The sequence below is a fragment of the Adelges cooleyi genome, unplaced genomic scaffold, assembly GCF_023614345.1.
Source record: "Adelges cooleyi isolate 19-005CV unplaced genomic scaffold, UGA_ACOO_1.1 ACOO_flye_CR_arks_rails_tigmint_CR_PRNA_23, whole genome shotgun sequence".
Classification (NCBI taxonomy): Eukaryota; Metazoa; Arthropoda; class Insecta; order Hemiptera; family Adelgidae; genus Adelges; species Adelges cooleyi.
In genome coordinates this window covers 8,455,544-8,564,767 of record NW_026095893.1, presented here as the reverse complement: position 1 = coordinate 8,564,767, position 109,224 = coordinate 8,455,544, and the positions used below count along the sequence as shown (strand labels likewise).

The 109,224-nt window shown below is 30.1% G+C and overlaps 13 protein-coding genes, 1 long non-coding RNA gene and 1 pseudogene across 21 annotated transcripts; 7 read left to right on the top strand and 8 right to left on the bottom strand.

Annotated features, from left to right (window-relative positions):
- Positions 1-5,264: 5,264 nt before the first annotated feature.
- LOC126835746 (pancreas transcription factor 1 subunit alpha-like) lies at positions 5,265-8,526 on the top strand. Its single transcript, XM_050568531.1, has 3 exons — positions 5,265-5,425; positions 7,552-7,899; positions 8,259-8,526. The coding sequence occupies exons 1-3, from the start codon at positions 5,275-5,277 to the stop codon at positions 8,444-8,446; spliced, it is 687 nt and encodes a 228-aa protein (XP_050424488.1). The 5' UTR covers positions 5,265-5,274; the 3' UTR covers positions 8,447-8,526.
- Positions 8,527-10,479: 1,953 nt separating this feature from the next.
- On the bottom strand, positions 10,480-10,673 carry LOC126836283 (small nucleolar RNA U3; annotated as a pseudogene).
- Positions 10,674-12,585: 1,912 nt separating this feature from the next.
- LOC126835598 (ER membrane protein complex subunit 3) lies at positions 12,586-13,875 on the top strand. Its single transcript, XM_050568276.1, has 2 exons — positions 12,586-13,287; positions 13,351-13,875. The coding sequence occupies exons 1-2, from the start codon at positions 12,831-12,833 to the stop codon at positions 13,647-13,649; spliced, it is 756 nt and encodes a 251-aa protein (XP_050424233.1). The 5' UTR covers positions 12,586-12,830; the 3' UTR covers positions 13,650-13,875.
- A 581-nt stretch (positions 13,876-14,456) lies between these two features.
- On the bottom strand, positions 14,457-18,760 carry LOC126835596 (glycine--tRNA ligase). Its single transcript, XM_050568275.1, has 13 exons — positions 18,503-18,760; positions 18,219-18,423; positions 18,008-18,149; positions 17,629-17,940; positions 17,388-17,537; positions 16,730-16,892; positions 16,499-16,663; positions 16,315-16,441; positions 15,689-15,812; positions 15,412-15,628; positions 15,238-15,331; positions 14,976-15,163; positions 14,457-14,905 (listed from the first exon to the last, which is right to left on the bottom strand). Exons 1-13 carry the CDS (start codon positions 18,740-18,742, stop codon positions 14,801-14,803), a joined length of 2,232 nt encoding a protein of 743 aa, XP_050424232.1. The 5' UTR covers positions 18,743-18,760; the 3' UTR covers positions 14,457-14,800.
- A 2,925-nt stretch (positions 18,761-21,685) lies between these two features.
- On the bottom strand, positions 21,686-23,582 carry LOC126835575 (40S ribosomal protein S17). The gene is made up of 4 exons (XM_050568248.1): positions 23,440-23,582; positions 23,102-23,253; positions 21,887-22,058; positions 21,686-21,814 (listed from the first exon to the last, which is right to left on the bottom strand). Exons 1-4 carry the CDS (start codon positions 23,440-23,442, stop codon positions 21,746-21,748), a joined length of 396 nt encoding a protein of 131 aa, XP_050424205.1. The 5' UTR covers positions 23,443-23,582; the 3' UTR covers positions 21,686-21,745.
- Positions 23,583-23,792: 210 nt separating this feature from the next.
- On the top strand, positions 23,793-26,567 carry LOC126835576 (uncharacterized). The gene is made up of 2 exons (XR_007685223.1): positions 23,793-23,951; positions 25,983-26,567. It is a non-coding gene; the product is annotated as an uncharacterized LOC126835576 (long non-coding RNA).
- LOC126835574 (UMP-CMP kinase) lies at positions 25,595-26,618 on the bottom strand. The gene is made up of 2 exons (XM_050568247.1): positions 26,006-26,618; positions 25,595-25,936 (listed from the first exon to the last, which is right to left on the bottom strand). Exons 1-2 carry the CDS (start codon positions 26,402-26,404, stop codon positions 25,721-25,723), a joined length of 615 nt encoding a protein of 204 aa, XP_050424204.1. The 5' UTR covers positions 26,405-26,618; the 3' UTR covers positions 25,595-25,720.
- A 238-nt stretch (positions 26,619-26,856) lies between these two features.
- On the top strand, positions 26,857-35,108 carry LOC126835778 (E3 ubiquitin-protein ligase SHPRH). 3 transcript variants are annotated; one of them, XM_050568589.1, is made up of 19 exons: positions 26,857-27,003; positions 27,819-27,986; positions 28,862-28,974; positions 29,639-30,103; positions 30,167-30,319; positions 30,381-30,591; positions 30,654-30,921; positions 31,515-31,620; positions 31,696-31,941; positions 32,208-32,342; positions 32,517-32,716; positions 32,809-32,988; positions 33,061-33,236; positions 33,297-33,571; positions 33,652-33,816; positions 33,885-34,151; positions 34,227-34,334; positions 34,504-34,661; positions 34,744-35,108. In XM_050568589.1, the coding sequence occupies exons 2-19, from the start codon at positions 27,827-27,829 to the stop codon at positions 34,892-34,894; spliced, it is 3,537 nt and encodes a 1,178-aa protein (XP_050424546.1). In that variant the 5' UTR covers positions 26,857-27,003; positions 27,819-27,826; the 3' UTR covers positions 34,895-35,108. The 3 variants fall into 3 exon arrangements, with proteins under 3 accessions (XP_050424546.1, XP_050424544.1, XP_050424545.1); XM_050568587.1 differs by having other exon boundaries at positions 26,857-27,025; XM_050568588.1 differs by having other exon boundaries at positions 26,857-27,093.
- A 1,608-nt stretch (positions 35,109-36,716) lies between these two features.
- LOC126835878 (uncharacterized) lies at positions 36,717-55,691 on the bottom strand. Its single transcript, XM_050568733.1, has 2 exons — positions 55,534-55,691; positions 36,717-37,342 (listed from the first exon to the last, which is right to left on the bottom strand). The coding sequence occupies exon 2, from the start codon at positions 37,332-37,334 to the stop codon at positions 36,717-36,719; it is 618 nt and encodes a 205-aa protein (XP_050424690.1). The 5' UTR covers positions 37,335-37,342; positions 55,534-55,691.
- On the top strand, positions 37,635-45,588 carry LOC126835877 (tubulin polyglutamylase TTLL6-like). The gene is made up of 13 exons (XM_050568731.1): positions 37,635-37,770; positions 39,334-39,464; positions 39,543-39,699; positions 40,599-40,699; positions 41,133-41,261; positions 41,360-41,585; positions 42,048-42,218; positions 43,261-43,368; positions 43,436-43,531; positions 43,592-43,819; positions 43,901-43,999; positions 44,911-45,039; positions 45,436-45,588. Exons 1-13 carry the CDS (start codon positions 37,678-37,680, stop codon positions 45,586-45,588), a joined length of 1,821 nt encoding a protein of 606 aa, XP_050424688.1. The 5' UTR covers positions 37,635-37,677.
- LOC126836019 (uncharacterized) lies at positions 46,793-53,192 on the top strand. 3 transcript variants are annotated; one of them, XM_050568966.1, is made up of 4 exons: positions 46,796-47,023; positions 51,155-51,217; positions 51,361-51,585; positions 52,567-53,191. In XM_050568966.1, exons 3-4 carry the CDS (start codon positions 51,361-51,363, stop codon positions 52,828-52,830), a joined length of 489 nt encoding a protein of 162 aa, XP_050424923.1. In that variant the 5' UTR covers positions 46,796-47,023; positions 51,155-51,217; the 3' UTR covers positions 52,831-53,191. The 3 variants fall into 3 exon arrangements, with proteins under 3 accessions (XP_050424920.1, XP_050424923.1, XP_050424922.1); XM_050568963.1 differs by lacking the exon at positions 51,155-51,217 and having other exon boundaries at positions 46,793-46,932; positions 52,567-53,192; XM_050568965.1 differs by lacking the exon at positions 51,155-51,217 and having other exon boundaries at positions 46,800-47,023; positions 52,567-53,189.
- A 3,484-nt stretch (positions 55,692-59,175) lies between the features above and the next one.
- Positions 59,176-63,099, bottom strand: LOC126836018 (uncharacterized). The gene is made up of 4 exons (XM_050568962.1): positions 62,897-63,099; positions 60,528-60,728; positions 59,902-60,044; positions 59,176-59,541 (listed from the first exon to the last, which is right to left on the bottom strand). The coding sequence occupies exons 1-4, from the start codon at positions 62,972-62,974 to the stop codon at positions 59,436-59,438; spliced, it is 528 nt and encodes a 175-aa protein (XP_050424919.1). The 5' UTR covers positions 62,975-63,099; the 3' UTR covers positions 59,176-59,435.
- Positions 63,100-67,901: 4,802 nt separating this feature from the next.
- On the top strand, positions 67,902-70,379 carry LOC126836017 (tRNA (guanine-N(7)-)-methyltransferase). Of its 2 annotated transcripts, none has more exons than XM_050568961.1 (7): positions 67,902-68,208; positions 68,277-68,443; positions 68,520-68,644; positions 68,705-68,889; positions 69,808-69,921; positions 69,986-70,087; positions 70,170-70,379. In XM_050568961.1, exons 2-7 carry the CDS (start codon positions 68,313-68,315, stop codon positions 70,287-70,289), a joined length of 777 nt encoding a protein of 258 aa, XP_050424918.1. In that variant the 5' UTR covers positions 67,902-68,208; positions 68,277-68,312; the 3' UTR covers positions 70,290-70,379. The 2 variants fall into 2 exon arrangements, with proteins under 2 accessions (XP_050424918.1, XP_050424917.1); XM_050568960.1 differs by having other exon boundaries at positions 67,904-68,136.
- Positions 70,380-71,113: 734 nt separating this feature from the next.
- LOC126836014 (uncharacterized) lies at positions 71,114-76,406 on the bottom strand. Of its 3 annotated transcripts, XR_007685266.1 has the most exons (7): positions 76,156-76,406; positions 75,944-76,092; positions 75,551-75,749; positions 74,842-75,198; positions 73,654-73,903; positions 73,414-73,608; positions 71,129-71,593 (listed from the first exon to the last, which is right to left on the bottom strand). XR_007685266.1 is itself a non-coding variant. In XM_050568955.1 (6 exons), exons 1-6 carry the CDS (start codon positions 76,202-76,204, stop codon positions 73,506-73,508), a joined length of 1,107 nt encoding a protein of 368 aa, XP_050424912.1. In that variant the 5' UTR covers positions 76,205-76,406; the 3' UTR covers positions 71,114-73,505. The 3 variants fall into 3 exon arrangements, 2 of the variants coding, with proteins under 2 accessions (XP_050424912.1, XP_050424914.1); XM_050568955.1 differs by having other exon boundaries at positions 71,114-73,608; XM_050568957.1 differs by having other exon boundaries at positions 71,118-73,596; positions 76,156-76,394.
- Positions 76,407-80,215: 3,809 nt separating this feature from the next.
- Positions 80,216-83,954, bottom strand: LOC126836015 (uncharacterized). Its single transcript, XM_050568958.1, has 2 exons — positions 83,587-83,954; positions 80,216-81,662 (listed from the first exon to the last, which is right to left on the bottom strand). Exons 1-2 carry the CDS (start codon positions 83,693-83,695, stop codon positions 80,812-80,814), a joined length of 960 nt encoding a protein of 319 aa, XP_050424915.1. The 5' UTR covers positions 83,696-83,954; the 3' UTR covers positions 80,216-80,811.
- Between the last annotated feature and the right edge of the window lie 25,270 nt (positions 83,955-109,224).

The window sequence follows — 109,224 nt, the reverse complement described above, 5'->3', positions numbered from 1 at the left end:
TTTTTTATACCTACACGCATTACTCAGCTAAATTTGTACAACTAGTATTACCTACATGTTTTTTATAGGTAGTTGTAATAAGATATTGGCGCTCCTTACACAAACAAGCACTTTTTAAATTACCGAACAAAAAACAACATTTTTATCACTGTATTTACCTAAGCAAGGTGTTACTTGTCGTTGGCAATTTGAAACGTGCTAGTTTTTGTAAGGAGCGCCGAATTATAATTTTATGTAATACTTAGGTATCCCGTATCCGATCAAAGCTAAGTAACTAAATCTGTATGGTATATTTCAAGTATTCCATTAGTTATATTGTCGTACCTCTTAAATTACACGGAGACATTTATCCTATCTCATGAAATGGGGGACATTTGTCTTAGATCCTGAAAGTTAATCAACAGTCGTCAGTCAAAAAAATAAAATAGGGTACCTAAACTTGAAAAGAAAAGGTGAGTAGGTACAGTAGAGCTTATTTTGATACAACATGGATGGGATAGGTGTGTTGTGTGACAGAAAAGTTCCATTTAGGGTCTAAGGAAAATTTTGTATTATTAGTTATTACTATAGATTATAATAAGATAGCAAGTATAGAAACATTTACCGCTCGGTTTTTGATAACTGGTCCACTAGGTCAATAAAGATTTAAGAGTATAATATTATTCTTCTGATGTTAAAAAAAAGGTATTTGCTGTAGACAAGAATACTGTGTTTACCGTTTATCGTTTGTATCGGAATTTGCTTACTAAATGCGACAACGTCACGTAATGTTTTACTTTGTTTTGAATTTTAATATTTATTACTTTAATTAATCGTAAAAACTATTCAATCCAAAAATTGTTTTTTTCATTTGAAAAATGATTTACATTTTTGTGCATCAAACAGTAAAATAATTGGACTATCACCTACAAAGATATTACAAGACGAATTTTCCCTCGCCAATAGTGGTAAATAAGACAATGGACTTTCTTTTGGTCGTCTTGAACAATTTCAAAATATGAAGATAAGCAGGAATGAGCAAAATATAGTATCTTTTCGACTAAATACAAAATTGTAAATATAATTATCTAATATCTTATATCTTAAGATAATTTGTATTTAGTCGAAAAGATACTGTATTTTGCCCATTCCTAGAGAGCCGTTTATTGCACCGGACCCTTCAATTTCATTTATACTGCACCGGCAGTGTTTTATAATCTATTTCATTAACAGACTAACTGTGGCAAAATACGAAACTTATGTTATTTTTTACTTTTCCAATTAACTGATTACTGCTTGTAACTTAGATTTGTTTTGAATTTTCTTAAACTCAATAAGTATTATTACTGACATGCTAGTAAAATATATTTGAAATTCTTATTTCAATCATTTTTATTTAATATTTTATTTATCATCTATAATTTAAAATGCTGAAAATATTTATCAAAAAACATATTCTTTGAAATGGTTGTGTAATGACTATTGTATAATGTACGCTATTAGTTATTACTAACTAATCAGTCCAGCGCAATTATGTATGGAAAATGAATGATATTAAAAAAAGGTTATGTAAGAGGAATGGAACAACTGAAATGAGATTGTTGAGAAAAGAAAATATTTTCATCGGGAAAATTAAAGAGTAAAATGCATAAGAGATATATGATAGAGGTGCGGGTAAACCGAAAAACGTGTGTGGATATTATAAACAAATTTATAGTGTTGGGTAAAAATTATGGAGCCTACTCGATACATATGGGATAGCGACAAAAAAAAAGATGATCAAAGAGATCGACAGTTTTCAGATAATTGTTATAAATCTCTGCATTTTTATTTTGATACATTGCTGTATAGAAAGTAGAAAACCGTCGTATGGTTAAGTTGAACGTATACGTATACATGCACGTGACTGGCCGACGGCCGCACGTGTCTAAATTAGCTGCACGTGTGGAAGTTTAAGTATAATAATAAAGATACACGCTAAGTATTTAAGTGTGAAATGTTTGTACAAATATTATTTTAAATCACAATGATAAAAGAAAGTATAACCCCCAATGATGGAATTTCGCAGTTTTTAAATTTGTTATGAAATAATATTTTATATAGAACAACATTATTTAGAAATCGAAAGAATTAGTAGTTACTGTAGTGTTGCATAAGTAGTTCTACAGTCCTCTGTAGAAAAAAGTATGTACCTACTTCTTCAAATATCCTATTATAATGCATATATTATATGTACTTAAATTAACAATAATTATCAAACAGGTAAACAAAACATGAAAACGGTAAGCAACTATTAAGTATAATATTTCTTTTCTATTAGTATAAGTAGTTTCTTTTCAGATTTTCTGCTGGGAAGACATTGTCGTAATATCATGTTTTTAAATTAAACAATAAATAAATTTAAAAATAATTGTGCTATCGTGGGACTTTTTGGACGTATAGACATTATTTGAACGCATTTCAGGATGTAACGTTAATGTTAGATAAATGTATAATTCATAAAACATCAATACAAATAGTAACTTAGTACTTTAGGTTACTTAATAGTACTATTATAAAATATGAATAAAAATCATGTGTATAACATGATATGCGTAGTGCGCACACATTAATATTTCAAAAAAAGTTAATTAAGAAAAAATTCCCCATAAAAAAAAAAAGTTTAATTTTTTTAGATTTATAGTGAAAGGTTACATTAACACACAGTTAATGTAAACACACAAAACCATTTTAATACATCCTTCAGTTCATTGTTCACCGAATATTTTGTAGAAACTTTAAAAGGTTTTTGTGAAAAAAGTGAAACTTTACACTCAACGTTAGGTATTTTGTGTGAATAGATGGCTGTTCATTACAAACGGGCTGTTTGTACAAAAGCGGCAAGTGAATCATTGATTTGTCCTCGCGTTACCCCTTGGGAAAGATTGCACCTGTTTTTACAAATACACAAAATGTTCGCACCAAAGGATGAGTATAGGATAGCTTAGCCATCATGGCTACCAGTTCGGTTCCACTCTAACGAGACATCATCTCGTATATTATTTTCCACCTTTAAAATTATTTTAGAGTATCATTCAAATGCAAAATCATTTTTTTCACCTCAGACATTATTGCTATATTTGACTGCATTTAAAATTTTAAATAAAAGTTTGATTCTTATCAGTTATCAAATATTTTTTTATAGTTTAATTATATTCTCTAGCGACTAGTGCAAAAATAAAAAAAGTAATACGTTGGTTATTAGTTAATTGTACCTAATACACTCAGAGGCATTCACCCAGAAAAGTTAAAAAACTAAATATTAATTATAGTTTAGCAATACTACTAATAATACTATAATACAATTATAGGCTAAACTAAATTTACATGTCAAACCAAATTGTTAAGATTGGCCATAAGAAATGTAAAATAACCATTAGTTCATAATAAATGCACTTAAATCATTACTATTAGAGCCCGGGAATTTAAACATTTGCACGTTATTACTGAATAATGCAATACAAATTAATTGAGCTATAGATTTAAGTTACTCTCAAGTAAATTTATTTTAAAATTATATTTTCGTATTTTTTTATATACTCAATATTTAATACACAATACACTTATTGTACATTTTTTATAAATGAGTATCGATAAAATAATAGAACTATTTGAAACAATTCAGAGATAATAAATGTTATACCTTACAAAATATTGATCAACGTAGGTACCCAATGTTCTACAGTCTTTTAAAAACCAGATATTGAAAACGTTTTTTAAAAGACTGGCCAGGACCCAACTAAGTACAACGATTTTTCAATTCTGAGAGCAAAATTTAAATACTTAGCAAGGCAATGTTTCTCCAATAATATGTTATCCATATATAACTATTTATAATATATAATCCAATAGTTTTATAATCAACCCAGAGCATTTTTAGAATTTTACACAAAACAATTTACTCCCAAGTCATATGATGTTTGATGATCGGTGTTCGGACAATTTAGTGGTATAACCGAAATGTTTAGTGAGTTTTGCTCCTAACTATTCATCGTCGGGATCTGCTACGTACCTACCTATTACTTATCTGACGATTTAACATCAGCGTTTACCATTAATATTTAGTTTCTGAAATATTTGAACTGGGCTGAAGTAAGTGTTAGCTTGTCACCCCTACGGTCTGGCCCTGACGATAATAACTAAGCTGCGTGTCCTACCTAAGTTATTTGGGAAAATTCCTAGTTATCGTGGCCTGTTTCTTATCTTAAAGGTAGATTAAACAAGTTAAAATTAATAATTAAATTTCGCAAACGATTAGTGTCGTGTTGGGTACAATAAGGTAGCCATTTTTCTTCTTTGCTATACATAATATTATGAATGCTTTTAGTTAAGTGTAGTCATAAATTATTATTGTTTACTTATTGCAGATGATGTTAAGGGTCTCTACACCTGCGTATTTTTTTATCAAAAACAACTTATTCTAATTTTAACCGTACTTTGAAACGCGTGGTCCGACAATAGTTTTGAAAACAGTCAACATCAGATAATATCGATTCTTCAATGCTTGCTTGGTGTATCGATCGAAGTACATTTTTAATTTTCGTTGTTAATGTTATAGCAAAAATGATTAAAAATATTAAAAAAGTGAAATTTTTCACAAAGAAATTATTAACTAAAAATAATTTTAAAATTGTGCCAAATTGTGTTGTAAAGTTATGAAGAATCCCAAAGTTTTTTAAAACCTTTATCGGATTATTCCTAAAAACTTACTGTTCAAAATAAAATATATTATTTGTACAAAAATAGAGACTGTACGCGTTATAGAAGTTGGAAAACAAATTAAATATCAAAATAGATTCCTCTTTCCTGTGCTGATATATATGTTTACAAATTTTATCTTAATGTTGCTTTAGTAAAATAATTTCTCCAGAAACGATTATTGCGTATGCTAGAGTATAAAATTAACCTTGCTATATGATCGTACTGCTTAATGCACTAAGTCTTAAAAGTGAATAGTGATACCCATTACCCAAATAAGATCGAACATCCATCTATGATCTAGAAAGTCGTGGGTTATGATTTTTATAAAAACTAATATTTACCTTATATTTTCATTATTCTAAGTTACACAGCTTACACTTAAATCTTACAACAATGGTTGTGGGACCCTTTGGGGCGTGGTTTTGTGGTTGCGTGGCGACGTCCCTCCGGAACGCCTCGTCGCGATTCGTATTTGCCAGCAACTACCGCCGATAGGTAGGTATAGTGCAATATTGAATACACACTTCAGTAGCGCTCGAGCTTTGGGCGGGCGATATGGATCATCACCATTATCAGCATCATCACAACTCGGCGCACCATTATCATACACCTTACACCAGAGACTATTTTCTTTACGAGTACTCATCAGGTTCGGAATCCGACGGTACCAGCTCGTTAAATAGTGACTGCGAATCTAGAAATTGCGGTAAGAGATATATTTTAATTCTATAACCCAAATGATCACATACATTACATTTTTATCCAAAATATTATGTTAAATTTATAGTTTATAGTTTTTACTTTAAAGGTCACGCCAAATCGTAAACACCATTTACCTCTATAATTTAATCAGTTCATCTTGACAACTGAACAAACATGCTGGTAAAATGTTAGGGAAAAAATTCGAATCCGCATAGGCGCTATCGACAAACAGGAATTGCACAGACAATCTCACACACACACACACACACACACACACACACACACACACACACACGACGTGCATTGTTATATTTTCGATAAGGATACATATTGTATCCTTATTATGTTGATACCCCATGTACCTATACATATGCCGAAATAGGGTCTTACAACAATCCCGAAATTAAAAAAACCATTTTCAGGGAACTAATAAAAATTGCTTATTTGATATTTTCACAATTCACATGTCACATATTTTGGTCTGACGTTTGTAGTACAGGGTCCGGCAGAAATCAGGACACGAAAGTAAAGTTCAATAAAAACAAGAAAACTTACTCGAATTCAATATTTTTTATATTTAATTTATTCTATAGGATGTGCAATTTATGTGTGATAAACCTTCGTTGATGACACAGGCATCAAAGCGCAAACGAAAACTTCGCATAGCTCGCACCGTCATTTCCCGTGGAATTGCTGCGATTTGTTCATTAATTGCGGCTTTAAGTTCTTCCAAGTTTTTAGGATGGTGTTTGTAGACCTCAGCCTTTAGTATCCCCACAGAAAAAAATCGCAGGGGGCCAGATCGGGGGACCTTGGGCGCTAATTGATGTCTGATTGTCTCCTTTGCGGGAGATGACATGGGCCGGGAAGAGCTCACGCACCAATGCCATTGATCGAGTGGCTGTGTGGGTCGTAGCGCCGTCCTGTTGGAACCAAACCTCATCTAAGCCTACCTCGTCTTAAACTTAAAGGCCGAGGTCTACAAACACCATATGCCATATTCCATATGTCATATGCCAGAAGTGGTTTATCACACATAAATTGCACATCCTACAGAATATATTAAATATAAAAAATATTGAATTCGAGTAAATTTTAGTGTTTTTATTTTTTACTTTACTTTCGTGTCCTGACTTCTGCCATACCCTGTATATTGTAGTGAGTTAGTGATTGAAGACTGAAACATTGTATTAGTAATTTTTGACTATATTTCTTGGAAATATTATTTAATTTTACAAAATTATTAAGAATAGGTAGTTAAGATTAGTCCAACACTCTGTCGTTTCCTGGCGAGAAACCATCCAGTTAAAGGAGTCAACATCCTTTTATTTTTCGACCGACTAACCATAGGCGCAAATACGGGGGGGCTAGGGTAGATTTAGCCCCTCCAAAAAAATTAGGTTATGCATACAATTTTGAAATACAAAAATATATTTACTTATATATATATTTTAAAAAAATTCCAGCCCCCCCCCCCCCCGAGTTAAAAATTGAAATTGCGCCTACGCGACTAACGTCGATTAAGCCTTCCAAAAAAGTTTATCCGTTTAAAAACCTCTTCTTTGGAGGAGACGTCGATAACCCTTAATGGCCGACGATGACCTGACACATGTCTACTATCTATAGGCACATGATATAGGAAATTCTTTCAGAACATATGTTATAGGATATGACATAGGGTTATCGGTAAATATTGTTATTTGTAATTAAATAATTTAAAAATCCATTAAGTTATAATATTTTCAATAGTTATGGAAATACTGTTACTTCTACACACAATTCCGTTTAAGGAACGATTAGAGAGTATATTAACAACTTAGAATGTCAACTGCAACTTGTGGGTTAAGCTTAATTTGGCGGTATGTGCCTCCTATCATAATAATCGCATTCCCAAAAATTGTGCTAATTTTCTCAGTCACATTATAATAGGACACCTTTAATGTTTAATTAGTAATCATTAATCTCCGCCAGCGGCATGTGGGCCCTCTATATTGAGCAATATTGTGTAACTATAAAATATATGAAAAATTGTTTAAAAAATATATTTTAATATTATTTTCAAATAAAACGTGTTAGATAGATAGGATATAATATTATCATTGTTATTATTTTTTTGTTTTTTGCGAGCAGGAGGTTCGGGTCGCAAGAAGAGCTCTAGATGTCACAGACAGAAGACGCAACAACGGCAAGCGGCAAATCTAAGAGAGAGAAGGCGCATGCAAAGCATTAATGAAGCATTTGAAGGTCTCCGGGCACACATACCAACTTTACCATACGAAAAACGATTGTCAAAAGTGGATACCCTCAAACTAGCTATAGGCTATATAAATTTCCTGTCAGAACTTACAAGAGGCACGGGTCCTACAGGTAACGGAGTTACGTCGTTAAATGTCGCCAAACTAACAACTATTGCCGGACGTTTACACAGACCTCCAGTTCCAGTAAAAGAACAACCCATTAAAAAATTTATCGTCAGAGGTGAGTAACAATTGAATACACATAATAATGCATAGATTAAAGTCAAGATAAAACTAGAGTGACTAGGCACAGTTATAATAAAATTAGAAATGCATTTCAAGAAAAAATCTCAATAATTAGCGACCTGGCTAGTGATCTGGATAGTAGATTTTATTATTAGGTGTTTTTCTGTTTGCAAAACGTAACTTTTTGCCTTTCATGTATAATATACATGGTCTATAGTCTATATCGATGACACAATAGAAATACACAGGTGTCTTACTCATACTAATTAACTTTATAATTTACAAAAACTTCACTTAAATATTATATCGTTGTTTTCAAATAAAAATTAAAAAATGTTTAAACTATACTTTTAGGTGCTTTTGGAACTCCTTATTCGTTGCATTCATTATCGTGGTCAAGAGCAAAAGAAAATTGTCCTGACAGTGCTGGAATAATGCGAGCAAAGATTTGGAGACCAGAAGTAGGATCACCACGAAATACTGGCTCTACTTCTAGCGCCATGGGAGCGTGCTCAACATCTACAAGCAAGACAATGCTATAATGTGTATCATAATAAAAATATGCTTTAAAAGTTAACCATTCTTATGCATAGGTATTCAATAATATTATATAGGTCAATAATATTATACACATTGTATACAATAATGTTAAATAATAATATTATTAGAAATAAAAATAAAATTTCTGTATTATAATTAAAACCCGTTTTAGTTATTTCATTTTTATTTATGATTTCAATATTTTAGTAGAGCCGTCATATTGCAAATAAAGGCTATTAAAAAAAAAAAAAAAAAATATTTTAGTATTCAAATATACGTTTTTTTTTTAAACGAACAAAACAAATAAGAAACTAACAATTTTTCATTTTAAATAAATAATGTTATTCCGTATTCAACATCTCATACCTATTAAGCTAAATACTGAATAAATTAAAAATGGATTCTTAAGTCATTGCTTCCAAAAAACAGATACTCTTTTGATTTTATATCGGTGGCGTACGCAGTGGTAGGGGCTAGTTGGCCTCTAAGGCTTTACCCCTCCCATTAACCGTTATTATACAGTGCGTTAATTGTTTAGAGTAAGTAGATTTTATTTTTTTGGTGCTGTTTTTTAAGACATATGATATTCTCCTTACTGGCGTGCCGCGTGATTACATTATTTCTATAAATGTCAACAAGTTTTTATTTTATAGAAATCTCAAATTTTTAAATTTGAAAATTTTTGCTGTAGTGTAATTTGTGTTTTTTTTTAATTAGTTAACTGTTTTCCACTTACACTTTCAAGCGGAGTTAATTTTAATAAAATAGGTTCTTACTAAACTGTTCACTTCATTTTGTAAATTGTTAAACGCTTTTGAGAATTTTGCAAAGCCCTTTTATTTATTAGGTTAAAACTTAAACATCGTTACTTATAATGTGGGAGGGGGAGCCTAATATAAATCCAATACTAATTTGTTCTTAAAGGCAGGTCCGTACTGGCTACCTTGAGGGGGCGCGGGAAAACAATTAGTTTCGGACGTCAATTAAACAAAAATCTGCATTACATATGGCTGGGGGGGGGTCCTTTGTTTTGAACGTCCAGGAGAATGAGGTTTTTGATTTTTAATCAATTTTTAAAAAATGGGATCGTCGCCACTTGTATATAGATATTTTACACCATAATGAAAAATGTTGTAAATTGCAGCTTGTATTAAAATTTTAATTACTCAAATTTTCAGTATTCACTTCCTTGTCTTTTTAAAGTAAAAAAAATGTATTTAAAAATCGACTTTCACGACCGGGAAAAAAAACAGATGAGATCAAATATTTGTACAGAATTAAAATCTGATCATTCTAAGTAGGCGTAATTTTGTCAGATATTTAGGTGTAAAATGGTTTTTTGTACAACCAAAATCTCTAATTCGAAAAAAATGTTATACGTTAAAAAATATAATACCCTAACTTGGACTGTGGTGACTGGTGAGTAGTGAGTTGCGGCTCGAAATGTTTACGATATCGGAGGCCGGTGAATTCCGGTCTGTCAGTTTTCGATGGACGTATGAGTTGCGGCCCGTGTAACCTTTTGTTATCTTATAATGTTTATCGCTGATATAGATATACAGGGTGGTTTTTTGAAAGTGATTCACTCAATATCTCATAGGATTTAATGAGTTTTAGAATTTTTATTTTTCGTAGTGTTTTTATATAATGTAATCTCATAACTTTTCAAGTTATTACAGTTTAAAAGTTAGAACAAAAGGAAAAGTGCGGTTGAGGAATGCGCGCAGATAAAAATAATATTATAATTCCACCCTTCCTCCCAACCTTAATTTATTTATTAAAAATAATTATCCAAAACTGTTTATTGGCATTGATAGTTCAATAGTTAGAACCTAACAGTTCCTAACTAATCCATGGGACTAGAAAAATAAAAATACTCATTTTTGGGAGCTGACTCAGCCAGCCTCCTGTGGTGTCTATTGGGCAACGTCTATTAAGATAAATAAGGGCTTGTACATTTAAGAAAGATATTAAGACTGACTGGGGGTTGTGGGTGGTGAAGCTCCCCCAGTATTGAAATTGCGCCTATGATTAGACCACTCAACCTGTCCACCCACCATCCGGTAGGAACCGTTAGCGATCATCGTTGCACCACAAAGTAGCACAATACCAGCTATCTCACGCTCAAGTAGATGGACTAAGCTCATCATCGTAGTTGACGACGACTCCAGATTTGCACCTGGAGGGGACGATGCATACTACAGAAATGATCCTGTGAACTATGATCTTATTGGGTCTAATTTACTGAACCTGTATATAAAATACAGTAATACTCTGCGACATGAGCAAGCAAACAAATTTACGCCACCACTTTTATTTCAAAAGTATACAAACATATAGGTAAACGAATTTATATGCTTGATAATTATTTTCGAATAAGCTGATTAAATGATTTCAATGAATTTTATGATTTCAGTTAGAAAAAGTTTAAGACTTATTTTGTTATAATAAAATACGTTTTTCGTCCGTACCTACATAATATATGTTTTCTAAATTCTAAATTTAGCGCTATCTGATGTTATCCATTGCCAGTGCTCGAATTGGAAAAATAAAAATAGGAGGCGTTTTTACTAAAAAAAAAGAAAGAGCGTACTTGGAATTTTTTTTACCCCTAAAAAAACACCACTTATAAAAATTAGTAGGGTACGCTACAATTTCTTAAAAATAGTTGGGCTACTCAGCCTCCCCTCCCCCCAATTCGAACACTATCATTTCAATATCTCAATAGTATTTAAATTACTATTGTATTCTTTAATAAACAACCATTATAATATTTAATTTACGAAAGTATAACCTAAATAATAAATTCCAAATTGGACATTTTCACCTACTTACAAATAGACGACTTTACACTTTAAACTACCTTATAATCTGGTAAACAGTAAGTACAACAGTTAAGATTTTTTTTTAAGTACTTAGTATAACAATATAACACATGTATTTTTACTAGTAGAGGTAAAGAAACAACAAATGAACTCAATTATATAGGGTGTTCAAGAAAGCAGCCACATTTTGAAAATTCTATAACTTTTTTAATATTCGTACAAAAAAAATAACACATTCTCTTGTGACCTAACCATTTGCGACTTTTTCTTATGGGGGGTACGTTAAGTCAAGAAAAATTGGCAAGGGGTTAGGTCACAACATCGTGATGGCCACGGAAATCAGGCGAGTGATGGGTGACCTATACATCGAAATCTGCGAAAGCGTCATCCGAAATTTCATGGACGTTAAATTGATGGCCTGTAGGGCGAGCAGGGACGGTCATATTCCCGATGTTATGTTCCACACATAAACCTCAGGACCTCCTGAACACAATAGGTATGTGTTATTTTTATTTTGGACGAATATTAAAAAAGTTATAGAATTTTCAAAATGTGGCTGCTTTTTGGAACACCCTATATTATTTAATAATGAAACTAGCATTAAAGATAATTTATGATGTATACAACGGAAGAAGCGTAGTATAAAAACTTCGTAACCAATAATATGCAAAATATGATTTATTTAAATATAATTCAAATTAATTTATATTTTGTGGATTGTAGGTACCTATACAGTAAACGTGTGTAAAATTAGTACCAACAGTTGTGTTATTTAGAAATTAGGGTCTTCGAAAAGTTAATTATTGCATAGTTAAACTGAATATAAGTAAAATTAAAATATAACAATATTACATTAGATCTATATGTTTACTTTAATCAATGATAAATGCGTCTTACCACAGTAATATATTTTTATTTTTGAATTTAAATACGTTCTTTTCTTTAGTTTGTGGTATTTTAAGACAGTCATGCCATCTCCCTTTTAATATTATACTTTGGTATCTATCACCTTGGTTATATATATATATCAGAATGTGGTTGGATTAGTGAGAAATATTCATAAATTTGACTTATATTAAACATTTTTAGATTACTCAGACTACTGTCTAGGAGGAGGCTACAGGTTTAAATTTAAGTCAAAATGATCTGATTAGAAACTGGTCATTGCCCATTGGACAAAAGTGGACGGTGGAAAAAATGGTTCTTGGTAACGTATGTAATTTGGGAAAGGTGGTGCTATCCCATTTTATTTCCGAATGTCTTATCAATGCAAAACGTATTATCACTTATCAGGAGGTAGTAGCTATATAGTGGTTATGGCTACTGTAAAAGTAAGTTGTAGCGTAGTGTTTGTATGTGTGACATGTAAAAACTGAAATTGCCAGTTGTGACTTGTGATATAAGTTTTCACTGTTTAATTATTGAATAAATTATTATGGCCAAAGTTTGTATTTTAAAATAATAAAATGTATTTTAGGTATTTTATAAGATAATCCACTAATTTTTTACGTGGGTGACATCATATTTATACTTATACTTTAATAAATAAACTTAAAATAATATGGCTGAGCTAGTGCTAGATATTAATATTCGCGGGTGGGTGTTTTTACCAATTGTACTCATAACGTTTCTAGTCGGTGTCATAAGGCATTATGTTTCTCTTTTAATAACGTCACAAAAAAAAGTGGAACTCACTCAAGTACAGGATAGTCAAGTACTAATTAGATCACGTTTGTTACGTGAAAACGGTCGTTATATATCTAAACAAGGATTTTACATGAGAAGACATTATTTTAATAATGAAGAAAATGGATATTTTAAAACCCAAAAACGTTCTGCCCCTGCTCAAACAGCCATGCCTGATCCTAGTATGATGACCGAGATGTTGAAAGGAAATGTTACCAACGTTTTGCCTATGGTTGTAATTGGAGGATGGATCAATTGGATGTTTTCTGGATTTGTTACTACTAAAGTACCATTTCCATTAACATTACGTTTTAAGCCTATGTTACAAAGAGGTAATTGACTTTAAAATAAAATGTTCATTAAAGAAAACTGATATTCATTAATTTTTTTTTTAGGTATTGAGTTAGTATCGTTGGATGCTGCTTGGGTGTCATCTGCATCATGGTACTTTTTAAATGTATTTGGCCTACGTAGTATTTATGCCTTAGTATTAGGTGAAAACAATGCTGCTGATCAATCGCGTTTAATGCAAGATCAAATGTCTGGTGCAGCAATGTCCATGCCGATGGATCCAAAAGTTGCGTTTAAAGCAGAATGGGAAGCATTGGAAATAAGTTCTCATAAATGGGCTCTAGCTGATCTTGATAATGAAGTTTTGAATGTATTGTTAAATAAAAGCACAAAAAATTGTTAAGACTGTGAATATCTATGTAATCACAAAAATTAATATACTAGCATTACAGAATTAAGGGATAGATTTTAGAATTTCTGAAATTACGTATTGTATTAGATGTCTTATTTGTATGTAATTTATTTCTTTGGTGGATTCAAGTATAATATGAACACTGATGGTTATCATCAATATGTTTATTTATTGCATAATAAAAATTAAATATATTAAACATTTTCTTATTAGAGAAGTATTATTATTTGTATAGCTATTTTATTTTGTAAAGCTTAAAAGGATTTAATGATCTAACAAATTCAGCCATATTAAAAATATGTTTATCACAAATGTAATTTATACAAATAATTGTCTACACATTAAATAATATTTTCAAATTAATATCTCACATTTATTGATAATTTTCTAAGCATGATTTAATTATAAATATATCGTTGACATTCATACGAGGTATGCAGTGTTCCTGGCTGCTGTACTTGGCTAAGAGCCCATTATATAGTTTGAATGATACCAAAACTATTCAATAAAGATCTTAATTATTTGTAGAATATTTTTTTTTATTTATTATTTTATCCAATGCCACAGATGTCAAATAATTAGTTTTTTATCCTGCCAAAAGACCCTATCTTAGACACCATTTCTGATTTGCTCCTAATTATAACTTGGCGTTTTAACACAGTGTACACACTTGATTTATAGTATTATGTACTTAATTAGAGATTTTGATTTCAAATTTAGTCTAGAATATCACATTGACTCTGTCAAAGTTGATTATTTTTCACCAACATTTTTTTAATAGAACAGTACTTTATCGGCTTACATGATCATTCTCAATAATATATTTTATTATTACACAGTTAAATACATTATGTACTATGTAGAGCAGTATTTTTTTATACAATAAGCATAATTATTTTATTGGGCAATTTGCAAATTTTACAATATAATATGTATTATTTGATACATTTATTATAGTAATAGCTGTACATTGAACTTCCACAAAGACAATTATTATTTTGTAATGAAGTAAAAAGATTTAAGAAGATGTTACATTTCACAGAATGATGTTAGATAACATGTTGATCTGTCAATTGTAAGAACTCTTTAGAGAAAATATTCTTTTGATAAATTTATTTTTGTACTTCAGTGATATTAGAAAACTATTCATTTTGTTGAGACTCGAATTTCGGATATTTGGTTTTAGCAACTTCCCAATTAATATTGTCTTGTGACAGACTGTACACTAAGTCCACAACTTCAGGTACCTAAAATATAAATTAAAATAAGTATGAAGGCTTTAAGAAGTGTTATAATTTTTTTTAAATATAGCTTTACTGGTATTCTAAGTTGTTCCATCGAATCTCTTTCTCGAATTGTGACTGATTGGGGTTCATTTAGTGATTCAAAGTCAACAGTTATACAATAAGGAACTGCTATTTCATCAGTTCTTGCGTATCGACGGCCAACTGAACCACTCGAATCGTCAATTTTGTTGGATACTCCTTTTTGACATAAACTTTTGGCTAAAAAAGTTTAAAAAAAAATAAATAAATATCCCAACTAAATTATTATTAATGAATTTATTTTAAATACTTACAAATGAAAGAAACAAGAGGTGTGAACTTATCATTATCCAGTAATGGTAGAATACAACACTTTAATGGCGCTACTAACGGTGGTAATGATAAAAACTGAAAATTACAAAAAATTACATTTTGAACATGAATTTGTACACTAATACTTATCATAATAGCTGTTTAATATTATTTACTGTTCTTTGTTCATCTTTTTCACGAATCTTAAAAGTATGTTCTAATAATGTATAAATTATGCGACCGATACCAAATGATGGTTCAATTACATTAGGAATAATTTCTTCAACGTGCATTGTTTTTGAATAAGACTTCAATGGAATCATATTTTTACTTATTTGGAATTGCTTATCACCAATATTGCATAATGTTAATCCAGTAGTGGGGTCTGGTGTCCTAAAATTTAACCAACAATTAATATTTTAACTTAATTATTACTAACTATTTAAAAATTACGAGTTATCAATAAAGTCATGAACTTGTTTAATTTCATCTATGGATAATTTTGACAATTTATCAACACATTCTTTTGAGTCTTTTCGAAGTGTCTTGCCAATTAAACCCTTATCCATTTCCAATTCTATGGAAAAAAATATACATGTTTTTCTAGAAAAAAACTTAAGCAGCACTTGTGGTTATATTATAAAATATTTAATAAACCCTTAACCAACCTTAATCCTCTATAGCGTATACATATTTCGGCAGCAATGTTACTATCATCAGCATACACAACAGACCAAGACCGATTATGGGCAAACACCTCCTTATATACCTATACAACATCACCATATTGCCATAAAAATGTTGAAAAATAGGAACAATTTGTCAAAATGGGACTTGAGTACATGACGACAGTTTATGATATAATTTCCAGTATGACGATGCTGTATAGATATATATGGAGGTGTTTGCTCATAATCAGTCTCAGTCTGTTGTATGCACTGATGATACCAACATTGCTGCCGAAATATGTATACGCTACATTTTTGTGGTTAAGGGTTTATTTAATAATTTATTTATTTTATAATACATGTTTTTACCAAATAAATAACATAGATGTATAATATTTTAGTTAGAAATACCTGTAACTTGTACAGTTTTTGGAGCAGGTAGTTTTCTTTCGGCAACTAATCTCTGTTTTGTTTCTTCTCCGTGTCTAGTGAGATCAAAAGCTGATCGATCAGCACAGCCAATGCATTCTACCCAACCCTACAATATTTCAATGTTTTAAATAATTTTGTATAAAACAAAATTAAACAATCATACATAAGAAGTTAAACATTCAGCATCCCAACAATCAACAGCATAATGAGCCATTTCATTAGACATATGTTGTCTAAATCTTAATTTCTCTTTAGTAACTCCTATCTTCAACATGAACAAATGAATTCTCGCCATAAAGTATCCTAGTGTTTGGTTGGCTACAAGTCCCTGTAAATGACATTTATTATTTAAAATACAATATTTAATTTGGGTAGCTTAAATAAAATTCCATACTTCGGACACAGCTTGGCCAATTGTCATTTCGACAGGAGACTTTCCGTCCATCTGATTGCAAGCACTATACAACTTCAATGTTGTGTTTTCCATGTCCCCAAATTTCGGATGCGATTTATCACTCGGATCACAAAAGTGCTCAATCTCAGCCATAGTAAATTCACTGAAAAATAAAACCAATGTGAATAAGCTAAGATTGAAATCCGTTTGCTATAAAATAATTCTGATCACATCGTTTAATGATAACTGAATCTTCGTATAGAAAGTTAATTTCATTGATGTCAAAAAATACAAACATTACAGACTTAAATAATACATTTGTGACAGCAGGCGATAATAAACACCAGTTAGGTCTTTCTAAACACATTTAAATAAATAAAACATAAATAATTAATATACAACAAAATACTTTTCACACCAAACTACAAACATTTGATTACATTTTGAAATAATTTAATAGAAAAATGAAAGCAATCTTTCTTAAAAAATAGATATTTCACACTTATGTCGTAGAAAAGGTTCTGTATTTTGGGTTTAAAGATTTTGACAAGACAGAGATCTATTACTCCTTGTCAATTTTCAGTTATAACTCTTACTGAATTGTTAATATTATCATTAAATGTTTATGAGATTACATAGATAAAAAAAATTAACTTACCGTACTCTTAATAACCCAGAGCGGGGAGAAATTTCATTCCGAAATGCGTTGCCAATTTGTGCAGCAGCAAATGGTAATCTTCCCTGATTAAATTCTAGTAAACGTTTAAAATTAACAAATATTCCTTGAGCAGTTTCTGGTCTTAAAAATCTATTAAAATAACAACAGATATATAATTGTTATCATGTATTGTATATTTGTATGTTAAATACAAGTATTTAAAATTCAGTAAATTACTAACCCTTTTTGATCTCCAGTAGGTCCAATTTCAGTAGCGAACATGAGATTGAAATCAACCGGTTCTGAAAGATCATTACCAGTAGTTGGTGATTTCATATTAAATTTATTGACAATATCAGACATTTGTTGAGTGGTCATGCCATCTAATTTAATAATAATATCTTTACATTCTTCCTTGACTTCTAATGTAGTTTTTTTGTCCTTTATTAGGGCTTCCAAACGGTTCTTAATCAAATGATCTAATCTAAAGCATTCACCAGTTTTTTTGTCTTTAACCATAGTATCCGCAAACTTTTCAACATGACCAGAAGTTCTATAATAAGAAATATCAGTACAAATTTGTATAAACACATTTAATCTTATAGTTAGGAATAAATTACTCTAAAACTCGTTCTGGAGTAAGCATTGAACAGTCAATTTCTAGCATTTGCTCTTCCAAGACGAAAAATCGTTTCCATTGTTCTAAAATATTTGATTTTAAAGCACAGCCCATCGGTCCAAAATCATAAAGTCCAGCAACACCTAAACACAAGATATTGTAACATATTGTTTGATAATAAATAATTTTTTTGTGTATCTTGTAAGCCTCACCGCCATAAATGGAAAACGACTGATCGTAGAAAAATCTACGAATCATGAGATCTGCAAATTTTGATCGATTAAAGATTTCAGATGGAGGTTGTAAAGACAATTCTTTATCTTCTAATTGTTTTTTCAATACTTTTAGTTCTCCGACAGCTTTTTTTATCTCAATATCAGAACCTTTATTTTCCTTCAGTGACCTAATCAAATCACCCTAAAAAATATTCTGTTAATATTATCTGGAACTTAAATGTATAGATATATTTTTCTTAACTTATAAGTTTGTGCCTTACTTGTTTCTTGACAGCTGCCCTTAGCGGTGCCAAAATTTGTTCTGTTTGTGGATCAGCCATGCCTTCGGGTAAGTAAACAAGCTTTATTTTTGTATTTGTCTTTTTCGTTCCCCAATTACTTAACTTGCTGAACAATCTGGAACATCTAACGTTAGTTGTACGATTGCTATGTAGAATTATTTTCTCAGGAGCAATATGCTTGTAGAGTGTTTTCAAATTCATATACTGCAAACGTGACATGGTATGGAAAAATGAACAATTTCATTGGTTAGGATATATTTATGCAATTCTGTACCACTAGATAGCGTCTATATGACTCACAACATACTTTCAAGTTAGAAACTTTTGAGATTTTTTCCTATTACTTATACTGATAAATTAAAAATTGGGGAACAAATCTACTTTACCGGACACCCTTTTTTTTGTCATAATGTAGTGTTTAATACGCTGATTACGAATCTGAAGTCAGAATTAGGCGGACTCCGTTAGTTCAAAAGTTATAGCTAGTTGAAATTTACATATTTCCTCTATGTAACAGTACGCGGCGGCATGGCTCCGAGTGTTTTGGCACTCGCCCGCCGCTCGGCTAACTAAAAATGTCCAAAGTTTGCAGGCTACAGTCTAGGAGGAGATCACAGATTTAAAGTTAAGTCAGTTTAAAACGGCTCTAGAAACCACGTCACGTGTCCGGCATAAAAAAAAGGAACACGAAGGGCGCGTACAGTTACATAGGGAATTATGCAAATTTCAACTAGCTATAACTTTTGAACTGAGTCCGCCTAATTTTGACTTCAGATTCGTAATCAGCTTAAAAAAACACTAGAATATGGCAAAAAGAAAATCGAAAAAAAAGGGTGTCCGGTAAAGTAGATTTATACCATAATTTTTGCCATTATTATACATAAATCTTAATTAACAATATAATACAACTATTTTCAATACCTCGCTTGACTGTTAATTCAATCACACATAACAACTTAGAAATTTACTACGGCCAAAGTGTAATTTTAAAGTTTGGAAACAGATTTTGGAGAAATTTGTTCATGTTATAGCCTCATTTTAGATTGACCTGACTAATTTTCAGACCTTAATTCCTAAAATGTATCTAAAAAGGCGAAATAAAGAAAAAAGTTTCACTTCTTCCACGGAAAGGGTTTATGATGCTTTTTAGTTTATCAACGTATATAGGTATTGCTATATCTACAGAATATTCCATGCAAATTTGAAACTAATTCGACTATTTTTTTTTAAAGTTATAATGTGCCGTAATTTTAAGATTACAAATTTGAAAATTTTTAAGACGTTTCTCCCGATTTTGAAGGGAAAGAGTGCATTTTTCTACCTCTGACCTTACAAAGTTCCTACCTGATACGATTACAGATCGATAGAATTGCTACTCGAGTAAATCGGTCCACGGAAAAAAATTATCATGACTTCACTCAAAAAAAACTATTACTTTTCAGGTAACGCATCGAAACTAAAAATATTACAATTATATGGAAAGTTAATTACGAAATGAATTAGTTATTTAAATATGATTTAATAATAGAGAATGTATGTGAAAAATAGCGAACCAGTTAAACGGTCAATCGCTTTCGAGATTGGACTAATGCGTCTGCAGTTGATATTTTCCAAATAAAATGTCTTAGATTTGGTCAGAAAGGAATAATATTATGTTCTTTGAAATAATTTTGCAACATATTATATAATAGGGAAAAATTAAAGAGTTGTAATGTGATGAAAGTACTTTGCATTGTTATAATATTAAGTTTTAACCATCGAGTACACTTGTTAGTTATTACTGTAACCTACATAATATATTACAACGCTGCACGGAACATTACGTCTTTAAAAAATCGTGATTTATCCAAGTTTTTGTTCGACAATGATATAATGAACATATAATTATACAAATGATATAATGAACCACAATGATATTTCCATTTCTGTACCTTAAATAGTCCTTATTCAGTAGATATTAGAACAGACTGTCTTTCAAACCCTGATTAAAATACACAACCAATTTTTAAGTTTTAGTTTGAGATATTTGTACATAGATATTGATATTATCGAGTATATATACTCACTCAATAATACCATGTATGCCTTGACTGATACACGTTTTATATACATCAATATTGTAGATTAATTACGTTGTACACTATAAGTAAAAATATTCCTCAGAATTCTCGATTTACATTTATCATTATTCCTAAGTCCCATCGAAAATACTTAGTTTTAAAAGGATTTTTTTTTTCAACACATGTTAAAAATATATTATACACAAATATAAAATGTTGTTCACTCTTGTTTGAACTGTGTAGAAATGAAAAAATAAGATTTAAAATATATCTGCTACCAAGCCATAAAATACAATAGTACCAATTAATATGAAACTCGTTTTATTTTTAATATAAAAGTAAAGTAGTGTAGGATCAATTAAATGAACGAGTCACAAAAATGCCTTAATTGTTAATATTGTATTTTGGATAGGAGCCTTTGGCATTGCTTCTAGCACTAATTGGATTCTGCAACTCAAAATCTTGTTTCTTGCCTCCAGGCATTGATATTAAGTAATTCAATAACAATATAATTATATTACCGTAGTTGTCAAAACACCAAATCAGATGCTCGAAGCTAAACAGATAGTTTCAGAACTATTTTTTAGGTGATTAAAGTTACTATCAAGATTTTAAAGTTCTACAAGTAATTCTATTAAATTATCGTAAATAACATAAGCAATTGATTAGTGTTGTAAATAATTTCAACAAAATCTATGAGTACTATTTTCATTATTACACCATACTAATAATCCCACACTATTTTATATTAACTTCTTTTTTGAAGAAAAAAAATTAAAATGCTATTAACTTCTAAAATTAAACATTATTGAAGTGAGCTCATGTAATGTGGAAATACTACATTATACTAGTATAATTAAATATTAATGCGCCTACAAAATGTTATCCCTTTTTCACTAAGATACTAGTGAACATTTTGGTACTTTACAGTTTCTCTAGGAATATTAAAAATGAATTGAAAATATCTAGTGACTGAAACAAAAGTACAGATAAGTCTATCTTAATAATATTAGTATGTAAATAAAACAGTAATACGTTTTAATCTTTCAGGGATAAAAAATGAACTTTAAAATCTAATACAAACAAATAAAACATACAAAAATTTATGGAAAAAAAAACTGTATTACTGAAACACGATGTTATAGGAGTTATATTACAATTTTTAATTCCTCTTAGGATACTGAGTTCCAGAACTGAGAACAAGCTGTAATCCTGAGATGTTCTGGAAATCCTGTAAATTAAAATAAAATTTAATACAAACCAATTCAAATACAAATAATAATAATAATAATAGAGAACAAACCAGCATTTTCAACATGTCCTTGGTTTCAGTATCTACTTCAATGACATCTTGTTCAAGGGCAGAGACTTCTGGTACATAGTTATCTCTTCTTTCACGTTCTTCTTCTTGCAATTTGATAGAAATACCACGAACTTGACTGGTTCTTAATCGTTTCATTAAATGTGTAACGAATCTAAAATAATTGTTCATTTATTTACTATTATAAAACTAGTATAAAATTGGTAATCGATAATTAATAATGACCAACATTTTTTTTTTAAGAATTCATCCGTTATCAATGGCGTTTTGTTTTTCTACATCAGTGTTAAGAGTGCCAAGAGATTCTCTCATTCAAAATTATTAGCTTCATTATTACTCAGTGTAATCAAATATTAATGTATACAAATTATACAATTATTATTTTGGTAATTAAATGCTGCTATTTATAAAAAAAAATATATAATACCAGCATATTCAGCAAAAAGTATAATACTGAATTATAAAAGTTAACAATTTAATTAAAATTAATAATATAGGCGTAACCAGATTAATAATTAATTGAATTTTAATGGGTGAGGATTTTACAACATACATTTTTAAAACTTATAATATTGTATACATAATTATAACACCGGCTGCTTTAGGATATTATTATTTAAGACAATGTATTTTTGATTTTGTAATATAATATAATACCTAATAAGATAGTACATTCTCAAAAAGTTTTTAGAATGTGTGTAGAAACTCAAATACACCGAAATAATGAATGTAATATATTTTAAAAGCTTTGAAATCTATTACACTTAATTGTACTAACTACAGCAATGTTTAAGTACAAAATAAAGCATGTAAATATTTATTAATTAAATATCATGAAACTATAGAAAAAATTAAGGTTTAACTACCATTGATAACAAGTAATTTGTGAAATATATTAAATGATTTCTTATTAATGAAATAAAATGACTTCATCATAATATTAGTATAAACATATGTCGTAATATTTCTAAACTATCTAAATATTTAGTTACTTAAACTTATTGAGGACATTGGAATAACTAATACGATTGATCAATAACATTAAAATTTAATTTATTGTTTTAAATGTCGATTGGGCACTACCAACAAGATTTAATTGATTATATGGGAAAAGAAATTTACATTTTTTTAAGTTTTTGGTTATTGTAAAATATATGTATATTCAATACACGATTATGTAGAAAATAAAATAATTACCCAGCAATTTTGTTCCGAAGGGGTTTGGTTGGTATGATGGCGATTTCCTCGCATATTCTCTTGTTTGTGTGGAAATCTAATGTCAACCTTGTGTAATACTTCTCAATAATAACACGGGCAGCCTTCTTGACAGTCTTCGTCCTGACACGACCCTATAAATTTAATTAATTTGACATAGGTAACTATGAAATCAAACTTCTCATAAAGATAAAAGTTTAAATTCGTAGAACTTCAGGTATACTAATATCATTTTAACACCGCTAATTCAATATAATGCAATTAAATAGAGTAATATAATGTCAAACTATAGGATCGCTTAGATAAATTTGGATACTTACCATTTTTTGTTAGTTTTAACAAGTATTTAAGAGGAATATTCGAACGTAAACACAAAAGTATACTCAACAGAAAAGAAAGATTCTACAGTACTCTTATTTTGAGGTTATTGAATTGTAAGCTGTAGCATTATGGCCAAACGCGCGTGCGCAATTGCGCCTTTCTTATCAGCACTCCATAGATAACTGATAACATGAACCAATGTAAAAAAAAATCAAATCAAAATGTTATATATATATATATATTCTTATACCACGGTAAGAGAACTGCGTTCTTACTTTTCGCCATGATTTAAGATAAACGATTATCTATAACCGTGTTTCTCACAATAATCAAAGCACAAATAAAATAAAACTTTATTATTACCTATTATCTATTAAATATTATATACGATTTGTGAATAATTGTAATAGATGAGATATGTCATACCTACCTACAAGTTAGAAACTGTAAAAGTGAGAACTGAAAAACGTCAAGACTCAAGCAACAAGTTTTAACGGTTAACCTGTAACCGGTAACGACTAACGTTCTGTTGAGTCCTAACTCTTAAAGACTGCAGTCTGCACTCGTCTTGGCGCCTCAAGATTTAATTCATAAGCCCCGAGATTTAAACTAAGCTAACCCTAATTTGGTCCCGAAAATTATTAGGAAGGCTGTTGAAGTTCAATTTCAATTTATCTATTTAACAATCCTCTAGCTTCCTATTTTTTGCCTACAAGTGAGGATTTTAACTTCTGTTTATCATTCCATACTAATGGACTGGTGCTATTAGATAGATTTGTTTTCAGTAGACAAAAAATAAAACACTGATATTATTTACTATTTTTTTATTAGCAACGGTTAAGCGCCTGCATGTGTTAAATACATATTCATAAATGCATTTCTTACACTTCGCTTGTTCACAAAAAATATTTCATCTACAATTTGTATTTTAGAACAACACTTTCTTACGTTAAATGTGCACTTAACTATTGTTAGTTTGTACATAGCTCATGTAAAATTAGAATAGTAATACTGCAAGGCATTTTTTTTAGTTCTATATTTGGTAAAAAATATCCATAGTTTTTTTCATTAAAACTTGACAGTACGATAAAATATTTAAAGATAAATATTAAAACGGAAAAGAGGGATCTATTTTGATATTTAATTTTGTTTTTTAACTTGTATAAAAACATATACTACTTTGAACAGGAATGTTCTCAAAAAAAATACAATTTAAGTTTTGAAAAAACCATTTAGATTCTCAATTACTGGAAAATCTATATCGGTTTCAAAACTATTGTCAGGCTAGGATTTCAGAATGCGGTTAAAATTAGAATGAGAAGTTTTGCAATCAAAAGTACACAAAAGCAGAGGTCCCTTAATACAAATTGTCTCAAATACACAAATCATAGACATACTTTAATTTGATAGCGTTTATGGTTATAGCCTTATAGGCCTAGACTTATGTACAATATTAATCTAGATTAAAAAACTCATAAAAGCTTTGTAAATTTAATTTAATCTTTGGTTTGAATAACATTTTAAACATAATTTATTTCTTCTTTAAAAAAAAAATGTATTATTTTCTCTACCTACCTCTTATATCTAATACATCCACAATTTTTATTTGGTATCACTGAATTGTTTCTCTAGTCCTGTACTTTTCTAATAACTTCATGATCATTAGTGGCGCAACTAGTGGTTCTGGTGCCCACTGCCCAGGGGTAAAACTAAATATGATGCCCACAGTCCTTGGAATTTAGTAAAGTCAATTTACGTCGGTTTTTTTTATAAATGACCTTAAAAGAATGACTTGCACATTACTTCTCTAACCATAATTTATACCTAAGTTTACTACAAGGTACATCCATACATTTGTAGGTGATTGATTTTATATGAGCTATTTATTATTATCATGAATACCATACTTAGAAAACTCAAACTAGGACAAAATAACAATATTTTGTTACAACTATATCATAGAACCATTGCAATAAATATACTAATAATAGTTAATGGTCATATCTAATAAATAATAAAGAAAACATATTATTTACTACCGTATTCTCTTAACTACAAGTTAGATATAAAAATAATAATTTGCTAAAATTATTTAGCAAAAGAGAATAATTTTAATTATTAGAATAAAAAAAAAAAATGTATTTTAACCACTGGTTACCTAATTATTTATTGATGTAATAATTGTGCTCTCAATGAAACCTTGTAAAATAGTGCAGGAGTGTAAGGTTGTAAACAATTATTTTTGGTTAATAGCAATTAAAATCTAATAAGTTACATTATTTAAAGGTTTTTAAATAATTGTTCAATTTCAGCCCAAACATCATCAGCATTTTTCCCTGCTTCAACTCTTTTAACTAAATTTTTTTCTTTAAAATATTCAATAATTGGCATGGAATCATTTACAAATGTTACGATTCTCTTCTTCAAACTTTCCAAGTTGTCATCTGCACGACCACTTCCTGCAGCACCTCGTTTCATACACCGTTCAATACACACCTATTAAATATATAAATGTAGTTCAATATCATATAGTTTACATTAGTTAGTAGGCCATGGAATAGTTACCTCCTCGGGACAGTCTAAAAATAATACAAACAGCAAATCGACTTGGTCACCTATAGTTGTGTTCCAACCAATCATATTATCTTTGTTCCGTGGAAATCCATCAATCAGAAACCTGTTGGCTGCTGATGCTACCATTGCATTTTGTATGAGTTTACAAGTAACTTCTACAGGTACTATTGTACCGTTCTTTATGTGAGTATCAATTAATTCTCCATATTTGCTATCTGGTTTACTACGTTCGGCTCTTAATAGATCACCCGCAGATAGGTGAACAAAGCCAAATTTAGATACTATGTTAGAACATTGCGTACCCTTACCAGCACCTGGGCCTCCGAGAACAAATACCACTTGAGGTTTGCTCATGATCAACAAACGGTATACAGAACGGAAGAATACCATGAAAATAACTAAAACATCATTGTTTTGAGTTCTTATGTTGTATAATTGAAAGATATAATTTTAAGCTACGTACAACAGATAAGTATTTATGTAATACTATTTTTTTAATTAATGTAATTTATCAGTTAAAAAAAAAAAACAGCAAATAATTCATTAGCAAGCCGCTAGGTACTACCTAGTACGATAATCGGTGAATATTATTATGAATTATAATATTTATTATTATTTTATTATTGATGATAAAAAAAATGATAATTTATTCACTAAATTAAATGTTATCACTGACTATTGATTAAAATAGAGAAGGTGTATAACTGCTGATATAAAACAATGTAAAAACTTGAATGGTAACGCTTACTGTTTAATAATATCTAAAATGGTGGCTACACTGATTGATTTGTAATCAATATTTTTTTGCGAAAAGCATTAAATATTTAGTGATAAGAATTGTATTATAAGCAAAACAAAACATTAAATTTAAAATAATGATTGTTTTTATTTTGTCATTTTTTCATACAAAGTAATCGGATTAGATTAGTTTACCAATACTACCGGACGCTAAATTCTAGTACTTCATTACCCAGACTTTGAATTGACTTGTATACAGCAGCAGTTTTTTGAGTAATTAGTTTGATTAAGTTGGCTGAAATTATGGTTTTTTTGAATATATAACTTTCTAAGTGTTAATGGTTGGTAGTTAGTACCTAATTGTAGACTTAGCCCATTCTCCAAATTCTGTTGCTTATATAATATATAAGTGTAATCTATACAAATATTATTTCATTTATTGAATTTTCAATTGATATTTATGCTTTTGAAAATAATAAAGCTGTAGTTATGTTATACAATTTAGTATCGAACAAAAAACAATATACTGAATAAGAAACAACTAAATGATGTTTTCTTTAAATTATATTAAGCTATCAGTAATAAAAATGTTGAGCCTAATTTTCTCAAAAAATAACTATCAATATATTTCTTATTGAATATGTATTCATATTTAATGTTATAAAACTAACAAATATTTACCTTTCTGGCTGTTCTTGTACTTATAATCTTTAACTATGTTTGAAAGATTACCTTTAACTTTTAAACTACATCAGAAATCACGATATGGGTAGTTGTAATGGTCATTAAACAGTTTTGAATAAACATGTCAGTGAATTACAAGAAATATTTACTTTAATTATTGATTATAGTTTAAATTATGAATTTAAAATTATTTTAGCAATACATGTCTTAAAACTTAGATGATTTGAAGAATTTTAAATAGGAACATAATATTTTATTTATTATCATATTTTTTACAGATAAAATTATTTTATATTTAATTTAAAACTTATGCATTATTATTTATATCTATATATCTATATATATATATATATATTGGCTAACTTTATTTTTCCATTTTCAGGTGTAATTATGTTTAATTCAAATGCTATTGAGTTTTTTAAAAACCTTAAAGTGTACCATGAAAACCAAGATGATTATTTCCAACAACCATCCAAAATGATTCCAACTCTTCGATCTTACCAACGTAAAGCTATAAAATGGATGATAGATAAAGAAAAAAACAACAATTGTGAGGCTAAAATTATTATTAATTTAAACTTAGTTACTAACTTATTTAATTACCAAAGACTACCAATAAGTTTGCTAGTCAATTTTGATGAAATTTATTTTTCATCATATTACATTATGTGCATTACTTGACATCATTTATATTTGCATAGGTTGATTAGTCTACTTTTATTTTAGAAGCTTTGTACTTCCGTTTTCAGGTTTGATGCTCTTTAAGGGTTAATCATGCAAGGATTAAGCCAAACATACTATTTTGTTTAGGGACAAAAATTAAATTTACTTCTTTTTATATTAATCTTTGAAATATACTAGTTTTTGTAGCAAACAAAGTATATTGGAAGAGCATAATGTGGTGTAGTTTACATAGATGATGCTGGGCACCTGTTGTCAAGCAGCATTTGTCTCAAATGAAACATAATACATTTTCTGTAGTAGACCTCAAAATAAGTTGCATTGTTGTCGAGTAGCCAAAGTTTCAACGTAAGAGGTCATTTTAACTTTCCATTATATTCATTATATATATATCTCTCTGGTAGTCGTGAGATTTTTCTAGAAGACGATATCAGGTTTTTTTTTATCAATAAATATGTCAACCTAATTTAAATTTAATTAACTAAGTTTGTCCTAGTCCTGGTGATCACCATTCTCATAAGCATAAGCATAATTTGGGTAGAGGGCTTGGCATCCCCAAAATTGTTAACGCTCTTTACATCAAAAGTTACATGAAACGAAAAAGTTTATAATATTTTTGGTGTTAAGCCTCCACACTTTTAGCAAAATTGCCCCCCCTCCCTTATAAGTAATATGTGATAAGCCAGATAAATACATATAACTAAATTATATATTAACTAGATTCTCTTATAATTTTTATTTTAGTATGTAAAAGTGATGGATTGCCATTTAGTGGAGGCATTTTAGCTGATGAAATGGGTTTAGGAAAAACAGTTGAAATGCTGGCATGTATTATAGCCAATTCTGCACCCACAGAGGTATAGCATAATATATTTATTTTAACATATTTTTTATTTATAAGCATTTTTAATAAAAACAAATATATTTTAAAAAAAAAGTGGCACCCCATCAAAACAAATTAAGCATAGTTTGTGCAAGACAGGAGCTTACAACGTCTGTTTTGCAGTCCTACAAGAATCAAACTCAATAATTTTAGTGCCACACACATTCACTAACTTATTTCTACTGTTACCAATTGACAAATTTAGCTCAGAGCAGAAATGTAGAATTTATGTAGGTTTTTGTGTTGGACATACCTTGGGTAAACCTAGGTTTTTCTTCCTATATAAAAATATATGTACAATCAACACATATGTATAGGTTAAAAGGCAAGCTGAGACATTTGTGAATCTTTTAAGCCACAGTAGAGCCATATATATATATTTTTTTTTTTAATAAATCATTTTCTTTAAATTAAAAAGATACCTAAAAGGAAATTTAGTTTTATACTTCAAATATTATTATTCATATAGGCTTACCCTATATTTTTATCGAAGGACCACCTTTGCTTTTTGTCTGAGGGGTGCTACTTAAAATTCAATCTCTATTGAAATCTTGGTTGTGTCACTTAAGTTGTCAAATATTTTGTTATTTTGCTTAATACCAATAATATAATTAACAATATTTTTAAATTTGATTTAGTTTTATTCACAGCCGATAAAGGTTAAAGAAATTCCAAAAGTACTAACAAAGCCAATAAAATCGGTTTCGGTTACTCCTTCAGCTACACCTTCACGTAAATATGTACCATATTCTAGAAAGCTAGAGGACAATGCAAAAAGTGTGTCTCGTAGTTCATTAGAAAATTGGTATAAAAATGTACTTGATGAAATGAGTTTTACGTCAAAGAAAAATATTAAAACTATTTGCAATGAGGAAAATGAAACTGTTGAATGTTACTGTGCTGAAGCAATTCCAAACAGTACATTGGTCTATTGTGCAATATGTGGTAAAGGTCAACATCCACAATGTGTAAATTTTGCTCCAAAACCTTTTGAAGAATCGCCATACTTATGTGCTGATTGCTGGACGATAAATTATAAACCTCGGTGTAAAGCTACATTGGTAGTAGTACCACAGACTATATTGAACCAATGGATTGAAGAGGTAACTTTTTTTATTGTTCATTTGATTTTAAGCTTGTAATTTATTTAAGTAAACATTTTTCAGATAGAAAAACATGTCGCTAAACCAGGTTTAAAAGTTTTAGTTTACAATGGTGTTCACTTTGATGGCTACATTCAACCTGTCACATTCAATGATTATGATATAGTGATTACTTCGTATTCTAATCTAAAAAGAGACCTAAACTTTATCCAACATGTAAATAACATTTAATTGGCATTTATTACCACTTTTTACTATAAGTTTATATTTTATGTAGGACATACAAGAACGAACTGCTCGTTTAAGACACTCGAAACGTTATTATTATCCCCAATCTCCCATACCGTGTATAGAATGGTGGCGTATTTGCTTAGATGAAGGTCAAACAGTTGAATCTACTTATAGTAAAGTTTTCGATATAGTATCGTGTTTGAAGTCTGTTCATAAATGGGCTATGACTGGTACTCCAATTCAAAAATCACTGAATGGTACAATCAGATAAAGTATTATAAATTGTATTATTTGTTTATATTTAACTTTTTTTTCGTAGATCTCTATGGTTTATTAAAGTTCCTAGATGTTAGCCCATACTGTAATCACAAACAATTTCTTCAGCTCATGAAAGGAGAAACTAGTGAAATGTATAATTGGTTTTCAAAAGTGATATGGCGTAATAGCATGCAAGACGTAATTTCTGAACTAGGAATACCTCCACTAACAACTGAACAACATTGGTCAACTTTTTCTCAAATTGAAAAACACTTTTATCAAAAACAGCATACTGACTGTGCTGAGCTTTTTTTGACTCTCTCATCAAGGTAAATTATTATTTCAACGCACAAATGTAACTTTGTTTATTTATTTTGTGTTTGTATTTATTGTGTAGCTGAAAAGGTACTGATTTTACAATACTATTTTATGTTTTTCAATTTTTGTTTTTAAACCCACAATAACTTTTTAACCACTTACCGATATCTTCTTGTAACAAATCTATAAATCAGAAATTATACTTTATAATATTCTTTAGATTTAGTACTACTGAAGTACAGTGAATAATCAAGAAAATATCATTAAGAAATCTATCCCCTATAAAAGGAGGAAACTTTCTTTTTTTCTTAATTTTCCTTTTTTTATTTTAGTCTTTTAGTTTTTGGACAAAATTTCTGAAAATTAGACTGAAGGTAAATTTAGTGTGGCACTATAATATATTCAATTTTTAATAAGGGAAAAATAAATAAAAAACACGATTACAATTAATAATATAATTTTTATCAAATTTAATATTTTTACCTGTTGATATTTACTTATTATAATTACTAAAGACTTGTGGCCCCCTGATCCAATTATGTCTCAACCCCGATGTGTTAGTATTTTTAAATAATTATTATTACGAGTATTTATTTGGTTTTAGATTATTTCAAACATTTATGATACCTTTAAAAAATATTGATAGACGGAATTTATTTAAAATAATGGGACCGTTATTAAAACTCAGACAAGCTTCTGTCCATCCACAAGTAAAGTTAATTTTACTATACATTGATGTTAACCTTAAATAATTTAGGGGTCTAATAATTATGTATGTCTTTAAGGCAGTACGTGGGCAGTTTTTAAAAGTAAAAGGAACTATGACCATGGAAAAACTGATGGATGTCATGATAGAAAAATGTCGCACTGAATGTAATGAAATTTTAAGAACACTGGTTTCACATCATAATGGAATGGCTGGTTTGTTTCTTATTAGATCACAACCAGCCAATGCTGTTGAACATTATAGAACTGTATTGAGTCTAATGGAAAAATATAAAGACAAACAACTTGAAGTTGATACATGTCAAGTAAGGTTTATTGTAATATATTACATAAGTGTTCAGAATAATATTGAAATAAGCTATAATTATTATAACTGAGAAAGGGTTTTTTGATATTTGATTTTTAAATTTCAATCTGTTAGTCAAATTTTAATAGTTACATCTTTCAAAATAGATAGTCGCGTGACATGCAAGGCATTGGCCACTATTGGTACCATGCAAGTGTTTTAACATTTTAACACTTCTTTAAAAATACAATTTTGAATTAATCATTTGTATCTTTTTTTAAATAGAAAATTCACGTATTGTACAATTTGTCATTGTTGCTGGATGAACAAGTAGAAGTATCTCATGCATTAAATGATTTAAATTTAAAAGAAAACATGGAAAAACTAGAGAAAGAATATCTTGAAATTAGCAAACTAAATGTAAGTTTTTTTTAATTTACTTAATGACGAATATTTGATAAGGCATAGGAAAAACTAAAAAGTAATTTTATTTTTATTGTGATTTCCTCATTATTATTTGCTTGTGTATAAATGAACATTTCAGTAAATTTTGTATAAGGTTTTGTTAAATAACAAAAAACTTAATTTTTGTAGATTGAAAATACACGAAAAACTGTAGCGTTTTATTCTGACAAAGTAACAGAGCTAATGAATAATGGAGATAAGACATTGTCATACTCAAACTGGTGGTCAGATTTATTAGATTGGATTTATTCAGTTGATGACTTTTTGGGCAAAGTACAAATGGATTTAGAAGATTATAGAGTTCCAGGTGTACCAAACATTGCTAACAGGTATTAATTTAAACATGTTTTAGAAATATATATATATATATATATATATAGTTGTATGTATTATACAATCTTATAAATTGTATTATTTTAAGGCTTAAATCATTGAATGATGTATACAGCACTTTGTATTCTTGGCTTGATGATTTAAATAGTGCCAGAATCGATTCATTGACTGTTTTAGGCAAATTACAAAAAACTAAAATGTGTGATTTAGTTCAGTCGGCTTTGATTTGTCATTTACGTATTATAAAAAGAAGAAGTGCAAAACAGATGTAAAATTCATATTTATATATTCAACTATTGAGTTAGTGTACAGCTTCATAAATGTGTGCATTTCATCATAGGTGTTTATTGTGTGAAGCTGAAAATCAACTACGATTGTATGAAACGTTACTCTTTAGTGTATCAAACAAGCAGAAAAATGCAATAACGGATGAAGATGCAGAAAAAAGCAAAAGCTTGTTTGAAAGCACTAGTAAAGGTCTTTGGAAAATGTCTCAAAAAGAATTTTTGCTCACGAGTAAGTTTTAAAAAAAGTTAGTTTATATTTAACTTTATTAGTATGTTTACTTTATGTTAGAATTATTTCAATATGGACAAGCAAAAATTATTAATAAAAATTGCTTCAAAGATGCAGCTGAGCATATAAAATTGTTAGAACTAGTGCGCAAAGAATTTAAATATTTACGACTGTTGTGGACACATCTAAGTGATAATTTATCAGCTCATGATGAAATAGTTATGGCGAAATCTAGATTAAGACTGGAAGATGCGGATGCTGAGCTGAACGATGAAGGACCTCCTAAGAAAAAGTCTAAGAAAGAAAATGACGGCAATGTCATTTCAGAAGAACTTGTTAGTTATTAATTTGTTCTTTAAAAATGATCAATTTATATCTATTTGTATTATTAATTTATAATGCTTATTTTGTTTAGGTGGGCTTACATATTTTTTCATTAGAGGTCAACATACCAGTCACTCAAACTGCATTAGAAAAAAAAATTGGTACACTAATATACCTAGAAAATCTTAAGACAGAAAAATCTAATACTACCGAGTCGGAACTATGTCCAATTTGTTGTTATACTATAGAGAATGAAGTAAATATTCATTGAATAAATGATAAACTAATTTTTATGAGTAAATAAATGTTTGATTGTGTTATCAGTGGGCAGTTTTGCAATGTGGTCACTGTATATGCAATACTTGTATACCCACTGTTTGCAGTATGTCAGATGGCTCCAATGTACCTTGTCCAATGTGCCGAAGTATTACCGATTTGACATCTATATCCTATGTAAAAAGCAATCCAGATGATAACCCTTCAGGCATAGTGTTAAAAGGATCATTTTCTACTAAAATTGAATCTATTACTTTAAAGTTGATGGAATTAATTGCTCAAGAAAATAAAATAAAAGTTCTTATATTTTCAACTGTAAGTGACTATTATTTAATAGTATTCATTTATTTGTTATTATGAATGCATAAATGTAATTTTTAATTTATTCAGTGGGATAAAGTATTGGATTTGGTAGGCGAAGCACTTGAACAAAATTCAATTAAATACAGAAGACTAAAATCAGACAAAAATTACAAAAAAAACTTAAAAGATTTTAAAGTAATTATACTTTTTAGCTAGACAATATTCATTATTCATAAACATTTTTCGATAAATGTTTTATTATTATAGGTTTTATTTATATTTATATTTTCATAAATTATCGAGAGAAAAAAAATAACAATTAAATTGTTTAATTATTTTTACTCTTGTTATGTTATTTCCTCAGGTTAATGAAACAATTAATGCATTATTAATCAACCTAAGCTTGGGATCAAAAGGACTAAATTTAACAGAAGCAACGCGCATTTTTTTTGTTGAACCTGTACTCAATCCAGCAGATGAAGAACAAGCAATTGGGCGAATTTTCAGAATTGGCCAAACAAAGTGAGTGAATTATTTTTATATTACTAGTGGTTTTGTATATTTTAACCATATGTAAAAGAAAATATTGTTTTATTATTTTTAGACCAACAGTTATCCATCACTTTATTATACATGACTCAATTGAGGAAAACATTTTCAATTATTTTTCTAAGAATTCCCAGTGTTTAGAGAGCTGGAATGAAGTTACAGTAGCTAAATTGATAAGAGTTTTTGAAAAAAGTGGTGAAAATTGACTTATTTGTGAATAGTTATGTATAGCAACAAGCTGTATAGTTTAAATTTAAAGTGAAAATTCATTAAGTATATTTTAATTTTAGTTTTCTATAAAGTTATGAATGTATATAATTTAATTATATATAAAACAAGTTTAAAATGTGTGTTGTTAAGAAATATTTTAACAGCTATACTATTTACTCTAGATTAAAAATCCTGCTTTATTTTATTTGATATGTGTCTGTAATTAATTGTGTTCTATGTAGATAATTTTAGTTCTATTATTCTGTCCAATATCTTTTCCAGTTTAAATTATTTTTTAAATAACAGTAGTGATACTAATGTATAAGATTTTTTAATATTAATTTCTCATTTCAATTTTTTATACTTTTGTAACACTGTTTTTTTTTAAACTTATTTTATAATAAAATAAATACATTTCATAATTTGTTTACTTAATTTATATAGTTTTGAATTTAATTTGTATAGAATCTTAGCCACATTTGCTACAATTAAGAATCTTACGATTTCAGGTTTTAAAAAGACAATATGTAATAAGGTTATAATCTTGAAAAAAACTAATGTGAATAAAACAGAAAGAATGAAATAAAATATATTTAGTTTCACTATTGCAATAATATTGTATAAAGCCTATAGGTAATACAAGTAGCAAAATAAAAAATCTATTTTGATAGGCAAAATATGTACATAAATATAGGCAACCATATTGTTTATTTATAAAAGTAAGAATTTTATTTTTTTTGTTATTGTAGTACAATGTTAAAATTGTCTAACAAATAAGAAATGGTTTACAAGTAAAATAGGTATGTAAATATGTGTATAGGAAACCATGGAAATTTATTATTTAAAACTGGTCAAGGATTCAAAAACAAATTTAGAAGAAGACAAATTTACTTTGGTTATTTTTGTGTGTAATTATTAATTAATAATTATATTTGTACCTATACGTAAGTACTTATTTTATTGTAAGATTATCTGTAGTACAATGGCTAAACATATTTATATAAAATAGGTGAACATCCTTTATTTTGCTAGATTCGTGTAATATGTAATAATAAGTTTGTACATTATATTTTTATTAAATTGTTCCTCTTTTTAATAGAGACCTGACCTAAATACGTTTGTCAATGTTGTCATACAATGATAATACAATAGATCGAATGTTAAATCTCAAACCACTGGAGCAATTACGACCTCAATATATTTCTGCATATTTAGGTAACCTTACCTAATAATCTATTTTATGTTTATTAATAAGTGACCTCTCGTGTCAATTAATAATAGCTATTAATTAGTTTTTATATATTTTATTCATTTTTACATCATGGAAAAATCTTTTGCATGTATCCCTGAATTCTAATACTAAAGTAAATTTAATTTTTCTCAGAAACAAGTACTCTTTTAAAGTAATAAAAATTAATTTCTTTAGAGGACACTACCCATTAGTTTATTAAGGAGAAAGTATAGGCAATTTTTCGCAAAACCTTAATTTAGAGCTTAAACTACAATATATAATTTTTAGTATTTATACACTAACAAGAATTCTTTATTGGTAGTTATTTTTCGTTGTCAGACTACCACGGTAATTTCTATAGATAAAATTACAATTATTTTCCAACAAAATATTCTAATTGATTGTTTTCGGGATGATTATAAATTATAATATTACTCAAATGTCTATGCCTGTGAATTTCAATTCAGTTAATAAACCAAAATATAATACCAATATTGATTATTAGAAGCTATATTTCATTTATATTCAGTTGATTACCTATTAATAATTTATAGTTTTTAAATAATATGTATAAAAATGTGTAAATATTACGAAAATATATGATTTTGATCTATGCAATTGTTTAACCAATTCTCTACTTTTTTCTTCGAGACTTGCATAGTTTTTGGACATATTTTTGGTTTCCCATAATGCAAATTTTTACTCGCTACACAATATGGTTGTGCTATTTCAAATTCTTTCAATCCTTGTTCGTAAACAGATGCTTCTAGGCATTTTCTCAACTCCTTGCTTTCGTTATTTCCGTATTCTAATAAAATTTCCGGTTGAAATTTCAATAATTTATCTTGTAACGATTTAAGCAATATTTTATCAATTCCTAATGGCGGATACACCGTGCACACGTCTTTGACAGCATCGCCCCAATCATTGTATTCAGATTTATTATTCGTTACCGTGTCCATGTCGTCTGAAACTTTCTTGTAGATATTTGAAAATCCTTGGTATGCCGACAGGGGTTGCTTTGGTGGATTGTGTTCATTGAGTATACGTTTTATATCTTCATCGACATCCTCGTTTTCTAATGACGAGCTCGATGAACAAGAAAATGTTCCAGGTTCATAAAGAGCCACAAACTTAAGACACTGTTGAACGAAATCCGGAATTTCCTTGTCACCTTCTACAGTTCCAATCGAATTCGGAGCCATAATATCAACTAAAAAAAATAATTAATACATCTATAATTGTATTTCAAAGAATATTGATTGTAGAGGGACATCACGTTGGTTTACAAATAGTCATGGCAACCTTTATGATTGTATTTTAGACCTGTATTGTGATAAGCTCAACTGTACCGCTTGGAATCGAGCTATGGGAAAACGAACAAAAAAGAAGTAATAATAAACATAACCTAAGATGTTTACAATGAATTATAAGTACTTAGTTTAGTATTCTTATTACAGATAAACATAACAATTATTTTATAGGAGTACCATATGTTTAATAACTTGTAAATATCGTGTCGTCGGCGATGTCGCCAAATCATTGGGCATGAAAGAGTTAGACATTACTCAACCTTGGGACTTGTATTGGTCTGATTTGTCTATCAGCATCGAAAGAGCTAAAGATATGAAAAAATTTCAAGTTAGTTTCATTACACGCATATTTCTTTTCAATAATTCGTAAATCGGTAACTAGTGTAGTGTAATGTTGCTATGCAGGATATTATCATTTTTTAAATATATTTCTTTCAACCTCAGTACTGTATACTAATGTATTATTGCATTGAGTAGAGGCGCAATAGAGAAAGGGGAGGTTTATAAAAAAATAACTAAAAGAAGCATCTTTTATTATTATGCTTTAGTAAAATATAACGAACTTCCTGTTTCACAACAGTCATAACTTTTTTTCTAGGAAATATTTTTCATAACAGATTATTTCCTACAAAAGATCACCTATTTTCGATATCAAAATCGGGATTTTTGATCTTAAGCTGACACGGAGTGAGTAAAATGCATTCTGCGTACTTAAGTTTTACACTAGAAACATAGAAAATGTCCTGTTAACTGTTAAGAATCAAATAGAAGTGCTCGATTTTTCGATTTCCGATCAAATTAAGGTAGTGAAATTGCTAACTTTCTCATTTTTCATCCTAGGCTTTTCGAACTTTTTTCCCCCGATTCATCTTTGAAAAAAAAGTGTTTTCAAACAAAATATAACATTTTTATACGTTTATAGTGACCGGTGCGAATTAATTTAGGGGAAAAAAGGTACTCTCATAAAAGTCGAAATAACTCCACTTCTAATCGATGGAATTTCACGTTCTTAGTCTCATTCTGATGTGGGTAAAATAAGTATAGAGAGCGTTTTGCTGTAACTGAAGAATTGCAATTTTAGCGATTTCACAAACTTTATTTTCAAGATCCAAAAGTGTACAACTTGTCTACAAAGTGCAAAAATTCAGGCTTGCAACATACAGAATGACTTTTTCGACCCATCCACATTCTCTCCACATCCCAGAGAACAAAACATTAAAAAAAAAAATCGAAAATGTCAAGTTTTCGGGCTGATTTCACTACCAAATCGCCTCAAAAATTGAGCAGGCGTAAAAGGTGAAATTATAAAAGGTGGATTATAATATATAAAAACTAGTAGTTCAACCAATACCTAATATTAAAAATAGTGCTTATAATCTCAATTATATATTCTTTTAATTTATTATAACCTAGTACTTACCATTTACCAAAGCGTAAAACATTATAAACATTAAAGCCTCCCTTAGCCCTCTTATATAACTTAAGGTAAAGAAGAAAAAATAATTTGAAAGTACTATTTTTTAAATTAGGAGTTCTAAGCCCGTGCCTAAGTGATATAGTACAATAAGTGGTATGTTTAGTATAATATAAATGATGAATAATGCGAAGAATAAAAAAAATGTTAACTGACCTGACCCAATAATGTATATGAACTAAAGTATATTTCCTTCACCTGACACCTAATATTGGTCAGGTACTATGTACCTGGGTGCGATGTAAAATGGATCATTGAAATGTTCTTTATTTGGCTTCAGTTGCCGTGGGCAAAGACTCATTATTTCCTTGAATTCTTGATACCAGGACACACTTTTCGCGCAAATCGTCTGTTCTTGAACTCATAAGTCATAATTTACTGTATGACGTACCTACCTGGTCATCTTGTTATTTTCAGAAAACTAATCATTTTCCCGGAATGACGGAAATATGTCGAAAGGATCTGTTGGCTCGAAACCTCAACAGAATGATCAAGATATTCCCAAATGATTACAATTTCTTTCCAAAGACATGGTATTTGCCAATCGAGTATGCGAGTTATTCTTTGTTGCTTGATTTGTATTTAAAGCAAACTATAGGTGCTACTTATTATTAATATACTAATAGTTTTACGAAATTACAAGACCATATGAGTCAACACAAAGGCTTAACATACATCCTTAAGCCGGATGTCGGTTGCCAAGGAATCGGAATATATTTAACGAAATCTACGAAGAACATTGCGCGATATGAAAAGTTGATTTGTCAACACTACGTGTCAAAGGTAATACGTTTATTGTTTTGGAAAAAGATCTCTAGCCATTTCAAAAAAATGATGATATATATATATATGACTAAAAAAAAAAGTCACAGTCTACTTAAATCCTAAGAGCTAAAATGATAAAACATGGAACATGTTTTAGTCTTCTGGCTCCTCATTAGTGATCTTTTCTGATCTATAATCTCCTTGCGATTTATGATTTTAGTATAGTCTTAATTATGTGTTTTGGTCAAACGTTATGCATGGCGATGACGACTCGTTACTATTTCAATGGCATCTTATTACTTATACGTTATTAGACGTTTAAAGTAGGTGCGCTACTTTAGTATCGTTTTCGGGCTGGGGGGGGGGCCTAGGCTAAAGCATGTTCCATGCTAAAAAATTGTTTTGCTACCCCCTGAATCGTTTTTATTTACAAAAAGAAGGAAAGTTTAAAATTTCAGCGGTCTAGGACATTTTACCCATTTGATTAACATATAAAAAATGGTTTTGAAAGCTTACAATAATACCTTTAAAATATTTATATTCATTTGTTGTTTATTCTCAGTTTTTTCAATTAGTTATGATGACTAAAAATTTATTTTTATTTATCATTTAACTATTGTTTCTTTCAATAAAAAAAAACAAGATCTAATATTTAGTAAAGCATTTTGAATGCGAAAGTGTCAGCTTTTCAAAGTTTTTGAAGTTATAACGATTTTTACAAAAATAACATTTTTACGTGTTAATCAAATGGCGGAATATAGCTCTAAAAAGCTCTAGAAAGCTGGAATTTTAAACATTTCTTCTATTAGACAAATAAAAAAAATTCCATTGGTAGCAACATTTTTTTCTAGGTTAGATAATATATATATATATATACAATTTTGTACCTTTTGTCTATATTTTTACTTTGCCTGCAGCCTCTACTGATTGACGGATATAAATTTGACATGAGGGTCTATACTTTAATAGCGTCATGCGATCCGCTTAGGATTTACGTGTACAACGATGGTCTCGTTAGGTAAATTATATGATATACTTGTACGCTATAATCGATAAGACACTACAGCCAGAAACCGGGTAGACACTCGAGTTTGTGATTTTTTTTTTTTTTTTAATTATGGTACCAATAAATCTAGTCGCATTAAGTAGCGTAAAACTTGCCCACTCGGTTTTTATGGTGCTGCTATTATTAAGAAGAGTCCCAATGAGCTGATGAGGTTTTGATTCGTTAGTTTAGAAGGGAACTAGGCAGTAAGTTAAAAATGGTGGTCTACTTGATAAACTTTAAGAGGACATTTTGTTTGGACAGATCATGAATGTCCTTTTTCTTCCTATAGGTTTGGCTCCTATACATGCTAATATATATATACATATGTAGATAAGTATAGTATTGACTATTGTATGTATCGCCTGTGGAGTCATTTAGTGACCATTTTATGTTTTCCTCATAGACTCGCGACCGAACCGTATGAAAAGCCAACGAGTAAAAATTTAAAAAATCTTTTTATGCATCTCACAAATTATTCGGTTAACAAAAGAAATACTATGTACATAGACAACGAAATGTATGGAAGCAAACGGTAATTGTTTTAATGAGTAATGTATTAATAATTAATACCGCGTACTCGAATTAACGCGTAAATAATTCAAATCATTTTTAATGTACTTTAAAAAAAAGTCGGTTGAAGACACTTAATAGCTGGCTCGAGGCTAGACAGTACAGCGTAGAAAAGATATGGGAAAAAATCGACGATGTTATCATTAAAACGGTTATTGTCGCCTATCCTTTCGTCAATAGAAGTTATCAAACTTGTTTTCCAAATCACGAATACACATCGGCGTGTTTCGAGATACTTGGTTTCGATATACTGCTCGATGTGAACTGCAAGCCACACCTTTTGGAAGTCAGTTATCACTATTAGCTATTAATACTATAATTCTTTTGGTGCAATTTTTTTAATCTGTATTATTTATGAGCAAATACTTTTTTACAAAATTAAAAATCGCGATTTATGACTAAACTTGGTTTATACAGTGAATGCTCAATAACAACAATTATTTAGGCTAGTTATAAACACTTAAAAAATAATTAAACTGGATATCCTGTAAGGACTATAACTTAATAGTTTTATTAAAAATAGTCCAAAATTATGCAAAAATTTACAGATACACTGTTTTTCAATAACATGTCTTTGCTGTTAGTTACATAAGATTTTCATTATTCAACTTCTCATTTTTTTTAATTTACCCTATATGTATAAAAATTACGAAAGTCTTTTTTGTATAGTTGTACTGATGGACTATTACTCTAACCAGTTTATTAAATAGGTAACATTATTATTATACAATAAATTTCCCATGTTTAGGTCAACCATTCGCCTAGTTTCCATACGGATACTAAACTTGATCAAATAGTAAAAGAAGAATTACTAAGAGATACCTTCAAATTATTACAGTTAGACACTTCTATTAAAAAATTGGTTTCTGAAGAAGAAAAATGGAAAGCGGAACAACGAATATTGAACACTGATAAAAATGTTTGGTATATAGTCTTTGGTATATAATTCAGACATCAGTGTTTCCTCGTAAATGTGGACAGAATACTAAAAAATTTGCTTAAGTTCTTCAATTCTCAGGCATTTCTTTTAAAATATGTATTCAAAACATTTAATATTTGTTAGGTAGAGCCCTACTAACTTTTGAAACTTAGACAAGAAGTGATAACGTGGTATAACTTGAAAATAATCTACTGGAAATGTTGACTAATCGTTTTGGAAATTATATATTATTTTAAAATGATAAACACAAGTATAAATAACAAAAGGAAAAACTACTAAATTACAATAATTTTCTGTGAAAATAACGTGCCTTGTATTAAATTTATGTTTGTATTTTAATGATACAGTTTTAAAATATTATCAGACAATTCCGTTATAATTCTGGTTACAATGTTATAACAACAATACCTAATAATAGTGATACATCATTATTCATTTGTCTGTAAGAATCTGTTTTAAAATCAAAATTCGTGATATCGCCGCCCCCGTAGAACAACGACACAACTGCAATAATTGAAATTTTACAAGAGAACCAAAAAACCAAATTATTTTTCACTAAAATGTTAATAATTCATGAATGCGCAATTAATTATTACAACTACAGTTACGATGTTTTTCTACCTTATGCGTTCGCTAAATCTAAACAAATTGAAGCAATTAGTCCATTTTACAAAATTTTGCAGTTGTGTCATTGTTCTACCGGGGCGGCGATATCATCTATTATTTAGCATAAAATAATTAAATAATTTACAGCAAACAACGAATTCAGGAATGCAAGAAAATATGCGAAGAAGAAAAAAGAACATGGGAAAAGGAAAACATGGGTAATTATAGATTAATATACTCAGAAAAAAACTCCGATTCATATCAAAAGTTTTTCAATCAAAATGAAAGTACGCTTTTTCAAAATACTCACTGTTCAAAAATACGTTTAGAATCCACGGTACCTAAGCGAATTAAGTCCGAATAGTATATTATTAATATTACAATAGCGTAAATATTATTTTTCTTTTATAACTAGCTGAAATATAAACGAACTAATAATGAAACAGCAGAGAAAAATAGTACATCTAAAGACGTAGGCGAACCAATAAGAAAATGTAGTTGCTGCAGTAATAGCTCAAAAGAAGTATATTAAATCTATTTTAAAAAATATGTATGTATGTGTAATTAAGCTTATATAATTATTTTTGCAGCCGTTAATAAAAAAAGAAAAATCAATTTTTAAGCCATTACACGTTTTGAGAAATGCTGTGTCAATGATTGATTCGAGATCGAATACAAATAAAACAGTTGTGTAAAATGTTAAAATGTGAAAACTATCACTATTTATTTTTTAAATATCTGTGTAGATCGTTATGGATACAGACATTGTTATGACCATGACCGAAAAAAGAAAATCAATATGTCATCAAAATTATGCTACTAAAAATTATGTTGAAAGTAATATAAAATCGACTCATTCGGAAGCTAAAGAACTAGTGATGGCTACTCGATCGAATTTTAATGTAAAAAATTCTAAAGTATATATATTTAACAAACCGTTGGCCAAAAAAGATTCAGCTCAAATGCAAACGTCTGTATGTATAAAATTATAAACGCTTAACATAATACATATATAACAAATATATTTATTATGATATCTTTGTTAACATTATTAGATTATTGAGACAAATCCTAGTTTAGAGAATGAAAAGATCTTCAAAATTAAGATTAAAAAACAATTTGCCGATGTTCAGTCTTCGATTTCAAGTATAAGGGTAAATATTATGTTAATGAATTTTTCAAATGAAAGGGAGGATTTAGCGCCTTTATAATAAAAAATTGCGTTTTAACACCTATTAAAATACAAATGTTACGGAGTGCTAAAAGGCAGGGGTTGGGGTAGTTCTGGATATTAACCCTCTGTTAGTCAGTCGATTTTCGGTCACACTTGAATTAAATGTGACCTGCGTACTTTTCTTACCTAACGGCTAAGTCACAGTCTGACTTAAGTGTGACTGAAGTATTATTAGCCCGCGTGGCTAACGGAGGGTTAAATATTACCGATTTATATGTTCGATTTATGGCACAAATGGTCTGATCAAACAGTGTTTGGAGCACTGAAAATGGGTGAAAAACAAACACCAACAAACTAATTTTCGAATAACATTAATCAGTTTATTGTGCCTCCTGTAAAATTAGAAAAATTGATTTAGATGGCGTTAGAACTGACACAACGATATGACAAATATCGTAGGACAATTTTCCAAAAATAAATACTAAGATTTGAATTAGTGAAAGAACTAAATAAATCCATATAGAATCAATTACATAAAACTATTGTTATTTTATTTTAATATTATTTTATATAAGCTGAAAGTTAGCCCTTCCCTTTTCCTCTAATACTTAGTCGGATCACAACCTATGAATAAATAACAATTAAAATCTGATGTTTTTAAACGATAACTATCAAATTTATTGAATATTTATTATGTTATCTATCTCTATTAGAAATGGGACTTTCAGAATTCAAATTAAAAAAATATGTTACTTCTACTATAAAATGTGGCAAGTTAATATGTGCAATTTGGATTCATGTTTTCTAAAAAAATATGTTTAATAAATGTTAATTATAATAAAATATGTATTTTCTTTGAATATTTATTAGTTTGTATACACATTTTTGTAGTATAAAAAAAGAAAAGGGTACTGGAATTGCTGGAAAGACGTGGAAATAAATATAGTAGATGAAAATGAAAGACTAGCTGGTCTAAAAGATAGAGATAAAATTATGTTCAATATGGGCATAAAAGAAATTGTAAGTATAATTATTATGAATTATGACAATCCTTAGTTCGTACCTACTACCTATACATAACCGTGGCGCACACAGGATATTTTTCTCTTGGAGGGGGATAGGAGGTGAAATTGTTGGATGATGAAATGTGTTTGTAAAAAAATACATTAGTTATTTGGCAAACATTTCAGAACAAAGTTTGTAGATAATCTTTAAACCTTGATTTCAGAAGGCGTTATAATTTCTTATCATCATTCATCCCCCCTCAAACGAAATGGCAAAACGACCCCCCTAGAATGAGCTCCAGACACGCTACTGTGTAGTGTTGACACGAGCTGTATATTATACATTTAGTATTTAGTATATTTTTATACATTTTTTGAAAATAATGTATTGTCATGTTGAATATTATTTTAGATTTACAACGCGTTTGAAAAATTTAACAACTTGACGGAAAAGGATATAGAAAATTATACCAATTATGAGAAGAAAAAGAAATTAGTCGGACCACCTTCGCAAGGATGTTCTGTATGGACCATCATGTTCATGACCGATGAATTAAAAAACTAGTACATCATTATTTATATGATTGTTTTAAATATTTATTTTTCGGACTTTGATGCTTCTCATTAAATTATATTAAATATAAAGTACAAAACAAAGATAGAAAACATATAAATTATTAATATTACATACCAATAATACCGTATTACCTACATTAAAGTAATTACAATAATAATAATTGTAATATATATTATACAAACAAATATTGTAAGGAAAATAATAATAGCCAAAAAGAATTAGAACATTTAGCTATAAAAGTATATAATCATCATTATAAATAGCGACAGATTAATATAAAAGAGATTCGTTGGTGAAGGTCGAATAATGTGCTCATAAGTAAATAATAGTTTACAAATAATTGGAAGATTCAGAGTACAAAGGAACCAAGTCCATCACAGCCGATTTCCAGTAATTGGTTCCTAAATTGGTTTTCGCATAATCTACTCTGTGCTAAAATGGAGTATACATGTTATCATTTTGCGGCATTGGGATGAACTAAGTAGGTACCTACTTGGTTCACACTTCACTGTGGCGCAGAAATTAGAAATATATTACTTTTACCGTTTACACCTAATTTGCACGAAAAACCTCACAATGTAAAAAAATGGAATTAGTCCACTCGTGTACCAAGCCCTCAAATTTTTGATCCAAAAAATGCATTATCATTTAGATAAAACCTATTAACTACTGTTTACATAACACGTATTATATATATATATATATATATATATATATTAAATAATGAGCAAGCCAAATGTTGAAATCACATAAATTATATCAAAATAAAAATACAACAAAAATAAGTATCCATGGTTATGCTAGCTATAAAAAAAAACTAAAAATAAATCGAATTTATTATGTATTACATATATCTACAACATTTTGTTTTTAATGTACCGCCAACCAGGGTAAAATGGAATAGGCGCCTGACTTAGAACAATTAATTTTTGTTTATTTAAGGTGTAAGGTAATGGCAAATTAGTTTATAACTTATTTTGTTTAAGTTTGTAAATTTGTTTCGCAAAAAAATATATTATGATAAAAACAACTAAAATATAGTGTCACCCAAAATATTTCATTTGGCCATACGATCTTATTATTATTAATAAATTGTTCTATAAGAATATCAAAGGGCGAGGCCGAGAAGGCTGAAGGTTATTGCGCGACGAGTATTAGGTTTGGTAAACACTAAACAGTCACTGTAGTCAGCACTCTGGTGTCTGTAGTCTGTTTACTGTTAGTAAATCAGTAATCGTCCGTCGTTCAACTGCTTGGTTTGTTGTTGACTGCATTTGTGTTAGTGTAGTGTTCGCTTTGTTTTATTCAATGATGCAAATTAACCTAACCAACGTTAGTTTATAATACTAATAACATTTTTGAACAACGCAGTTGCCTATGACAACTGTTGAACTACAAACATACATTTTTAAAAAATAAAACCGTGAGTACAAACTTAAAATTATAATTATTTTAAAGAACATTATTTTTTGTTTGATTTATGGTACTTGTGTATTGGACCCCCTCCTATTTGTTCAATATCATAGGGTGATTAGATAAAATAAATCACACTACACATTAATACAGTTCCTAATGAAGCAATTACTTACCCCCATCCGCCCCTCTATAGCTTCCTATAGAACGACAGGTCACCTAGTGTTTTGACACTAGCTTGCAGGCTTGCTCCGCTAAACTAAAAAGTATTCTAGGCTTGCAGGATACAAGGAGGAGGTCACAGGTTTAAAGTTAAATCAAGTTTAATTTAAAGAAGAAGTTAACAAATTAGCCTGGTAACCAAGAGCGGCGGCAGCGACGTGTTTGAACTTTGAACTCGCCGACCTAGACTTTTGGACACCACTGATCACAGACATCACAAAATTTGTAAATTTTTTTATTATTTCCTATTAAACATACTTCCTTCTACTTAGAAAATTCATTTTTTGCTATAACTACCCTCTGATATTGAAAAAAATAGGAGGGGGCATCCGTACAATACACAAGTACCGCAAAGTTTAATAACTTCGTTTGTACTCAATATTCAGTAGTCGATGGTCAGGTTTCAATGAAACCTGACAAATATGCTAACAGATTAAGATTATATAAAACGTGACACCTGGAAGGGGACACAATATATTGTTAATCGTAAGCCACCACAAAAGTACTGGCGGCAAAAATACATTTTTTTTTTTTTATGTAAAGAATTTAATAATATAAATATTTTTAGTTTTTACACAATATAAATATATTACTGTTTAAAATTAAATTATTAGAACCAAATTGAGAGCAAGGCCAGTGAATATGTGAATACTATACAGGCTCATAAAATCAACAATAAAAATATTAATTTAGGGTAAGGTAGGGTTATGTAGGACTGTGGGGTTTTAGAGATCCTAGACTACTAAAGAATAATAAACGAATAACGACGAACGAATATAGTCTTTGTCCATTGGCGATAACACGTTTTTTCAGTTTCACAGAAAATTGTTATTTATAGTTTTACATCTACTTTCCTGTCTAGTGCTGACCAGTTTCCTCAGCTGCTCTAAGCAGACCTATTTGGATACATTAACATTATAGTGGTGTAGATTTAAGATAACGGCCGCCGCGTTTTTGTGTGATAAGTATCTTCCCTGTGTTAATTTTTATCAGTGTCCGGGGCCTGGTTGCTACCACTTTTTCCAAATTGCATAAATTACCAATGTCTATGATGAGTTTCTTATCAGTGGGCAAGATTCAAACTGATAAGGACGGCAGGTGAGCAGGTCATCTGGTGTTGGCACTCGCTCGCTCGGCGCCGACACTTCGCTCCTCTTAACCAAAAATATCCTAGGTTTAGTATAGTCTAGAAGGAGGTTACAGGTTTAAAGTTTAGTTAAAATACTAAAGTTAAAAAGATCTGACAAGAAACTTGTCATTGGAAAAAAGTGTACAATGGAAAAAAGCCAAAAGGTCCTTGGTGTAACGCATGCAATTTGGTAAAAGTGGCGCATCACATCAGGAGTAGTGTTTACACGTGTTTATATAGTGCTCGGATGTTAATGACCATAAGACAATTTCTAAAATGATATGCCTTTAATAAAATGTAAAAAAACTAAATATTAAATGTGTATTGAATAAAAAAAATTAGAGATTCTGGCTGCATTTTTTGACGACGTAACTTATGTTCACCTCCCCTCCATAAAAAAAACAAATTGCAGCTCTACCGATGTAATAAGGGCGTAGCGGAGTCATTTTTTAGGGGGGGCAGCCAAGTCCATTTGGTCGACTGACTTATCAAAAAAAAAAAAAATTTACATACGTGTATAATTAATTTTTTATTTCTGTAGTTTATAAATATAAAAATTGTTTATTGTTTATATTTAAATCATTATATTTGTATATACAACAGTCAACAATACAAATAGTTATTAAATTATATATATATATTTTTTAATAAACCATTTTTCGGTTATAATATCTACTACATATTATCTAGATAAATACAAATACTATAAATGACAATACTGGAAGGTCAATGTTAATTTGTATTGACTCAGAATTTTTCCCCCAATAACAGTGTTTCCCAAATCAAGGAATAAAAATAGGATTATTCTGAAACGAAGTCTACACTGAAAATTGAAATTTTACATTGGCTTATAAATATAAACTATTATCATACATAATATGCATACGGTATATTTTTTACAATATATAGCTACACTAACATTGGGGGGAGGGGAAATAAGCACCTAAAAAGACCTAGCCTTCCGTTATTGTCATTTATAGTATTTGATAAATATCATCAACAATTTGTTTTTAAGAATAGTAATAGAAAACGTGTTCACTCCGATTGATTTATAAGGGGTTTGAAATCGTATGGGTTTTAAGAAGTTTAAGTAGGCAATATTTTAGTAAAATGGGGTTTTAATAAATTTCAACTATTTACAGATAAATTTGTAAAAGTTTGAAAGTGTTATTTTTAACTTACTCAATTTTTTCAATGATTAAATTTCATTGGTATTTTTAGAACTAAAAGCTTGACAAAATTACGCCTACTTAGGATGGTCTAATTTTAATTCTGTAAAAAAATTAAAGTTCTTTAACTACTTTACTAGGATATGTAGGAAACCAATTTTCATTTAAAACAATCGGTAAAAACGATAATTATAGTTATCACTATAACTGCATATTTTACAGATTTATATACTAAACTAGATAACCGAATATAGTTTTATTATATTATGTAACTTTATATTATGTGTATATTTTTGTATTATAGTAAATACTTATTGAATTCTTAAAAAAAAAATATTGATAGGGAAATTTAGTCTTATATAAGACTTTTGGGTAGGTGGCATGGTGCACTCCACTACCTCAAAAGTTTGCTGAACAATCATCCAAACCTAGGTGCATACATTTTTAAAACGGCTAATAATACGTAATCGATTACAATGATATTTCGGATTACTCGTAATCCGAGATTAATAAAAAAATTGGATTATATTTTTTCCAGTAATTCTGATTTTTGGATTACAGATTACAGATTCCAATAATTCCTAGTTGTTGGAATATGGGTTTTTTTTATCCAGTAATCCAACATTATGGATTATGGATTAATTGTATTCTAATAATCCAAACCAAAATATTAAAAATAAACAGTTTTTTAGTGTTCAAATTAAAAATTAATTTCAATAATTTTTTACTTCGAGGCGAAGCTATAAGGTACTGTTGTTTTTACGATAATGTGTTTTGATTTTTTTTTTTTGTGTGTGACTGGATCTACGATATCTTCTAACCGCTGATCAGATTTTTCATCCAGCCTGTACTGTACGGCCAAAAATTTAAAATTTAAAATGTTGAACTGGTTATAGTATAGCCCGGTATAGGCAATATGACATTTTTTAGATTATAAACAGTAATAAAATAATAATCAACATTGTAATAGTGTAGAATATTCAGTATAATACTTACAATATTACCATACAATTTACCTAAATCAATATCAATATAATCGTATGCACCAAAGTTTAGATAGTAGTTTCAGCGCTAGAAGAAACGTGTGTTGTATAGATAAAATCATCTAAATTTAAAAAAAAAAGGTTATACAGATAATTGATTTTTTTTAGATTTGGGTATTATTTTTTAATTAATTTAGAATTAACTTTAAATCATCATTTCATAATTAAAAAATTAATGCCGGGTTGCATAAACGTTCACTAAATGTTTAATGAACCATTAAATTTATTAATTCTTTATGTACTAGGTATTTTGCAGTTAGATAATTCTGCAATAATAAAAAATAACAATATTATCAATAACATTATCAATGAAAAAGTTTACATAATAATTAGTTAAACAAGTAAAAGCTATGGACATTTACTTTTTTTTTGTGAATAGAAGCCCTGTACTTTGTCACTGAACCGCGTTGTTCTGCTTACGACATCATGATATGATATGATAATATCTGTAGTGTATTTTTAAGGTACCGAAATATTGCCCTGCTAAGAAAAAGCGCCATAACTAGAATAAAATAATCTTAAAGCCAAGTAAAAACTAATTGTACATATTTTCTTTAGCTAACACTTTTTTTTTTTAGTTACGGCACTAAGTTTGCTTAGTAGGGCAGAACACCGGTATTATGAAAATGTTCGGATAAAAGGTATGTTATCCTGAAAAACTGTCGGAACAGTTTTAATGGTCACATTTTTTGGGATTATATACTGGGCCATGAAAAATCGCCCAAGACATTTATAATTAGAAAAAATCCTAATTACTAATAATAGTATGGTGGTTTGTTTTCAGATGAGTTTAATTTCAGTTGTATTGAAAAACACGCCTGATGAATGGGATAACCCACCAGTTTATGACACGAGTTACATACTTGTAGAAGTAAAAGACTATACAAATGAATACAGAAATATAAGCTCAAATTTCAATTTACGAATAAGAAAAATTAGCAGAGTACAAAATCCATTTCAATACGGCCGGTTTATGTTACGGAAAGAAATGCTTGGTGTTTATTGCGAGGTATATACTGAATTATTTTCTGATATTATCATTTCAAATAAAATAACTTTTCTCAAGTACAATTAGTCGAATACGTTCAGTGGCACACGCAAAACCGTATTATTTTGGTTCTATTCCATTTAACCTCCAAGCGCTCGCGTACGGGATGTTAAAACCTCAACTTTTGGTATTTTTTGATACTTTCTAAACGAAATCCAATGACAGTGTAAATACCGCATCGATATCCCCAACGAGATTTTTTAAGACTTTGTTGTGACTATTTTTTAAACCATAAAAAATAGGCAACATATGAGAAAAGCTTGTTTGTTTTTATAACTTTCGACTATGCCAGGCGGCAGCTTATTTTCAGATTAATTTGTGTAGCTTTTATAGCATAATTTTTAACTTATACAATTTTATGTTAAAAAATGACCATGGGAAAAATAACAGTTATCACAGTAGTTATTTGTTTTTTATTTGAAAGAAAAAACATTTCTATACGGTTGTCGGCGTATTGGGTTTGAATTTTCGATTACATTACAAAAAAAAAACATGGTGTTATTCCAATTTGGATTATGGGGTTTAGAAATTTAATTTTGTAACTGAATGTACCCTTAATGAAGCTTTCCTTATTATAACAAAACAATATTTATCGAAATCGGACCACTTTAAGAAGCTTAACATTTTTAGTTTTAGCAAAGAAATAAAATTATTAAATATTTAATAAACCCTTAACCCCAAAAAATAGTACACTTAAGTATATAGGTGTAATTCGGCAGCAATGTTACCATCATCAGCGATTGATTACAACTGACTTTTTGTAACAGTTTTAATTTATTTCAAAATTTAATATTTAAAAAAAGCATAACTTAAAATTATAAACCTAAAATAGTGAAATGTTTTCCCGTTATTCGGGTTCACTTATAATTTTAGCGTAAAATGTGTTGATAAAATCGTTGAATTAGTCACAAGTATGAAATTAAAAAAAAAATTTTTTTTTAGACTATAGCTTTTCACGGAGTACATAGAAATGATTTACAAACAGCGCTGAAACATACATGCGATTATAGGCGATATACTCTACCATTTGAGGATGTTTATGATAAACATCCAGTTTTTCACTCAACATTCAGTAGTCTACTTGAACAAGTAAATCGCTATCAAGATAACACACATAATTTGTGTGTATTAATTATAAGTAGAATTACAAGCCCAATAAAAACTCAATGTGATTATTACATTAAGTATGTTGTTGAATTTGCTTAAAATTTAAATTTGTTTGTCCATATTATTTTAATGAACTGATTATTTTATTACGTTTTTACTGTTTTTGAATATTTTACTCATATTATACTATATTATATAATATCATGACTATAATTATATTAGTCATTATAAATATTTATGTGTAATCCTAAAACCGGTTAAGTAAATTAATCGAAGTAGAGTTTTGACTGTCATTATACTTCGTATTTTTAATTACGCAAAGTCTACTTGATTATTATATGTATGCAGTATTTATTAGTTAGAACTTATAAGTTACTAATGTATCAGGACTGTTTTAAATGTTATTGTTAATGAAAGTGTCATTAAACGTAATTTTTTCCTACTATTTTTGTAATAAGTACACTATATTTCATGTATTTTTATTTTATATTAAATATATTACTTAACTAATTAGGTTTTTTAACTTTACATTGTTGTGTTAATGTTTATCCAGAGATCCTTCTTGATTCCATAAATTAGATTATATGTTTTGTACAGGTTTTAGTTTTTTAGAAACGCAATAATAAAATTATTATCTTTTTACAGGTTTTTAATAGTTTATTCTATTTGGTTGTTATATTGTAACTAAATGAAGTAATACTAAATTGTTGAAACGAACATCAAAGTGTTTTTGCTTATCTTTTGAAAAAAAAAATAAGACTGGGTTCTTAATTGTAAAACAGTTATAGATAGGAACGTGAAAAATGCAGTCATCGCAAAACCAAGAAGTTATGATGTAAACAGATATGAAATAAGTGAGAACACGTTGTATTTTGCTAATCAAGGCTCTCGCAATACGTATATAGATAGCTGGTTTTTTTTCTAACTAATAAATTAATTTCTATTTTTAGTTGGTTAATTACTGATTCTACCACTGGTAAGAGTTAAGACGTATAAAACATTAAATCGTATTAGATGGTTTTAGTAATTATTTACAGCGCGTGGCTCAGGGCCTTGCTTTGGTAATCGGCAAAATTTGGATAGCGTTAGCCGAGCTGAACAATGACACGAGCCAAGCCAAACAATTCCCATGGTTCGCCAACCGCCATACAAAGCTAGCTCGCCTAACTAAGTCGAATTTTAATGAATAATACAATTCGAAATATAAATTTTAGTTAAGCAGAAAATTATTCACTAATAAAAAATATTTCCGTTATATTTTTCGACGCAAATACATTGGTGCGTTTTTTTAAAAAAAATTCATTAAAAAGTTACAGTCATTTAAAAATGTTAAAATAGTCGTTATTTCTAAACTATGTATTGAGCGTTATACTTGGAATAATGAAAAAAACGCACCGTCTTGCCCTCCGGAACATTGTTCTCTTTGTGGCGGAACTCCTACTGATATTATGGCAACGTTAATTATATTTTTTTTTACAAAATAACTAAACTTGGTCGTGGTTTTAGTCCAAAAACAATCTAAACATATTTTTCGACCTTGTTATGACATTCCCTCCTTCCTCTAGTAAATGTTATGATTTATGATGAATCCAAATGTTTTTTCAAAACTTAAATCGAAGTATTCTTAGAAACAGAAACACTAAACAGTACATTTGAAGTAAATATGTACATAAGGTTTTGTACAAAAACAGATCCTACCTACATGCGCTATATAAATTGAAAAAAAATGTAATATAAAAATAGAACCTTCTTTCCTATGGTAATATATATTATGATTAAAATGTTTAGCTTAATAATAAGTTTTAGTGACAAATAACCTATACATTGCGCCCTAATAAAGGTCACAGAACCCCCGGCAGAAGCTATGCTTAGAATTTAGAGTATGTCAATGATACTGTTACTATGGTTACCGTGGTTACTACGGTTACAAATCAATTGTTTATTTTGTGTTAGCAGCCGAAAATAAACATATTCGGATTTGTATTTAAAGTAAAAAATTCGTGTCAGAGGCTACCCTTAGGGGTGGAATTTTCAAAAAGTACTATGCCAGAAATCTTCGTGGGAGTGTACTCAACAACTTTCCAAAGTATCATGGCGATCGGATGAATGGTGTAGTAATGCGTTAAGGACAAACAGACATACGGCTATTAGGTTATGGTTTTTCTTCGTTGATCCCCCAGCGCCCAGGCGTCCTATAAGAAGCTTAGCTTCAAAAATTTTAGAAGAAAATAAGTGTCTTATCCTTAATGAATCATCCTGTACACATATCAGTATGCATAACGATAGTATTCATAAGTCATAACATAAAACATTATCTATTTGTAAATTATACTTTCTAAATTTTTATTAACAACAAATGTATACAATTTGAACTTGGTTTGCCATTTGTTAGTTTATTTATTCATCATGTTTAAACTGATTAAAACAAAATATTTTTTATAGACCACTCGACATTTTATTATAATTAGTTAAAAATGCCCTTAAACGTTTAAATCATCTTATCTCTATAATTTCTATTCTCCAAAAAATCCTACAAATACCATTTACGATGTTCGTTCTTTGGTATATAAAATATTCTCTTTTTGTGTTAAATTTCAGTAAATTTTTCAAATATTATGAGCCTTACAAAATCAATTATCTAACTAATTGGATTGCCGATTGATTATTGTTACGATAAATACAATAGGGAGACATTTGTAATTGTTGATACATTTGTCGTGAACCTAAAGGATAAAGTACTTTCTAAAATAGTAATTAATCAAAGGTAATTACAATTGTAAATGGAATAAAACGGACCCTTACCATCATATCGACGATCCGTGTTATTTAGCGATTGTTACATTATACTTAGTTATTTAGATTATTCCGTGGTGGTTCTTACCTGCGTGCTCTGAAACTGAATTCTGAAATACAAATTAGCTGGGACGTACGCTTTCATTGGTCGGGATGCCGATCAAAGAAATCAGTATGGCGGTTCCAGAGATTGATATCTCAAACACAATATTACACAGACATGCATAAAATAAACACATTACACAACAAAACAGGTATCACTAGTAAAACCGTTACCACCTTTTTGATACAAAAAAAAAAAAAAATTCTGTTATATGAATTTATACACTTGTCTACATAGTTCATATCAACTACCTAATCTAGACTATAATCATACATAATTTTATTGAATTAACCTAGTTCTAACTAGTAGCTTCTAATTATAATAATTAATAGTACGATTTGCAAATATTAGTTTAACAGTAACAAGAAATATTAGTAAATAACTAGTTAAAACCAAGTTCTCTTTTTATTTTTCGTTTTAACTAATTGAAAATATAACACATTATTACTAAAATTTCAAATAGTTGTTGTACTTAGAAATGGATAATGATAATTCCATACTTAACTATGTGCTTAGCAAACTCCCGGCAGAATGGGAGAATGTACCTATTGAAATGTATTCCGTCAGTTATGTGTTGTTTCCATTGTGGAAAAATACTTATGAATATGAACAGATAGCAATGCTGTTTTATAATGATCATTTTCATATTAAATCCATACAAAGATTACAAAACCCGTTTCAATATGGTCGATATGCGTTAAGACAAGAAATGCTTCATTTAAGTTGTGAGGTAATAATTTTTTAATACGCTTAATTATTTTTACTTTTTAATTTAAGTTTGATATTGTAACTTGAAATATTATATTATGCTATATTTAACTAATTCTAATAGCATGTGTACATCCCAATTGAAATTGTACACCTAAGTGTTGATAATAATATATATTAGTATTAATAAAATAATTACAATATATTGGAAAAAGTTGCTTATCATCAATGACATATAGTATACATGGTAAATTTATATATTGAAATAACGTATTGATTTTATTATAAAGCAAATTTACTAACATTGTATGTAATTTGTATGATATTGCTCTTTTTTGTTATTTCATATTTGTGTAAAAAATATAATATTTAAAAAAATTGTTTAAATAATGTCTTTAAGTACATATTTACTTTTTTACTGTAAATCTGGGTAGTTTAAATCTAAAAAAAAAACAATGATTTATTTGAATCATAATACAGCTTATAAATTAAAATGTTTTTAAAATAAAATGTATGCAACTAAAGTTTCAATGTCCCCAATTGTATTTTCATTAAATTGTATTAATTTAATTTGACTTGTTCCTTAATTATACATACTACATAGCTACCTCTTGCCGCAATTATACAATTTAGTTGTTATTGAGTTAACTGTTAGCATATTAAACAATGACTATAAATACTATATATTTTTTGTATTACCTAACTGTTCAAGGTATTTTTTTAGGAAACTGTGTTTCATGCTGTCCATATAAGTGATTTAAAAACGGCTTTAAAATTTACATGCGACTTTAGAAGATATACCAGACCATTTGAAAATGTAGAGGGTGATTACTATCCTCGATTTTATGACTCTTTTAGTAGTTTACTACAGCATATAGATAAAGATATTTCCCATGTGAATCCTAATGATTTGTGTGTGTTAGTGTTAAATAAACTGTTGTCACCAAGGATGACACAATGTGATTATTATATTAAGTTTGTTGCTGAATTCCTATAGATGTTCATGTTAAACTAAGTTTTTATTAATACTTAAGAGAATAAATTTTTACAATTAATTTTTTTTACAGCATTAATTTAAATTTAATAGTTTTTAATAAAATTAATTTTAAACTTGATAATAGTTTGGTTATATTGAAATATTCCAATTCATATTTAATTACCTATTAATTTTATATTATTGATTTTTATTATTAAATATTACTTTTATTTTTTTATATATTTTTAATTTAAATAATTATAGCTAAAACAATAGCCAAGGCTAGCACTACTATTTGTGAGGCATGGGGCAAATTATGAATGCGAGGCCCTTTAACCTTTTTCCGTAAAATTGATAGTGATCCTCTCTGAGTGCAACGTTTTTATAGAATTGGACACTTAAACAAATGTTTTATAAGAAATCATTATTTAATATCAATTGCACATTTTGTTTTTTTAAATCAAAAATTAAAAAAAATACTTTTTGAACTATGGTTTATGATAAATATATTTATTATTGAGTTTCCATTCCTACAAAAAAAATTTAAATGTTTATCAATATTAAAAAAAGCGTCTTCGTGTTCCATTTAATTTCAAAATATTTAAGAATATTTAGGTGACATTAAAAATTGCTGGACGTAAAATAAAAAATTACTCATTAACTTGTATATTATTACATTTTTTCTCATTTACATTCATTTGTATTTCATTTTTTTTTTTTGTATGAAACATTCCCTATTTTACTTACTCTATGCAAATATTATTATTATTTGTCTTTAAATATTTACAAACCTATTATCTATACTCAACAATACTGTTTTCTTACCGATTAATTTAATATTGAGTTTATGATTTTAGTTCTTTTATCCTTTACGTTCCACTCGAAAAACTTCTTAAACTTAATATATATTTAAGTATAGATAAAATTGTTTATAGTATAAATACATAATGTGTCCAATGAAATCATTCTTAAAATTATTTTTTCTAATGAGTCTTACTAAATAAAAGGAAAACAATTTTTTTTAAATGCTTGAGAAATGTTTTAAAACAAAATATTAATATAATTCTAGATTTTATTTAAAAATTAAAGACTTATAATATTAAGTAATTTTAAAATTATAATAATAAAGAATATGATAATAATATTATAAGATTTAAGATTTTAAAAATTTATGATATTTAGTAATTTCAAAATTTAAGTAAAACAAAGTTAAGTAAGGTGAGGTCCGTCAACACTGTATTAAAAAGTAAACAAGAACAAATTTTGTTTTATTGTTAGGACAAGGACTATTTTTATGATTTAAGTATAGATGCCAGCCTCGACCAAAAATACCAATAAATGAGATGACACCTTGTTTTTTTCCCCTAAAATTTTAAAGTACGATTACATTTCTGAAAGTATTAACTTAAATTCTTTGCTACCATTTTGGATTTTGATATTCTTTATAACTGTTAAGCACAAGGCTCTGAACATAAGCCCCACTAGCCCCCCCCTAATTTTATTATTTTAATTGTATTTTTATACTAAAATATTAAATAAAATAAGTATAGATAAATAAAAATTGATTGATTTGAATGATAATACCTATTTTTAATTTTTAAAATTTTATTTTTGTCCTTACTTTATTCAATTAAAAAAATGTATGTAGATGATAGGTATATTTGTAAAATAATAGTAATAATTTCGAGTTGTAGCAATAAAACATTATTTTGTTGTATACCTAATTTTTATATAAGTTCTTTATTTACATATTTAATTTATGTTTTTTTAAAACTGTGCACTGTTTATTATAATTGTCCCATTGTGTGAGTTATACTAATTAATCATGTGTTATATTGTGTATTTAAATTAATTTTGTGTAAAATTAAACAAAAATAAATAAATTGTTTTATTTCTTTCTGAATATTGCATGAAAATAATTTTACCAAGTACATTATTTGTTTAAAATTTCAGAATATGTAATATTCACTTATAGTATTGGTTAACTTAATATAAAATCTAGTTTAAATAGCTTTGTAGGCAACATGAATTGTTTTTTAAAACTTATATTTTATATAATTTACATTCTTATTTACATAAAAATAAGTGTTTTATCAATTATAAAATTTTCTTATAATTAACAAATTATTTATGATATTTTGGTTTGTAATAGTTGTCATAAGATTTGTACGTTTCTTCAGATGATTTTAATTTTGGAACAAATGGATTCTTTTCTGGATCGGTGTTTAAGCTAAAACAAAGTTTTACAAAACGTTAATTTATTATTATTCATTTTTGAAATAATTATATCGTTTTTTTTTTTTTTTGTACAAAAATATCATTATTTTAATATATTAAAATAATTATGAAATTTTTGTTTATAAAAAAAAAAATACATATAAATATATATTAGACTTATGAGTTCATGTTTATTAAACTTATTAATTTTATAACAATATATGCTACTGGATATAATTTATTATGTCTAATACCTATTTATAAATAATTATGTACAAATATAATCAAAGGGACAATGTATGTTTTATTTGTAAATATAACATATTTTTATTCAATAAAAGTAGAAATATTGATTTTTAATGATTATGCTTACTCGTAATAAGCCGTAGATTTTCCACAGTCTACATTATACCACCAATCACATGCAAATTCCTTTTGGTTGAACAGTGTACCATTAGCACATAAGAATGATGCACCCTGGTGGCCTTCTCGACCATCATGACAAATGTGGTATGCCTTTAGTAACACAAAATTTTATAAATATTTGGTTATGTATTTATGAATAAGTAACGTGTCTATAATTTATAAGTACTACATGTCTAATGTATCGATAGTATTAACACTAAAAATAAACATTAAAATAGATTTACTAAAGGTAAATTAATCATATTATATTTTGTTATTCAGCTGCTAAGATAGCTATAATTTTTTCATATAGGTACAAACAATTTGCGAGTATATTAATCATTTCAACATTTCATGATCTTCAAAAAATCGTTACTGTTAAATAAAAGATTAAGTGTTTTTTTTAATACTTATAGGTAAGTTTTTAATTTTTTTGTTTGCTACAAAGTGGTTTGTTATTAAACTACATAAAACGAGATTTAGTCCGCCGCGCCGACTTGGTACCTTCTTAAAGTGACCGGAGTGACGGAGTTAAGTGACTGTCATCTTTTATTCCTAATTATATATTAAGTATGAATAATAGTTTTTACGCACTTGACATCCGGTTTCTAAGTTGGCGTACATGCCTGGTGCATAAGGTACATTACCGCAGTGGAAATTCGTTTCGGGCACTTCGTGGTAAATTGGAAAATCCACTCCTGGCCTGCCAGGTAATTTGCTCAGGTCCTGATGACTTTCATCCTTGTTCCCTTTTTTTGAGTATTCATCAGAATAACCCCCATAGTATGCTTGCCTCTATTTTTGAAAACAAATATCACATTCAAGGATATGAATACGAGCTACACAGAGTGTAATACACACTAATATTAGTATTTAGTATTGTACAACAATTATTTGTATTTATCGACATTACATTTTAAAAGTATTATGTATAAATTATTATATAGTAGGTACCTAATACTTATATTAAGATAACAAGAGATTGCTAAAAACTAACTAACTGGGCTATAGTCCATAAGTGCAAAAAGGCTAAAACATCTATATTTAGAATAAGTATTTAACTTTTAAGTCTCATTAAATAGAAATTATCTTTTTAAAATGTTTGATTTAGTTATTGGTAGGTATTAGGTGAAAAAGCTTAACTTTAAGATTTATGGATGGATTAAGTGTATAACGTATTCAAGTTTTTTCCTATAATTACGTCTACTGGATTACTTACTTATATTGTTAGTTTTATATTTTTCATCAATGTCACAAATAGAAAATAAAATAGTATGGGTTATAGTAAGTATGGGTTCTTTAATTATCAAGCTTGGTTGCTAATATGAACCCATACAAAGCTATTTAAAACTTAAGTATCAACTGAAAAGCTTTTTCCGAAAGGTAAAAAATATGACATAAATTTGTGTCATCCAACCACAGCTTTAATCTATGCTAATAGTAATAATTATCGAAATCGACTAGAAACTTTTGGTTATTCATTTATATTATTAGTGATTACGATTAGTGTTTAGCTGTCTTTTAAAAATTCAAAACTTGAACAATGGCAGGGTCACCTGATACTAATAATGTTTGTATTTAGGTAACTACAATCATGGAAATTGGAATGATATAATCGACAACCATGAAATCAGTATTGCTCTCTATAAAAGCCGACAGTAGGTCAGTCAATGATTGAATATGAACTACAAATTATACAGTATACTAACATAACGTGCATGTTTATAATATAGTATAGCTACCTACATGAAAATTAGAAGAACTTCAGATATTAAGTATTTTGGAACAAGGACGGAGACCATGACTATTAACTTTCTATACTATTATGCATAATAGAATATACCTAATCTATATAATAATTTCTACTTTAAAGTTGTATTAATTTGTATTATAATAATGTGGCAACACTGTTATATAATGCAAGTTATAAATAACTTTAGAATGGATTGATTGCTTAAAAAAAACTTGCTAGTTAATAATAATATTTTCGAAGGTTTATTTAATTAAAAGTGAAAAAAAGCTTAATATTAAAGAATCCATTTAACAATTATTTGTATAGGTACTAATATACAACATAATTACTATTTAACAATTATTTTTTAATTTTAATTAAGCTTTTTACCAAAAATTAAAATACAACTTTATAATGGAATAATTTTGGAACTATTGTTGATAAACGAATGAAGCATAGAAAAAATTGGGAAGCCAATGTTCACAATGTATACAACCAACACCATCGGAAAGATGTAACCTAAATTTGAGAATTACGAGATAAGTATTAGTACTTAAAAAAAGAACACGAATAAAACAGGAGAATACAGCTTTACAGCCCCCCCCCAGACCCGTATTTCAAAAAAATTGTACACTGTTATACATGCACTGTGATGAAGATATGTTTCGAACTTCTAGGTCATTATTAGCAACTCTATCGGTAAGCGTTGCCTCTGCTGAAAGGAGTTTCTCTAGTCTCTATCTAAACTTAGGAGAGTTAAGTTAAACCATTGTTTCGTTCAAGGATGACTGAAGATAGACTATCAGTATTATGTCTTATTAATGTGTATAATAAAGTGGATGTTTTAGTTCAAATAGATCATATTATTGATATTTTTGGTTAAACAATTGATTTTGCGTTGTAAAAATTGTTGTTTTTTTTGTTATCATTTTTTCTAAAATTTATGACAGCCCATTCCCCCTCCAACCAAGTCTCTGGAGCCGCCTCTGTGCTTATTATTATTAAATTGTCGAATAAGTGTCCTAGAGAACATAATTTATTTTTAAGACTATTAAAAGTCATCTGTTAAATTTTGACTAATTTTTTAGCGTATACTTTAAAAAAAGTTGTACGCCGTTATAAAGATAATATAAAATCCGCGCTTAGTTAATACTGAGTTTATAAACTAAGTTCATATAACTAACCTAATGTAATAATTGATAATAAAATATGTGTAAAAAGGAAAGTGTACCTGTCTTTTTACGGCTCCTTCCGTGATCGCCGCAATGACCAAAAACACATATAGTGCTGTGGAGGATAAGAATAACATGTTTGTTTTTGGATATCACGCGAACTGTGGTATGTAACTGAAGAAAACGTCGAGATAAAACTGCGACTGACTCTAATGTGATCTCGCACAGCATTCGCGCAAAACGGGTTCGGTTCTATGTATTGTGTGTGTGTGTGTATTAATGGAAAGATCTTGCAACACCCTATGACGTGAACTCCTATATAGTGCATATGGCGTGCTGGACCGTCATAGAAAGGTTTAGTCGTCGAAAGGTATACGCCCGCATGGCCATGTACAGACGATAGATACCTCATTACAATGTCTTCAAAAAAAAAAAAAACACCTTTCATTTTTTAGTTACGTTATCTCGAGCAAACAGTTTATATCTAGTTTGAAGTTTTGCAGACCATAATTCAAACTAGGTGTGTTAATTCGTTTAAAAAATAAACTCGTGAGAACGAAAAGTAATTTAAAATTTGACCTTAAAGAAAACAAACCAATATTATTTTCAATGTATTCGCGTTATAGGGCAATGTTTATTAGTTTTTTTTTAATGTAACAATCATAAAAAGCTAGTACAGTGGGGACGGGGTGGGTACAGGTTTACAGGAATTATTAAAACGGAAAGTGATAAAATCACCCTAAATAAACGCTTTGATGCGAATCTGTGGATAGTATGTTTAAACCAGTGCAGACCAAACCAAGTACAGTGTAAATCAGCAAAGTAAGAAAGTAATTTAAGTAAGTGACTAGTGAGTAGTTTTAGTAAGTAGTACTAGTAGTAGTAGTACGTTAGTAAGTAAGGGAGGTCCAGACTCCAGTGTTCACAGATGAAAATATAAATATCGACAAAAGCATCGTACCTAATGACAATTAAGTGCTTAAAAATTAATTTTTACGATTAGGGTTGATCATCTGTATATAAAAATGTAATGCCATAGTTACCCAAAAATGGTAATGAACAATTTTGCATTACCTGTTGAGTGTTGATTTCCTCTCACATAGCAACCGGGAAATCAACTACGGTTAGTGTATTTTTTTTATTTTTTGGGTTTTTTATAATAAAAAAAAGCTTAACTACAGAATTTTGAGAAAATTGGATATGTTATAGTTTCATTCAGGATGTACCTTAGGTTTAGTTTTCAGACCTAAATCCATAAAACGGCTTGAAAAAGTGAAATCAAGAAAAATTTGCTATCCCTTCTCGGAAATCGTTTATGATATTTTTTTTTATCGTTAAGGTTATTAATATTACTATGATTAAAGAATATTCCATACAAATTTGTAACTAATTCGAACAAAAAGTTATAGAGCATCGTAATTTTAAGTTGAAAAATATGTACATATTTTGGCGGTTTTTCTCGATTTTGAAGGGGAAGTGGTGATTTTTTGGCCCAAGTATTAAGCATATATTTATGTACCCTTTAAATACGAATTCTAATCAATAGAGTTGCTCCACGAAGAAATCGGTTCTGCGGTTTTAAATGATATCGTGGGTCCAGGCACAAAATAACACATCATTGTACAAACAATACCTTCTCAGCTCCACATCGAAGCTAAACAGTTGTTGACAGTGTTCAACCTTCTACGGCCTAATGCCATAGTCTTAGGATATTTACTAAAAGAAAATTCGAAATTATTTATTCATTTATTTTTTTTTTATTGAAATATTAGTACAAACTATTTATTTCTACAATTATAAGTTAATAAATGTATGAATTGATGCTAAAAATTAATGTGTACAAACTGGACGATATTTACAAAGACAGGCAACTTAAAAAACAATTATTTACAGCAATTACAAGGCAAGTCGAATTCGAAATTATTTTCCATTCTATACTACAAAATTTGCTTTTATTATCAAATTTAATAAAAATAATAAGTCCAGTTTAAGATTTGTTGAGTAGAAAAATGTTTTAAGCACAGACCGTGACGGAATCTGTCCTCACATAACTTAATAAAATGTTTCATATGGTTATTTAAATTAATTTTTGAAATGCAAAAAATTATCTTTGTACAAATTCAGTCTTGTAATAAAATTATCAATAGCTTTTACCATTTTTAAACTCGTTGGAGAATATTTTTCTTGTGCATCAATGTATCTGAAGTAGACAGTAGTGAAATATTTTCTCTGCAATAATTTTATAATTTTGTATGACCTTTGGCCTTAGTTTAGTTTCTATTTAGAAAAAGGTTATCTTTGGACTTGAAACGATAATTTTGCAAAAGTGTCGAATGTTAATGATTGTATTAACTATTATCCTTAAGTCTTAACTATTTAAACAACATAATATAATAGCTCAGTAGAAAACGCTCGACTTAATTATGTTTTTATTACCGATAATAATTGTTAGGTACACTGATTCTTTAACTATATGACTCGGTCACAACGATCAGAAGCCTTCGGGCGCTATTATGATCCACTTTCACTAACAGATAAATAAAATATATGATATTATCATCTCGGTATGGTTGTGTATTAAGTAACACTTTTGACTTTGCGTCTAACAAAAATTGCAATGGACGCTATGTTTTAAACCAAACATTAACAAATAAAAGAATATTCTCTTATATTAAGGAAAAATAGTATGCAGGTAATGCAAATTGTATACAAAACATAAATACTAAACAATATATTATATTTGTGAGTATATACATATATATACTAATGTAAGTATAATGTATGATATTTACATGGTTAAATATGATCGGGTTATTAAATAACCGGCATATATTATATGTAAATAGAGAATGTCCCATAAAAATCAGTATTCACGCTGTACTATGATGAAACGATAAACGCCTTGGTAATTTCATTTTAAAGTGTGACAAATTGTTATAGGTAACATGTTCGTCATCATAATATATGTTGTTGAAAAGAATTAGTTTGATGTCAAAATATATTTACCATTCTGAGAATTCGGGTATAACATGATAATATGTAATATTAGGAACGTTAAAAAAATATGCAACTGGCAGAACTGGAAATAGGTTCCCTCCAAAACTCACTTTTGATCCTTTCTCTCTCTATTAAATCCTGTAATCAAATTAGATCCTGAAATTAGTAAAACAATTGATACTCAAAAGAAAATATATAACCAAAAATGATTTATAAAGTGTGAAGTAACTAGGCTTAAGAACGTTCGAGTAGTGAAAGGAAATCACGTAAGTCTTCTAAACTTGTTGTAGAAAATCATAAACAAAATTGTTTTTTTAAACTTGTTATTTTTCATATTTTACCTATGACTTAAATAGCTATTATTTATTAAAATTAATGCTGATTTAATTTATCAAACAGATTTCTCTTTTTTAGCCACGTGAAGAATCAAAATGTAATTATGATTTACACATTCCCCTAAAATACGAACCAGTTGTATGCTGGTTCATGGTTGGTTGTGTATAATTTTACAAAAATTAAAATTATTATTATTAATATTTTTTAATATAATAAAACTGATATTACAAAACTGCAAAGTATACCTTTTACACAAGAAATATGATTTGCCTACAATTAAATTTACATAATATACTGTTAATTTACTAATTCAGTAATAAATATTGGCAAAAGTCCTTTATTTATAAATTTTAACTTTATAAATACCAAAAACGATCTATCAATAATATTTTACAAAATATTATTACTATTTCCCTCTTGTATTTTTCACAGTGTTCATCTAATTTCATCCATAATCTTATTTGTACATCCCCCGTACTCGAATTTGATTTAAAGTAATGCTACACAAAAAAAGAATGATGGGCTCTTCAGTAAACTATTGTTAAACATAGTTGTCTTCCTTATTACCGGAATCCGGATTTACTGATTTACAACGAAATAGCAATTTGTACAAAACCAAACGAAGAAGACCTAGTGTGACGGTCGTTCTCTCCTACCCTACACACATTTCTCGGTATTAACATACCTAATGTTGACATATTTTCACACGCGTATGATTTTGAGTTACCCAGGTTTCATTCAGATAAACCACTGAATCGGGTCTTTAAAACGGCAAATCACGTTCATTTTACCTAACCGTACTAATGCAACATCATGACGTCCCATAAGGAACTTGCGCCCTTCGTTATATTTTTTAAATGGGTTTTTATGAACGATTTTGACCAAGGGTATATTTTTCCCTCATTGCATGTTGAGCTTGTTGAGAATTTATTATTTTTATATAGATATAATAATACTATATGGGTATACATTTAGGTAGTATTGTGTTTTAATAAATTATAATATCAGTATCTATCGATTGGTAATCGGTATATTACTGATGAGCTTAGAAAGTATATTATATAAAATGGGATGGAACAAGTAGCCAAAAGTAGCAATTTTTCTAATAATCTGCTCAAGACATGGATACACAAAAAATTACCTGCCCCATAACTTTAAACGAGTGCGGTCTAAATAATAGACTAAATAGTATTATATTTTAAGATCTACGTAATAGGTAATGTTCCCAGGCAGCCTAGACGTCAGCTCCTATAATATATATTCATACTACATCTATAAATATATATAGTATATGAACTGAGAACAGTAAAAATTGTGAAATAAAATTCACTATGTTTAGGAGAATTGCATCATGGAGTATGACTCTAGTAAAATAATAATACTATACTAATAGGAATTTAAAAACATGTGATTTCGAAAAATAAAACAACAAGTTACTAACGTAGTGTGTGCATTGTGACACAGAATAACCAGAAGGGAAACTTTAAAAAATTGTATGGGTTCTAAAAAATAAAGGTAAAACGTCGAACAAAGGAGCCCAGATTATAATTGATTGACTTAACCATAGACCTATAAAGATATTTCTTTATAGGTCTATGGACTTAACAAAGACTATAGACAAGTTTTGTTCTCTGATATTTTTGGTCACACTGACCCAGGAAAAAGAGTGATAATTGTATGTGATCCGAGAAAACAAAATGTCAGACACTTATCAGTCGCGGCCTAGGCTTCCCTTCTTCATAATATTCTTTTGAAGATATCTTCTCTACAACGTGGTCGGTGGTGGGCCGTGCGCGTTATGACAAGTGATAACGGTAACCGGAAATCTCAATTTTTTCAAACCTCGAAGGGTTAAATCAGATGAATAAAAAAATTGTTAAATGTCTGTTGTCTTAAGTTGATTATTTTGTTATGGTCTACAAATAGCGCTAAATGGCAGTACGTCGATTAGTTTGAAAAAATATAGGTAATATGGTAGAATTTTGAATAATTATGTACTAATTGATCACATTATTTTCTATACATCTTTAATTTTTCTGTATGTAGTTCTATTTATTACTTTCTCAATTTTTAATATATCTTATTGATATTTTGATGTAATTACAGATGGACAATTTTTAAAAGAGTAACATATTAGAAACTATGGAAGTGAAAAAAACAAAAAGATTAATTGACGAGGATGAAATTGAGAAAAAAGAGTTGTCTTTGCCACAAAAGAAATATTACAGACAAAGGGCTCATTCAAATCCAATTGCAGACCATGATTTTGATTAGTAAAGGCTTATACTAAGTACCACCTAAATAATAAGAATATTTTTAAACATTATTAATTTTATATAACTATTATAGTCCTAGTTGTCCAGATGCCTATGACTGGTCAGCATTGTATCCTGATGTGATTAATGAAAATTCTAAGATTTATAATAAAAGTGTAGAAATGTTGGACATTGGTTGTGGATACGGTGGACTCTTAGGTAAGTCTATAAACTGTTTTTATTTCTGATTAATTAATAATGAGGAAAACTAATTTACAGTCACACTTTCACCAATGTTTCCAACTTCTTTAATTCTTGGAATGGAAATACGGGTTAAAGTTTCTCAGTACGTAATAGAGAGAATAAAAGCATTAAGAGTAAACCAACCAAATTGTTATGAAAACATTGCTTGTATTAGAACAAATGCAATTAAATATTTACCAAACTTCTTTAAAAAAGGCCAAGTATGTACATGCATTTGAATATACATATTAAAGGTTCTCAATTTTCTAGGGATCTTGCATATTTTCTGCCGATAATATGGTCCAATTTTGGAAAATATTGGAGAAAGTCAATTAATAATTTTCAGAGCCAAGTAGGATTGGATACTTAGTACGCTTGAAGGATAGGACGAAGCAATGGTAGTCCGTAGTAGTATCACAGAATAAATTAAATCAAAATGGAAACATTTAAATTTAACATGGGAAATTAGGACGCAGTATCTATGATCTTCAACCATATTCTCGGTGGTTTTTCTTTTAATATTACATCTATATCTTGCGATTACGGTCGGGCGCACACTATACAATAACACGGTTACAGCGGGGTCGATTACCTTTAAATTTCTGATCGCGTCGCTTTGCATTACGGGCGAGAGCAGGTAGTCGACAGCTAGTTCAAAAATAGGTTAAATTAAAAAAAAAAACTGTAATTTTGTCATAATTTAAAGTTATTTAATTTTTGCTTTCATCATTATTTTTAACATAAAACAAATGGGTTTGGAATGAAAAAGTTTATAAAAATAGTAATTTTGACATGGTTATTACATTAAAAAAAAAAAAATAAGTTTAGAAGTTTTTGCTTATAAATTCAAAAGTGAGTTCAGCTGCCAACATTTGACTAAATCATCATTTGCAACATAAAAATATACATTTATTCTAAACCATTTTTGCTAAAATATTAGTCTGAGACTAAACTGCATGTATAACTAAATCTATTTCATGCTTCTCTATTCCGTTAAGAAGTAATTTGCTGCAGGCATGTGTTAACATAAAAAAAACCTAAGATTTTTAGTAGTGCATTTTTATTTATTTGAAGCCAATTTTTAGAGAGGCAAAGTTGTCTAAGACAGTTGTATTAAATATGTATTATTTTTATTTTAGATAAAGAAAATGTTTTTCTTATACCCAGATCCTCATTTTAAAAAGTCTAAACACAAATGGAGGATCATTAATGATACAACATTATCAGAGTATGCTTATGTACTTGCAGAAGGAGTATGTTTGCTCGTTAAGTGTAATTAACACTTTAAACTTCTTTAAAAACGTTTATTATTTTCAGGCAATGGTGTATACAGTTACTGATGTAAAAGACTTACATGAATGGATGACTCAACATTTCTCAGAACACTGTCTTTTTGAACCTGTTGATGAAGAATGTTTAGTAAGTTAATATTATTTTGTTTTTAAATACTCATGTTAAAAAATAGAAATACTCATTTATAAATTGTATCATTTTATCATAGAAAGAAGATCCCATAGTAGACAAACTTTATGAGAGTTCAGAAGAAGGTAAAAAAGTCACAAGAAATAATGGAGATAAATTTTTAGCAGTTTTTAGAAGGAAGAAGAATCCAGATTCTTAATTGAATTTCGGTTATGACTAAATTGTCTGACGATTATTAAAATTAAATATTTTTTCCTAAACATTAAAATATAATAATTTAAAACAAATTTGTATCTGGAAAATTAATTATTCATAATTTACAATTGTTTTATGACAGTTACATCCTAAACTTAAAAAAATGTATGAGTAAATGTCCACTACATTTATAGCGGATAATAGGTGTATAAAACAATTTGATCCCTGGAAGATACACCCAGTTATGTGGAAAAAAATCTTATGCATAAAGTTTATGTTACTAATATTATAATTAGTATACATAGTACTTGAACATTAAAATGTATGTATGGCCGAAAAATATAGCTTATAATGATGTATGATAGCTGGTTTCATAACTTTTTTATTATAGAGATATTTTTGTCTTAAATTGTATTTTTCTAGTAGAGTTCTTTTTAAGATTAAGAAATTCACTCAGTAATAAATTTCCAAAAAAGAAATTAAAAGATAAATAAGACACATATTTGAATATTTATTTTTGATTTCCACACACTACATATTCATGGTAAAATGGTTAGATGTAATTTTATTTGACTAATAATAATTTTTGTAAAACATTTAACGACTTTTTGTTGATTATATATTATAGCTAATGAGTAATACTGAATTGTAAACTAAGTCATAACAATCTTATAGTATTGATTATTATTTTTATTAAATTTTGAGCTATTTATGATTAGTGAGCAACTAAGTACTTAATAAAAAACACATTATAGAGAAAAAAATTATTTAATAACAGCAATTGCACAAATACATATTACACATATGAAATTGATTAGGTTTATAAATTAATGAACCAAAATCTATTTTAACACAATAAAAGGTAATGAAATGTCTTAAGTTGTTCTTGTACATATAAATAATGTATACAATTTGCAAAGCTAGTTATTTAAATTTACAGATTTATCAGTTGTATTCAGTTCACTCTTAAGATTAGTTTTTTATTAATGCTGTATAGTGGAAACTAGGGTATATACTAGTATAAACTATACAGTGACATCAATTTTAATACCTTCACATACAAGTAAAAATATGTGCAGTGCTGCACTTGTTGTTAACATCAAAATAAAGGTGTGACATTTTGGGTGGTTATTTGTTATTTATGCATTTCTAACTAATTTAGGTGGTGTCTTAACTGAAATTCCTCCAAATCCAAATTATGGACCACCCTAGTGTATACTTATAACCACTTTTTATTTCATATTGTTGTGTATTAATTTAAATAGTTTTTAATATAATATAAAATTGACATTTTTCATTCGCAGTAACCTAAATCAATAAAATGTTATTAATTCATGTATCATTACGTACTATAATAAAGTATACAAGTTAAATAAAGTAAAAATACATTAGGCCAATTAAAGGTTGGGTGTGAATAACGTGCTAAGTACCAGACCTTAAATTTTACACTATAAAAAATAACAGAATTTTTATCAATGGGTATGATAGGTTGCCATGATTATTGTGTGTGATAAGAAAATTTTGGAAAGCATTATGGTTTTTAAAATAGGTTTATAGCTTAATAATTCACACAAAAAAAAAGATGAAAAATTGGCCAATAGCACGTCATTTGGACCGAATCTTCAATTCATTAAACATGAGATAATCTAAAATTAATATTAATAGGCTATTAGTTATCACAGAAAAAAGTAACAATAATGAATCAAGAGCTATCAAGTTGTATAAATAAAGGATTGCCTAATTGGGCGAGCATTTTTTATAAGTGATTTATACACTTTATCTAGAGTTAAATTTCTTAAAAAATGTTTTATCTCAAAGCTAAAATAATAAATACTTAATATTGTTAAATATTATCACCTACTCGTAAAAATACTACAGTACAATTGGTTAGTAGAATATATTATACTTAATACTAGAATAAAACGCTACTAAATTAGAACTATTTTAAGATTAATCCAATGAAAAATGAATCAATGATAATATTTTACATAATTATATTGATTTATAAAATAATAACTAAAGAATAGCATTAACAGATGGAACAAATTAGCACACATCAGCTACATAGATAATAAAACAATGGATAGCCACTCTATACTAATGACACACAGGGCAGTGTCCTTGTGACACTTGAAACTTCAAAATGTTATACGTACATTCCTGTAAAAAAACTACTTTGGTTTATCCATTATTTTATTATCTATAATTAGCAGCTATATACATATATATATATATATATATATACATTTCATCATTATTTTGTATTATATAAGTAATTGCAATTATACCACTACTTAACTAATGGACTAACTGTTTTGACAGAAATTAAGGAACAAATGCATTATTAACCGGGCACCTTTTTTTTTGCCAATTGCGGCGCATTAAGCAACTGTAAATTTTACAAGCTGTAACTTTTGAATTAGAAGAGTCCGCGGATATCTAATTTCAAATTCGAAAACAGCATAAAAAAACTATAAATTAGCAAAAAAAAAATCACAAAAATAAGGGTTCCCGGTAAAGTGCATTTATACCGAAGTTTAGTTAAAAAATATAAAGTACATTTAAAAAAAGTATTAAATCTTTACACCAACATTATATCAACGTGTCCAACGGAGATGGTTGTAACTCAATTTTTATCATTTTTCGGTTTATTAAATACTAAGATAGCATTTCATTTTCTTTATCTCCTAAAGAGACGATTTGTAACTCCTGTCTTCCAAAGAGATTGTAAAATTGTTGGAAAAAATTTAAATGCAATACTAGAACTTAACTTAGAAAACTTTGAATGGCTGTGCTGAAAAGTTGTAAAAATCGAGTTACGTCCTTTTTTGTTTGACACGTTGATATGTCTATGTCAATTAAGGTTAACAATTAAAAGTTTATATTTTTTAAATAAATATAGTGTTGACTAGAATAGTTCACCAATCTTATCATAATTATTAACTTTGGTCTTTAATTTGCCATTAAAAACTACTAAGCATTCTCAGATATTTCTCCAGAATATTAGAACCTAATAATTAATAATGTTAAATTGTCTTTGGTATTATAGAATACAAAGTTATTGCTAGAGTAACTTTAACACCAAATATAGATAATACGAAAAGAAAGCTGGTTTGTTAGTTACATACCTTATTAAATACAATACTAGTCGACCCAATCTCTTATCTAGTAAAAAAAATCTGATTAATTAATAATATCTATACTATGATGTCGTAAGTTGTTATGAATTTTCATCATCTGAAATTGAATCTTCTTTAACAATTGTTTCTTTAAACCGCTCGTCTCTGTTTTTGTCTTTTATAACATGAGACCTATAATTCAAGCTAGAATGTTATAAAATGTAAATATAACTATAAAATAATTATTACCTTCCATGCCGTCCGTCTCCTGGTAAAGTCATAGACGAGCGTGGTTCATTTCTATCTATAGGGTGCTCGTGTGTTATTTGTGGCCTTCGCTCTAATGTCATAGTCTCTGGTTCAGGAAAGTTGCCGTCATATCCTTCAGCAAGTTTTTGATCATGTTTACAATTTTCACATTCTTCTCGGAAATCGTCACTTGAAGTGGTAGTTCCTTTTTCATTTGAAACGGATTCTTTACTAACGGTTTTCTTTAAAGCTAAAAAATAATGAAAATGTATTTTTAAATTAGAATATTCAACTAAACTATTAAAAAAAATTAATCAATCTTTCCCTTGAAAGAACTTGGCTCATGAATAACGTCTTAAGATTAAGTGATTTTCTGTACCCTCCCCTCCCCTTCACTTAAAGTATAATAATTCCCATACCTGAATTAATATATTACCCTCACTCTCCAGGGGCGGATAGGCCCACCGGGACACCGGGATTTTCCCGGTGGGCCGGTACTTATATTGACGAAGATGGGCCGATGAAAAATATTGTTATTGACGATATTGTACAATGTACATACATACAAATAAAATAGTTAATAAATACAATAATACTAAAATCTATAATTAAATCTACAATTATAAATAATTGTCAATTAAGTGATCTGTTGGAATATTTTTTCAAAAAAAAATTTGATAATTCGATTTCAAAGTGCGCCACTGGTATAGTAAAATAATATAATAATACCACTATACAGTGATATAGTAAAATCATAATTTATATTTTTTCTTAACAAAAAAAAAAAGAGGTTTTGTTGGATCTTGGATATGATCTTGCGGGCCTTTAGATTCTATTTTTCCCGGGCTGGTCAGATCATGCCTATCTGCCCCTGCCACTCTCCATTAACTTAAAATCAGTTCAAAGTAGAAATTTCGAAACATTGTGATATAAAAATGTCTTGGCAACGCACGATTGACCCCCCCTCCAGCCAAAAGACATATTGACATAAATATGTCTTTTAGACCACGAAAATTTGCATAGTTTTTTTGGTAAAAGAGGGAAGGAGAAGAAAGTAAAAGTGATGGAAGGGAAAGTAGGACCTGACAAGGAAGGGTGTCAGAATATACATATTCGTGATCCATATTCATTCTTCTTTCCTTCAAAGAAAACATTAATTTTTTTCATGTCAAAATGTTTTCAAATCACCATTGTCTAAAAGTGGTTGATTAGCTGTTGATTCTTGTTCTAATATGCAAGGTTGTTGCATATTTTGATTGGTCTCAGTTGCTGTAGCAGGAATGGTTCTATGATTAATCATTTCCCCCATGCCTATGAAATTTTGAGACATTTGTTGAGGCATCGCTATAGCTTCGTCATATGGAGGAGGAGCGTCTCCCCGAGGATAGTAGGTTTTCCACAAAGGTATATGAAGGGTAGCATGATCTCCATAGTATAAGTCGTTTCCAATAGATCTTGGAAAGTTCATATAGCCACTTATATAACCAATGCCACGTACACCATCACCCATTTGGGGAGAATTTGGATTAGCGAATACTTCAACATCTGTAATGTTTAAGTATAATTTAATACACATTATCTCAAATAAACAAACAAATTACCAAATATAAAGTTATAAATTATGTTTTTTTATGCTTAATATACTAATTTGTTTTATGCAGTCAAACAGTATGAATTAGTGTGAAAACAAATTATACATTATAATATAACAACAACTATTCTGCAAAAGATGGTAACTGACTTTTATACAATTAGTTTTTATAGCCATGTTTTTAACTTGCAATAATACAACATTTGTTAAAGCTTTTGTCTACATAGTTCTTCAGTTATCAATTATAAATATATTTGAAACAATAATCATAATATGATATTAAAATTAAAAATAAATATTTCTTACTTGACATGATGTTTCGTTTGTGCAATCGGTTAATGAGAAAAACTATCAAAATGAAAAACAAAAAGGCAGTTATTGTACTGGCAATTGATCTAGCATTGATGTTGTCTCCTTTAAAATCGATATCACCACCGTCATTTAGAGAATCATCCAAACAATTGAATTCACAACATGTACTACCAACAGTAAAAGACTTGCAGTCCTATTAATTTAACAAATTTTAGTTTTTTAATTACATATTTAACAATACAAGTATTAACCTAAATAATATAATTTGAAAAATTACCTAATTTAAATAGTTACATTCTCACACTTCAAAACTTTAGTACGAAAAAATTATATAATAAATTCATGATACTTATTTTAAGGAGTGTACAAAATATAAATAAATAATACCTGTGGCGGAGAGCAAAGTACAGCTTTACACCATTTGGCTACGGAATTATCACAAACACAGAGTGTACATGTATCTGGTCCTGGTACGTAGTGCATGCCTTGAACGATGTTACGACCAAAGTAATCTTGACAATTAGCATTTACATTGTCTACAAAAAAATTAGTAAATATATTAGTATTGGTTAATAAAACCGTTTATTATGCAGTTTTACTTGGATGTAGTATAAATATTGCTATAAGCAAAATACAATAGTTGACCATAATTGTTGTAGATTAACTTGTTCGCACTAATACAATAACATTATTAAAGTTAAATGTTTTAACTGCATTAAAAGAACACAATTATAAATACAATACTAAAACATTTTGTAAATTATTGATCTTCATTGTATTTTTTTTTTTTTTAACTTTTAAGTTGTAAACATCAATAATAACAAAGATTCTTTATTATCTATTCTTGTACAAAAATGTCTTTACAGTTTACACAGTAGGTACGCACATAAACTTAATTTTATTTTTTTAAGCGTTCAATCATTTCAATGTTTATTTATTTGTTATCATCATTTGCATTATTTCTTATCAGATACTTTACTACGAGTACCATGGTTGTTCAACTATTAAATGTTAACCAGGATAAACAGAGAATACGCGGTAATAATATTTTAATATCAGCACTATTAAAATATGAAATATATTATTATATTGTATTTTATATAATAGGCATAGTTCGTAAATCGTAATGCACGTAATATTTTTTCAATTACTTGTTAATCAGGTTTCACTTAGATTTTTTTTACACAGTTTTATATCGAAGTTATAAGTTAGTTATGGTAGATGTAGAAGGATTTAATAATCATAATCTGGAATTTAAGGGTTGCATGCGGTCTGTTTTGATTAAGTTTTGTGTAGGAAATATTTAAGAAAAAAGGGGTTTTAATAAATTTCAACCATGTCAATTAAATTATCGGTTAATTTGTATAAGCTTCAAAGTTTATTTTTATTTTCAAATTTAAATATTTTTTTCTATAAGTAAAAGCCATTTTGGTTTATTTTAGACCAAAAAGCCAGACAAAATTTCGACTACATACTCAATTCTGTAAAGAGATTCAAGTTCTTTGACTAATTTTAGAAAGCCGATTTTTGTTTAAACTTTTCAGTTACTTGTAATTAAATATATTAAATTTTCAATATTAAAACCCAATTTTTTTACATAAAAAAAGCAAAAAATTAAAAATCTGTTTCCACTTTCCTACATAACCTAATAGAGATGCCAAAAATCTCGTATGAAGTTAATTACTAATGAATTATGAATGTTTCAAAGTTGCTATTTTATCAAACACAAGTAATGTGTGTGCCAAAAGAAGCCAACTATTTATATTTAGCTCGTACCAAATACCGAGTACTGATTAAAACCTCTGGGATATTTATATCTTCGAATGTTAATGTCTTTACTCCTTTTAATCACCTGAGGAAATATTGTTGAAACAATACAAGTGTACGAGAGACACTGAACTGAACTGTATTCAGTTCAGTGATGAGGAGAGCACAAGTAAAATATTTATGACATGCTAACTATTATTAACACAGTACCTAAAACTCGATTAAAACAACTAACAAAATACATCTACTTATTTCAATTTTATCGCTGAACCCGAATCTAGTATTTTTTTTAAATCATCTACAAAATTATAAAAAACACCATTTTATGGCAAGGGTGAAGGGTCTTTTAAATATGTATATTAAATAAATCGTTGTTTATTCTATTCTTCTTGGCTGAATTCAAAATTAGGTATAGCTTACCGTCTGCTCTTTAATAAAACAATTTTATACTTTTTATCTGTCCTGTTTGTTTGTCTTTATAAGTCTATTGTTTATTTATTTATTTTATTGTACATACCCTAATTGTATTTATTTTTTTTTTTCATACACTTGCTTATTATATAATAATCCTGGGATTCTCTTAAAATTAATGTATCATTTTTAGTTTTTTTTAACACAAAATAAAATGAATAGTTTGCATGTAGACTTGGAAGCGATTTAAAACACAAAATGGCTAGAGTATTTTAAAACCATATTCGGATTTAGCAAAAAAACCTAATAATCATAAAATATTAATATTCTGCGTTTTGTTACAAATAAATAATTTGATTTGTACAAATATAGCTTTACTAACAATAGATATAGGCAAAAAAATATGAATAGTTGTTTAGCGATTTTAATAAAATACGTTTGAAAATATTGACTAATATATATTGGGAGGGGGGAGAAGGCAATAGGAAAAAACAAGATTTTTTAACATATATTAATTGTGATTTAAAAATTGTCATCAACATTTCAAAAATATTTTGAAACAATCATCACATACTAAACTCATAACAATTAATTATTTACATCCTTACTTGACTGGCCAATCAATATGTAATAAGTAATACCTAATAAAGCACTATAGCTCTAAGTACATTTTCCGATTTCTTATTAATCAATAGGTAGTTGTTACTGATTGTGAACGGTAAACTAATTACTACCAAATAATTTGCAATAGATTTTTGCTGGCTACAGTTCCGTGGAGCCTTTTTCTTCAAAAAAAAAATTGATTGTCATGGGTTTCAGCACACATTTGGTCAAGGACGGGTAAAGTTAACAAATCGATGATAAGATTGTACAACTCGTGCAGTGGCCTATGCCAATCGAAGGCGTTGTTTATAAGTAATACTGAAAATATAACATACATAATATAAACTATTATAATATTGAGTCACAGATTTCCCACGATTATACATTTCAATACAATGTGCATGAATATTTAGTATTTATATATAGATAATTAATGGACCTTTGTATTTTTATTGTTTTATAAAACTAATTTTATTTATTTATTATTTCTTTCATTTATAAAATTTTTATTAATATATATTAATATTAATGCTTGTAATACCTCCTATTTATTAAGGAGTTAGGTATGGTCCGTAAAGACATTTTTAAATCTTAATTTAATGCGTAAATTTTCATTTGTATCTATTAGTTTAGTAATTAGGACTGTTTTTTGGTAGTTAAATTTCATAATTTTCATAGTATCTTTGTCAGCAATTTTAAATATTCTTTTCATCTAAACATGCAGAATGCGTTTTACTAGATCCTTGTTTGTTTTAGAACAAAAATACCTTCTATAAAATCGACAGATAACATTATAAAGACAATTTTCTATCTGATTTTATAAATAACAATTTGTCCGGACCCGGCGTTGTCCGAGATTTAGTCGGCCAGGGCTGAGTAAAATAATTTCCATTCCCACTCCCATCTCCCATCTCTAATCTCCTATCTCTTATCAGCTAATAGCGTAACAGCGTTTTTGTGACACTTTTTTCGATTATTATGTCCTCCTCTTACTCAAGGGTCCCAGTCCCGGTCCCAATCTCAGTCCCAGATCCCGTTCCAACAGTTAAAAGCTTGCCCAGAATCGTGGTACATAAAAATCCGCCTGTTCCTTTAACCATCACCTACCATTTACTCGAGTACCGTGGTTACCATGGTTAAAAACCAAGTGTTTATTTCGGGTTACCATGGTTACAAACATTTAATTTATTTACATTTCGTATTTGTGAGTACAAAGTTCGTGTTTGAGGTCATCCTTAGGGGTGGAATTTTCGAAAAGTACTATGCCGGTTAGGTATGCATAAAGGACAAACCGGTCAAGAATTCATTTTTATATAAATAGATAGATATAGGAAAAAAGTTATAGCCGTTTTAAAAATGTGAACAAAATTATTATTTTAAATGTATTAAACTAAATACTAGGGTTATCAAAATAAGGATGGCTTTGTTTCCAAAATCGTGTTCGTTTTAGGTTTGCTCAAAATCTTCACGGAGCGAGTAAAACGCATTCTGCGTAGTTATGTTTTATCGCTGGAAATTTGGGTATACAACGTCCTCTTAAATTAAGATATTAATCTGTACAATAAGTATGTAATTCTACAAGTAGTTATTCTAGTTAGATTCAACACTTAATAAATTTACTTTTATTTAAGTGTTAATTTTATTGTTTTTCAACCTTATCGCTGAATTAAGGTTACTATTTTGCATTAGTGAGTTTATTTTAAATACTTGAATTACTTAGTTGGAATAGTGAATACAAATAATCGTTTGTTTTGTTATATACAATAAAGTACCAATCAAAAATTGAGTAACACAAATATTTTTGTAAAGAGAAAGAATTTTAGATATCGAAAATAATGAATACGACGTATTAAGAAAAAAATACAACGGCTATGATGATTTCTTGTAAAAATAAACTTTTGTAATATTAATAAAACTATTGAAAACATAAATTACATTATGGTAATCATAATAACGATGATGATAATAATAATAATAAAATATTAAAACATATATAGATACATCGGTTGGTTGTACATAATGACTGACTAGGGTTAAACATAACAATAAAAGGATATTTAAAAAAAATAGATATGTATAAAAAAAAAATAGGATGGGATAACATCTCTGTAGCTCAAGAGACAAGAAGTTATAACAATATGGTGTAGAATACGTCATGTATAATCATATTATTTGGAATGTAAGCTTAACAAAAGCTTTTTATGAATACTTTTACACATTTTTGTAGTTACAACATGTAATATTACAGTATGTGCATAGTTATTTTTAAATTTATAGGTCAACGTTTTATGTACGCGATACACATAACGCATCAACACAACCATATACAAGTGCAGGCCATGTGTTTTAACATGTGGGACTGGGCCACAACGGTGTGATCCTTAAAAAATAGTGAGCGCGATTGTGTATGTGCGGGTAAACGAATATAGACTATTTTATAATATTGCGGCCATCGATAAAGTTACAGCCGCCGTCTACGGGTCGTCCTTCCTTTTTCTCGCCTTGCCCTCCATGTGTATAATGCCCGTTATGTCGTTCACACACTGTTCCACGGACGGCCTGGACTGTTCGGCGGTGTAGTCCATATCCAACAGCCTGGACAGGGTTAGTATGTACGCGCTGGCTATCCTGATAGTCGACAACTTTGACAGCTTTTGGGTTTTCGAGTACGACGGTATGGAGGACCTGAGCGTATCGAAAGCGGCGCTAATAGTGTGCACTCGCGACCGTTCTCGCGCGTTGGCTTCTATTCGCCTGGCTCTAGACATGCTCTTTCCGTGCCTTGTTGTGGTAGTCGCGGTATTCGTCGACGTGATGACAGCAGTGGCGGGGGTGGCGGACGTGACGAATGACGCTTTTGTGGAAGGTGCGAACTGTTCGTCGTCGTTGGTTCGGTAGACGGCGGTCCGCGCGACTGTTAGACGACCAGTGCTTCTGGTGAGGTCCAGCGGTTGTGGTTCCGGCGGTTGTGAATCTCTACGCTGCGTCAGCGTTAGTATTCTGTCCACGTTCTGTATGTCATGGAACAGCCTGAGGCCCACGTCCGAGGCCGACGACGACTCGTTGCTCCACGGCCGGAACGGTGGACAACCGTGGCCGATCTTGTCGGGCACGTCGATGATGCAGTTCACGGACAGGATAGCGTCTTGACGCTTAGCGGACGTTGGACACGCGTCTTTCGTTCGCTTACGCTTGCACGGTCCGACGTCTACGCCCGAGTCTTCGCTCGAGTTGGTCGGCGTGTGCGTTTCTCGCTTGATCGTTTCCGTTGGAGAGTAGCACCGTCTTTCAGAGGCTGTGTCGTCCATATTTTGCTTGATATTATCTGCAAAGAAAAACATCCAACGCATAAGAATATATAATAATATATTTCTAACTACTTAGCTAATTAATATTTTACAATTTTGTTTTTTAAAATTTTTTTATTTCGTATGAAAGTAGATGGACTCTTTAAATATTTAGACTGAAAGCAAAATATTTCTTTTACTTATCTAGTCAAAATTACAGGAGAGAAAGAAATACCCTAGCAATATTCAAATATAATATGTTATAAATCTATTGTTTAAAAAAAAATGTCGAATTTTGTGAACCGTGGGTTCTATTGGATCATTATGTTAAAAAAACGTTGAATCAATTATCCGGTTCATTCAAATTTAATGCACCGATCGTGGGTTGCTGTTAATATTCGACGTAGCTGTTAAATCGTTAAGGATTAATTTAACTCCCCTTATACAAGTAATTAGTTTATGTATTTTTGAACTGCATAAAATATTATTCTGTTATTTTTTGCTATAAAAAGCTTATAATATAATATTCAAATTTAATTGTCTGTTAAAAATAAACAGTTTAATTGAAGTCCGTCGACGATTTGAATGCGCATTAAATAAAAGAGCACAGTTATAACCATACACGGATCAACTAAAATAATGGTTGATATAGGAACACAATAAATGTATAGGTGGAATAACCAAATAAATAGTAATTTGTCCTGCAGCTATTGTATACTTGTTTAAATTGTATGCGATAAATATATATGTATGAATAAATTATTATTTAAAGCTCGGCAGGTCAATGATTTCAAGTGAAATAAAGATACATAGGTACTCTTTATTAGCCTTTGGCTATTAATTTTTTTCTCCTAAAATAATTTTGTTTTTGAATACATAATATTTGTTATAACTTTTTGCGGATGTAGTTTTTATATTTTAATGTGGTAACAAACGCTTTATTATTTGTTACCGTCAAATATGCCCACAGTGGCACAGGTGTTTATTGTGCAAATTAAGTAAAACAATATTACACAAAAACAAAGTCTACAATATTGTTTGTCTATTATTGAAATAACAGAATTTTCTATGTACAAGTCTAATGAAAGTCAAAAAGATAGACGCGCGGGCATAGTTTTTAAAAAATCGGCGTTGTCGAATATACGCGTGTTTATTCGTCGTTTTTCAGGATATATTGATCAAAATAAACATCGTTATCTATATATTATATAAATATTAAGGATATGGTGTGATCATCAAATTAATATTACATTGTGTCTATACCGTGCGCTGTGCGCGTGATAAGTCAACAGACGCCTATATTTTTTAACATAAGCAGCAGCTGAGTGGATAAAAAATATTATCGGGTTTGCGGTAGACAATGCAAATCAAAGTATTTATTCACGCTGTTGAATCGTTAAGAATTCGGTACACAAAATACAATAGCCGAGGTTTAAGACTAATATGATTACCGTCTTTGTTTAAGGTATAAATACAATTTCATCGTTTTAACTTGTTAAAGGGTTCATTTTTTAATGAAGTTTTTATTAAAAAATATTGTTTTTTTTTTTTTAAATAATTACAACTTTTTTCTTTTAGTTATTTTTTTTTTGCTATAATTTATATTTTTTTATTGGTATTTTCTATTTCTCTTCCTTTTACTTTGTTTGATAAGTTTGAAATTTCACAGGGAGGCAACGGTTTTTAAATAAGACATTTACCCCCAAATATAAAGCAAACAAGTTTTTCGGATACTATATTCGAAGTTATAAATTTGACGCTTTGTAAAATTGTACATTTGAGAAAAAAGTATTTATTGAAGTGAATGCTTTAAACAGTTTTTAGTGAGCTAAATTACTATAGAAGCGTGATGACTTAAGGCATTTGGAGTCTCATATTTTAGTAGAGTTAATACATTTCAATAATTTGTTTAACACATTAGGTAGAATGACAAATACGTATATGTTTAATTTTTAAACGTACATAGATGAAAGAGGTCTTCAGTGTTTGCCGACATCCTGGAAGTGGCCTTACACAAGTCGGCGAGTCCGTTTTGTAAGATTCCTTCCAACGCCAGTCGCGAAGTCACCATATTGTTTTTACACTTTTTTTGTAAGTATTTGGTAAAAATTAAAAATTGTTGAACACACACACACACACTAAGTTACACAACTAGGAGTAAAAAAAAAAAAAGAACAATTGTAATAAAATGACGATATTATTTCACAATCCAAGTCGATTGGAAGTCTTTAAACGACCTTACACGTTGTCTGCCAGCCTAATACTGCCATACGATCTGACTGGTCAGCGCGCCGTTGTCTTCGGGTCGAGTCTGCCGCCACCGCTGCCGCCGGCCCGTCGCCGTCGCCACCGCTTTAACAATTGTTCAATGACATGCGGTCCCATCCCGCCATGTATTCGCCCCACACATATTATACAGACACACATAGTGTACATGTGTTTTGTATTTATACAACAACACCTAGTATGTTATACAGTTTATCAACGGCTTTTACTTCTTTTATGTTTACGCGCTATTGGTTGCCGTGTGATCAATACGACACACGAGTAAGAGTACACTAATTGATCCTTTTTTTTTTCTACCAGACATCAGCTATTGTGACAGTTTTTCTTAAAGGTTTACCCGGCTTTGAAAATATAGGACTGGAGCTGATTGTATTGTTAAAAAAATATTATTTCCCCGGACCAGACCAATCCTAAACACACTGTTTGAAACTGTAGGACTGACTAAGCCCGGAACAAAATTTCAATAATCAAAATCCGTAACAACTCTAAACTCGGTCCAGATTAAACAAGATTTTAAGAAACCCGTGCCAGACAAGGTTTTTTTTATCAAGGACTAAAGAAATGTAATAAAACCTGTACCAGAATAGTCTTATAAAGTAAAATATTTCAACTAAAACAATTCCATGTATACGTCTTGTCGTACTTGTCTACAAATGATTATAATTTGATTATAAATAAAAACATTTGATAGTGTTAATAATTACAAGAGACGAGACAAATAAAATGTTTGTAATAGAAATAAAAATAAAAAAAATTTAATAGTGTTATATTCTGTAACCCCAATAAAAAATAATTCATATATGTGTTATGCACTATAATAAAAAAAGTTTCATAAGCTTCTGTCATAGGATAGATTGGTATTTGATTTGTGATATGGGTTAAATAATATGTTTTATTGTAAACAATATAATAGCAAGTATACTCAATGAATAGGTGTCACATGATGAAATAATTATCATTTATTTTTTGTTGAGTTTACACTTGAAAATGATCGACAGCCGTAATATAGTCATAATGATATGCTAAACGTTTATAACGACTTACAAGCTTTCATAGCCTTTTTGCTAAGTCGAAAAAATGTATGGGTAATAATGTAACGAAGATTTATGGCCCGATGGATGTACATTACAAATAAGTAAGCGGTAAAGCAAGTCATAGTACGAAAACCATATGGCAAAGGTCAAGTGGAAACCTGAATTTGATCGCAATTATTAGAGATAACGCTATTTTTTTCCCACGCTAAGTATTGTTTGTATGTATTTTCTACACAATTTCAGGTTGAGAAGAGTTGTTTGTTTTGAGTGAGATGAAAGATGCGGAAGTTCGTCTATACATTATTATTCCCGAATAATCTGGGATGTTATTATTGACCGTTTCTATGGAAACGTATCTGATACACCTGTAGAACAATATCCAATTTTTATTTTCTGTGAAAACTATGTTTTATTATTATTTTTCTTTGAAATGGCAATTGGAGAAAATTTCAGCTTAGCTCTCTCCTACCGATGAATTTATTTGTCCGGAATACATGATCAATATAACATTTTTATTTATTCCATAATTTCAATTATTTAATCAAAATAATGGATCTACAAATTAAGGTTAGTAATACATATATATATTTATAATTTATTATATATTTTATTATTTATAATTAGCTATTGGTTAAAGAAGTGTAAAAGGCCAATACTTCGAATATTTGAAAGTAGTACCTAACAATATTGATGTGAATTAATACAATAATGTTGTACAGTACACTCTAATATGTATTAATATGGACTCAATACATGTTTTATTCTTAAAAACAACAAAAAAAAAATACTCAAAACACTTTACCATATTTAATAAAAAGGTTGTTTTATCGTCATGAACAACGAAAGAAAGATATAGATATACTGTAAAGCTTACCATCTTATTAATACACTATACTTTATAGTCGTACGCGTAGCTAGGGGGAGGGGAGCAAATTCCTCCGAGAATAGATTTTAGCTCACCCTTTATAGTAAAGATTGTGTTCAAATGTAATTTATTTTTAATAAAAAGAAAAGCCTTAAGAGGACGTGATACCCCTATTTTTTGCAAAATCATAATGTAAAGCTTAAATTATAATGTGTAATTATTAGTTGACGATTTTAAAATGTTTTTAATCTACACACAGTTTCACAGAATGTGTTTTACTAGGTCCGTGGTTGCTTTAGAGCAAATACCTATTATAAAATCGAACGATAACAACATTTTGGAGACAATGTCATATCCGATTTTTAAAATAACACCGTCAAAAAAAAAAAAAAGTTATAGCTATTTTAAAAAAAGTGCGATTTTAAATGTTAAATATTAAGCTACCTCATGACAAGAAGTATCAACGCTGGCTGGCTCCATCTACAAGACTACTGTCTCTAATATATGTCTCTATATATATATATATCTATGTATATCTTATTTTCTTTTTCTGTAAACATCCTTTGATCTTATTGTAAAACTACTTTTTACAGATTGTTTATTTTATAAATAAAAAAAAAATATATATATTAAGCTAATTATTAGGTTTATCAAAAAAAAAAAGAAGATATGCCATTGTCTCTGAAATCTTGTCATCTTTCGTTTTTGTTTGGGTATTTTTGCTCTAAAATCAACACAGACCGAATAAAACGCATTCAGCGTAGGTATGTTTTTGTATTAACGCTGGGAAATTAGGTGTACAACGTTCTCTTAAGTTAAAACAATTTGCAGCAACTATTCTAATTAAGATACCTAATTATGTTATTATTAAGGCGAACCCCGTTGAAATTTACACAATTTGAAGTACTTGTTTACCATATTTGCTCGACTTCTTCTGGTTTAACTAATTATCCACACATAAGGATATTCGACACACGTTGATAGCGATCAGCATTTATATTTTTTAACTTTACCTGAGTAATTTCAATATTTTCTAAAAAACACGTTGGCATAGGGTCGGCCTTGCGGCTTGCACCTAAAGAGACTCGTAGTTTAAATCTCTAAAAGGGCCTCAAAATAAATTTTATATGCACATGTTATATTTTCCCCACAATTTTGCAGTGATTTGCTAGGGGATAAACCTAGCAAATCATTTGGGACCTCCTAGGCTTTCTGGGGCCCAAACAAAGCTAGGACCCGGCCGCGTTTGTACTTTGCGGCCTCGTGGCTCTGGCTAGATCGTTCCTGCGTTAACTTTATACTCTCCACCGTGGCAGTTACACGCCTCATACATAAATGCATCAATTTAAAAATATATATAGCAAGTGGTGCTATATATAGGTACACAAGAAAACTATTCGCCAGTCCCTAAACTATGATGAGGGTATCTCTGTTGATGGCGGAAATCTCGCATAAAACCGTTTGCCGTTTTTATGTGTTCATTTAAATTACTTTTTATATGGCTAAAAATTGGTTTAATTATTGGTTTTTTAAAATATTTATTTCATTTATTGAAAAAAAAAAATGGTAGAATAATTATTGTCCTAAATTGTAAAAAATTGGCTTAATTCGATCATGATATAAATGACAATGTTAGTTATGTTGTGGTCCCGTTTTCGGGCCTTTCGTCAAAAAGCTATAGCGAAATTCAAATCATTATACATTTTATAAAGTCAAGCCTTAGCTTTTTTCAACCGTTTTTTGTGTGCACTTTTGATATGTTTTGTACAGTTTCAGTCCATCGGATCAGTGTAGATTTGTTTTTACAGTTGTCGTTTTCCTAAGAAGTTTAAGGGTGCCGGGTGGAGAGAGGCAGTTTCCGATGACACTTTGGGGTCGCGTGCGACATCACGGATCGCGACAAGTCAACGGTGATGATTGATTGTCGGCTGCAATTAGTGTCTATACATATAGTAGATATAGTGTCTATAATAGTTGACGACTGTTGATTTGCAAGGCGGTAAAGGGTGGAGGGCGTCGGTGCGCTATTAAACAAACTGGCGGCTAAATTGAGCGTAAACAAAAAATAGATGTATAACTGTAAATACAAAATAAGTAAACGTCTTGCCAGTAGTGTCGTCGGCCATGGGCGATCACCGCAAGGCACCCGTTTTCGTTTGTCGGCGGTATAGCCGTTCATAAAACAATATCGTTTAACTACTGTAGTACATGCATTATGTATAGTTAAAAGGCGGTTTAACTTCCGTATCAATTTCGTCCACTGCCGGTACGTAAACGTACTGGGGTGGTACACCAGTAATTGGGCCAAAGGAAGGGATGTATTTATTTGTTGTGATGGCTTTAATGTATAACTATACGTTTGTATAAGAGTGATATTCAGCAGCTGACGTCAATGTATCCAGGTGCACGACGGGGTGGCACGTGCCCCTTTCGCTACACCTGGCACACCGCTTCCTATATTACATTATATGCAGTGTGTGTATACAACCGGCGCGCACATCCTTTACACGCGTTACACATTGTACCTTCCAATTGGTGACATCCTCAAATATAATAACGTGTAATTATATACCGCATGCCGGTAACCGAGTTTTACGATAAAAAAAAAAACCGAAGGATCCGTTCCGTATAAGTGGGGTGGAAAGACGGCGATATACACCCGCCGTTAAACGTCTACCGTTCCGCTATTCTAGAACTCGACCTGCTCTATAGTCTGTTAATCTCATACGTTATCGAGTTTGATAGAGAGATAGAGAGAGAGAGAGATAGAGTTGAAAGAGTGAAATAATATTTAACCCAAGGGAATAATTGTACATAAGATATTATACATAATACGCAATAAGGGTATATTCTTAATTATCGTCCGGTTGCAGGTGCACTGACCATTTGGCACCGTAGGCAGATGGATGCCAAAAATACAGGTGTCTCTCATTCATTTTTCGGTACAGGGGCGGAAGATCTGTGTTAAAAGCACTCGTTTTACTTTTTCGTACCCAATTAATTACCGTTACTCAAAATGTACGAGTCAGCGAGGAATTGTTTTACATTATGTGCTTGCAAATTATCATAATATTATAATTGACCGGTTTTATTTTGTTTTTAACGCGGTGAAAGTTTCAAAGCTAGAGTTCATTCCGACAAACACCGGACGGCTCGTCAATAAGAAATCCGTCGACAGCTCTCGTACCTAAACGATTTCATATAATACCTAATAATTATAATATAATATGCAAAGGTGCAATTGTATGTAAACATCGCCCGCTGCGATAATTTTTCCACCTTGTGTTATTTTTTATAGTAATTAGTTAATAATTCGAAATGAATCTATAATCCGGAATAAAAACACCAAAGAATCGCCCGTTAACTTGAAATGTATTGCCCGATACGTAGTTATAACCATAATTTTACAAATATGTTGATGTTTTATAGCTTCATCAACTTATGAAATGAAGTACAAATGGTAATATGCAAGGTTAGGTGCACCACAAGGATTTTACTTTTTAATATCTCCTAGGAAAATTAATTTTTTTAAATTCTATTTCTGTAAATAATTCGTTGAAATATACAAAAAATATTAAATTGTTTGGAATTTAAAAATAACCAACTCCTCCAGAATGTTTTTAATAAAACTGATACCCTATTCAAACTCACCTATTCCAAAAACGTACTCATCAATATTATGCACCGTGCATTTTTTTTGTTATTGCAAAAAAAAGCACCTATAGGTTTTATATCATGGGCACTACTTGCAACTCATGACTCAACACAAAGAATCGGGCCAATATATTGTTCCGGGTTACTTCAATCCAACCTTGACGGAAAAAAATATTTTTATATTGCTCCGGATTACTCTTGTTATGACCACGGTGAAACAATACATTTCCAAAAATATGGGAACAACGGGTAATCCAGACCAATACTAAAAATATACTGTTCCATAAGGTCAAAACGGAGTAACCCGGAGCAATATATTATTTCGATTTACTGGCATAAGTCATAACGATATGTAATATCGGGGCGTTCTTTATTCCATAAGACCTACTAGATTATCACTATACATCAGTGTAAAGAGTTCATTATTTTAAAAATTAAACATAATTATTAGACTCCAAGAAGATCACTAATAATTATACTAATAAGATGACGGATAAATACAAATCTTAAATCGCTTTATAGGGCTAACCTTTTTTAACTGTAATTTATTTTTCGTCAAAAGCCGCGGTACCGCGGTACCGCGGGGCCCTAGGCAACTGCCTCGTTAATTACACCCTTCCACCGTCCCTGGTCAGACTGTAATGTGTGATGCTTAGTAAGCGTGATAAATTCATTTTTCTAGTGAAATTTCCACAGTTCTAATTTTGTATGGACTTTGGAATGTAGAATATAATATAGATAATTCGATGTTTTAGTGACTAGAGTAAAATTTCAAATATAACCATTATGGTTTCTAATTAGTATTAATTTGTGTTTAAGATGTGAATTATTCATATAACAAGTAATGCACGTATGATTTTAATTCAATAAAACGACTAGGCCCCTATGAATAACCGCTAGGCCCGTCTGGCGTGTCGGACTGTATTCACCGGCGGTAATTGCGGCCCTGGAAATGGATAGAATTTAGATCTGAACCTGATGTCGTAAAGGGGCATGCTAAATAAATAAACCTTTCAAATTTCAACGCGATCTGACAATTTTTTTAGAAATTATAGCAATGTCAAAGTTGAAAATTTTAAAATCATATGATTTTTCTTTAGTTTTTTCCGATTTTAAAGGTGAAAGAGTGAACTTTTTCAACTTTTACCGTACTCCCCCCATAATACCAACTAAATAAAATTCGTGATTTATAGAGTAGCCTCTCGACGTAAAAAAATGTTTATTTAATGATATATTGTACTAGTGTATTTTCTTAAATCTTAACGAAAATAATAGTTTTTTGATTTTAATAAAAATTTAATATTTTGTATTTGTGTAATCAACATTTTTTATTTGAAAATACGTTTTCAAATGTATGTACGTCTTTTACTGAACAATAACAGCGTATTTAAAATGTATATACATTATGTTGTACCATTTAAACAAACAAGTATTCAACTATATGTGTCATTTATGCAATTCTGTGTACTATATAGAATGATCTATCTGATGTAAGATGCTCATTTTTCGGAAAACATGAATATTTAAAAACAAATTATTACCTATACTTGTAAAAATGATTTATTACTTAGTAAAAATTAGTTGACTAATTTGCAAATCGGCTATGTCCTATAGTTTATTTTATCAATTTCCTAATCACATTTACATATTTTTTATGTAAATGTTTAATTGATCAAATATCAATTAAATCAATTAAAAATTATTTTTAAAAAATGCAAACAAAAATTAAATGATAATTACTAATTGATTTATTCCCCACGTTTGTAAAACAATAAAATAAAATAAAATTTATCTTAACGATACTGTAATGAGAACGCAAAAAAATGATGATTTTCCTAAAACTCAATCTGTAAAAAAGGTTTTTTGGTTTTGACAAAAATTTGATTATCTAAATTGTATAACTGTAAATAGTTTGTAAATCAGCTTTGCCCTATTGTTTTTTATTTGAAAATGTGTTTTTCAAATGTATGTACGACTTACTGAACAATAACAGAATATATAGAATGTAACTTTATGTTGTACCATTTAAACAAACAAATATTCAGCTATATGTGGTATATTATGTAATTCTGTGTAGTGTGTACTATATAGGGTGATTCATCTGATAAGAAATAGTTGAATGATTTTCATTTTTATGTCAAAAGGGCGAACGGTGGTTTGATAATTGATATTGTTTAATGTTGATACAAAAATAGATGAGATCACGCGTTCAGTTTAATATTGCTGTATAATATTATGTATTCTGTCTGGCACAACGTGTATATTGTTAACCTTTTTGTATAAATTATAAAAATATAATAGTAGAGTGATGTCTATAATTTAGGGATGAACACCAGCCGTGTTTGGTGTTGTGTGTTGTTTGCACAGATCCATTATGTTTTGTTTCCAGCAATAATTCACTATTGAAATTAAATTAACGCTGACACCATAACAATTTATAAATATACACATAAACTTATACATTTTCACACGGGTGTAACGTGAGTTTACGTATATGCGGTTAAAAAATATTGTTATTGACTCAGTCCGGTTCTCACTTGCACCTATTGTTTATATTTTTTAACAACAAACGTTATAGTATAGCGTAGACTACAATAGAGCGGTAATGATAGATATCGACGGCATCACGAAGCGAGTAAGTAGACATATTATGCTTATTTATTTAATAAATTATCAGTTGAAGACATTCTAATAATTCAAAATTAATAATGATAATAATACACAAAAATAATGAAACAAAATACTACAATTATAAATACATTAAAAAAAAAAAAAAATTTTACTAACAAACATTTTAACCGGGTTAAATAAAATATGCTAAACAAATCAATGTTTTCCAATAAATTATATTTCATTAACATACGATAAATTGGAACATGGTGGTTATAGTTTTTATAGCAGGAAGAAATGTAAAATGTAGGAGAAGATCGTAAGAACATGGTACTAAAGTACCTTCCAGGTATGATTTCTGATCTGTAGAGTTGCTACACGAAGAAATCGGTTCAGCGGTTTACGAGATATCGTGGGTTCAGACACAAAAAAAAAAAATAAATAAAAACACATCATTGTAAAAACAATACCTTCTCAGCTCCGCATCGAAGCTAAAAATCGATTTCGATATAAAATTATTCATGTTTCAGCTGTTATTCGAGTAGTGTATTATTTCGATAATATGTACATGTTAACAATTGACATGGTTACCGGCCAATAGTTGTATAGTTTAACAGTTTTACAGTTAAATCGTTTTATATACGTTTGTATAATTAAAAACGGTTTTACTTTGTTCGAAAGTCGATATTATCATAAACACAAAATACCGTTCCTACCTTAAATACGTTTCACCGTCGTGGTGGTTAGGATTTGACGTCCCGCCGTCGTCGGTCGGCGTCCAAACAGAGATGTTCCTAACCACTGCGATCGACACCCAGACGGAGCCGGGAAACGGGGTGGACGTCGGGACTGGCCAACGTGACGTGACAGCGTGGGCCGTGAAGGCCACGGCCAACGAACTGCTCCTGCATCCGGCGGTCCAGGTTGCGCTGGACAAAGGCTACCTACAACGGGCAGCTAAGAACGTGCCCGCCTAGAGACCCGGTATGCCCGCGAGCCAATCCAGCCAAGCCGGCCGCCAATCGCCGGACGCCGCGGCTGTTGTCAAACCGAAAGCCAAAAAAAGAGAGAGGAGAGTCAAAAGTTTTTATGGGATAACTAGTACAGACACTATGGTCGGGGTAGTTTGCCCCTTTTTCAGCAGCAACGATGTTGAGATGTGAAGAGCTTAGCTAAGTGTGTCACTCTAAACAACATAGTTAACCAAGTTTGGGTTTTTGGACCGCTGTGTTTAAAAAAAATCCGTGTCAGAGCCGGCTGCCTTGTCGATCTCGTGTTGCCAATTGCCGCTTTAACTTGAATTTACAGTTACTAAAAAAGCTGCACCATAGCCAGAGCGTGGGGCTAGTTCTATCTTTCTTATTTGGCAATTTTCTTCCACAGTCTTTTTGTGTACTTTATCCATTTTCGCCTTGGCTACTTCTGAGTGTTCTTACCAAGTCCCAGACTTGTCGGCTGGAATGGGTAAAGTTCAAGTTGGCAATGGTTTCGTGACATTTATTTTTTGTGTGTAACATTTTTCTTGATCTGTATTTCTATGTGATTATATTTTTTTGTGTATCATTTTTTCAATGTTTTGTAACTTATATTTCTAAGTGCTTAATTTGTATGTGTATAATTTTCCCTTGATCTATATTTCTATGTGCTTATTTGTTGTGTATCTTCAATGTTTATAATTTATTTTTTTTTTAATAATAATTAATTACATAGAAATATGTAATCAATTTTTGTTTGTATCCTTTTTTTATTGATTTATATTTGTATTATATATGATTATTTGTTGTGTACTTATCAATTTTTTCAATATTGTATTGTATATTGCTGTATACTACTTTATCGGGCCAAAAATTAAAAAAAGTCACCCCTTCCCCATCAAAATCGAGAAAAACATCTAAAAAATTTACCCAATTTTTGGGGTTTATCCTTACTAAAAAAAAAATTTGACTACAGATTTTTGAGAAAATTGTATATGTTATAGTTCCATTTTAGATCTACCTTTGGTCTAATTTTCAGATCTAAATCTTTAAAACTTTGCTTGAAAAAGTGAAATAAAGAAAAAAATTCTATCCCTTCTAAGGAAAGGGTTTATGATATTTTTTTAGTTTGTTCATGTTTATCGATAGTACTATGTTTGAAGAACAATTCATTTAAATTTGGAACATTTTCGACTATTTTTAAAAAAGTTATAGAGCATAGTAATTTTAAGTTGAAAAATTTGTACATTTTTTAGGTGTTTTTCTTGATTTTGATGGGGAAGGGGTGACTTTTTTTAATTTTTGGCTTGCTAAAGTCGTAGGCGCAAATACGGGGCGGCTAGGGTGGGCTTAGCCCGCCCAAAAAATTAGGTTATGCATACAATAGACAGCCGATAGACAGCAAGACTATTCAATCTGATGTCAGAAATTGTTAAGAGTATTTAAGTATATTTAAACATTGTCGATTTTATAAGATTACATACGTAAAAATCGTATCTGGAGGTTCTTAATATTATCGTTTAAACCAATGGTGTCAAAAAATAATATATCCACATCTTACAATCGATTAAATTGAGAGCGGATTATTAAACTCCCGTCTCTTAACAATTACGTTTTTTTTTTTAAATTCTTTATTTGAAATATATAATCTATGTAATGTAGTATAATGAGTATATTTTATATTTCTGTTTACAATAGCATGTTTTGTTACTGTTGCAAGAGGTCTCGGCACCACTTACGTTTAATCTTATAGGAGGTTTTCCTAGCATGCTAAGTTATTTTTGTCAACATTTTTCGGTAGTATTATGTCTAAAGAATATCCTATACAAATCTGAAACTAAATCGAGTACTTTTAAAAAAGTTATAGAACGCCTTAATTTTAAGCTGAAAAATATGTAGGTAAATTTTTTGGGTGTGTTTCTAGATTTTGAAGAGGTAAACTTTTTTAATTTTTGGTCTAATAAATACTTTCTATATAATGATATATTATAGGTGTGATTTCTTATCTATATACTAACTACATAAAGAAATCTATTCTGCGGTTTAAAAGATATCGTGAGGTCCAGACACAAAAAAATAAAAACCCATCATTGTAAAAACAAAACCTTCTCAAATTTTAGAAAGGATTTTTAATTAATTTGTTAAGTCATACAATGGAAAGGATATTGATAAATGGTATTATAAATTGTTCGAAAAAACATTCGTATGTTAATAACAACTTTTTTTAAAATTAATATGGCTTAAGAAAAACCTGCACATCAGCACTAAAGACTGAAATATTAGATTACTGAATTATTACTGAAGTATTAGATGATTCTTCAAATGAATTATACCAACTTTCAATTACTTACCATACACTGTATACATATTACATAAATATCGAGGGATCTTGGAGTATTTACCATAAAGGGTTAACTTTTTGTCTTATTTTATTTTATTTTACTGCTTCTTATTTTAAAACTTTTCACACACAGAAATCAGATTAGCTCGAGGGTAAAGTTGTTCGTAGAATCAAATTAGATATTGTGTATCTGGTTTAAAGACAGTATGCGTATACTTAAGGTGTATTATTATAATATGTGATTACGAGTAGGTTTAAAAAACTGTAAACGGGGGAAAAAAAAAAAAAAAGAGTTAAAAATTAAAATTCATCTGCCGGCGGATGGATTCCCACGGTGCGGTGTGGTTTCGATGCTGTTGCGACCGATAGCCCCTGAGGGGTGGGCGTCGGACTCGAGCGATAATTGCCGTATACTGCGTTAGCGCCGTCGTCACGACAAGATTTCACGGTGCCCGGTAGTTGCAGTCCTGTAGATACCGTACTTCGGGTATCTACGTGTTAAGTGCCAGAGTGCTCGGGGAAGTCTTAAGGCGGCCAGACACTCGGAAAAGCTTAGAACAGCGCATTTAGTCTATATGGGCTGAGCAATCCCCCGATAACGTGTACATCGAGTGCACGTTATTGTGAAGAAACCGCGCAAGTTTTCCCACGATAAAAAAATACACATAACGTCACTCGTCGCATATATTTTTTTAATACACAGCGGCGGCGGCGGCGACAGTCATAGTAATAATATTGCAAGGGTGGCGCGGTGGTAGGGTCGGCGGGGGTCACACGCTTAACAGGTTCACGAGGCGCACATCTGGACGCATGGGACCTCCGCGGGCGGGCAAACCGAGGCGCCAACGGCCATAGCCGACAAAAGGAATAACGCGCCGTCGCCACCGCGGCACATAGAAACATCTTCCGAGGGAAAACGACGAAATTCCCAGAAGATGGGGACGCGCGGCCCTACACAAAAACGGCGGGCCCGTAAAGGTCATAGATCATCACCGAAGGACAAATAATATTGCGGGCCGTTATGTGTGCGCGTCGAGAAGAAGGTGCCGTGGCGCGGTCCCTGCTTGGCTGACGGTATGTATTTTTGCGGGTGTTTGAGCGGTGCGAAACGACAAGCAAATGCTGCGCGGCGGTTCTGTACTCGAGAAGGCTGAAATCGACTTCCGGGACAGCCGGGGGGATAGGCAATAAATTATTATAATAATCACAATTATTGTTATTATTAATAGCCACTGTCCGTTTAAACTGGGGGTGTCGTTAACGCGGGGACGATATCGTTGCCTTATTAACATACATATGGTTTATTATAGTCAACAGAGGCTCAGTTTTGTACTCGGAAAATCCACCGTTTGGTCAACACGTGTTGGATGTTGCCTTATTTACAAAACGTTTATTTCAAAACAAAATCTACTGGATCATGGTTTATTATTATTTTTACTTTTAATTTTTTTAGTGTACACATGTCGGAATAATAATCAACCGTTTTGTCGTTGACCGAACGCATACAATAGAAACCACTGTATTATTATATAATATTATATACCACATAAATGATAAAATATCAGTTATGTATAAACATAGTGTTTGTAAACATGTACCATCACGATTGTTTTTTGACCGAAAAATTATACTCTTGCGGAATAAAGGGTATGCGGTTAACGGATGAATACATCTGAAGAAGTAGTCATTTATATGAGATTTCCAAAGCTTACGATTAATTTATAAATTACATGTTTCTATCGTTGCCCAAGTAATTAGATATTTAAATCACACATTTTACAAATACATCGTAACCAGTGTAGGACGTAGGTATAAGGTATATTATATTCATCATATTTACCGATAATAATTTTTACTGGCCAGTGGCGAATGAAGAAGTCTCAATTCTTTCTTGTGTTGTCTTTTCTGGTAAACTAACGAGAGGAAACAAGTTTTCTCATGTTTTCTCTTATTTTTAATTTAATCTAGAAAATCTATAATGTATTTTTTCTACTATTATTACTGTATTATATTACTTAAAATCTACCATAGTACAGATGTGTGAATACTAATAAATTCTTAACGCAGTACTGGATCTTGATAGTGGGTTTTATCCCAGATGCGAACAAAATGTTGAGTCCTAGGGCTACGATTTAATCAAGAAACATAACATGGAGTCTTTGTGCATTGCAGAACGGAGTCTCTTTACCCCCAAACCTTTAAATTGTCTAGTACTGCCTTAATGTACAATATACGTTGTAACAGTTGCAATGCTATGCATTAGAATACAACAACCGCCGTCATTGGACAAAACAAATCCGAAACTTTTTGTAATCTATAGATTATACAGTCTATTTACATGCCAAGACTACAAGCCACTGAATTCACGCCTGACATGGCGTATATGTACGTATAGTGTATATAAATGTGCCGGATAACCAAAAAACTTAACGGTTGGCTGTCATCCGTGTTTACAACAATAATATTGTGGCCTGACGTCGGGACAACCGCTAAGCTAATAAAGAATTAAAACACACAATACAATTTTTGGGAGATAAAGAATGACGGAAGCTTAAACGAATCAATAACAACAAAAAGAAATATTTTACATGATAATTGCAATAACTGTACAACAGTGAGGAGCGGCCACACAAATTATTAGGGTAGCGAATACTTATCAGTCCTTATTGTGCAGCAGAATAATAAAGCTCATATAAAATATAGAATATTATTTGCCATACCAATAAATAAAATACACCTACATATAATAAGTATATGTTTCGATGTGTGTGCATAGAAAACGCCTCCTCGTTCCGGCTTAGCGGCCAACATCGTGTGGGGTGAAACGGAACGAGTTGAGTTCAAAACGTTGTGCAATTCAATCGACAATCATGACGTGTACATAGTGATTGGTTAACTATGACCCAGTCAATACCTTAGAAGATATTAAGACTTTTAATTATTTGTTTTATACTTTTAATGTTATTGGCTATCCTAGTTTGAAAATGTTTTTTAACAATATAAAGCTGTGACTGAGACAGTCAGACGAATTTCAATACGAGCAAGCACTTATATTTTTATCTGTACACAATAGTATAATGTTATTTGTCCTTCCTTGCTCTGACCGGGACGCCAGTGCACCGGACAACAGGATCCCAAAAAAACAACAACCGGCAATAAGCGTACGTATACACCGAGCACATAAATTAAACGATTGTCTTTTTGAAAATTCCAGTTATAGTCGTAATGTATAATATGTATAACCGAGCGCTAGTAACACGTTAGTAAAAAAACAAAGAAGACCAACAACGTAGGGAAAGTCTCAACGCAGTCAAACCCATTTTTTTGTCAACGAGCTTGTGTTTATAATAATCTTTATAAACTTCTCGGGACTAGGTTAAACGATTAAACAGACGTTAAAGATGTTGGAACGCCTCCTCTGCCTAAATTATTAAACCATTGACTTTTTAGTTAAAAAAAAATATGTATTAAATTAGCTTTTGAATTCCACAACCCTTTGTGTGTGGTCGGTGGCGGCGCTCTTGGCTATCACTCACATTGTTCAAATTACCCGTGACTTCCACCACCCCTGTCATTCGTGACGTTTATTATAACAGTAATAACTAATAACTAACAATGACTTTCGCTTATAGCACATAGATTCGGTTTGCTTCACTTTAGAATTCATCTATGTAATTGTTAAATTGTAGCGAATATGATTAATGATGCTCATGGTTTTGTTTACTGGTAATTGTTTACACGTATTAAAATACATGATTACGCTCATTACATTAATAGATTACTTATAAAACTTTAAAAAAATAAAATTGCCACCAATGTTTATCTTTTTTAATAATTGATTTTTTTATGGTATAGTACCGGGAATCTGTGACCTACTCGCCCAATTCAGGGGTATAAAACCAATATGAAAAAAAAAATTCTTATTAAACCCTATGATATATTGAGTGGTTCACAATATAATAATCAACCTGAATTAGTCCTTATCTTCTTAACGATTCCCCACCTACAAAAACATGTTTTAAAAATATGGCCAATGACCTACAACCTTATTTCTGTCATGTTGACTTTTTACAAATTATCTTCTCTCAATATAAAATATGTCCAAACCCTGGTTGTTTTTTTTAACTACATCATAAACGTGTTTGTTTATTATCTTGTTCTCTTTTATCACTTGACACAACGATAGCATTATAAAGATTATTTCACTTTGTTCTTTTTTTTAAAAATTTGTTTGTTTGGCCAACAAACTGATTCATATGACATTGCTTGCTGGCAGTCGTCTATAGTATAGACTCTATAGAATTTATTTCATTGCGTTTTGACTTTTGTATGAGTTTAGTTTCTGATAATATAATGTCATACAGTTTTAGATGCCTATGAAGTGAATTTAGCGAAACCGAATACGTTATAGGTTACAAACGATTTCATTATCTTATTAAGAATTCGCAACGCGTCCAATATATTTAATAATAAGACAGTAGTACATTTGTGTTGTGTGGTTTGAATGATTTGAATGCTTTATGACAGTATACTTACATTACAATAACTTTTGTCATTGTGTTGATACAATAATACAATAGGCTTTTTGAATTTTATTGGGTTGGTTTTTTAACTTTTGCGATCCACGCGGTGCTCGTGTAAAACGTGTTGTTATTAGTTGGTAAACGGTGGTATATGCACTATAATAATAATATGACGACCGGATAGTTCGAAGGGATGAAACGTGCCCTTCCAACAATGAGGACCGCTTATATTGTACGAATATCGATATTATAGTCAAACTGAATACAAAAAGCAATTTACTGTGGATTATCAGATTATGTCGAGTTCATCGACCCCCGTCGCTTATAGTCAATATCTATAATATATACCTATTCTATTTAGGCGTCAAAAACGGCCGCCTTATTTTTGTAGGTACCTGAGCGGTTTTGGCGGTGGCGGCAGTTATTTTCTTTTGCAGCGATTCGTGTTAAACGGTCTTTGTTGTCAGCTCACACATAAAAACCTTCTTGGCACAATGGCACCTATAGGCTATTGGGAAAGACGGCGAGGTAATAATATAATCGATTGTCGATTATGGACAGTAGCTTAAGCGATTAGAGGTAGTAATAACAATTTACCAAGTTGTATAGTTTGTTGTAAAAATACGATCAATTAAAAATTTAAATTAAACTATTCAGTGAAGTTTTTGTTTTGATCTTCAAAACTGTTTTGATTGAAAAAATAAGTCCTATAAGTTTTGGTAAAACGTTTTCTTTTTCGTTGATGCCGTTGTTTTCAGTGTTGAATTTATCGTACATGTTTAATAAACATACTAAAAAAACTAACTCTGGTAAACCTCTTGTTGTATAAAAGAACTAGTTACAATCAACTTAAGTTAATCTATAAATATATTTATAGAAATAATAAGTATGTTTTTTTCTCTGAATGGTACTTTTCTGGTGACACACATAGAGTTATTAGTTCTTACTTCTTTTGACCTCATCTAAACCACCTTTATTCTAATTGTCATTTCAATATTGTTGTTTCATACACCCAAGTGTTATAATTATTATTTTTACTAGTAATTAAGAGATTATACGTTTGATACCCCTTGCATATTGGAACGTTGTTGCATGAATAACTGAAAATATGGTCGATGGTGCGCTCGCATCATAACGGCTTAGGGGTTCGAGGAATGTGTTCCGATTAATCGGCCACCCGACAACAGGTTCGTCGCGGCCCGCAAGTGTAGTGTTTGTGGCAATTAGTCACACAGCGACGCGACACTCATCACGCTCACCGTGAGTTGGCCGTCTACCGACCATGGGTAAGGGCCAGCCATAGGTATGGGGAGAATCGCGAAGGTATCTTCCAGAACGCCGTACGAAGGACTAATATTATTATTATTATCATCAGCACCATTATTATTGGCTGTGACGCAGTGACGGTCTCGGCGAAGAGTTATGCGTGGAACCCGAACCGCCACCGTCGAGTACCAACAGAGAGAAAGGCCCGCACGTAGGCGCCATGTGTCTAGACTCGTATACACAAAGACTGCGGCGGCGACGGACACACACGTATATTCGTACACACATCGACACAGGTGCTCACCTGTACAGGTGTCGCGCACGTATTATACTGTGGAACGGCGGAGGCGTGGGTAGAGATGAGAGAGGCGGTGGCGGCGGCAACGACACAAACTCACCTCCGCCGCGTTGTTCACACCGGACCCATAAGCGCAGCACGAAAAATAATGCAACGTTTATATTACTATATTGTATGTTCGGGACTCGGGTACATAATATATATATATTCAATACACCTGTGCGCTCACGTTAATGGAACGCGGGTCCGGGTTGGCGCCGCCGGACCGCCACGTATATTATATCCGTGTGATATTGTATATATTCTATATATATACATGCATACCACCTATGTAGGTGTATAGTATATACATGTAAAACGTACGTTCCATTACGCTACAATATATAATAATAATGTATCCTGTATGCCCGAGCTACTACCTGTGGAATGCAGTCTACTCTGGACTCCCGTAGCACTTCCAACCCTCCCCACCCTCCCAAGTCTTAACAACGACATGTCAAATAACAACAATCACGTACATTATATAAAATATACTCCACTAGGACGACCGCGATTAGTTCCCAATATAGGCGACAAGGTCGAAGGGGTGGGTAACGCGCCGTTTAACTTGAATAGTTACCAATCATATTGTCATCATTGTTATTATGGGGGGCCACTTGAGGCTTCAGCTCACTAGATTGTCAGGGATCGAACTAACCATTGATTTGTTATTATAATTAAATAATATATATACCGGTACATGTAAAAACGGAAGGACGGCAACTTTTGTCTTTAACCAGCTAGTGCTAATTTTTTATAACACGGGAACAACTTGGACAATAATAGATATTACTATTATTATGTCTAAAACATTTTTCGGTGTTTCCGCGTACCGAATGTTTTTATATTCGATCATTAGTTGTATAGAAATTTAAATTTACTGTCTTCCATTTTTGTTCTCGAGTTTACAATCGGCAAACTCAGGTATCTGATATTCTTAAGCTCCGACAGAATAATGGTATCCAATATTCTAAAATCTAAACTCTTACCGGATGCGCATTTTAAGAATTTTTGTTCAAGAGTATTTTATAGTATAAAAAAATCTATGATATTAAATGTGCGGTATGTCTTGAATCGTACCGCTAACTTTTGACACCCTTTATCTTAGTTATTAGTAATAAGATAATAAAACATTTGAAAATACTCTACACCACAAAACAAAATAATAATAACATTGCTACCGAAATACGATTATGCGCTTATACTGAAAGTATACATATTTTAGAGTAAAGCCGTAAAAGATATTTTAAAATATTTTTCTACTAAAGAGAGGCGTCACACCATATTTTTTGGCGCGTAAAACATGCTTCGGAAGATGCAAGTTTTTGGGAAAACTGTGCTGTTCATACCACAAGCTAGAGCCTAAAGAGGAAGTTTTTACTTTTTCTTTCCTGTTACAGGTACCCGTATTATCTACCCATTCATATTATGTACCTGCGTCAGTTAAATTGTACCATAATCATCTGCGATTATGCGGTCCTTCAAAAAATTATGCGGTGCACACACTAAAACAGCGTTTGGCTGCAACGTTATTGTGTAAATGTTGTACATTTCTACACTCGATGGTGATGCATAACATAATATGCATGTTGCATTGGAATTGATTGATTATAAGCGCCCTTTTAGTTATTGTTATTCAATATCGTTATTATCACACTATTGTGACAAAATAGATCTACTTTGTCACGATCGCGTACACATTCCGCCTACGTCTCTTTCCATTGATGGCTAAGTTTTTTTTATTCTTATAGTGGTTGTGAAACCAAAAATATCATGCCTTCTAAACGTTACCAGTCATACCTAGTCAATGACTTAAGGTTTATCTTAAGTTCATCTAAAATTCTTATGTCGTTGTGTTGTTTCTTACACCCGTAACTACTAACCGACACTTTATTTATGTGGTAACAGGGGAAAATAGCCTATGAGGAAATAATAATTTTCTTTAAAACTACACGAAAAAAAATTAGTTGAATAGCCAAATATTTTATATTTGACGCTACTGAATATTAAATGAACTAAATTAAAGACTTAAGTTGACTTAACTAAATTTTCAGTTGAAAATACAATTCAATCTGCTATACAATTTGTTGTTGTTTTTATTTTCAGTATACAGGCCACCATTATAAATGGACTTTCAAGAAGTGTACGAATTACCTTCCGTCATTGTTAATAACATAAAATAATTAAAAAGCCAGCATAGTGGAGTCAGGCCATAGTGGGGACTGAGCTTAAGGTCTAAAAAATACTGAAAGTAGATCTAGAATGGTTATAACATAAAATATTCTCAGAAATTTGTAGTTAAACCAAAACCAAAAAAATAATAAAAAATACACTTTGACCGTAGTCGATTTCTAGATGTGAGTAAATTAACAGTCAACAGGTATTTAGAAATAGTTTCATTATATTTCTAAATGTGATATATGGATAACAATCTCAATCAACTATTATTTTCAGTCAATCATTTCTAATTGTATCCACCCTACTACTAAGTACAGACTACATTAGGGTATACTGGATGTTATACTGGATAGTGCATTTTGGAGACAATGAGTTTACAAGTCTTTAAAAATTATTATAACTGAAAATTATAAAGTTTCTTTCAAACAAACGCTTCAATGCGAAACTGTAAAGGATAAAGTTTAAATTGTATTTTATTAATTTGCCTTTAACATAACTTTACATAAGTGATAACCCGTTGTTTATTCGAAAAAATATACTTATATTATATTAAACATTTAAGTATAGATAATAATACCTATATGGCTATATCATATGTCAACTAAAACTAGTTGCAAACTTAACTGAAAAAAACGTAATTTAGACTTATTCTCTTTTTCCTAAACATTGCAGCCGACGCGATGGGAATTTTGTAAATCCGAAATTACTGGCCGTCGATCACCGATCGTTGTTTGTACGATATGTCACAGCCGTCGAGGTCGTCTAAATCTATTAGATAACCGGGTGAGATCTCGCAAAACACGGGCAATTTAGTGGCCAAGTGTATGTGTGTCAAGAAGATCCTCTCTACATGGTGGTGTGTGTCTGTGTACCGTGTAGGTAAATGCGGGTGCCATGGCGGCTGTTATAATTAAAAATAAAGATGATACATTAATGTGCATTCTACTACATGATGCCCACCGCAGTACCACTATATTATACACTACACTACCAGATGCATTAATGCACAGCGGTCGCCATAGCGTATTAACTATTATGTATATTATAAAAAAAGGTGTTATTTTTAAACACACGCGGCAGTGTGTCAGCTAGGGGACAGGTGTTGGTTGCCAAAAACGGCCAACGCTTTAGAAGTTGGCACTCGACAACGGCGCATACACGAGTGCATCGGTCGTAAAACGTCTTCCGAACGGCGTTTTTGTTTTTGTAAAGCTATGTAAGAAACGGTGATCGTTATCATGCCGTCCCAGGTCGCCTTGACGGAATTTTACGTTAGCGCCAGGCATCATTCGCGCCAAAATATTGTATTACATGACCGTGCCATACTATACAGAGTGTATCACGTCGTGTTATCGTAGACAGAGGCACTGTGATTTTTTTGATTATAATAATGCTTAGGGGTGGAATTTTCGTAAAGTACTATGCCAGTTAGGTTCGCGGGAGTGGACTCAACAACTTCCCAAAGTTTCACGGCGATCGGATAAATAGTGTAGCAATGCATAAAGGACAGGCACGTACTCAGGGGGGTGTTTTGGGTGTTCAAACACCTCCCAAAATGCTTGGTATTTTGTATGGTTATTTACTTATTCAATTTCAATGTTATATTATACTTTAATAGACAGGTATATAAAACACCCCCAAAACTTTTTTCTGCGTACGTCCCTGATAAAGGACAAACAAGCAAACAGACATTCATTTATATATATATATAGCTTATGTTTTATTGATTGTATTAATTTTGTAAACATAAAAGTGATACCTAATTTTCAACCATTTCATAACAACAACCGATCGTTCATCGTTGGAAGTCTGCCAATTGCAGAGTTATTACAGGACATAATATACGCGTCACGAGCTTTTCACGAATAAGTATAGCGTAACACCGTAATAGTAATGGTAATGATAAGGTATATTATGTTAAGTGACCCCCGTGTACCATTGCCTACATAATGTACACAAGATGTTCAACAATATATATATTGAAGTCTTCGCTGACTCCCTGACTCCCACGGTAGCAAACGCCGTCGGCAGGATTTACTGGATATCGTGACAGTCTTATGTGGGAATCTGGCCAACTTACCGACTGGTTAGTAGTAGGTATGTATATACCTGTGCACACGCTTTACATACTAAATATATTTATATAAACGCATATTGGAGCGCAGGATTCCAATATTTCTGTGCAGATATGTGAATACAACGTATATATAACTCTACCTTCTCGGATGTATATTATGTTGTATGTGTGTATAATGTGATTGAGCGTAACAAGTAGGTAACTGTACGTTAGTTTCTCTATGATTAAAGTGTAGTCCGGAGGGTAGGTTGAATTCGCAATTGTTTTACCCAAAAGACCATATAATAATGATCGCCACCGGTAAACTTACATCAGTAATATCGATGTCGGTGATGGTATTTTGTACGAAAGTAAAACCTATCTGGTAATTGCCTAGTAGTAACAGATTTCCAACTCTATAGGGTACTAGCTGCAATATTCATACCGCTCTGAAACCGTCCCTGAGACGTTCCATATATAGCTTAGTTTGTATAATATATAAGATTGTGATTCGTGTCGGTTGTTCTTGTAAAAGTCAATCACCGCATCGTTCATCATATTTTTTTTTTTAATGAACTCAAACAGCTTACGGCGAAATAGAAACAAAAAAAATCTACCTTGTGGGATAACATCGTGGTTGTTGACTGTTGTACACAGTCCGGTATCATTCTGTGTATGCAACTATACATAATATATGTGCAATGTGCAGTGTATATGGTAACCAGATGTGTGCTGCTATTCTCACATACAGGATGTAGACGTGTTCGATTTCTGACCGCGTTTTGTCAATAGTCAATAGAAAAAATAATTGAAAAAATTAGTTTTTATTTTAATATCCGTCGATACGTATAAAAGCTACTTTCCCAAAACTATCTGCATTTTTACTGTACCTACATTATATTGTTGTAATGACAACAATATAATGAAATATGAGTTGTTAATACTACATAGTGGTACCAATAAACTGTGCTGTATTTAATGTAAATATTTGTTGTACTTTAAACATGTTTAGGCCTTTTTAGCAGTAGTTAAATTAAAACAAATGTAACATAATTTAATTTATCACGTAAAACAAAACCAATTTTGATTTTATTGATTTTTAAAAAACCAAGTAAGTATAGTAGTTGAAATTAAAAAAAAAATGATGTTTGACAGCTTTTGAATAGGAAAAAAACTTAGATTCAATATAACCAGTACGTGAATTGAAAAATTAAAAGTAGGGGGACGTTTTTACTTTAAAAAAATGAGCGTACACGGCATTTTTTTTACCCCTAAAACACTACCACTTTCAATTTTTTCTTAAGCTATAAGAGACAGAAAGTTGATTCTAAACTCATTAGGATTGAAAGTAGTCAGTTTTTTTTGACGTTTTCTACAAAATTATGCCCACTTATAATGGTCCGATTTCAATACTGTAAAAATATTTGAATTTATCGGCCTCTTTTAAAGGTTATTGGGGGAGTCAATTTTTAATATTTTAATTAAAATTATGTTAAAGTTATATTTGTATTTCTCAAATTTTTAGTATTTTTGGTTATTTTAAGTAAACGTAATAGTTATTCAATTCACATTTCAGTAAATATTAAATAATATAACTATGTTCTTGAAATTTAAAATTTTAACACCATATGAATTTAAATATTTAATACAACCGATTTAAATTAATGCATATAGCATATTCTGAACCAATCGTTGTTTACAAAGATTTAAATTACTACTAGCAATTAATATTTATAATTAATAAATAGTAATATATCTTAGATTACTTCAAAGTTCAAGCGCTATGGTCTAAAGGTTTAATCGTTATAATATGCACAATTCATCGTTATCCGTTTATTTAAGCCAGGAAAGGACCGTACAAGAACGCCGTAAATAACAATCTGAAGGATACCTAGTCGGAATTGCACGTATAAGCCGATATTAATTACTATTTTTTTCTTCTTTAAAATGAATTATTGTTATTTATACCTAAAAAAGTGGTGTCTAGCCAATGTCGTACATCAACGATTGATTTACAAATCACAATTCTGATAAAAACAATTACCCCGTTGTAAACCGTTTAAGGCGTTTTCAATAACTGGTCAACCAAGATGGTATCAAAGGGTCTATAAATCATCTTTAAATAAGTCATACTTGGACTCTATGACCATTTTACGCATTGTATTTAATATAACATTTACTTACAAGTTACATATTATATAGCTATACCGGATTTAACTTAGTTTATATATATATATAAAGATAGAGAGAGAGAGGGCCTGTATACTCTCCACTATGGATATAATTTTTAAACATAAAATATACTATTTTATCCAAAATCTATAACATTCGATATAATATGTATTATTATTTTATTTACCAGTTGCTATTACTTTTTTGCGGATATACAAGATTTAAATTTCCAACTTTTGTTTTTTTTGTGGAATAGCCATTAAAAACAAATTGAGTTAACATATAGAACACATCACCCATGATGACGTGATGTTCGTGTTTATTATAACGAATAGTTATTAAAAATGATCGGCAATGTACCCGTTTACTTTACATAAATAGTAAATATCAAAAGTTATTCGATATAAGAAATAAAAATATCGACCGCCGTTTGTCAATAATATCCACTCACTGTAAAATAATATTTACAAACGAAAAAAAACATGTAATAAGTAATAAAAATAATAAATAGAAGGGTTTACATAAAAAATGTTTTTGGCGTGTTCTAAAATCAATGATGGAAATAAGTTAAAATACCTACATTATATATTGAAAAAATTAAGTAAAATATTATGTACATATTTTTTGGTTGTTACTAATTTTGAAATGTTACAGAGTATAGCCTATAGACGGATTATTTTGTCTAGTGTGTTTAGTGATTTTGTCAAAGGCCTAATTAAACATCATACATATTTACAAAAAACATTTATGAAATCGGATATGTCCTTAAGGCCCCTGGATACCGACCGTTTTTTTCAGCCAAAACACATCTTTTTTTGTCCATCGCGCAGGTCTAGCTAGTGATCCGATTAGCAATTTAAAAACAGATATAAATTTTTTATGAAGTTTACTTGAGATCGATCAGACCGTTTTTTTCAATTTTTTATTTTAACCCTTTCCAAACTTGAATTTGAGTTTTGAAATTTTATAAAATGTTCAAACGTGTTTTATGCGTAGTTTGAATAAGATATCAAAAAAGTACGCTGACCGATCTCAAGTAAACTTCATGACAAATTCAAATTTGTTTTCAGATTACATATCGGATCACTGGTTCAGTCTGTGCGATGGACAAAAAATGTACTAATATATTAACTAAAATAGCTTTTAATCATAGACAAAGTTATTTAAATTAAAAATAATGCCATGATGCTTTTACAAATTAACGGACAAATTAATTGGCATGGTCGAAATGTATTAAAACCACTTTTTTCTTAAATATTGCCTAAACAAAACTCCTTAAAAATGGTCGGTATCCAGGGGCCTTA

Excerpts from the sequence above, each read along its gene's own strand:
- LOC126836017 (XM_050568961.1), top strand. The coding sequence starts at position 68,313 with ATGGAAGTGAAAAAAACAAAAAGATTAATTGACGAGGATGAAATTGAG. Across the intron at positions 68,645-68,704 it reads TGGATACGGTGGACTCTTAG|TCACACTTTCACCAATGTTT; the intron begins GTAAGTCTATAA and ends ACTAATTTACAG. Across the intron at positions 69,922-69,985 it reads CTTATGTACTTGCAGAAGGA|GCAATGGTGTATACAGTTAC; the intron begins GTATGTTTGCTC and ends TATTATTTTCAG.
- LOC126835877 (XM_050568731.1), top strand. The coding sequence starts at position 37,678 with ATGAAAGAGTTAGACATTACTCAACCTTGGGACTTGTATTGGTCTGAT. Across the intron at positions 41,262-41,359 it reads GAAATGTATGGAAGCAAACG|TCGGTTGAAGACACTTAATA; the intron begins GTAATTGTTTTA and ends TTTAAAAAAAAG. Across the intron at positions 42,219-43,260 it reads TATTGAACACTGATAAAAAT|CTGAAATATAAACGAACTAA; the intron begins GTTTGGTATATA and ends TTTTATAACTAG.
- LOC126836015 (XM_050568958.1), bottom strand. The coding sequence starts at position 83,695 with ATGGTGACTTCGCGACTGGCGTTGGAAGGAATCTTACAAAACGGACTC. Across the intron at positions 81,663-83,586 it reads TGAAGACCTCTTTCATCTAT|ATAATATCAAGCAAAATATG; the intron begins GTACGTTTAAAA and ends TTTTCTTTGCAG.
- LOC126835778 (XM_050568589.1), top strand. The coding sequence starts at position 27,827 with ATGTTTAATTCAAATGCTATTGAGTTTTTTAAAAACCTTAAAGTGTAC. Across the intron at positions 32,717-32,808 it reads GTACCAAACATTGCTAACAG|GCTTAAATCATTGAATGATG; the intron begins GTATTAATTTAA and ends TATTATTTTAAG. Across the intron at positions 34,335-34,503 it reads AAAACTTAAAAGATTTTAAA|GTTAATGAAACAATTAATGC; the intron begins GTAATTATACTT and ends TTATTTCCTCAG.
- LOC126835746 (XM_050568531.1), top strand. The coding sequence starts at position 5,275 with ATGGATCATCACCATTATCAGCATCATCACAACTCGGCGCACCATTAT. Across the intron at positions 5,426-7,551 it reads CTGCGAATCTAGAAATTGCG|GAGGTTCGGGTCGCAAGAAG; the intron begins GTAAGAGATATA and ends TTTTGCGAGCAG. Across the intron at positions 7,900-8,258 it reads TAAAAAATTTATCGTCAGAG|GTGCTTTTGGAACTCCTTAT; the intron begins GTGAGTAACAAT and ends CTATACTTTTAG.
- LOC126836019 (XM_050568963.1), top strand. The coding sequence starts at position 46,909 with ATGATGCAAATTAACCTAACCAAC. Across the intron at positions 46,933-51,360 it reads TGCAAATTAACCTAACCAAC|ATGAGTTTAATTTCAGTTGT; the intron begins GTTAGTTTATAA and ends GTTTGTTTTCAG. Across the intron at positions 51,586-52,566 it reads TGCTTGGTGTTTATTGCGAG|ACTATAGCTTTTCACGGAGT; the intron begins GTATATACTGAA and ends ATTTTTTTTTAG.
- LOC126835574 (XM_050568247.1), bottom strand. The coding sequence starts at position 26,404 with ATGGTATTCTTCCGTTCTGTATACCGTTTGTTGATCATGAGCAAACCT. Across the intron at positions 25,937-26,005 it reads TTTTAGACTGTCCCGAGGAG|GTGTGTATTGAACGGTGTAT; the intron begins GTAACTATTCCA and ends TATATTTAATAG.
- LOC126836014 (XM_050568955.1), bottom strand. The coding sequence starts at position 76,204 with ATGGTCAACTATTGTATTTTGCTTATAGCAATATTTATACTACATCCA. Across the intron at positions 76,093-76,155 it reads AATATTTATACTACATCCAA|ACAATGTAAATGCTAATTGT; the intron begins GTAAAACTGCAT and ends ATTTTTTTGTAG. Across the intron at positions 75,199-75,550 it reads CAAACGAAACATCATGTCAA|ATGTTGAAGTATTCGCTAAT; the intron begins GTAAGAAATATT and ends TAAACATTACAG.
- LOC126836018 (XM_050568962.1), bottom strand. The coding sequence starts at position 62,974 with ATGTTATTCTTATCCTCCACAGCACTATATGTGTTTTTGGTCATTGCG. Across the intron at positions 60,729-62,896 it reads AAGGAGCCGTAAAAAGACAG|AGGCAAGCATACTATGGGGG; the intron begins GTACACTTTCCT and ends TTTCAAAAATAG. Across the intron at positions 60,045-60,527 it reads ACTTAGAAACCGGATGTCAA|GCATACCACATTTGTCATGA; the intron begins GTGCGTAAAAAC and ends GTGTTACTAAAG.
- LOC126835575 (XM_050568248.1), bottom strand. Across the intron at positions 22,059-23,101 it reads CTTCGGAACAAAATTGCTGG|ATTCGTTACACATTTAATGA; the intron begins GTAATTATTTTA and ends CAATTATTTTAG. Across the intron at positions 21,815-21,886 it reads AGGACATGTTGAAAATGCTG|GATTTCCAGAACATCTCAGG; the intron begins GTTTGTTCTCTA and ends TTTAATTTACAG.
- LOC126835596 (XM_050568275.1), bottom strand. The coding sequence starts at position 18,742 with ATGTCACGTTTGCAGTATATGAATTTGAAAACACTCTACAAGCATATT. Across the intron at positions 17,538-17,628 it reads CCTACTGGAGATCAAAAAGG|ATTTTTAAGACCAGAAACTG; the intron begins GTTAGTAATTTA and ends TTATTTTAATAG. Across the intron at positions 15,629-15,688 it reads CATGACTTTATTGATAACTC|GACACCAGACCCCACTACTG; the intron begins GTAATTTTTAAA and ends GTTAAATTTTAG.
- LOC126835598 (XM_050568276.1), top strand. The coding sequence starts at position 12,831 with ATGGCTGAGCTAGTGCTAGATATTAATATTCGCGGGTGGGTGTTTTTA. Across the intron at positions 13,288-13,350 it reads TAAGCCTATGTTACAAAGAG|GTATTGAGTTAGTATCGTTG; the intron begins GTAATTGACTTT and ends TTTTTTTTTTAG.
- LOC126835878 (XM_050568733.1), bottom strand. The coding sequence starts at position 37,334 with ATGGCTCCGAATTCGATTGGAACTGTAGAAGGTGACAAGGAAATTCCG.